Source organism: Cyprinus carpio, chromosome A22, assembly GCF_018340385.1.
Source record: "Cyprinus carpio isolate SPL01 chromosome A22, ASM1834038v1, whole genome shotgun sequence".
In the NCBI taxonomy this organism is placed as follows: domain Eukaryota; kingdom Metazoa; phylum Chordata; class Actinopteri; order Cypriniformes; family Cyprinidae; genus Cyprinus; species Cyprinus carpio.
In genome coordinates this window covers 11354746-11476930 of record NC_056593.1, presented here as the reverse complement: position 1 = coordinate 11476930, position 122185 = coordinate 11354746, and the positions used below count along the sequence as shown (strand labels likewise).

At 36.8% G+C, this 122185-nt stretch overlaps 2 protein-coding genes across 2 annotated transcripts; one reads left to right on the top strand and one right to left on the bottom strand.

The window, feature by feature from the left end:
* Window positions 1-3100: 3100 nt before the first annotated feature.
* LOC109065524 (protein crumbs homolog 1-like) lies at window positions 3101-12463 on the top strand. The gene is made up of 8 exons (XM_042711868.1): window positions 3101-3903; window positions 4466-5395; window positions 5646-6199; window positions 6819-6984; window positions 7249-8167; window positions 9450-9494; window positions 11410-11532; window positions 11744-12463. Exons 1-8 carry the CDS (start codon window positions 3858-3860, stop codon window positions 11988-11990), a joined length of 3030 nt encoding a protein of 1009 aa, XP_042567802.1. The 5' UTR covers window positions 3101-3857; the 3' UTR covers window positions 11991-12463.
* Window positions 12464-22750: 10287 nt separating this feature from the next.
* On the bottom strand, window positions 22751-118814 carry LOC109066415 (DENN domain-containing protein 1B-like). The gene is given in 24 exon segments (XM_042712455.1): window positions 22751-22948; window positions 22951-23026; window positions 24355-24374; window positions 24958-25203; window positions 34568-34657; window positions 36769-36825; window positions 38459-38497; window positions 39434-39474; window positions 40450-40540; window positions 43585-43686; window positions 44524-44526; window positions 48151-48273; window positions 57210-57311; window positions 58530-58575; window positions 60374-60474; window positions 65218-65328; window positions 65849-65902; window positions 68718-68798; window positions 72194-72263; window positions 76338-76457; window positions 77021-77070; window positions 94998-95041; window positions 117570-117634; window positions 118356-118814. Coding segments are annotated over 24 exon segments (1785 nt in total). The 5' UTR covers window positions 118373-118814; the 3' UTR covers window positions 22751-22912.
* Window positions 118815-122185: the final 3371 nt, after the last annotated feature.

Here is a 122185-nt window from a genome sequence, read left to right as displayed (position 1 = left end):
ACTTGCATGATGTGAAATTTCACAGTTCAGCTTGCTTGAAAAAACACAAGTGAAGGAAAGTTTTGCAAGCATTTAACCCTAAAGACTGACTGGAACCATTTACAAGTCTGTTGTGATCCAGGATGAGGCCTGTTGGCATGTTCTAAGCCATGCAGAGATCTCAACAAAAAGCGGAGGGCAGATCTTGCAACGTCAAACCACTGTCTCTGATTTGCAGTATCAGCTGTGAGGTTCAGATTGATGGAGTGTCAATCACAGCCCTGTCTACGGCGGCAGTTGCCAGGACCACATCAATGGCTTTTCAACCTGCCTAGGCAGGCTTGTCAGGGGAGAGCACTTAAACCAACATCGAGTAATGACAGTAACGACCATGCCAAATGGGGGCTTGTGTGTGGATGAAATAACAGGTACAATACATATTCCCTCCATGTAAGGAATAACATGCGTTTTCAGTTAATCAATTCTACAATACAGTTGTAGGTTCAGCTTACTTTAATTGTTCACTTACTTAATAGTTTATATTGTAAGTTTTAAATATTAGTAATTAAGTATAAACATATCCAATTATTTTGGCGAGGGTTTTAAATACCCTAAATGCAACTTAAACAATATATACTGATACTAGTCCCTCAAACAGAAAGTAGGTAAACAACATACACTCAATTGCTGTGGCCTGAATCATTCTTGTGAAGGTACTTCAAAACGAGTATTCCAAAAACATTGCTTTTGAAATAATCTTTAGGCCGCCTGTGACTGCTCACAAACGAACAATGGTGTTTCACTGTGAGATCCCGCCTCACTCCCTGCTGGTTCAACCCTGCCTAAACGGCGCCCTCTGATGAAAATGGAACTACACCTGCAGTTGCTTGCCAATTCATTCTCATCTTCTGTAAACGTACAGGAAATTAATAGAAATTTTAGATTCAAATTGGACATCTGGATTTTAAAAAAAAAAAAAAAAAAAATGATTGGTGATGTTTTGAAGGTAATCTACAATGTATATGGGAAGAAATCATGGTTAAGGCTTTAAATAATTTAGGCAAATTAGGACCTAAACTTCTAGGCTGTCTTCTTATCAGTGTACCAGGGTTTGCGGGTCTTAACTGTGAGACCGACATGATGATTGATAGCTCCCTTTGAATGATGGGCACTTGTATTGAGCTCTCTTGGAAGACACATGGCACTGAGATCTCGACAAAATGCTTCTGGCTTCATCTGCAAAAAGTGTCCACCAGGGTTTTCAGGTATCTGCAAACCACAGCCCCATTAATATTTTTTACAAAACCACTGTATTTACCAAATATGAAATGTTTTAAAGGGGTCAGATGACGTTTCTAAAAAGAACATTTGGTGTATTTGGTAATGCAAATGTGTTATTTATGTATTGTATTTGTTTATTTGATGTCTTGGATGTGGTTTAATCAAAAACCCTGCGTCCTACTGGTTTCTCTCAGAAATGCATCGTATTGAGCTTCACGTTTTCAAGATGAGTGGTGCTTCTGGCAGCTATCCCGTCTTGGTGATTGGCCAAGGCCTCCAGCGTGTTACGGAAATGTTATGAACATAACATACTGTGATGCATGTACCAGTGCAACCAGACAAAACCAATCAATCCATTATAACCGAGGCATTGTAGTCACAGTGGGAAATAAACTGATTATAATGACTTTATACTGTGCCTGTTACGTGTTGCGATGCATACGCGCCAAACATAAAATAATGTTTGGCTCAGAAGAAACGAACTAAAACAAGCAATACTTACATCAATACGCACGTTTGAATTCATTGGCCAATTCATGAAAACCTACTTACAGACTGTGGAGTCAGAAGAGTAAGACTCTCCTTGCAAAGCTGGAAATTTCCAACTTTATAGAAACAGACTTTATTGGAGATGGCATGTAATCTTCTCTCCCAATCAGGAAACAGTCCTACGTAAAATGCGCTGCACCTATCTGAAATTTGGGTTGAATAAACCAGGTGTGTAAATACTTTAAACACTGACTTTCTAGTGTCGCTTTCAGAAGAAAGTACTTTCACAACGAAAACACCACCGAATTAAGCCAGACTATTTTTTTTTGTCGGGGCCCGGGCAAAAAGTAGGCTAATTAAATGAGAGTCCAGTAGACTTAAAGCATTTCTGTGAGAGTGACCTCAATCACGGAATTCAAAAATGAATACTCTATACTATTGTAAATAAATAATTAAACATAACCTATATACATCAAACACAAAACCCCGAGTACATAGTGAACCTCTATTCATTAGAACGTGGAAATATTTTGTAGCTGACCCGCTGTGACTCGCTCGAATAGACGAAATCTAACATTTGACTGGTGTAGGCCCACTGTGATGATCCCGCCTCCTCCCATAGGCTAAAAGAAAAGAACCGAACCGTCTCAACCCTGCCTCTTTTTTAAAAACGTGTCCCCTGCTTGAATAAACGGTTCATGCATAAAAATGCCTGACTATACTTTATTTGCGGGGTAATTTTGCTGTGCCAGGTGACAAAATAATCATAATTATGCTAATAGCAAATAGAAGCTCACTTGTGTAAACCAAATTAAGAATGTTGTAAAATGAATTATGAAGATACAATTAAAAACAAAATTTTATGGCCTAGAATGAAACCCAGTGCGTGACTTCTGTAATTATATTAAAAAAAATTTACCAATAAAAAATGTGAGGGACTATGCACTGTTTGTATGTCCTTTACACCATGACATCGTAATGGCCTGAGAAATACTTAACTTGGTGTAAACTGAAACGGGGCCTGACATGCGAATTCACCGAATGAACCGGTGTACGACTTTCGTACTTGAATACTGTGGTGGCCTCTCCCCCCCTGTCAGTGCCAGAATTATTCAAGGTCTGGTAACGTTGTGTTACACAGCAACATTTACCGTCTAAGTGTGTGTGTGTTAAGACAAAATTCAAGAAATTATGCAAAAACACAAATTTAAATTCCCTTGTGTGACTGAAAAGCAGTCCCTGTGTGAATGAAGGCACTTGCATTGAGCTCTCTTGGAAACTGCTTTATGGCACAGTGTCCCTGCTTCATCAATTTTCAGGTGTGCTTCTGTGTGATATGCTAGCCGATCCAGAGTCCAGTTTGCATACTTTTTCTACACCCTGTGCCAGGAAATTGGTGTCAAATATATGGCTATTTAATCCTATGTCCCCAAATCAGACGGTTTTGAAATAAATAATTTAAATAAGAAAGGGTTAAAAATCCAGTACTGTCTCAAGTAGATCAACAGTTCACTGTAAAGGCTCTAAAATCTTTAAAAATTAATAACCGATGGACAGCTGAGTCAGAGAATCAATAAATCCTAACTGTTTTTAATGCCTGGTTAAATACTGGGCAAAATATTGCCTATAATGAGCATATGATAAGCAACATCAGGTTGTTGCGACTATACATCAGAACTGTCTTGGATTTCTATCCAGTTTGCATAATCGAAACCAAATCTTGCATTATACAACACATCTTTCAGCATACATTCACTCTAATGGTTTCCCAGACTAAACAACTAAACATACAACTGCATTATGATTTTAAATTTTTAGATTATACAGAAGTGTCTGTCTCTCTGAACATCAGGTTACCAGCTCAGGACATGACTCAGAGGCGGAGGCTATAATTGGGCTTCGCATTGTAAGATGCTTAGGTTGCATTAAGCTAATCCCCCGGGAGCTGGCTTTGATGGGGGCCTAGTGTTGCAGTCTACAGTTTTTCTTGAAGGAAGGAATGCACACTGATGGCTGTCTTTTAAGATGGCCTTTGCTATAGATGGACCCATCAAAAAGCAGTGTGACTGAACAGATGTGTGGCAGCTGAATGGTAGACTTCTAATGCCATGGAAGCTTTAGTTTGGATTTGGAGTGTACTGTTGCTCATGTCAGGTACATTTTCAATTTTTGTTAAGATTTCAGATCTTTTTTTAATTGCATTTTGGTTGTATTGATCATTCTCAGTGTGAATTCAGTTAAGTTGTGTTGGAGGAAAATTAAAAACCAAGGCTAGTGAAAATTTCTGTTTAACATACTATGAACTTGCAGTGACTTAAGGGCCTCAGTGTAGCTTTTTTTTTCACAGCATTATTCACAGCTCCTTAATGTTTTATCCATGCATTTTAAACTTATTCAGTAACTAAATTCTCATTCAGTGAAAATTGTAATGATAATAAGAAAACTCAGTTGGCAGTTATACAGGCATGAAGTTGTTATGCAACTAGCTTTGCATATTTGTAGTCCTGAGGGATTATTGACTAAAACGTGCACATGTTATCCCTGGCATGAGCTACTCTTTAGTTACAGACACCAAATTGGCCCAAATTTAGCAAATAGTTTGAAGGATAAACTCTTATAAAAACAATAAGAACTTGCAGTGAGAAAAGTTCATTCTTGGGTTTGTTAAATGTTTATTTGTAAGGAACTTAATTCCACTCTGGGCTTTCCCTTTTAGGTGCCTTGTGCGAGCAAAATATTACTGCTTGCACCACCAACCCGTGTCATAACAGAGCCACATGTGAGGACTTCCTGAGCAGCTACAAGTGCATCTGCCTGTCTGAAAGCCAAGATGGAGTTCTCTATGGTGGACGCAACTGTAGTGAGCCCCTGGTGGGTTGCGAGGGCCACGAGTGCCAGAACGGGGCGGCCTGCATGCCCTTCCTGAGCCAAGGTGTACATGGCTACAGTTGCATCTGTCAGCCGGGCTACACCGGCTCTTACTGCCAGACACCCACCGTATTCTCCTTTGAGACAATTGGAGGATTCCTGCACCTGCAGACCCCGCTGCTGGGTGCGGAAACATACTTTAATATCACGCTAAGTTTTCGCACAGTACTGAAGAACACAGTGCTCTTTCAGAGGGGCAGCGAAGGGGTCACTCTCAGCCTGGAGTTGCAGGAGACACACCTGCTTCTTGATCTTAGGAGTGACCCTCAGCCAGACTCAACCAGCTGGACTCTGACACTGCCTAAGGATGTATCTGATGGCGAATGGCACACGGTAGAGGCCGTGCTTGGAGAGGGTACCCTGCTGCTACAACTACTGGAGCCATGCCAGGATGGAGGTAACTGTGGTGCAACAGCCCAAGTGGAGACCGGTGCCCTTGAGCTGGAGTCAGCCCTGCAAAGCACCTTTGTTGGAGGATCGAATGAGGGAGGGGGCTCTGGCTCATTCATTGGCTGCATGAGGGACTTGTTTGTGGACTCGCAGCTGATGGTACCGGAGGACTGGTTGAGCAGCTCAGTGGTAAATGTCCTGCAAGGCTGTAGCCATCATGACAGATGCCTTTCTGGTCCATGCGAGAACCATGGAAAGTGTGTTAACCTTTGGCAAGGTTACCAGTGCTCTTGTCTGCGACCGTATGTGGGACAAAACTGTGCTGAGGGTAAGAACACCAGGGACTGACCTCCCATAAACCATGTCTACACTGGAAATATCCACTGTGGTGCTGTTTTTTTTTACTCTGTATATGTGCAGATGTAGACATGTTCATAGCCTAGCAATAAATGTAAAAGATCACAGGATAAACCTTGGGAGATGCTTTATGTTTCCTCTATGTGTCCAAGTTGCAATAGAAAAACTAGAATAGTTCTAGAAACTCTTTAAGAGTTGTATGTCTTCTCTTTCTCATACAGAGTACATTACTGCTAGATTTGGCCAGGAAGACTCTGCAAGCTATGCTGTCTTCACCATCACCGACCAACTGGAATCAGACGCACTTTATCTGTCCATGTTCTTGCGTACACGAAAGGAGTCTGGTCTTTTGGTACTGCTTGCCAACAACACCACTGAGTACTTGCAGATGTGGCTGGAAAAGGGAAAACTCTTGGTACAAGTCAACAACTTGACGACTTTAATGGGTAAAAGTGTGGTTAATGATGGTGAGATCCATTTTGTCGGCATCACCATTAAGGAGGGGATGATGACTCTGCAGGAGTCAGATCATGAATTCGGAGCAACGCATGTTCTACCTGTTTCCGTTCAGTTTGAGGATGTGGTCTATGTTGGCGGACTGCTTGATGGGCAAGAGACATCTGCCTTCGGTGGTTATTTTAAAGGGTGCTTACAAGACTTGCAGCTCAATGGGAGGAAGCTAGAATTTTTCCCACTTGATGCTTCTGTGATGTCATACAGACCTGACCGCATGGTTGACGTTACCGCAGGCTGCACCAGTGATGACTCTTGCTCTGTAAGTTACAATGTTTCGTGAGGCCTCAAGTGTCATGAGCTCTAAACTGCAACAGGTCAATGATTAGGTTACACCAGATCTGGCAGATATATGGACAAACCCCACTTATCCTCTTTGGCCTAGATGAATGTTTACATTCATGACTTTGGTCATGTTTATCAAGAAACTTATCCAAAACACTGGCCAGATTCAATATATTAATTTTTTTATCTGATTTGATTCAATAATCCAATAAACGATTAATCAGTTAATGTAAGTCCCTGAGTATTTATGCTGCTATTCATCACTGTATAATTGATCATGTATAAAATGGTGTGGTGATTGCAGGAATACTATCATATGATAGTAGTTATAAACATATTGTTCCCTGACATAGATTTAATGTAGTTAGCTGCCTTTTATTAGCAACTAGCCGTGTAGCTAACTACAGCGTAGCTTGACAAGGGTGGCTTGACAGTAGTTTTACCCAGTGGAGAAAAGCTTTCCAAGCTACAAGCTATTCCTAATTCCAAACACTTGATCTTACTACTTCTAAACCATTCTTATCTTTTATAATAATACATTTTTTTTTTTTTTAATTGACAGTTTTGTATGTGTCATTTTTGTCTTTCCATTCCAGAAAAATCCTTGCCAGAATGGTGGCATGTGCTTCTCTCTATGGGACGACTTCACATGCAACTGCCCTCCTAGCACAGCAGGGCAGCACTGTGAGGAGGTGAGATGGTGTGAACTCACCCCCTGTCCACCACAAGCAACATGTCGGACCCTCAACCAGGGCTATGAATGTGAGTATTTTAGAACATCTGACCTCAGGAGTAAAAAACACAGCAGTCAAAAATCATGAAATATTGGTTTGAATACTAAGTCAAAATGAATGATTACAGAATTAAAATAAAATGAAATATTTTGGATTAATACCCTTCCAGATTTAAGTTGCAGACTAGGCTCAGGAAACAGATTTGCTGAGAGCATCTAGCAGACTTCTTCTTAATCAGAAGTCTTAATTCTCTAAATTTTATGTAAACTATGTCTGCCTTTATTTTTCATAGGCATTTCAAATGTGACTTTTCCAGACAACACCACTCTTGTATACCATGGGAATGGGCTAATCTCCCGCCACCTGACTAGCATCGTTTTCAGTATCCGAACACGTAAACACAATGCGGCAGTGTTACATGCAGAGAGTGAGTCCGACTTTGTTACGGTATCCATTCAAGATGGCTTTCTGTTGCTAGAACTTCTAAGTGGACCTTTTTCCTCATCATCTTTGTCACCGGTAACCCTGCGCAGCCCAAGACCAGTGGCCGATGGAGAGTGGCATGCAGTAGAGCTGTTAATGGCCAGTCCCTGGGCTAACAGCTCCCAGTGGATCATGGTCCCTCTTGATGAAAAGGACCAGCCTACTATATCTGATTCCATGACCGGAAATCTAGACTTCCTCCGAGAAGGTGTCGATATCCTTCTAGGAGGACTTGGCCTAGAGTCTGGATGGAATCTGATTGGTTGTCTGAGTAATGTTGAAATTGGTGGTATTGTGCTTCCATATTATGATCCTGCCGAGGTGAGATTCCCACGTACACAGGAAGAGAAGTTCAATAAGATATCGGAGGAACCTGTCCAAACTGGCTGTGTTGGTGAGGTGATGTGTGAACCCAACCCCTGCTTGCATGAGGGAATCTGTGACGATCACTTCAACCTTTTCCAATGCTTCTGTCTACCTGGCTGGGGCGGTGATCGCTGCGAGCTGAATATAAACACCTGCGCCTCCAACCCCTGTCAACACGGATACTGCAGTGTGCAGGACCTTTCTTACAGCTGCACATGTGAGAGTGGCTACACCGGCACCAACTGTGAGGTTAAAGTGGACTTATGTGCCGGTCACAAGTGTGCTAACGGCGGGACCTGCTTGCATGGCTTCAACAGCTATTCCTGCCTCTGTCCTGACAGGTTTACTGGGCCATATTGCAAGTGAGTCTGTTTTAATGTTTGTCATGCAGTTGACTAGTTGACTTGTTCATTACTACTATTGGTGATACTTGGGTTTTTGAGCAAACCCCTAACTCAGGGTTCCTCAAATCTGGCCTGGAAGGGCATTGGCCTGCAGTTTAGCTCAAATCCCAATAAAACTACCTGTAATTTTGGAAGGCATTCATTAGCTTGCTCAGATGTCTTTAATTAAGCTTGGAGCTAAACATGGGTAGTGACCCTCCAGTGCCAGATTTATGGAATCCTGTCCTATTCCTAAGTATTAAACATTGGCTTGTAACTGCTTCCATCGTTCCCCTGTTGTGATACAAACATGAGTGATCCCTCAAATCATGTGGTTGAAAAAAAGTGTGCAGTTGCTTCTCAAAGCACCTGGACTTGGCAGGTGGGCAATTAAACAGGTTAAAAAATGTCATAGGCTTACCCTAAAAGAGGAACCCGAGGCATATCTCGGGACCAAAAATGAGGTTGCGCTCTTCTGACTTTGCCTAGTAAGGTTCCACTGAATTTTGTGAGGAAAGCACTGCTTCTTTCAAAATTCTTTAGCAGATTTTGTGGAGGCTATGTGCATACAAAGACCTGATTTAAGGCTTTTACACCAAGGCAATTCATACGTCTGTAAGGAATAGTGTTCGTCCCTTCTGCAAAACATTGAACCAAGTCAAGAAGAGACTTGCCTTAGATATGAAATTAACCTGGTGTTAAAAAGCCATAGCTCAAGAAGCTACTCCGCTTTTCAAAGGAAAAAGAATGCAAAACAGAAATTTAGACTTTGTACATGGAAACAGGCCACAAACCTCACACAATGATTCCCATCAAAGAAAGAAAGCAACCTGAATCAATCAAGACCCCTAAGAGACTGATTTGTTATGAAGGTAATGCAAAACATATAATTGCTTTTATGGTGTTGTTTATGCTAGCTTGACTGCAGAGACGTGTCTGCTGCCATACGTGTCATTTGAAAGCAGTAATGGTAATAATAGACTCTGTTGAGAGTGGCCATCCTCCAGTGGTTGCTGTAGGCCTTCAGGGTGGCATCTAAGGCAAGTCTGCAGCCATTTATCTCATAAACATGTTTTGTTGGCAGACTGCTTCATAGCACTCCTTACTCTGTTTGCCTTGCAGGCAGCCGGGAGACATAATAGATCTATCTTTTCCCCACTGCAGAGTTAGAGAGATCTTTGGTGTAAAGTTTTGCTGCTTAAAAAAAGAATGACGCTTGCTGTTTGTTTGTCTCTTTCCTGTTCCCTTTGTCTCACAACAGCACTCAGACTGAAGAGGTTCCGTGGTATGTAGTTGTCAGGAGCGTGTAAGTGCCATTTTACTATTGATTTGTTTTTAGATTTATCTTCTTTTTTTATATTTCCTCCTTATTTTCTTCCTTCATTTCTTCTTCTCTTCCTTCCTTGTAATTTCTTTTTTTTTTACTATCGATCCCCATTTTCTTGCCATCCTTGCTTTCCTCATTTAATTCCTTCCTACAAATTTCATCCCCCCTTTTCCTTCCTACTTCCTATAATTTCTTTTTAGTCTCTCTACCTCTTCTTTCTTGCCTTTATTATTCCTTCCCTTCTTATTACTTTCCTTCTCGCTATCCCTTGTTTTTGTACCTTTCTCTCAAATTATTTTTCTTTCTTTCTCTTTCTTTTTTCTCTTTCTTTTTTCTTTCTTTCTCTCCCTTGCTATCCTTTACTTTTTCTCCATATTTCTCTTTACTTTTCTTCCTACTTTCCTTACTTCCTTTTCTTTCTCTTTATTTCTTTCTCTTTCTTTCTTTCTTCCTTGTTATCCTTTACTTTCTCTTCATATCTTTTTCCTTTTTTTCTTTCTTTCTTTATTTCTCTCTCCCTTGCTATCCTTTACTTTTTCTCCATATCTTTTTCGTTACTTTTTTCCTTCCTGCTCTTTCTTCTTTCTTATCCTTTACTTTTTCTCCATATCTTTTTTTTTATTTTTTTTTTTTTTGTTTCCTTTTTTTCCTTGTTACTTTTTTCCTTCCTGCTTCCTTCCTTTCTTTCTTCCTTGTTATCCTTTGTGTTCTCTTCATATCTTTTTCATTTTTCTTACTTTTTTTACTTCCTACTTTCTTTCTCTTTCTTTCTTTCTCCCTTGCTATCCTTTACTTTTTCTTTCTTTCTCCCTTGCTATCCTTTACTTTTTCTCCATAACTTTCTTTCTTTGCTTTTCTTCCTTACTGCTTCCTTCCTTCCTTCCTTTACTTTTTTTCCTTCTTTTTTCTTTCTTTGCTTTTCTTCTCATTTTTATTTCCTTTACTTTTGGGTTCTTCATATCTTTTCCTAACTTTTTTTCCTTTTTCTTTCTTTCTTTCTTTCTTTCTTTCTTTCTTTCTTTCTTTCTCTCTTTTTTCTTTTTTTTTTTTTTTTTTTTGTTTTTTTTTTCCTTTTTGTTTTTCTCCATATCTTTTTTTCTGTTCTTTCTTCTTGTTATCCTTTGTGTTCTCTTCATATCTTTTTCATTTTTCTTACTTTGTTATCCTTTGTGTTCTCTTCATATCTTTTTCATTTTTCTTACTTCTTTCTTACTTTTCTGTTTCTTTCTTTCTTTCTTTCTTTCTTATATCTTTTTCGGTTCGTTCCTTTCTCTTTCACTGCATATCCTTCCTTTCTTTTACCTTGTTACTGCTTTACCTCCTTCTTTCTTTACTTGCTTTTTTCTCTTTTTTTCTGTTTTTTCTTTCTTCTTTCCTTCCTTCCTTTCCTTTCTTTCTATCCTTACATTTTATCCTTTACTTTCAGTTCTCCTCTTCTTTCCTTTCTTTCTATATCTTTTCCTTTCTTTCTACCTTGCTATCCTTTACTTTCTCTTCATATATTTTTCTTCTTTCTCTTTCTTTCTTTCTTTCTTTCTTTCTTTCTTTCTTTCTTTCTTTCTTCTCCTAGAATCCTTTATTTCACAATTTTATTTGTATTTCCTTTCTTAAAACTCATATATCATATCTTTGTCCATACAGAATAACAATAGCGGAGTCTTTATATGTGAATCCCCATATAAGGCGACAGTTTATTGTATTCTTTTGTCTTGTGGTCAGTGGTCCATTCACATGCTAATGTCATTATTCTAATAGTGAGCTAATCCTCTTTTGTGCAGGACAAAGCAGAGGTGGGTGGGGGGTAGTAGGTAGAGTCCCTTACATGGCTCTCAAGAGGAGAGGATGGATTCTTCATCATCTGTTATGTTTCTTTCTGTTCCCTTATTCTCCCCAGACTGCCCAAGCTCCCGGTGTCCATCTGTGGTGATGAACAGCAGAACTACACTTGTTTCAATGGGGGGAACTGTTCTGACACCAACATGATGTGTGACTGCCTCCCTGGGTTTTCGGGTCACTGGTGATTATTCCTCATCTTTCTTTGTTCACATGATCTCATATGTATATGTTAATGAATTTCAGGGTAGAAATTATGCCATGCTATTAACCAGTTTTAGAATGCATGGAATATTCATATACAGAACCAAATATTAATAACACCAATTACCGAAATATTTAAGTTTATGTTAAGTAATAATACGGTTTGTTTTCGCTATACATTTGTCACGTAGGTGCGAACTAGATCTTGATGAATGTAGATCCAACCCTTGCTTGAATGGCGGCTACTGCCAGAACATGGTCAACAAGTTCCAGTGTATCTGTGAAATGACCTTCGCCGGCGAGACCTGTGAAGTCGATGTAAGCGACATTTACTTTTACATGGCAGCTTTATTTTGGCAAAACCTCTTCCAGTTTCTCTCCTACCTCATTCTTCGCTTAGACGATGAACCTGAGGTAGACTGGGGTGACAATGAGTAAACAGGTCTTTGGTGAAAGCTACAGTAGGAAAAGGGCTGATGTAATTGTTTTCTACACAGGTTTAATAAGCTGGAATGGTAGATAATTGAAATTAATATATATTTAAATGTAATTCAAGTATTTATCAAGTAAGTAAATGTATTTGTAAACATGAATTTGTTAATTTGTTAGTTTGGGAAAAACAATGTGCAAGGGCTCCGTTATTTACTGGATCAGGCCAGATGACGTATCAGTGAAACCGCTTCGTGCCTTAAGATGACACGGTTTCATAAACAACACTGTCTCTAATCCAAAAATTCCTTTTTACTGTACTTTATGCAGTCCAAGTGAGAATCATAGACTGATTTCAGGGAAAATCATTTTGAAAATACTTTTGTGTGCTTTGTGTTTTTAAGTTTAGCATTATATAGAATTTGTACATAATAATTAATATAACATGAATAATACTTCTAATAATGATTATAAAACCAGGGTTGGGATTTAATTAGTATGATTTGAAGGAATTTTTATAAAACCAGGGTTGGGATTGCAAACAAATGTTTTATTAGTTCAGCATTTTTGCAATAAAAATAAACCGATTCGATAACTATTGAAAGAATCCTCAGAAATAAAGTGTTCTGTCAACACATAAAAACCAAAGTTAATTTATAATATATAATGACTTTAGTTTCATTTTAAAAAGCATTATCATGCATTTCTTAAAGGAATACAACCTAAAAATGACTTTTAGCGTAGAACACACATTTCTGTTTAGGGAAGAATAACATTTAAGGTTTCATTTCATCTCATTTCTATGGTATTTTAAATTCGTAATTTCCTTTCAATTTTCAGAACTGATTTATATTCAGCAATACTCATACTCATCACTCTTTTGTATCTTAAAATCATAAAATCAATATATTTTAAACCATAAATATGTACGTTTCAGTAGTTTATAGTGTTATGTGTTCATCTGTCTGTTGATCTCTGTTAGCGTTCATGACCAGATTGTGTACATTGTCTCTCACATCCTGTCTTTAGATGACTGTCTTCAAATAAAGCATTTCTCTCCATCCCATCCATCATCATTCTGTTGTCTGTCCTTTGTCGGTTTTGTTTAGCTGTCTGTCTACTTGTCATTACACATCCAGAGACTGTGCCAGTGGCACATCATGCAGGTTTTGATAGACAGAGCCACTGAACTAGGGGCAGCAGACACATCAAAGATGCAGCGGCACTGTAAAACCTATGGCAGGTGTGTTGACTCAGCAGCTTTTGTGTAATCCTGACACCATAGGATGTTGAGACCATGAAAAAGTGTGTACTGTGCAAGTTTGAAACAAGTTGGAGATTTTTTCCAGATGCAACTTACAGTATCAGTTGCTCTGACAGCTTTACTCAGAGTTAAGGGTACATTGGATACACTGGTGATTGCAGGGGAATCAAATCGATTTAGTTTACAGTTCACACCTACATGGAATTAGACACTACTATTAATAGTGGAGTTCTTTAACAACATATTTTGGCTACATCCACCCTCCTAGTTTTACAAAAGTATCTTTTTATTCAGTAATTAAAATGCAATTTATATAGTCTCTTCTATTAATCTAATAGTGGTCTTGAGAAGTAAAACAGCTCATTAAGAAGTTGAAATTCATGGGAAAAAAAAGTCAATTAATTAAAGTTTAACTTTTCAGCTTGTTATATAAATTGCAAAACCCTATGACGATGTATGATTATCATGATTTCAAAAATAATGATATTTATAAAATATATATTAATGCTTAAAGTATGTTTGAAAACTTATTGGGAAATGAATAAGACCTTTAAAAAGGCATGCATTTCAAGTCCGATTTTAAAAGGTTTTTTTCTTGGCAAATATTTAAATGATTGAGTTGAATAAATAATTTCACAAAGTTTAAGGTTACTGTGATTGAACTGAAGATGTCCTACTGTCTCCTCAAGATGTCCTTATATTCATCTTGCGATCAGTGTGCAGGTTAAAGATAGCCACGTTCCACTCTTTAAATCCTTTCTAACAGGATAGATGCTGGTGAGAGGATCTCATCTCATGCTAAGACACGCTACAGTGTCGCTCTCTGAGCTTTGCTGTTTTCTGACTCATTAAATCATAATAAGACTTTTGTGGCTTTTCGTTCACCTCTGTTAGTTTTGAAGATATCTATTTGCTAGTGTACTCATATAAAAGTACTTTTAACAGACAAACACATTTAAAATTTAGTCCCTCGTTTTCAGGAAAAAGGACTAATAATATTATTGACTTATACTATACCAAAAAAATTTTTATCCAGTCACATGCTCTCTAGAATATGACTTGGTTATGTCCTTTCCAAACTTTTCATAAGAAGACAAAGTAAGCATATTGCTGCAAAATAAACTGCCTGCGCAGGTAGCCATACTTACATACATAAATTAGTGAATCGTTTTATTGAACCGGTGCAACCATTCAAAGAAACCGATTCACTAAAATGAATCAGACTTAGCGATTCTCTTAATGAAAAGGTTGGTTTGCTTGGCTGTAAACCTGTGTGTGCAATATTACTAAAATAGTGGAAAATAACACCAATGCTTCTTTAAAAAAAAAAATAAATAAATAAAAAAAAAACATTTCAGTCTTTCTACTTAAAGTTTCACTTTTATTTCACGTCTAATTCACATTTAATTATTTGTCCCTGTAGTCAAGTATTAGCCACAAACCGATTCCCAAGATAAATTTATCTAGGTTAACTATCCTGTGATTATAAATTATTTAAAATATTTCAGTTGTATTACTAATGCAATACATTTAAAAACATAAAAATAGATATTTTATGCAGAGTCAATGCGACGGGGAAGCAAGCGCAGCTCTTGAGGGGCTAGTGTTTTTGACTGCTGAAGTATAAATGTGTCTCAGTGTGAGGATTCTGTGGTTCTGCTCCACGTTTGCAGAGAAAGTTTGTGTCTTCAGAGTGACAGAATAGTGCTTGGCCAGCAGAAAGGCGCAGCGGCGTTCTGTGTGAAATGCAACTCAGCAGTGCATCGCTGCAGGTCTGAGAAACGAGGGGGAAATATATTGGGAGAAGCTTATCGCAGTGACAGGGTCGTTTGTCTGCTGGAATGTCTGGCTGTCTCTTTCTTTCCCGCTTTCTCTCACACACATAAAACATCGCCTTCAGAGCAGGTGATGAGCTCAGCTCAGAGTTTCTGTGGCCGTGAGCTTCTCGCCTGTCTCTCCTGTCAAACAGCTGGAGCAGAGTGTGGGCTGGTAGATGATCTATTTTGATCGGACGATATCGTCACTTTACTCTGCGTCTAAAGTGTGTGAGACAGCAGCTTGGTGGGCTATACTGATTCTTGAATCTTGGCACTGTACACTTATTTTTGTAGGACTAAAGATAAACACCGTTTATATAATTTTATAAAATAATCCTCATCATATGATGATAAAAGCTCAGTTGATACATTGTTAGCCCCCTTAGAAAAACCCGTAGGTGGGCCTACCACAGGTGGACTGTTATATAGTTTGTTTGAACTCTAAATAGACGTTAGTTTAATCAAACTCAAACGATATGGTGTCAAAAACAGTGATCTCATCAGAAACAACAACAAGTGATTCATTGCGGATAAGTTAGTCATCCCAGATTTTTATCAAAAGTGCTGATTGATGTCAGAACAAAAGAATACTTAGTTGATCGCTCATTATCTTGTTGACAATATACCCTTACTCTCCTTTGATTGCTTTAGTGCAATATTCAGGACACAATCAGGAACTAAACACGCAAGTTAGTTAATGACTTTATTCAGTCAACTAGATTTGCTCAGAACCCTGATTGCTTGTCGGGAAAACGCCAAAAAACGATGAGTTGCTTCCATGCAAATAATTAAATTCAACTGATCTGTTCAAAGATTCACTCACTTTTTTAACAGTGACTGATTCAGGAGCAAAACCAAACAGTGAGTAGTTCACTCATTTCAATCAACTGATTCGCTTAAAAATGCTGTTTTCAGGGAACGAAACAAGTGACTAATTTTTAATCTAATTTTGAGTATTGAATCATTCAGGTCAACTGATCTTATAAAAAAAAAAAAAAAAATAACCTGATTCAATCAGGAAACTAAATGAGTGAGTCAAACAACATTTCACATATTTAAGAAAGTATGAGCCACGTGAATAATTCAGGCAGACAGATTTTATTCAAAAAATAGGCTAAAAAAAATAGCTGTATAGGCTAAAAAGTAGAATGTTTTTGTTAGTAAAACGGCTTAAATCCAAGCGGCAAGTTTGACTGAGGTGAAAATGTCTAGAGTTGGCAGAAGTATGGAGCGGTAGGGGGGCAGAATGATGGATGTTATGTTAGGAGCAGATGCCTGTGCCAATCACGTCATGAACAGAGTAGCTCACTTTATCTATATATTTCCACGCCGCTGACATAGACTGATCCAAGAGAATCTCAATGATTGTTATATGGAACGTATTTTATACGACTTTATTACATTGCCAACGCAATCAATTTAGTGTATAAATTGCAATACCATACGTCTGCTCTTTATTTTATTTAAAATATGACTGTCCTCATCGCTGACTCCACCCCGTCTTCCTTTCCTCCAGCTGAGTGCAGAGAACGTGTCGTCTGACCTGTTGCTGTCCATCAGCCTGGTGTCTGTGGCTCTGTTTGTTGGTGTCTTTTTTGGTGTGGGCCACAGGTGGGCTTTAGTCATTCACGGCTGAAGCCGACGGGCCACACGGAAGTGCACCCTGAGCAGTCCCAGTTGACAGGAGAAGGTAAAGGTTCAAGAGTGGAGATGTGGAACATTGTGCAACCTCCACCAATGGAGAGACTCATCTGAGCTAATCAACCAACAATCAGCCAATCACTGTTGTTATTCGCATGCATGCTATGTTTTACAATAACGATGGACTCAGCCCATTTTCATTCCACCTATGAGCATTAAGTGGCAGCTATGTGGGTCTGGCTAGATATACTTGTTTAAAATGAATCCTTTTGGTTGGCCAATCCTCCCATTTTATGTAAACATTGTTGATGAACACCTATTATTGGTACTATACACCAAACATCGCGACATACTTTTAGGATTCCCTTGATGGTAAATTGGTAAAGCGCCTTCTTAATTAACAGGTGCCGTCAAGACAATGCTGCTCAACATCACAGCTATCAGAAATATTTAATATCTGGTCAGACTTAGCAAGTCATATTGGCCCTGGGGCCACAAAACCAGTCTGAAGGGCGCTGAGGTATCTTTTTTTGAGGCAATAAGCCAAAAAAACATTGTATAGGTCAAAAATTACCGGAATTTTCTTTTATTCCAAACAATCATTAGGTATATTGATTAAAGAGCCATGTTCCAAAGATAAGTTGTTAAATTCCTACCATCATAATCAAAACTAAATTTTTAATTAGTAATATACAATGGTTACGAATTCATTTGGACAAATTCAAAGGCGATTTTCCGCAGTATTTGAGATTTTTTTTTTCACCCTCAGATTCCAGATTTTTTCAAATATGTGTATCATCGTCCGTCCAATATTATCCAATCCGAATAAACCATCCATCATTGGAAAGCTTTTTTATTTGACAAAATTGCCACTTCAGACGGGTTTGTTGGGTCCAAGGTCACATATATTTATTTTTTCATGCTGCCAATGAACTATAAAAGTGACCATGCTGGAGAAGAGAAAAAAAAAATCCTATTCCTGTACATCTAGTTTTACTGTGTCGCATGTAAATGTTTTCCTAAGTGTGTAAAAGTCCAGATTGTTTTCTCAAATGTTGTCCCTTTAGTTGCAGTAATAAAATATATATTTTGTATTTTATTTCATCAACTGATAGCATGAACCACAAACACGTGAATTTGTTATAATTTAATGCTGTTGTTCTGTAAAGAAATTGATGTGTGGTCGATATAAAACAATAGTTTTACTGATCACCTGTTTTCCCTATCTATTTTTACAAAAGATTTATACTTTAAGCTTATGGTTGAGTGATTTTAATAAATGACATAAATCCCATCCAACCCCCTCGCTTAGTGGTCAACGAATCAAACCCGAGGTGTGTTGTTAGACATATAATTTATTTCAGTTTACAGTGCATACAGTGGTACCAGCAGTACCTGTAATAACACATCAGACTGACCTAATTTGTACTTGAAAACGATTTAACTGCACTGAGAGCATGCGGTGGAGTTCATCCAGCTTCATTCACTCAAAAGCACTTCAACCACCACAAACTAAACCGATCGCATGGAGAGTCCACATGCACCTACCAGCAAACATTCAAGAAAATGAAGCATGATTTGTGTCTTTTATCATATTGAATTAAATCATCTGTACAGACTTTTTATGTAACAAAATATGTTGAATTGTGTTGAACATTCAGAAGCAGTTTGGAGAGTCCAGTGATTCAGCTACAGCAGCTCGTTACTCAATTTACAAAAGAATTCAACAGCTAAACAGACAAAAAATGAAGAACGGCACAATACTACAAAGTGAAGACATGTTTAATGGTACCGATAAAGTTGACTCATATGCTTTGTTGATTTAAATGAAGGAAGGGCGCTCAATGCTCTGTCAAAATAAGTACCTCCAAAAAAAATACCATAGAACTTTACAACAAAAATGCACATCAATAACAAGAAAGTAGAAAAAGATTTTGGGTAGCACTTTTCTTAATATATGTGGTGACTATCTAGTTTCAAGTAGTGTTTAAATTTAAACAGCTGGTGGACAGTAACTGGATCAAATTGAATGTAACCAAGCAAAATTGTATAATGACTGTTTTCAAACAGGTTTCCCAAAAATTTACACAGTTCGGTAAAAAAAAACCAACAAGAAAAAAAAAAAACTAGTTTCTATGCTGCAACATTAACTGTGACCAGATTTCAAATAATGCTAAACAACATTAAATAAAATTCTCCTCTACTTTCAAGAACCAAATACTTAACTTTATGGTTTAAAAAATTACCTTTTGCGAGGCAAAAGTTAAGCCTATTTCGTAATTTTCAGGGTCATTACCCAAGACAAATCTCCAGAAGTTTGTTTTTTTTATAAAATCCAGAGCCCACTTAAGACATGTACGAACCATTACAACAACCAAACCGTACATGTTTCCTAAATACACAGTATCAAAAACATAAGAGACAATACGCAGAGATGGCCATTAAAACTGATCACATTGGAACTGTGAGACGCTTCGGCTGAGTTCCTGTGGTTCTTTATTGGGTATTGAACATGATGATGATCTGTCGTGTGTCAACAATATACTATAGAACATGTTATTAGACAAAAAAAAATAAGACCACTCCTTATTTTCTCCTATTGATTTACAAAGATTATACATGTATTTCAGGTTTCGGTTTGCGGTAACCATATTAATTGATTTGGAAACCTAAATTAAAAACTCTAAACCTACAATACTAGAGTACCAGTAATACATACATAGGGCTAGACTTACAATCATGTGCAATTAGGGGTTTGCTAGGTGTTAACCAATTATTATTAGGGAGGTGCAAAACGTTGATGCAACAGAAACTTGATTTTACAAAGTGTGACTTCAGAGTAGCTTTTGGGGTGTCATACGTCACGACACTAGTGACAAGTGGACTTTTTTTGGCCCACAAAATTTCGCTAATCATGACGCTGCACCTTTACCATAAAAAAGCTGCTGTCCCCATGTAGAGTTGTAGATTAACTCAGTGTATGTATGAGATTCCCATGTCTAGGCATCTGCCTATCCTACCGTTGAATCAATTATGTCAAGTATATTTGAACGCAAGTTAATGCCCAACCGCGCATTTACATAGTGAAAGGGGGGTCAATTTCATTTCCAAAACTTCCCTTACGTTGCGGATTGTTATAAATAGTACACATATAGCTTCCTGTTTACAAGAATACCTTGTTTAGCAAAAACAATTGACATTTTAAAGTGTAAAGACTACGGAGTCTTTCCTGTTCTTCGGCCACAAGGTTTCAAACAAAACAACACAGGACAGAAAAAAAAACAAGAGGAATGCCGATTTTCTCTATACAATTCATGTTACTCCCGAATTTGCGGGATATAGAAAAATTTCAGCACTTGTTTTCCCCTCAGAACTGAAGCACCCTTCGCAAAGACATCCGCGATGCGAAGAGAAACTGACAACAATGTGGACAGACAAGGACAGAGCAGGTTACTTCAGGTATGAAACAATGTCTCAGCTTACAAATTTTTTGTCATTTGATATTTTTGGTATGAAACAAAATTTATTTTTGGTATGAAACAAAATTTAAGAAGGTCGCTGTAGCGCCTCAGTTCAAGCGGCAACATGAATGATCAACCGACTTCGCTTCTTCCCTTCTTCACTTCTTTCCGCTTTTACTAGTTACACCACAAAAATAAACATGAATGAACATCAGAAGGTATCTGGTTTTCAAACCGAGGAAAATCATGTCCTATACACACCCATTTGGTGGATAGAAACTTCCATAGAATAGCCCTATTTAAGCATGACATTCTTGCATTTCACCTGTTTTACTTATTTTATTTATTTTTCATATGCATATCATCAGTGTTGACATTGTTACTCACTACTACAAACCACATGTCTTGTGGGTACCCGAGCAAAAACTAAACAGGACTAAAAAGCCAAAAAAAAAAACCCTTCTAGTTTGTATTTAATAGGGGTTTTACAAAATGAATAAATAAAACATATGGCAATTTAAGTTGATTGATAACACTGATTTTGCATAGTTCAATCAGGACATCTGATTTGTTCAAAGGCTGAGGGCATATATTGTTTCAGGACAGCTTTGAGTTAAGCCAGCTACGTTAAGAAGCCTAGCTTGAGATAGGGGTCCTAAACTTTGAATGCTTTTACAACCATATCGTTACCACAGCAGATTACGCAGGAGGGGTGAGGAGAGTCATTAAAGTGTCAGACAGAATGGCACATGTCCTAAATCACTCTGCTCAACGACCTAAATAATTCAGCAGCCACTAAAGAAACAAGTGCTGGATCTAATGACCACTTCCTGTTTGGTGTAGCAGTACAGTTTTGAAGGTGACATCCACCGCTGATATAAATTAAATGAGTGAAACAGAAGACAAGGCAAATCTTTCCATAACTAAAAACGATCGGCGAGTAGTTCTGTGTTCAGTTTTTAATGTGCAATGGTTAGTATCAAGAGAGCTAGTTATGTTTCACTGTCTAGCGAGCTAGAATTCGAAAGTTTAACTTTGGAACTTGTTTGGCACGATCCCTTCAAATCACCATGAAAGTAATTCAGGTCAAATAGACAACTGTCTATAGATGAAGATGCCCTATCGTTAATATGCCGACTTACCGACTATATAGTGTGAAAAATGGGTACACTGAAGATTTATTACAACCTGAATTCAACATATTTAGAAAACTACTTTTGTTTTCATTCATGTGTTAATTTTGTTGTGTGGTGTTTTTGGGAAATTAAAAAAAGTACCCAGATTGCAAACTACTTCTTGCGAAATGTTGAAGTGTGCACAGGTTCCAATGGATCCACTTTATTATCCCCCTGAGGCCCACGGAAGAAGGAGTGTACAAAATGGCAGTTGAAGCAACGCAAATATTGTAAGTCACATGACAACGACAAAAGTGCGGATGTAGTACTACACACATTCATACTGTAGAGCAGTGGTTCCCATCCATGATCCTGGACGGCAAGACCCCAAAACTAACGCACATTTTTGGATGTCTCCTTTTCTCTGACACACCAATTTCAGGTTCCTGGCGTCTCTACTAATGAGCTCATATCTGAATCAGGTGTGTCTGGATTCAAGGAGCACATGCAAACCGTGAAGTGTTGTGGTAGGCCTCCAGGACCAGGGTTTGGAACATGCTTTTTTTGAAAGTTGCGAAATTTTTCCCGCATAAAATATAGTAGATGATGCCGTACGCAATTTTCGATGCATCTTGTTTATGATCATGCCTGCTGACAGCCTCTCTTGTTTGGCAACACTGAGATTGCAACAAGTACTTGTGGTTCTTTACAAATTTTTACCACGTTGTGTGACGCTGCTCGTTTTAGCTATAAGCGTTTCTGTTCTCGGAACTTGTGTTGAGCATATTGCTGGCCTTACGTACAGAATAATTCAATACTAAGGGGTTTAAAATAGATTTATTTATCAGTAACTAGTAGCCCTCCTTGGCACTGGGCATCAGCAGTCACCAGTATTTTCACAATGAAATATCAATATACTAAGTTTATTAGTTCTTTAAACATTAATTGGGAATTTCTGTATTGTCGATTTATTGTCGAAGAAATTAAAATGCTAACATCGCATATTGGATATAAGCATAACCCTGCGAATTTGTCTTGAAAAAATACCTTTGTTTTTCCCTCAAAAATATAGCAAATGAAGAACCAGTTGTCCCACCTGGCCCTAGATAAAGTTATTGTTCAGAAGACACAGTCGAAATGCAAAAGATAGTGATCGTAGTTTGGCAAGCTAGCCACTACAGTGGACCAGTCAGGAAATACTGCTTAAACGCAAATTAAATCTGTTAAGGTCAATTATATGAGGCTGAGATTTTGCTCTCTATTTAAATACTTTCCGTACGATTTAGTATAATCTACAGAGGGAAATTTTAGCCCTCATCCCCAGTGAGTTTATCGAACCAGTGATTTGAACTACACAAGTGCAATCAATCAGGCTGAAATAAAGAAAACTGATGTTGAATGCTGACCTAAATCCCTTTAAACCCTAATTTTTCGGGTCCTTTCCAACCACCATTTCTGAATGATAACCGTTTGGTTTGTTTTGGACCGAATGTAAGAAATACGAGGACCACAGATTACACATTAACTACAAAACACCTTTGCAAACACTTCATGCAAAGAGTGCTGGTGTGACATCAGAGGATGGCGTGAATACGAAAAGAGAAAAGTTAGACATGAGTGTTGTGCCGTTTTCTCAGGATTTGTCCAGGCTGGTGTTGTTTCGGATTGTGTGAGCTCCTGGTTGCTTTTGAGGGCCATGCTCATGCGACACCATGGACTCAGAGTCTCTTCCAGTAAGCATGTTGCTCTTCATGTGCGCTTCCTCTTTGTCTTCCATATTGGTCTCCCTGGGCTTGTTTTTCCCTCTCCCACGGAACGAGGAACAAAGTTTGTCCACTTGCTGCCTTCTGCTGGGCATGGTTCCTGGGAATGGCCGCTTGTTTTTTCCTTGAAAGGACCTTCTGTCGGGAGAGCTCTGCTGCCTGCTGGTTGTCGGTTTGTCTGGTTTCTCAGGCCTGGGAACTGCTGGGTTTTGTTCCCGAGTCGCAAGGTCCCGAGTGTTGAATTTTAGGGGGTCGCAGGGATCAGAGAGTCCCTCGGGTTCTCTTCAGTGGTGGGGTCTTTGGGAAGGAGAAGGACAGACAGGAAGGGAACGGCAGCGTGGTTTGGCGTCCGATGAGAAGGGTGGTATATGTGTTACCATGGATGGCACTGTTCGTCTTTAAACCATATGCCATTCCACTTGGTTTCCTCCGTTTTCTACTTCACAATCGACCGTGCTGAAAGGACTGCTTCCCCGTGGTTACGTGTGAATTTTTCTGGAAACAGTACAAATGGACAAGCTCACAAGGCCATGCCGTTGTTCATGCACACAAAGCTTTGAAGTCAACCTAAAATCAGTAACGCTATATACTTCTAGATATGTAACTGTCTGAATTTAAGAGTAACATTTTGGAATAATGCAAGTGTAACAAATTAGATATAAATGCTGAAGTAAAATAAAATCAATAATAAAGTTATAATAAAATGTATCAATTTTCCAAAAGTTTGATACAAGTTTAAAATATTAATTTTGTTTTATAAAACGGTATTACATTAACGAAATAATTAATCAATTAAAAAATACACATAAATACAAAAAAGTAATCCATCTAAAAGTCTAACACGAAAAATCTTATAATATAAGATTTAGACATAATACAATAAAATGGCCAAAGAAAAAACATTTATATAAATTTTATAAAAATATAATACTTAATTATATATAATACAAAAAATTGAGAGCTGCCCCCTAATCATTCGTCGAAAAGAATTAGGCTTAGTCGACCTACAATTTTTATAAGTTGCAGAACAAAATAATGAAAAAAAGTTAGATCGTTAATGCTAGTCCTAGGGTGAGGTGATACAGTATATCGAGCAGCAGACTCACCCAAACTCTCGCCTATCATTCAGCCGACCTCAAACATGTCTTATTCATCTGAGATATGTAAGTATTAGCAACTTTACATGGCCTCTCATCTATGTTTAACCACTGTTGCGCTATTGTGTCGGTGAGAAGTGACAAGCTGAACATGCGTGGAGGCGCCTGTGTGCCTCACCGTGGCTCTTAACATACTCCCTCATTTTTGCTCATACAGATACACGTAAGCTGTCATCTGTAAAGAGACTCAACGTTTGATTTTGTGGCACTCACAATCCACAAAATGTGCTTTTGTAAAATAATGAAAGCAAAACCAGGAGCGCTTTGTCCTCCCGTCTCGGCTCTGCGAACTGAGCGTCGAAACTCTTCATATCTTTCCCTTACAGACATTAAAAATACTAATCTATATAGAGTTGAAATGTCTACTTTCAAATGCACCCATTTTGATGGACAACAAATATTCTCAGATTAGGTAAGTCTGTGTGAACATGCATACAGGCGCATCACTACTGTGGAGATGACGAGTCAGTGTCGCCGATTTCATCTGTTAAACCAAAAATTGATTAGGCTTTCTGAATTAGGCTTTGCATGCAATTAAAGGCTCATTATAATGATTTTAAATTGTTTATTAATAAACGTGCGATTAGTCGACTATTGCTTAAAATGAACGCCTAGTGGTCGACCAGAAAAATTCTTAGTTGAGGGCAGCCCTATAAAAAATATAATAAATGTAATTAAAATGTCAAATAAATATTTTCAAAATTTATTACAAATAAACGAAATTAAATAAAAATCATTTAAAATATTTAAATAAATACATACCAATTATAAATAAATAAATACAAATTTAAAATACTTAAATAAAAGGCATCCCTCACCGTGGGATTGTAGTCTAGGTCTTCAATTGATCTGAAAAAGTCCAGGCTCTTGGCGGTGGACAGTCGCCCTTGTTCAATGTGGGATGTACTGAGAGAATCCAAAATCTCCTCCAGCAGGTTCATCTGGCCCGTCTGACTAACTTCAGGCCTTGTGGGAAAAAGCCATGTGGGAGGGGGCAGTGTTGCCTTGACAAATAGACGATGTTTACCCATAAAAGGTTTGAAAAGGTTTGTGTAATAGTATTGTAATAGATTTGATGCTGTTTGTTTCCTCTTTGTTTTTCCTGTTTTGTTGGTCGTTATAATCGTCAGGATAATGTGTGGTGATGTGTTTGGATTTTTTTGGTTTTTGATGAGATTGACATGTTAAAATCCCACCTAATCTACTAAAGCAACACATTTCCTGAAAGAAACTTTGCATCTTATGTCCCCATTACAGAGCGACAACATTAATTCCTGTCCCCGACATAGGTGCTCGTTCTGCTAATCCCTCGGCTTTTATAACACACCTGTGTAACACGTTTAATTGGCAAATTAAAGAATTGAAGCGTTATAGGGCACAGCTTCACGCTGCGGCCCCAGGCTTTAGGGTTTGCCATTAACTAGCCATCCACGATGCGAACACGCACACGCAAACACGCCGCCACTCACTAAAGTAGCCTATAAACTGCCGTTTGCCACATTATCAAAGCGCACTACTAAACCAAAGCCCTTTTACAGAGGCTGGGGTGCGAGAAAAACGTCACGCTATGTTGCAAACCGGATGGGTGGATCAGATCAACTGGTCAAGTCTCGCCGTAATGGCTTAGCCAAGAAGCTTCTTGCCATCTTGGGTATCGCTGCCTGCCGAATGGGTTAATGGCCACCCTGTCCATAAAAATAGCTAAGAGATGTGTGTACCGAACACTTTGCCATTGGAATAAACAGGAACACATGTTGGGCACTGATTGCCCCACTCGCTAGTAGCCGGCAGCTATTATGAAAGCGATTACGGGGGGTTCAGGCCTTGAATCCTCCAAAAGGCTTTAATGGATTCCTGTGTCAGGCCCATAAATCTGGCCGGCAAGGCACTTTGGCTTAAGTGAAGGGGCTGGATGCACCTGCGGAACTGTGTCACATTTATTTGGTGTCGGCAGTGTGTGTGTGTGTCTGCCCTGCAACACTGTTTGCAGTTATGTTGCCCCTTGAGTTGCGGAGCAGGCCGTGTTGTTCAGAGAGCGGCCCCTCTCTGGTGCTTTCTATGAGCGGAGGTGTTTATCAAAACAAGGTGAGCGCAAGCCCTCTGTAGGATGGCAACACCAAGCCTGAATCTCAAACACCAACCGGAAAAAAAAAGGAAACTCTTAACATACAGTCAGGTATATGTACTAAAAAACAGAAGAAACAGTTAGCTAAATGCTAATTATTTGAAAATGATAATTCATCGGATTTATTTTCATCCAGCCAAGCTGAGTCCTTTGTGATCATTATAAAAAGTAAATATGATTGGTTTGCTTGCACAACTCCTGCCGCTACTAGGCTAAAGTGGTTGCTAGGCCACTGATTAGTGGTTGCTAAGGTGTTTTGAGTGTTTTTAGCATGTTGCTACACAGCTGCTACAATGTTTTGGCTAGTTTCTTACTGAACCAAGTCAAAGGAAGTTTATACTTAGCATTGTTGGCGTGAAATAATAGTAATAGTAATGCTAGTCTTAGCAAAAGGCTAATTACGCTTTAAGACAACACAGCAGAGGATGCTGGGACGCAACAATAAGACAAAGTCAGGCCTAAACTACATTCTTTAGTTCTCTCAACACTATCATAACTGGCTATCCGCCACATACTGTATATATGCTATAGTGCACAGATGCTATAGTGGTTGCTAGTACGTAGATTTGTGGTTGCTAAGGTGATTGAACAGTTTTTATCATGTTGCTATGCAGTAACTAGGGTGTTTTGTAAGTCAAAATAAGTTTTTATTAAAAGTTATGGGTTAGTAAGCCTGCACGATTAATCAAAATAAGGGCTGCAAGAACAAAAGCAAAAGAATAGTTAAATAACGCTTTAAAATTAAGTATTAATATTATAATTTTATACAGTTGTACTGTAAGGTAAAACAACAACTATTTTTTTTCTTATCTACTCAGGGGCCTACTTTTTTATGCGTTTTGCCTGTTTGCTTACACGACAATGGCGTTTAGGGGATGAAAACGTTTTTTTTTTTTTTTTTTATGGGTTTAAAAGTGCAAGTTTTTGAAAACGCCATCATTATCATTTCAGTGTAAACACCCAATATGGGAATCTTTGAAAACAGTGACGTCATGCGCGTGCGAAGTACATGTTAGTTTTTTTTTAGCATGAGTTAGGTATGTAGACATGCGCAGTATGTGTTGATTTTAAAGGCAAGTGCGAACAAACATACACAACAATGGCAGAATACATGGTTATACTGTTGTTGCTGCTCAAGAGTTTGCTAACCCTTCTTCAGCAAAGTGTGGATTTACTTCACCAATATTACAACCGTCAGCAGAGACGCATCATATAATCGTCACTTCCCTACAGGTACTGTTTACTTACAAGGTGACAGCGCCAACTACTGGCCTGGCATACGTAATGTAGTGTTTTTGGCCATTTTAGCAGATATGTGTAAACGCGAATCATTTTGAAAACATTGTCGTGTATACGTGAAACTTTTTAAAAACACAAGGGAAAAACTTTTTCGTTTTTGACTACATCGTTATCGTGTAAACGTAGCCTCAGGCTTTTTCCATTACAATGTACAGTGTATTTATATTACTTTTTTATTGAGTAATAACAATAACAACAATAATTATAACTATTATTATTATTGAAAATCTCTAATTACGCTCTAGGGTGACACAGCAGAGAATGCCGGGAAGTAACATTAAGACGATGTCGGCCCTATACTTTACCGCCACTTCATTCTTTCCAAATTCAGTTGTGACACAAAGTCAAAGGCCAGAAAAAGAATCAGGAAATAGTGGCTGTTCGAGCCACTGTTCCGAAACAGACCAAAACCGCTGATTTGGAAAACAAGGAGACATGTGCCTGTTTGCTTCTTTTACATGTACCCTAAATCAGCATGGACATATTGAGCCGCCATAGGTCAACGTCTGCTCCTTAAACTGCCTGTTCAAATCCACACGGAAAATGGGCTGTGTTCAGTCAAAGCGGCGAGCAGACATCATGCTCTTCAATGGAGACTTTAAAACCATTAAAACTTCATCTCTCTTGTCAGGGCAGGCTGTTTTAAGAGAAAATCCCATTTTGCTTCTAGCGTGGCCAAGATGTAAGAAGCAGCAACAGGGCTTTACATTGCAGCCAATCGTCTCGTCGATTTATTAGCCAGGCTTACATTATATATTTCAGATGCTATTTCAGACCAGGCACTGATCTCATGCTTTTGGCAGGGTATGGAAGGGGAAGATATGCCTGGAAAATGCAAACAAAACCCCTGCGCCTCCAAGCCAAAACTTAAGCCAGCATCTGCTGAGCTATTCAAGCTTTTCCCCTTTAAACAAAGCCCAGGACCCCTTTTTAGGCAACTTCCTCCAACTGGCTCCAGCTAAAAGCAAATTTCTGAATATAAGAGAGCAGGAGAGCACAAGAAAGAGTCTGGATGTGTGTGTCGTTCGTGAGCCTCCAGTAGGTGGCACTTTGGTTACAGCCGAGAGGGATTTCTCTCCGCCTGTGAGCTTTGCATCTCTCTCTCATCGTTGTCTCATGCAGATGTGCAGCTTCTCTCTGTTTGCAGCGAAACGTTCACCGGCCAAAAGCGCTTTCTCTCCATTTGTACGTCAATGTTTTTTGACACCCAACGAATCCATCTCGACGCTGGCAGTCCTCCAGACCTACACAGTTTCACAAAGCTCTCACTGGGAGCTCCATCTCAAACGTTCTCACATTCATGCATCCGTACAAACAGCCATGAACCTGTATGAGATGAGTTTAGAAAAAAATAAGCCATATCTAAATATAATTTCACTATGAAATGGCACACATGTAGACAAACGCATTTAGAAGAATTTCAAGTAAACAAAGGCAATTTTGCCTCTGTGGCTTATTTTTGATTGAAAAAGTATATTCAATAATAAAAACCCAGGAAAATTGTTTTCATTATTTTGATGAAACAATACAAAAACGTTTTCTCTCTTTGAAAAAAAATTAAATAAAAAAATATAGGTTACAGTGAGACATTATGGAAGTGAATGGAATCTGTAAACATTAAAACACTCATTGTTTCAATAGTACAGCCACAAAATCGGAGTGTTAACATGATGTTAGTGTGACAAGTCACATACTAACCTTTTCTGTGTAAAGTTAAATAGTTTTACTTAGTGACAACTAAATTTCCTTTAGTTGTTAATTACAACATAACTAAACCCATAAAATTATCTTTTTCGACTTTACTGCTCAAATGATACACAAGTTTTAACAGAAGAATTTATTTAAAATCTTATCATATCTGCTGTTAAATCCTCTCATAATTGTCCCTATTCACTTCCACTGTAAATTCCTCACTGAAACCTTGATTTTTATTTATTTTATTTTTTTAAGAAAATGAGGGATGAGTCCAAATTATTTTTTACATTTTGACCACAAATGCAGTCAAACAAGCTTAGCTTGCATTGAACCTGGAATATTCTTTAAGAAATTAAATCAGATTAATTTTGATTTCACGACTTGAAGAGTTCCGCAGCTGTAACGCAATCATGTTTACAGTGGTCACTGCTTAGGGCGGTATGTAAATGAAGGTGGAAGCTCATAAGCCGGGTTCCGCAGGAAGTGTGTATGAATTATACACAAACTTGAACAGAGCTTTTTGGACTCTTTAATATGCAGCGCTGCTGAACTGGCCACGGCTATAGGGGATCCATCTGCCGGCTTCATCCAGAGAGCGTGTGTGTGTGCAGTCAATCCCCAGAGGCTGTGTGCCACTCAGAGGAGCCAGCCTCAACACACACACACACACACACACACACCCATAGCTTCAGTCGGCAGGAATAAGCAGGAGATAGAGATCAGCTCCACTCTGCCCCAGGCCCCGCTACTGACACCCAGTCTGGCTTTCACAGACCCTCAGGCTCGACCTGAACACCAGCACCATATACTGTACACTGCACGGATCCAGCGCAGTGAACCAGAACACACTGCTCAACTTTTCTGTGAGTGCAGCAAATGCTGTTATAGCGTTGAAAGTGCACTGGACTATAATAGATAATGATAAAAAATAATGAAAAAAAAAAAAATGAAAATAAAAGTATACAGTTTAATATTAATAACAACAATAATCAAAATAGATAAAATATTAACATTTATGCTTACTGTTATAAATTATAAAATCATTATATAAAAATATGATTAAATATGAAGTATGATTAAATTATTTGTATGTTACATTAATAATTCTTAGAATTTTAATTATTAAAAAATATTATTCTTATGTTTAAATATTTTTGTTCAATTTTGTGTACAATAAGTATAATTATTAAAATAGTTGTTTTTATGCTAAATTATTAAATTAATTAATGTTCATAAAAATGTTCATAATCCTTAATAAAAAGAAATATATATTATAATATTATAATCTGATTGGTTGATTGTGCGTTCTTTAGTTTAAATTACAAAGTACTACTAAAAAGTTTTTGTTTCATCTGGTCTCTCTCTTTCCACTCACATAATAAAATTATTTCAATGTAAATCAGTATTTCATATCCATTTATTTATTTATAATGTAAAGTCTTTGTTGCATCGGGGATTTATTTATTTATAATTTTATGTGTTTGTTTTATGGGGGTAATGAATATTTGTAAATACTTTTTTTCATTTCGCCCACTTTTTTTTTTACTGCTGATAATTTAATGTATCTTAAAAATGTTTTTATTAAATTATAAAATGCAAAACTGAAGCATTTCCACAAATTTTCTCAAAATATTTTTGGACACTATTACAGTTTATAAGATGCTTCAGGTCTCATTATACGGTAGCATTTCTCCTGTTTTAATGAACACCAGCAGAAGTCGGCTGAAGAAAAGAGCGTGTTGGCCTGGCGCTGAGACCCCGTCACCCGGTGCTCTTTTGTTGTCTGTTAGACGGTAACGAAGACTGAACGGCGCAGCGGATTGATTTACTCATTGATCGTGTGGAGGGTCTTTGTGGCCGCCATGTCCACTCTGGTGCACAAACAGCAGAACATGCGTATGTATGTGATGAGACTGAGAGATCTGATAAAGCCGAGGGGTTCCTCGGGATGGGTGAGTGGAGGGAGTCGGTTCAGGCGGCACCACTTTAAAAAAAAAAAAGCCGTAATTGGGAGAACCTCTGTCTCACACTGGGCCTATTTCACCCTCCTATTGTCCGTTCTCTCGTCGACCCCTCCCTGACAACACGGATTCATCTAATTTATCCACGCTAATTAATGGCTGGATGGAAAGCCAAGCCGTCCTGTATGGAGCTGCAGGCTGGAGAGATCAGTCCAGCTTGTGCTTATTGTACCAATGCGCCTTCTGGAGCACGGGGTGTGTGGGTTCGCCCATTGAATGCATTGTGAGCATGTAAGAATCATTGACTGGCTGTTCATGACGGAAGTGTATCGGCGGAAGTGAGATATTTTTACAGTTCAATCAACACTTTGCACCATTCAGCTCTGCATTTTTGATCAACCTTCTTTGATTGCTGAGCTAAAGGGTTTTGAAGCTCAATAACGAGAGTGGGAATATTAAGCAAAATGTTTGTTTCATGAATTGGTCGATGCTATGGAATCGGGTGTCTGACTAGGCAACTCATATTTGGTAAGTGGTTTTGGATTACCTTTTTATTTAATAAAACTATTTATTATTTAAAATACCATATTTTCTAATTAAAGGTGCACGTGCAGTTGCATGAGAGATCAATGCTGGACACTTGTTGACTTCTCTTCGCTTTACGCTCTGGTCTAATACATTAAATAAACAAATTAGCATACATGCATATATATATCTATATATATATATATATATATATATATATATATATATATATTAGTGCTAATCAAATGATTGAAAATGTGATTAATCACATTAAATCGCGTTTTGTTTGCATAATTATTGTGCTCAGTGTATATTTATTAAGTATATATAAATGCACACAGATACAGTATATATTTTGAAAATATTTACATGTATTTACATCTCCATAATCATAATCATATAAGTAATATTATAAATAAATATATTTCATATATAATTTTTTTTTTCTGAAATATATACATGCATGTGTGTGTTTATATATACATAATTAATATACACAGTACACATACATTTATTATGTAAACAAAATGTTTCTTTTGGATGCGATTAATCGTGTTCATCATTTGACAGCACTAATATATATATATATATATATCTATATATATATTATATATATATATATATATATATATATATATCATCATTTGACAGCACTAATATATATACACATAAATACATTCATACATAAATACAGCGCCGTGAAAAGGTTTTTGCTCCCTTCCTGGTTTTTATTTTATAATTTTTTTTTGCATATTTGTCACACTTAAAGGATTCAGATCAAACTAATTTTAATATTACACAAATATAATGCAAGTAAATACAAAATACAGTTTTTTTTTTTTAAATGATGATTTCATTTATTAAGGGAAAAAAGCTGTCTAAATCTACCAGGCCCTACGTGAAAAAAACAGGAAGGGGTCAAAAACCTTTTCACAGCACTGTACATACATAGTCAAAGCAAAATGTATTCAGACACCTTCAACATTTCTCACATTATCACAGTTTATTCACTATAGTTTAGAAGAGGTAATACAATATGACGAGAACTCAGAGTTAAACTGTGTCAGAGCAAATGAATCTTGATAATGCCAGATAACTTTAATTTGAAGGTATGTAAAGGATTACAATCAACCAAAAATTATTCAGACAACTGTTAGTATGACAATATTTACAGCACTATCAATACTTTGTTGGGCCACCCTTAGCAATGCCCAATTTTGTTCAGTCTGTGGTGTAAATAGTCACATTAGCATTTAAAGAAAAAAACACTTAAGCAAAACATGGTCAGGTCAAAGTGTCTGAATATTTATATATATATATATATATATATATATATATATATAGAGTATACCACATATAACATATATATATACATATATATGTGTATACATATATATATATATACACATATACATATATATACATATATATATATATATACATATATATATATACACATATACACATATACATATACATATATATATACATATATACATATACATATATATATACATATATATATATATATATATATACATATATATACATATATATATTATATATATATATCAGTTTACTGGTAGTCCACTGTATAAAGAATTTTTGGTTGTAATATGTCAGTTTTACTTTATTTTGTTATCCTCACTTACATAAAATGAACTATAGTGTCCTGCACCAACTATTAAAAAAAAGATTACACATTAAAAAAAAATTATATCTGGTGTCTGATTAAGTTTTGGTTTGACTGTGTGTGTGTGTGTGTGTGTGTGTGTGTGTGTGTGTGTGTGTATATATATATATATATATATATAGTTAGAGTGTGTGTGTGTGTGTGGAATAAATATATAAATGTATAATATATAATGTAAAGCAAGGGCATTATGGGAGTCCCTGGGCACATGGCCTCATGGTTATAGGTGTCAGTATGAGAGACAGAATAGGAAGGTGCATGTGTGTTTGAGCTTTCTGGGGATAAAAGGTGTGTAAGGGTGCAAGGAGAATAAAACCTACAGCTGCCTAGTTATAACTATAGCTAGGACACAATTTATAAACCCTAAATAAAATGCTTAATGTATAATTAAGAAGAGTAGTTTTTTGAGCTGATCTAAATGCACACCTATTCAGTACGAACTACACCAGTATATTTCAGTTCAGGGGTCCTATCTCTCTTCCAATCAAAACAAAGCTCATTTAAATACAGATCTTAAAGCTACAGTAACATGAAAAAGCATTAATTTAACGTAAGGCCAGATGGAGGATGAAAAACGGTCATGAAACACTAAAATAGGCTTTTATACACTAGAAAGGTGTAGGATACAGTCTTTTTACCTAACAAAGTTTTAATTACCCCATCAAAGGCCGCGTTTCCTGTTTTGATTCAAAAACTGGGTTTTGTGGAAACAACCGCGGCTATTTCGATTGGAAGTAAGGCAGGCCGAAGTGAATAGTATGAATCAGGCCACACTCCTGCGTCTATGGGGGGCTCACCCGCTTCCCTGCCTGGGCTTAGCAGCATCGCTACATGCTTACACGCCGAACACACACTGCCACGGCCCGCTTTGTAACGAAACGCTTCAATCAATAGCCTACCCACGTCGGCTCGGACTTACTGGGTGGTGTGCAAATGGAAAACTAACTTCAGGAGAGGCGGACTGTCCGTGAACCCCCTTCCCCTGTGTGTGTGTGTGTATGTGTGTCAATATGTGTGTGTATAATGTGTGTGTGTGTGTGTGTGTGAGAAAGAGTGTCGCACGTGCTCACCGCTTTCCTCTGAAGTCTCTTAGGTGAGGCTTTGGTGCTGAGTGGGGAGAACCATACACAGTACGGAGCTTTCTCCTCCTCTTCAGCGTCCTGTCAAGAATCAAAGAGAGAGGAAAACTATGAAATTCAGCCATAGTACTACATATGTAGCCAGTTTAGCAGGAAACTATCAATGTTTTCTTCAAATTGATTTGCAGATCAAATCATTAGATTTTTTGCTGTTGTATAAGGTTATGAAATTTGTGGTAGTGGATCATTTCAATAGGAATTTGTGTGTGCTATCGACAGGTTAGAGTGTGTAAGTTCAAAAATCTCTCTAGGCGGGTTGCACAAAACATAAAAGAAGAAATTCTGTGAACCAACCAAACGGTTGCTGGTCCTATTTACTTCCATAGCAGGGAAAAGAAACACTATAGAGAGTCAATGAGGACCATCAGCTTTGTTTGATTCTCAACATTCTTGCTTCAAAAATATGAAGCATTCATTTGCAAAAGCCTGTTAACTAATTTTTATTTATTTTCAGAAATCATGTTTTTTGTTATTGTTCATTCCAAGTAATATCAAACTGCAGCTGGATTGTTTTGATTAAGTATTAATAACTTAAACAAAATGCAGGTAATTTACAAAAATTAAAATTCATTGTAAGTGTTTTTTTTTTTACATGGTAAAAGTTTGTTTTATAGCAAAGTAGATAACTCAACAGTCAGGCTTGTTTTGTTTTTGTTTGTAAAGCAAAGCAGACAACAACACATTTCATGTTTTTGAGAGCTAAAAACACTTGTTTAATCTTTGTAATCTCCTCAGTTGACAATGCAGATGCCTGACACGTTGTTGTTGTTGTGATCGCCTTACTGTATGGATGAGATAGCACCTTGCAGCGATCCTGAGGAGCTTTTTCCTCACCGTCAGTAATATGCTGCTTTTTAGGGTCCCCGTGCGAAAAAAGAAAGGTTTCTTAAAACACTATGCTCCTTCCAGCCCTGAAGAAGATATCACAGCTTCATCAAGTTTCGTCAAAATTATCCATCCTCAATCACTTTTTAGTCAGCTTTGACAAAACTCCTCTCAGCTAGCACATCTTTTCGAAGTGGAAAGCAGCCTTGTCACCTGACCTGAATACAGTGCACTGATTCGCTAAAATGAACTTAACGTGCGCTTGTCAGCTTCTGCAGTAAAGCGTGAACTCACAATGCCTTGAAAGTGGATAATACCGGCTTTTTATGACAAAATTTGTTTAGGCTTTAGATTGCGCTATATGTGGAGAATAATGCATTAGCAATCAGCTCAGTTTTTTTTTTTTTTTTTAAAGTGGCATTTATCGGTTTTTGCAAATAAACTCTTCATATCTTCTTTTATGTTCAACATAAGAAAGAAACCCATACAGGTATGGAACGACATGAGGATGAGTATATGATGACAAAATTTTGGAGTGAAAAAATATCCCTTTCAATATCCCTGTCCCTTTAAGGTGCAATCACATTTATCATTGCTCTGTGGCAAAATCTTTCAAACAGAAAAAATTTCAATAGGCAGTTTGCAGAAATTATTTTTACTTTTTAAAATTTGTGTTTTTTGCCTATGAAATTTCTTTAAAAATTTATTGAGATTTCCCTAATGTGACCGGACCTTTCCCCACTTAAGCGTCTTCAAGAGTAAAATAAGGAGAGGGCAACTTATTCTTTCGTAATATTCACTTATTTTTATTGTGTCAGCAATTCATCAGTGTGTTATCAACTGTGAGGAGGTCTCGTCTCCTCTGGGCCGCCTTTCCAAGCTCCTGGCCTGACAGTTCACGCCACAAATTGCCTTATCAAAGACATCAGTGTTATGGAAACATACATCTCGTTACATTAGCTTTGAAGAAATCACTCGCTCACTGATGAAATATGCAAAAAATATGAAAGGTGGTGCTAGGGAGGGGGGTTGACATGACAGCCCATCGCCAGAGGCGCACTTGTTAGAAATGTACACTCCTGAACAAAGCACTAAGCAGGTTTCACAAGCCATTTAAAACCCTAAGCGTGAGCCATGGGTGAAGTCATGAGATCCATCTTAAATAGTGTGTGTGCATGAGCCTGTATGAGTGTGAATGTGAGAGACAGTGAGCTGCCTATCCAGATAGCATTTCTGGGGATCAGTTAGATGGTTTTGAACACCCAATATATACGGTTTTGACAGAATGAGAACTCTGAATAACTCACCTTTTGTGTAATCTTGTCCTTCATGTCGCGTATTTTCCGTTTCGCATGATTTTTGGCCTTTCAAAAGAGAGAGAAAAGCTACTCAATAGCTGAACTGCAAAATTTGGGAAAATCAAACCATAACCAACAATGAAATGTTAAGAAAGAGAGAAGACAATGACATCAAAGGGATAGTTTAAGTTTACCCCATTAAGTGAAAAAGAACGCAATAAACTTAATAAAACATAATATTTTGGTCATCATTCAGATGAGGTCCGCTACACTTATGAAAGTTACAAAAGTTATTTAGTCAAGAATAGTGTGCAATCTTTTGTTATTTGATTAGCATTAAAGTGCAGACGGCTGCGCTAGGATTATGCAACAGACATTATACAGCTCAGTGCCGTCATGCAGTTAATTAATAAACCATCTGTTTGTTATAATCGGCCTTTTTCCTTATAAAGCCTATATGCCGATGGTTGTAAATTGAGGAAAAATTTGCTGATAAATATCAGCGTCGGTGCATCCCTAGTTATAATATATCACAAAAGATCTTTTATGTTCCACATATGAAAGAAAGTAGGGCTGTGAGATATTAAAATATATATTGGATGGACGAAATAAAAAGTCTATTTTTTCGAATTATGCTATATAGTTTATTTTTTTGTTTTTTTTTGTTGTGTTGTTTATTGTATTGTTTATTGTTATTTTACTTGATTGTTTTCTTTAGACACCACCACGGGGCGTGAAGGGGAGACAGAACCAGGTGGAGAACGACCATCCAGGACAAAACGAGGAGCTCGCTCTTAAACGAAGGACTACATCTGTAGCATGGACACACGTTTTTAAGCACTGCGGTTTTAAAACAACCGATTTTAAGCCGTTGAAACACAAACAACAAAGCTATATGCGTGCACCATCTCTGTTTCTGCGTGAGAGGAGCGAGCATTTTTTTGCTGCTTTATTGGCTTTGAACGATTACATAAACAAACTATATGCGTCATAATCCCCGTCATTGCAAGTATCCTCATAAACACAGTGATGGAGGTCTTAAGAGAGAGTAAACAGCTAAAAAAAAAAATGCACAGTAACCGTAAATTGGATCCGGACTTCGGTCTTAAAGAGGAAGCTTTCCAATATTCGTCCTGTCTGCCATTCATATTAATCAAACAACAGTGAGAGAAATTCGCTCAATTCGCTTGACTAAATCACTTTTGTAACTTTAAGAATAAATAAAAAAAATAATTACATATACATATATATAATATATAATATATATATATATATATATATATATATATATATATATATATATATATATATTATATATATATATATATATATATATATAGATATATATATATATATATATTATATATGTATATGTATATATATATATATAGTATATGTATGTATGTGTGTGTGTGTGTGTATATGTGTGTGTATATGTATGTGTGTGTGTGTATAGAATCTATACATAATGCAATCTATCTATCTATCTATCTATCAATAGATCGTTATCGTGTTATAAAATTAGTCATATCGCCCACCCCTAAAAGAATGCAACACCGTTTTCAAATGACATGAGGGAGAATAAAGCACCATGAACCATACTGTAATCCCACATCTGCTTATAGCAAATATATAGTTTTTTTTTTATTCAAAAAAAAAAAAAAAAAAGCCCAGAACACCATTTCCACTGTGAGCTTACCATCTGAAGGTTTTTCACAACTGGCTTTGCTCTCTGCCGCTATGGAGAAGAGAACAGTTTGTTGAGAACATATGAATTTCCAGAGAACGTGCCAGCATTTTCCGTAATAATTTAGATGAATAAATCTCACATAAAATAAACAACCATTTACTGTCACAAATCATTAACAGCTGAATAAACACCTTGTTCCTGTTTTGCCCCAAAGCAAAGAGACACACCTTTGTCATTAAAGCAAACTATGAAATAGGTCTTGTCGCTTTATACAAGTGTGGCACCAGAGAGAGTGACGCTCATAGCATTGAATGCTATGTTCTTGTCTGACTTCATCTCTCGTTCCTGGATAACATTGGTCTTTACCAGATGAATGCTGCAAGGCTAACACGCTAAACCTCTGAAATGCGCCGGATAGTGCCGAGTTTACATCCCAAAGCCTTGACCGACATGACGGCGCCGCAGCCCTTTCTTATGGATTTGTGTCAATCAGAGGATGTGAATTTTACACAAAACCTTTTGAAAAAGGCACTCCAGAGAACTAATTCGGCTCCGGCTGACGGATAGAAGGGAGGGAGAGAACGCAAAGAGACAGTCAAAAAGAAAACAGGCGCGAGAGACAGCACGGAGAGAGGTGAGAGGAAGACAGCAGAGGGAAGGAGAGAAGAAAAGAGGGCTTTTCTTTTGTTCAATCTATCAAGTAATGGCTGTGTTTCCTGCCAGAAGTCTCGTGTCATCTCCGATGACTGGCTGTCACATCATATCAAGCCTGTCTCAACGTCTTAACTGTCCCACGCCACGGTTTTCACCATCTTCCCTGGCATTGCATCTCCACTTTCAAGCTATTCGCTCAACTGGATATGTTTCATCACCTCATAACCAACAGGAAATAATAATGGCGCTCAGCTGCTTTGGGCTTAATTATTCAGCCGAAATTAACATTAACATTATGAGCAGAAAAATGAATCATTGCCTGCTGCTTACCATCTTGGTGTGAATCCACTGCTGGTAAGACCTCGAATTACCTAAAAAACAGTGCCACATGGGAGTGTTAATATTAAATACAGAATAAAATATTATTCAGAAAAAATATATATATATCATGAGATTATATGCATTACAAAAGTCTGGGGTCTGTAAGAGGAAATAATTACTTTATTCAGCAAGGATGAGTTAAACTGATTAAAAGTGACAGTTAAAACAATGTAACAATGTTATAAAATATGTTATGATAAATGTTGTCTTTTGAAATTTCTATTCATCAAAAGAACCTGAAATAAAAATGTACAACATTGACAATAATAAGACGTTTTTGAGCACCAAATCAGCATATTAGAATAATTCCTGAAGGATCATATGACAATGAACTGTAAAATTCAGCTTTACAATCACAGGAATAAACACATTTTAAAATGCATTAAAAAATTGCAAAAAATAATTTCACAATGTTACTGTTTTTACGGTATTTTTGATCAAACAGATGCAGCATTGGCGAAATAATTTCTGTTTGTTGGTGTTTTTACTTTTTTTTTGATAAATATGTTGCTTCATTTTTTTTTATTAGTGGTGTCTGTGATTATAAATAACATTAAGAAGGAATCTGACAACTTTTAAATAAAAGAAGACTTAGTGTCTTCTAAGACTTAGTGAAACAGCTACTTTGTTAGCTAGACAAAAAAAAAAAAAAAAAACTCAATTTAAAATGTAATGTCTCTTATGGAGTTTTTTTTTTTTTTTCATTTTAGAGCCTGACAACTGGTCCCTTCTCATTTGTATGTAAAAGAGCAATATGGACCCTATTCAATATTTCTTATCATTGTATTCACAGAAGTCAGTCAGAAAATTAGTAAATACTGACAAATTTCATTTTTGGCTACTTTCATTAAAATCGTACATTGTATAATGCCTAATGTTATTATAGCTACTGTTTCCTAAGAGTAGAAGTCATATGTATGTGTGAGCTGTTTTCACTCTTTGAAAGATGGAGAGGTGGCACTCACTTCTACAGAAGCCCCCCGCTGTGATCTCCTCTTCATAGACGTCTGTAAAGCCCCTTCCTGCGTTTAATTTGGCCAGTCTGCCTTCAATAAACTGCCGTCATAAATTAAAGTATCACAGGTTATTAAGGAAGGAGGGGGATGGAGAACAACAGCAAAACAATTCCATCTAGACTGCTCTAGACGTGGTCACTGTGTAATTTGCATCAGGTGATGGATTAACATGGCAGAGGAGAATGTGGTGTGAGCAATGCCTTTTGGGAAGTTTAATTTCCTCTCTTGTCACGTCGAGGATATATAAGGGATCTAATAAATATGATTAATAAAAGTAGGCCTATTATATAGATAGAACTATTTTCAAATAAAAATATATAAGTATAGCAAAAAAGCAAACAAAATAATAGATTAGATTTTGAATATATTTTCTAAAACTATTTATATATATATATATATATATATATATATATATATAACATATATATATACATATATATATATACTATACATATATATATATATATATATATATATATATATATATATATATATATATATACATATATATATATATATATATATATATTATATATATATATATATTTGATTTTTTTTTTCTGAACAAAATCTGAATAGTGCATGTCAAAGTAAATGAAAAAGTCAAGAACAAGATAGGTAGCTAGATTTAAGGAAGGATGTGGAAACTTATATTGAAGATGTTTGTTTAAAACCTTATTGTATAAAAGAAATTAACAGAATAAATATACTATAGTTAAATAACAGATTTATTTAAGATATTGGGAATAAAGAAACATCATGTAAAGATATAACAGGAAAAAAAATGCAATATATAGTACAGTTAATAATTTTACCGGAAAAGTACCATATGAATAAGAAAATATGGGTTCTTTGTAAAACATAATTTTAGAAAGGATAAAAGTCATCAAGGAATACATAAAGGATCTGCAGATTATCTGTAGTTTACATTTATACAGTTATGTGATGTACAGTACAAATAACTATTTTTGTGTTATAATTAAATAAATAAAAAAATCATAGAAATTGGATTAAATAATAAACAAATGCATTTTAAAATGCTTTTTTATTCAACATCTAATAAAAAGTACCAGGCACATACCTGCATATGTATTTGTATAAAATGTTTGCATTAGAAATACAGTATATAACTTATTTCATATTGCCTATAAAACATACATTGAAATATTTACGTATGTCTATATTTATACGGTTTTACAATTGTATAAGTATGTTTGTGTAGGAAGTCATAAATGTATGCAACATGTTTGTAGCACAGAATGGTTAAGCATCAACATTTAATACTGAGCGTTAGGGGTTTTACTTTGAGTGGCGCAATAGTGATGCTCATTATAGTGCACATCACTAACAAATCACATGTGCTTCTTGATTTTTGAACCATTTTTGAAAACATTCATTTAATGGGACCATTGTAGTAACAGTAGGCCAGAACAGGTCTCAGGTGTCCCCGTAACTGGGTAAGGACATCTCTAGGGGTCAGCACCTTTCATTGGACTCTGCTACAGGGTAACTTCATTACAATCTCCTAATGAGTGATGAGACCACAGGGTTCAGCCTCAGCCATGCTACAGCCCAATTACAGCATGAGATCAGGTCAAATTAACACCTATCCGAAACCTCATCCTTCAGTATCAGGTTACAGACACAATTTCGTCCCATTAATTGAACACTGCTCCTACCTATCTGCTTGTTTTGGGGACATTTCAAGACTAGTATCTAAGAACAAACACTTGATGATTAACATTATATTAAGGTTGCAAAAATGTTGCCAAATGGTATGTTTAGGGTAAATGCATTGTATGTGTATAAACTTATAAGGAATGAAGTTATAAGTTCTTTCCACATTTATCCAGCCAATGTTGCCTTGATTTGTCCATTTTTGAATGTGGCACCACATTCTTTAAAAATGGCTTTTTAATTGGATCTACAACAATTTGTGGACAGTTTTTATTATGTGTTATGCCAACAAACCAATGAGAAAGGTGCTAGTGCTTTTGTGGATCTGCTCAAATCCCGACCCAAATCCTCTGTAACTGACACATATTTAACGACCTACCATTGTTTGGCAAATAAACAATTCAAGGACAGTTACATAGTACTGTATTCCCAACATTTTATTATGTAAAGCTTTTTGTTACATCTCAATTCACAAGGGAATTCATAGTAAACGCTTCTGCAGCACTGTTCGCTCCCAAAAAAAATGGGATTGCGAAATGGGGTTTAGCGAAGTCAAAGCACATTTCTGCCACTTCTATAATAAAAGCTTTGTGATCTTCATGTTCAATTATGGCATGAACAAAAGGAAGCATTGCTAGCTGGGGAAACGTTTCCAAGCAACTAAATTTGCTGAACGAAACTATGCGGCAAATGCACTGCGTCTGAAGGTCTTGAGAGGGTAGTGATGAGAGTCTGGAGGAAGAACCAGTTAACCAGACCCGTGCAGGCAGGGAAATGGGGAGATGCCAGAGCGCTGCGAGCTCTCTCTCGTTGGCAGGGTGATTGTGAGTTAGCATCAAGCGCTGGAAGACGTGGAAGGAGACAGAAAGCAGGTCGTCGTTGACGGACTTCCCCCGCAATCTCTTGGCAGCCAGCCTCTACTCATTTCTAAGCAGGGCTGGCCTCTAAGCGGATGTGGTTCATGGTCAGAACAGGGCACAGCGGTGCTGGCCTTTTGCAGTACAGCCAAGTTGGAGATAAGATCCCGGAGCTACTGCACATACGGGAGGTGGAGATGTCTTTGAACTGCTGGTCACTATCTGGGTTTTGGAGGGAACATTAGACGGATGGTGCATCAAGACAGAGATGTGATTAAATGTTCAACTGCTCGTTCCGGGTATAAATTAAGACTTTAGCGGAGGGGGAAGGAAAGAGACATGATATCATGGCTATAAATAGAGCTGGAGGGAGCGTTGGTTCAAGTGTATGCAAGATTCCCTAAGAGTTACTGTGCAATATGTTGAAGGCATATCTAAATAAAAATCACACACTTGTCAACTAAAAGCCCAAAACAGGAAACTTTGCAAATGTGGTTTTGAGTAATTTATGGTTGGGGCGGCAATCTGTTTCCACTCGTTTCCACTCTACCTGTTTGAAGAGTTGCAGGTTCACGGCCATCTCAAGGAAACTTCTCATGGTGCTGGAGCGGTGTGCCACGAAGCTCTTCTCGCAGAAGGTGATTGGCTCTCCCTGGGGATGAGAAAGCTCGCATTAATGACTACAGACAGTCCGCTATTGGCTAAAATGGCTGAAAACTGTGCTGCTTCATCCGAGACTCACAGACAGATGTTCTGTTTGACTGTGCTCGCTTGTTTATCATCATCACCCGTTGCAATCAATTACATCATTTCAATTTCTCCCCGAGTCTCATGAACGGAATACAAAAAAATTGTTGCCAGGAGAGAACTAAGGCTTGCTAGGAGCCCACACTTCGTCTGTTTGCGTCGATGGGAAAAGATTTGAGATCCTGTGGGCTTGAAAACAGATTTCAATACGAATTTTTCATAAAACCTTCTCTGCGCAAATTGTATTGTCATGTTCAAAGCGACAATGTAAGAATGGTTTAAAGAATTTTTACAGAAATGTGATCTTGTCTGTATGTTTACTATATGTAAAGCTATTTTTATATAATTTGCACAGAATATAAATATAAATAGTTCACTTCACCCTATTAAGTGTTTTTGATTATTTATATGGGATTATGTTTTTTTTTGGTGCTAATGGTGTTTTGCATGCATGCTACAGGAGTAAATTTATTTATGGCACGGACCAGTTTTTTCATAGAATGTGTTTTATGTTTGTGATTGGTTTTTTTATTTAATGTGCGTGATATGTGTAATTTTCTTCTACTGTGTGTTTTTGTTGTATGAGCAGTTGCCTCCTGTTGAGTCTACTTGCTACTTCTTGAAACAAAGTTACTTGCTCGGACTCCAAAGCGAGGCCAAATAAACATAGACAGGCTAAGTCGAATAACACTGTAATCAGTACAAACTGGGCTACAATAATTTGTAATGAGCATGTATGTACAGGCTGGTGTTCTTGAGATAACAACGTTTATGCGTGTTAGTGAAAAACTAAAAGTCACTGAAATAAGGTCATAAAACACCTAAGAACATTTGTTGACAGACTGTCAACATGGGCCTTGTAGTCTAGAATTTTTTGCTTCACCTTAATGTGAAAATCATCTTTGTTTACTTGCTCACAGAATAACAATAGAAAGATTTAAACTATTCTAAGACACTTTTTTTTTCGAAAGGGCATATTCGAATAGGCAGTGATTGACCATGAATTAAGTGGTGATTCACACCTGAGAACACAAAGGCTCACATAATGAGCGGGCGTACTGAGGCGCTTCAGCCAGGTGTGTGGACCATGAGAGAAGGAAAGTTACAAGAAAGAATGGGAATGACAACATAAATGAATATCTTTTTAGTTTGTGTGTATTGAAGAATATATTTATTATCCCACAAAATAAACTGAGATGATTCACTTGCGAGTGCAGTAAACAATTTATTAGGAGACAAGCAAAGCTGACTTTCATCTGAAACTTTTAGCATTAATTACTCCAGTCACACATTCTAGAAGAATCATCCTAATATTCTGATTTTTGCTACATCAAAAGAAAACCTTTATTATATTATCTTATTATTGTTTTGATTAATTGAAACGAGACAGTTTGTCTTGCATGAAAAGAACAGCATTGTTCTAACAGGATTAGTGATTTTCATCCCTTGTGTGTAATATAAGGATTGTTTTTTTTCATTTTCTATACACTGACTCCCCAGCTTGTTGAATGGTATAGTGTGTTGTGTTACACTGATAAGACTGGAGTCAATGATGCTGAAAATTTAGCTTTGATCACAGGAAATAAATAAAATTTAAATATATTTCAAATAGACCAGCAGTAGATATAAAAATAAGTCACAATAAACTGCTAATGAGCAAACAACTTTGACTATTTTAGCAAAAATGCAGTTTGGTGATCAGAAGAGAATTCTTGGATCAACATAAAAATCTTACTGTTTAAAGGTTTGACGTGTATTGTGTCAAACTATTAATGAACACACCATCACCTGGCAGGTGCAAAAACTGTATTTATGGGTTTTGTGCTCTTGAAGGATACTTTTTCAAGAGGGAGTGAAGACCGCTAGTGTTGCCCATGGTCTCAGATGTGTCCAGGTGCTGAGGGAGCTGATTATTTGCAGTGTGGATCGCTGTGCAAACAGGTTATAAATTTATTGAAAATAAATAAGTAAGCAGGCTGGTTACGAACTAAAACTGCATTATTAAATTATTGTGATGGTCACGCTATATTAGGAGTTTATAGGGAAAAAAATGAACTTGTCATTACCACTATAGACCTTGATAGCAGTGATATTTACGACTATTGATAGACTTTTTACCTCAGACAATTGCAAAACAGCAATGGGGGGTTATATTACATTCAAAATATTTACAACAGAGCAGATATTCATGAAACAGACGCTTAGGACATTCTAAAAACACAAGCATACTTCGTATGTGGGCCTACACAATACTAATAGTTACAAACATATGTGGCTACATCATGAACAGAAATAGCATATACAGGGTGATCATTCTATTGACTAAGCTAGCAGCATTATAAAAAATCATAGTTACTTTATATCATATGCTGTGTAGTTTAAGTACAGCATAAAATGAACAATTCCTGGCAGTGAACCATAACGATGACGAAATTAACTTCATAATGTTTTACTTTGATTATAACTTTAGTCAGGAATGATAGGTTCAGAAAAGCACAGTAGTGGGATGTGTGAAGTGATGATGCAGACTAGCTACAATGTAGAATAATAATAAAATTGAGGCACTCGGCTTATGAGCTGGCTAAAGCTTCCTCTTTTTCTGTGGTAATCCGAAATCTGATTCCTCTCAAGCGGGTTTATTGAGGTGAATTATGTCTATTCCATCAGCGCGTAAGTGAACAGTAACATTTAAAAAAACGTGAAGACAGACATGCTGCTTTGTTTGCTGGAAGCAGGCGCTTACCCGCCGCGAACATCCCATAGACGATTGTAATATCAATAGCGCACGCGGCACATGGGCTGTGGTCTTCGCATAGATATAATGAAGGGACACGGAAAGACGGAAGCGTTGTACTCATCTAGCCTTGCTTTATCAGAATACTTGCTTCGTTTAAGAGTAGACGTCAAGCTTTATCTTGATCTATATCTCCGTATCTGTGTTGAGATTTGCTGAGTACCGTTCAGTTTAAGGAGCATTATAAATGCCACTCAGGCAGAACAAGGGCTGAAGACAGCGCACTCGGTTTGTTTTCAGGAGTTATAGAGGCCACTGAGTTGGAAGTTATCATTGGTGGTATACAAATTAAAAGGTAGAACCCTTACAGATTCGATTGGATGTATGCCATTCTGTAGTATAAAACTGAAAGTGTCATTTAAGTCCTTATCGCGTCATCAGGAGACATAGCACAAAACCTGTATCCACGTTAGCGACTCCAGGGGGTAAAGAAATTGTCTTGCGTTCTCTTTGTAATCGTGAATTATACTTACATGGCTGTAAATCGATTGTGACTAATTTTAGGTAAAGAATGTTTTCCGGGCAATTTTTCACTATTGTAGGCTGTTTCTAAGTAACTATCTGTAAACATGGTCAACATTGTTGTAATTTAAATGGGAATTACGTAAAATATAATTTGTAAAAAAGATATCTAATTTTATAAAAGGTTTTTTACTAACCATTCACAGAAACTCAACATTCTAATATTCCCCCAAAATAAAACCATCCTACTAAATATCACAGAATTGAGTTGTGATTACATTGTATTTCACACATACGAATGAGTCTCAATTTTTTCGCACTAATTAGGATCCAATTATAAATTCGTATGTAATTCACTTTCACAGCAAATAAAATGGTGTGGAACTATCACATTTTTGGCGTTTTCGACCACAGAACTAGTATGATTTTTAGTAACAGACTGCCTTTTCGAGACAACAAATTTAGCTCCTATTCCGGAGCAGGGTCTAACCAGCACACTGTATACCCCCTGAGTAAATATACATTGATTGGCCAAACCCGTACGAAAACGGCCTCACGTGCCATGATTTAAAAAGCCGTATTTCGCAAGTATGGAGAACAGTGATAGATTTTTTATATGGACGACTGCATAGGCAGGCAATGTGTCAGCTAAACAGCACTGCATGCATCTTCCAGTTGTCTTTGGAGAATCTTAGTCGTCCTTTCTGTTCTTTCAATCGCTTTACATTTATATCGACATTCCATGTCCATTATTGTGAAATGCGTGAGACACAATAAAAAAAAAAAGAATAAAAACAGCAGTAATTCCATGTAGATTTGCAGACAATGTGCTCAATTGAGGCACCGCTTTGAAGGCTAAGAGTTGCGCAGACTTGACTTCGACGTGTGTGTGTATTTTTTTTCTACGTTAGCACGAAAAAAGAAGACAGTTTGTGCACACCGTTGAAACATCAATAATGTATCTTCGCTCTGTGGGTCTACACAAACCAATTACTCTCTGCCTTGCCAACAAAGATGGCCACATTTGACAAACAGAGAGCGCACTTTGTTTTCCTCAACGCCACTCATGAAACCAAGAGGCACATTTCAGGAGTTTAGAGGGTCTGAGAAGACCACAAAGATCAGGGCGTCCCGATAGGAGCCAAACAGCGCAGCCTGAGCATGCAGAAAGGCCCGAGCAACCCCACTTCCTGTAGCAGTCGACTGCTTCTTCAGCTTACTCTTCAGACTGGAGACCTGAGAGAGAGAGAGAGAGAGAGAGAGAGAGAGAGAGAGAGAGAGAGAGTCAAATTAACACCTCTGAAATAGGTGGAGGAACAGGCAAACCCATTCAGAGTGTGAAGTGTCACATTTACAGGTCACCCCCCACCCTAAAAAAGAGAAAGAAATAAAGAAAAGCCTTCTATCTCTCAAGAGCACCTGCTGCTCTGTTAATTGAAGCGATGGAGACGTGTGCAGGGGTGGGGCCAGAGAGCAAAATGACTTTGGCAGGGAATCTTGGGCTCTCGTACCCTTCGCTTTCTTTGCCTTGTACCCCTAGCTACTTCCCAACTCTCTCGACATACGTGTACTTTTATTATTTTATGGTATACACTATTGTTATCCACCACTCACCACTTACTTGCGTTTTAAAAGACTTTAGTACTGATGAACATGTTTTTGAATTAAATTTGTTTTTATATTTTTGTGCAGCTAAAGAGAAAATGTAAAAAATGTAAAGGTGGAAGAACAGACTCACTAAAAGAGTCAATTCTATAATAATAATAATAATAATAATGTTTAAAAAAAATCTTTGCAATGGTTAGTTCATGTTGTCATATGTCAAATAGCATGACCCAAAAAAACTTCAAGACATTCATGATAAGAGTAAGAAAGAAAACATAATTAAAATTAAATAAAAATTGCTATTTAAAAATCACTACTATATATATTTTTAATAAAAAATGCATTTATTTAATGCTAAAACCACTTGACATGTCACTAAAACTTTGTTGATCTTATTTGTATAATAAGAAAAAATAAATATGCATACATATTTATAATTGTGGTATAACTACATGCAGAAAACATTGTCATGTGACAAGAAAACCTTAAAACAGAAAATTAGAGAGAGTTCATGTTGTCATAAGTCAAAAGATATGACCCAAAGAGAACATTGCAAAATGTCATAATATTAAAAAAAATTTATTCATTACTACAAGTTAAATCAAAATTACTCTGGGGAAAAAAAAAATACAATTTATTTGATGTTAAAACCACTTGACATTTTCAGAGTCATTAAAACTTGCTGAAAATAGTATAAATTTTATAAAACAAATATAAATCTGCATACTTATACAAAAATGCATGCTTCATAAATAAAATAATCAAGGAAAATCATCCGAATTGCATGTCCCCTTCAGATTTTCCCCCATACTCCCAAGTCTTCTGTATCAAATCATCCAAGCCTGTCATGAGACAAAGCGGTGCACAAACACGTGGGGATGAACCATGAAGCGGTGCTTGATCCAGGTAATGTAAGGTTAACCAAATTGATTACGTATGCTGCGGTGCTCATAACCATCTGCTGGCAATTCATTTGCACGCCTGCAATTCACACTGAGCAGCATGCATATCAATAATCAGTTTAGCTTCCTTCATTAGGGAAGATCAAGCGAGGACCATAAACGAGAGCGTTTAGGTGATCCACTGAATACCAAGAGGCAGTTGGGTTTAGGAACGCAGGAAGACCACCTGGCTGAATCGTCACTGATCCTGTTGAACATGGAAAGAGATTTTGCATTCAGGATGTTCACAAACTGGCATTTTTTCATATAGAACTAATTCCATATAGAACTAATTTAATTTTTGTTGTATTTTGTTCTATTCGTCTTTTTTTGGGAGTTGCTTTTTTTTAGCGTCGTTGATGTGATATTGTGGTTAATCATAAGAATCAAACAGGAAGTTTAGCGGGACTAAATTAACAAGTGTCATCTCCATATTTACACTGGCTAAGTGCTTTTATGTTTATGTAAAGTTGCCGCCATATTAATATTTCATGTTGATGCGTTGTCTTTTTTTCCCCTAACTTCTCTCACTCTCCCCAAACAATCCGTTAAACAGTCTTCATTTTTGAAGAATCAAAGAAAGCAAAATGCCACTCACACTCAGGAGAATGTGCAGCACACCCAGTGGGCAAATATGAGGATATAAGACAAAAGGTTGTGCACGAGAACGTCTTCAGTATTTCTGAATTACATTTAAGATTTCAATTTATATTTCTTTACAAATTGTTTTATGTCTGTTTTATAATTAATTTATTTAAACTATTATAAAATGTTTTCAAAAATCCTGTCATATCTTTAAAATAATTTTTTTCATAGTCATTTAAGTCTGACTTATTATTAATCAAGACTTTAATTCAGATTTAAATTACTATAATATTATATAATAATAATTACTATTTAATATTTATTATTAATAATATTTAATATGTATTTAAATTACATGTGATGCATGTGTGTGTGAATATATATATATATATATATTGTATATACACACAAGCACATATCAACAAATGCATAACATACATAAAATAAAAATGTACAGTATAGTAATTTATATATTGTTTAAATTCTTAAATATTTATAAATTTATATTTTCTAAATTATTTAAAATGTATAGAAAGGGAGAGAATATTTATTCTAAATATATATATATATATATATATATATATATATATATATATATTAAAAATATATAAAATTTACATTTTCTAAAAATCTTAAACATTAATAATTAATTTATATATCTAAATTTCCTGTTTTCAAAAAGATATGCACACATTATATATAAAAATTATTTAATCATTTTTTCAAATTATATGCCTATTTTATTATATATAAATATATTCATATAATCTATATATATATATATATATATATATATATATATCTATATATATATATATATATATATCATTAAATATATATTAATTAAAAAAATACTTACATTTTTCAAAAGATCTTAAACATTAAATAAAGAATTATTTAATGTATATATCTAAATTCCATTTAAAAAAACCTCTCTCTCTCTAAATATATATAACTAAAATATATAATAATTTAAATATTATAATTATAACATTCTACAATATTAAATGCAAGTTATCTATCTATCTATCTATCTATCTATATACACACACAATATATATCTATATGTATTGTGTCTACTATATATGTGTGTATATATATATATATATATATATAATATATATATATATATATATATATATAATATATATATATATATATATATATATATTACTTTTTTTATTTACAGAATTTCTTACTGTACATTACACTTCAATTTTGTCCTCTGTCAATATTTGATTCACAAACCAAGATTTGTGACATACAAATTCAAAGACAATGGTGATAAACTTCAATTTAATAATTGGCCGGCACAAGCGTGGCCAATAATTGATCTGTCAGACTAATTAACCACTATACTTTGAGTAACGTAATTAACGGGATGTGAGCGGGGGGCATCAGAGGGGAGCTTAGCTCTACAGGTGATAAACCTATTTGGCAGTGACATTTTTTTAGTGTAAAGTCATTCAGCCTATGATCTGATCAAAGAGAGACTCCCCCATTGGGTCCAATTATAACTATGGTATTGTAGGAGGTGGATAGTGAGGGAGAAGTTGTGGGGGGGGGGGGGGGTATGTTGAGTTATATTATTCATAATCTATGCAGAGAGGCCTTTCCACTATAGGTCTTCTCCCCATAGCTGTGATCTTTTCAATTTACATCAAGCGAGGATGGCTTAGGATGAAAGTGCAGCCTCCAACTCGCTGAGCCCGTGGAGGGCAAACACAGGGCCTCATTAAACTCTACTGCATGGACTCCCCAACAGGGTTTGAAGTGCGTCAAGTAAAGAGCACGGGGTCAGAGGTGGCCCTGAAAACAGATCTCCATTTAACTCACCAGCTGGAGATGATAATTAGCAGGTGCATCACTGTCTCCTGCTCTAAAGGATGATACCATGGAGATCTGCTCTGCGGTGGGCTTCTATTATACACCGAGTTTCAACAGAACACCACTTCTGAGACGCTCAGTCACTCACACACACACACGCCGGCCCTCCCCGAGAGCTGAGCTGTTTATGGTCAAGGGATTTTAATTCATTGAACTGGACAAGCCGCGGACAGGCGCTACACACAGGCATATCCTCACACACATATTTTACACTTCTTCTGCCAGGCTTGTAAACCGAGATCTGATGGATTTTACAGCCTGACTGGATATTTAGAGTGGAATCTATATATTACAAGAAAACTTACAACTTTTACCATTTCTTGTATTTGTCATATTTTTATATTATTGCTTAAACTCGTGTGAGAAAGAAAATATTAAAAATATATATATAAAGCAGTTGAAAAATGACTGTAAATACAGAAAAGCATTTAAGAAATGAAGAATTACAATGATTATGTGGATGAAGTTAATTATGCAAATAAATCAGCTCACAATATCGTCAGGTTACACTGTGACCCTTTCGGAGTATGGCTGAAAGACTTTTTTTAAAGACAGAGGAAAAAAAATATGTTTTGTTAAGGATTCTTGTCCAGGGATGGAAAGCCGTTGGGAGGCAATTAGAGGACTACAAAGAAAAAAGAAATAGATATGAAAATCTTCTGCTTTCTTTTGATGTGCACTAGGCTGAAAAGTACATGTACACGCCGAGTGAATTCACATCCTTTTAGAAAAACAAAAAGACAAAGCGTATTTTAACTGTAATGCTAAAGGATCGCTGACAAAATGCAGGTCAGTGTCTTCTTTATACACAGTATACATTTGATATAAATAAAAAATAAATACTTCAATCAGACATGCATCAGACATGCCAAAAGATTTCAGAAAAAATGCAAGTCAGTGCCTCTTAGTCATTACAAAGCATACATTTAAAATAAATAAATAACTTAAATAAATTTCTTTTTAACAAATAAATTAAAAATGCTAAGATTTCTGACAAAATACTCTTACTTTGAAAAATAAATTTAAAATAAACAGAAATAATATAATAATTACAACAATATAAAATAATCAAATATATTTATAATCTTATATTTATAATAAAAAATATAATAAATAAAATAAACAGATTTAATATAATAATTATAACCGAAATATATATATATATATATATATATATTTATATATATATATCTATACACACACACACACACACACACACATATATATATATATATATCACAAATATGATGTGATATTTATCATACAGTTATAAAATATATACATAAAAAACTGAACTGAAACAAACAGCAAAACAAATGACCACTCAATAGTGTCCACTAGTTAGCATTCCCAAAGCAAATTACTCCATCAGTCACTGCTTCTTCATATGCTAACATAAGCATGCTGAATGTGCAAGTTACTTGATTTGGGCGTGTGGAAGATATACAGCAAATCTTTAAAAAATAAAAATACTAATACCGCTCAGAATGTATTTTTCATTATTTTTGAATACATTAAAACTAAAAAGTCTGACTGAAAACGCCCTTTCGAATGTAAAATTACTTGATTTTTAAGACATCTGCATTTGATTTGAGTCTGACACTCTGCGCCTTCAGAGTTTAAAGCAAAAAAGCGCCAATCAAGTACAGTTATTGTTCATCAACAGACCAATAACGGCAGTGCCTTGAGGGCTGGACACTGCATTAGTCCACTAGGGCCGGAAATGAGCCCCACCTGTCCCGCACACTACGGCACAACAAACAGATCCTTTAAGAGGCTCCTGAATGGGTTTGATTTGCGATGCCCTGGAAATAGAACGAGCGCTGAAGAACGCAACATTCCCACTTTCCCCAAACAGTGATTGTTTGGTGTGTCAGCTGATGTAGTGCTTGTTTTTGTTTTCTCTCGAATCCCAATTAAACAGCTGATCTCAGAGGAGGCATGCCGATATTGTGTTCTCTCTCTGATTAATTTGTTAACCTTCATTTGGTAGCTTAATATACACAAGGTGGGTGTGCAAACTCAGAATTTTGCTGTTGATTGAGAACGTGAACTACCAAACGCAGGAAGTACAAATATAAGTTGTGTGGAAGAGATGAAAAGGGAGACAACCAGAATGACACAAGCAGCAAAGACAGAGAAACTGGAAAAGTAAACAATAGATCTGGTGTAACTTGAACAAGAGTAATAAAGTCAAAAGGAATATTTTTTTATAAAAAGTGTCTGGGTTTTTATAGGGGATGTGTGAAAAGAGAGTGTCGTATAAAGAGGAGTTTTGAGCTGTTTTTTGTAGCAATGTGTTTTTATTATTTTCTATTTTTAGAGAGTTTTAATGACTGCACAAGTAAACACCCCAATACCCTGCTACCAAATCCAATTATAATTGAATAATAATAAAAAATAAAAAAAAGTTTCACAGTGGTTGAGGAGGAGGAAAACACCTTCATTTATTTGTGAGAGAGCAAACTCCCCTTTTAACATAATTTCTTTTCTTTTTCTCTTTTTTGCAAACTCAACAACCACCGTCATTAAAATCTCCAAAATATTTATAAATTCAGTTCTTGATGCAACTATAAAAACTTCAGCAACAAATGTCTTCTAAAACAAAGAAAATCTAGTTTGAAAAACAAAGTCAGCATGAAGAGTTAGACTAAAAAGGCATTAAAGTCATTTTTTTATTTTAATATTTCTATATACGTTGGATCAAAAAGTCACGTTATACTCACCGACAGAGTGTACTGACTTGAACAAAATAAAAAGTAGAATTTAAAGTGTTAAATTTATTTTGAACCTTTGTTTGACACTTTCAAAAAGCGTAGTGATTAAAACCGCAATCCAAAAAACAATCCGTGGACTTTCAACCCCGTCCCATCTGATGTTTCTAATAGAAAGGCATGTTTGAAATCATTCTCGAACGTTCGCCACATCCTCTCAGAGCCGCACCAATTATCATCTCTATTTGTAAAATCCGTAGGTTTGTGCAGAACGGAATCGCTACTGGCGTGGTAGCATTTCTAATAGTCAATAAATCTAAAATATTAAGTGTGAAATTGGGGAAAAACTGCCATTAAATGACAGACAGCAGAGAGCACAGCATAGGGTCCCGTCTGGAAAAAAGGGCCATGTAATTCAGGACAACTGTCACCCCTGACCCGTCTGAGAGCGGGTCTAGTGGTCAGACTCTCCGAATAATAAAATCCACATGGTAAAAAAAAGCCTTCAAACACTTAATTAGATGAATCTCAAAAGGTTCGGCTTGAATCAATAAAAGACTTGGGAGGAAAGAAAAGAAAAAAGAAACGCTCCAGGGTCAGTTATATTATATTTTGCTTTAGAGTTGTAAAATGCATTGATTTTTTTTAGAGGCTAGAAATGCTAAAATCTGTTAATAAATGTGTATTTAAATCATTAAAAAGAAACAAGTGAATCAAATGAATTTATTCAATTAAATTGAATCGACATGTCCTTTTTTTTTAAACACCGATTTGCAGCAAACACCATGTGACAGACAATTTAAGACGAGGGATAAAAAAATAAACCCAGAGCTTTTGCTCAATTTAAACATATTCCTTGAGTTATGAATTTTAATATCCCCAAAGGCATGATAACTAGAGGGGGAGAAAAATGAATTTTTGTGGTGAGAAATATATTATTGTAAGTGACATTTACATTCAGGTGGGGTAATTTAACATGATATGCAGAATACGTTCTATCATTAGTCAATGAAAAATTGCACAAGAGGATCAAAGCAAACATGGAGCTGCCACTTAATTTATCACACTACGAAGACAAAGAGGTTTTTCTTTCCCTCCGTCAGTTTCAAAAGACCCGACTCTTTTTTTTTTTTTTTTTTTTTTTTTTTATAACGCTCTCGGTTTGCAATTTAATTTACAAATGGGATGCCAGTGCTGAGATGGCATAACAGAACAGGCTGACTTTTTCTGCTTGGACAGACAGCAGCGGGATTCACTGAGTCTTATAGGAGTGTTAAAACACCCCCCCACACACACACCACCAGCAGCAAAGAAAAAAGTATGCCGGACGGAAAAGAATAAAAAAACACAAACACGTTTCTTTATGTTCAAAAGGACAGATGACAGACATGTTTCTGACCCCGACGCTGGATGCACTTTCTGTTGCACTGACCGTGCCACCTAAACATTAATTAAAGAGAGAAGGCGCTGGCAGGTGGCAGAAAAGCAGGATCTAATAATTGGCCCCCTTCTTCCCAGCGCCTTCAGAAAATCCAGGAGTTCTAGCAAGATGTGCCACTGGGCAGGCAGAACGAAGAAAAGATTAAAAAAAAAAAAAAAAAAAGGAGATGAAGGCAGGAGTTTGAAATTCACAGAGATGGCCGTCGAATTGCAATGGCTGTTCAACGTCACGGGGCAAGTTTGCAGAGTGCGGTTTTTGGGGATCCACGGCTGCTTCTGCTAATGATGAGAGGACAGAGATGCAGTGTGTTCCTCTGACCAGAGAAAGACTGCTTGTTTAAATGTGTAGGTAGGTGACAAAAAGACGGAGAACGGGAGAAAACGACAATCATGTTCTTTTGTGTGTGTGTGTGTGTGTGTGTGTGTGTGTGTGTGTGTGTGTGTGTACAGTGGGCTTAAAACAAAAGAAAACAGAGAGAACAATTGTGTGAGTGTTTTTGTTGTTTTTTGGTTTTGTTTTAGGTTTACTTTCACTAAATTCTGGGAACAATTTTGTCTCTAAAGTAAAGCAAAATTAGGGGAAACTAACCATTTGGGGAAATAAAGTATTTTTTATTATTCATATTTAATGTATATATTTTTATATATGTTTTAAAAAAAAAAAAACATACAAAAGAGTTTTTCAGAGTTTTATATAAAAACTATTTAGTTTTACATAAAAACTGTATTTATTATTTTACTCGCTCTACTACAAAAGGAGGTTTTGTCAAATATATATTTCACAAAACCTAATTTTGAGGACATCTAGGCTTGTCATCATTTGGAAAATTAGATATTCTAAGTAAATATTGTTTTTAAATTCTAAAAATGCACATTATTCTTTAGTATTAGAGTTAGTCTGTAGTAATTATAATTAGATTTAAATAAAAACAATAGAAGTCTGTGGTGTGTCTTCATTAAGATTACTAGGTGTGTGTGTGTGTTGGTTTGGGACACTCACCACATCACTGGGCAGGTTGTGGAGGTCATCTGCAGGGCTTTCCAGGGTGTTTGTGTCCACGTTCAGAATGACCACATCCTCCAGGGATCTGCTCTTTACTCTCTGAAAACGCAACACACTTGGTTACACACCGTCCTGCCTATTCCCATTTCCTGTTACCAATTTAATAACCTAAATTTTATATATAACATATATATATAACATTTTTGCAGCATAAAAATATTGTATGGTTAAAATAAAATGCAAAGATATTTTCAGCATTAAATTCCAGACAAATTCAGAGAACATATTTTTTTGTTGTTTTTTTCCTTCAACAATGTCAAAACCTACTCGCATAAAGACTAAAGCAGGAACGATTTAAACAGATTAAATTAACAATGCAAACACTAGATTCTCATGAATTAATCCAGATGAACAAAAATCACACACACACACACACACACACATTATATATCATACATACATACATACATACATACACACACCATATATATATATATATATAACAAACTACATTTTTTATTTTATCATATGCTTTTTATTTATTTGTGACACAGTGTTGCAACTGTTTTAATGAGGAAACCTATACATAATATCTAATTAAATAATAAAACTATTCAGGCACATTGAATGAAGCACCACTGTGTTGAGCGGTGTAATGCTTCCACACAATGGTAGTCACGGTAGTGGCGACAAATCCAATAATTATTCCTCCAGTGCAGGTGGGGGAAACAGCCATGTGTGTAAAAAAATTCTGGTTTGTCATTTTTGACAGTCGCAGCTACGGCGGCCTGTGTGCTGATTTGGTCTAATTACGTGCAGCCGGATTTGGGAGAGAGGTTTGGAGGGGGGGGGGGGCTGTCAGCGGGCGAACGTGTGATAAACACCAGCACCGCTGCGACTGTCAGCGCTATCAGATCTGCGCGTGAAGCTATAGGTCTACCTCCAACCAACATGCCATTTCTCAATAACCACGCACCATCTCTTTGTTTCTCCGCCGTTTCACCGGCTCTTTCATTTCTCATGGGCGCCCAGGAGATGAAAAGCAAAAAAAAAAAAACAATGTGTCAATTTTTCTAGGTTTCCCTGCGCTCTGCGATGATGCATCAAAGTAGAAGGGCGCTATTAGCATCTCAGATGGTTTGAATCCATAGGGACAGCTGATTTTAAGTGACCCGGAGTGAAAAAAGTAAATAAATAATGATGGTTTATGTAATATCGGAAAGCTGCGACTGGTAGCAATAGTGCTTCTGTTCAAACATCTCGAAAAACACTTTAAGGATGATGAACGGCTGCTGACAGTAGATTTATTTGACGTACCTCTAAAAGGCTGAGATGAACTCCGACCAGATATGGCATGGGCGCACTGGAAACAGAGACAAACCACAGTCATTAGCAACATAAAAATGCTTTATTGCATTTTAAAAATACTAATAATTCAAATAAAATGCATTGTTTTCTTTACAAACAAAACATATAACACAGTACAAATATAACACCAGGCAAAAATTTTCGAAGCAAATAATAATAAACAAGGATCACAGCATGCTAGAGTTCTCGGCCATTTCCCGGAATGAGTGCTTTTGAGCGCTGAAGGTGATTAGTGTAATTGGCGAGTGTCACTTTTGAGTCTCGGTGCAGAGCGGGGCGAGGCAGGACTGTGTAATTAGATAGGTTTGGGTAGCCGCTACAGTGCTCGCTCAATCAGGTTATGTGGCTAATAAGCTGCAGTCTACCTCGCTGCATCTGTTAAGGCCACAGATTTAACTGACATGCAGGCATGCTGACACGCAGACACGCACGCACATGCATGGGGTGAGCTCTGTCACGTCATTGTTGTCCATGAGTGTAACTTTGTTATGACAGCCTAATTCCCATCATTTCTAATAACATTCATTATGATCGATGCACAGCCTTATAATATGATAATGCTTTTTTTGGTATAATTAGATAGCTTAAATATGATAAATCGTCTCGGAAGTCTGTGCTGGACTGGAAAACAGCGCTACTCTTAAAGCTGTATTTATATCAGCGTTGTATTATTCGACCACAAATATTTTCTGAGGCGCTCTGGTGTCAAGCACTGCAGCACAAGTCCGTCAATTTAAGGGTATAGGGTGTTCTGGTAGCTATAGAGCAGGGCTGTAAGTTAAGAGTGCGGTCACGGTTTTAGCCCACAGTCGGCATACGGAAATCAGTCTGCCTCTCAAGCCATATATGTTCTTGACGGGTAAAAAAAAAGAAAAGGAGATTGCATGCTGGACTTGGTGTGGTGGCATTAGTGCTAATAAATCATGTCCTTCATAAACCCTTTGAGATCTTAGACATGGTGAAAGATATTCATTAGGATGAGGGGTATTTCAGAAAGTAGTACTGCATGTTCAGAAGCTCCATGTTACCGATGGACCGATATATCGGCCAGGCCAATTAATGGCCTAAAGTTTGGCTGAATTTTGAGAAAGTACCTGCTTGGCCGATTAACAGAAGTCTGACCTTTTCAATTTCTTGTACTTAAATACTGTTAAATAAGTGAAACGTTGAGTAAAATAAAATTATATATATTATAATATATATTATTATTATATATATATATATATATATATATATATATATATATATATATATATATATATATATATACACACACACACAATACACACTAAAAAAAGTAAATACATTGACAAATAAATTAATTAGACAGACTTATCTATGTTTTATGATATTCAATATATCAGCTTTATCAGTCATTAAGCAGAAAGCAACAGATTTCCATAAAACTGACTGCTTAAAGTTCCTGCTGCCCAGTGTGTGCTCATTATTAAATGTTGGCATAGGATGAAAATGGTTTCGACATAGAATGTAGTACTATCAGCTCCTAATCGACAGAATATATATATATATATATATATATATATATATATATATATATATATATTTTTTTTTTTTTTTTTTTTTTTTTTTTTTTTTTTTTTTTTTCAGTCAGGGTTGCTTTTGACATACAAAGCAAACATCCATGTAAAAGCTTGATAAATTAACTCGAAATGCCTAAAGCACATAAATCATACAGCTCTAAAGCTCAGAAATCAGCACAGCCCAAGCTTGGGTGAGATATAAATGAAACATTTGCGTAAGTGTGTGCATGCGCAGATGAGAGCGGCTCTTACCAGCAGTAATCCAGCAGGTGAGGAGGAAGTACAGGGATGAAGATGTGTTGCCAGTGCATAGGGTAGAGCATGGCAGTGGACCCATGCACGCATGCAGTTAACTACGACAAGAAAAAAAGAGACATGTGAGCTCCTTCATATGCCAGTGTTTAATGATTTAAGCTTAAGGGGTTTTCGCTTATTGCAGGCCAGGAGAGCAGGCAGCATTAGACAGTTACTCTTTTTATCATAACATCACAAGCCGATTAAACGTGCGCTTTTGTTTTTCGCTTTTCTGATGTTAACTGCACAGGTTCAAACCCAAAATCAGGGCATCAATCAAGGGCCTTAAATTACACCAACGCACAAAGTGTTGAATGTGTAGCGGCTCCAGAGCCGATACAAAATTAATGATGCTTTATTACTGTTATACACACACACAGTAAATAATCAGACTCTACAAGAAGCGAACACTTAATTACAATGCTTGTGTGGATGTTTAATGAGTGAACACCCAAGTGACCCCTCACCACACCCTGATTCCCCCCATGGCTACCTAGAGGTTGTAATGACCTGTGTGGCACACGCGCACACAACGACTCTTCCTCATCTTCCAGATTAAAATAACATGATTAAATATGGAAAAAGAACAGAGGTCTGAAGGCTCCTCTGGGACTTCATTAGGGCAAATTGCCAAAGAATGAAACATGAGTTAGCCAAGAGAGACTGTGAGCTGTTGGAATACCATGGGGAGTAGGGGCTGGAAGAGGGGTCTTGACAATAGGAGCTTCCAGTAATGTGTGAGTAATCAAGAGACCCCCCCACCCACCCCCCTGCTCACTGACACACAAAATATCACAATTGACCACTGCAACCAACCAAGCTTGGCGTGGCACAACAGTTAGCTTCAAAGAGATCAGTTTTAATCCTGAATCACTTCTGTGTACGTCCATGATGTGTAAGGCTGGTTGAGTGTTGTTGTTGTTGTTGTGTTCGTTGAGTTCTGTGAAACTGTGGTCGAACGCAACCACTCTGGATAAGACATGACCTATCGAGTCAAAAAATAGCTCAGCTTTATTTAACAGTAATTTAGTGCCATGCATTATAACATATGCAAATTTGTTGTGCAGTTCTCTGAAAAGAAAGAAAAAGCTTTAGTTGTGACAGATCTAATTCCATCCGGCAATTTAGAAGAAAGAAATGAATATTTATGGCATTTCTCACTAACTGAAGTTTGGTTGATATCAAAGCTTTGAGACCCATTCTGTTCTAGATCCCTTTTTCTCAAGGTCCAATAAATGAATCATGCTGAGAGGTCATCGCACTGCAAAGAAACACTTTTCTTTGACTGTGCGAACAGACTGTGGTTTAGTTTCTTAAAGGGGAACCTTTCTGTACCATGTAGAGATGGGTAAAAAGCCTAATGCCACATTCCAATTAATTCAACAATGTACACAGACAAACCCAATTGGCTTGATTTATTCTTGACTTGAAAGTAAAACAGTGCCGTCTTCTTTCAAAGACGAGGGCACGAGAAGGAGGCGGCGAAACCTAGATAAACATTAAAAGGTGGAATTCAAAAACAAATTAACTCTTGATATTTTTCCCACACAAGATGTTTTGCTCACAACCAATGGATTCATTACAGAGCACACAATCCTGCAAGAAAATCAGTCATGACCTCCTTTCTGTGACAATTAAAGAGAAAGTTTAGAATAAATGTATCACTGCCATTGAATCTCCAGTTGTACCCACAATGCACTGTTGGAGTGCTGCTCCCAATAAAATATTTGGCGGTGTTATGAATAATTAATGAAGAAATGCCAAATGAAAAGAAAGCCAAATGGCCACAAAAGGCAAGGTATGCTTGATATTCCTTTGAATAAAGAAGTCATCTGCAAGAACAAATGCTGGATTATGGTTTGTTTGGATGCGGGGCTGAATCCTGCAGAGACCTGTGAGCTACCGCTGCCGTTAGCGGTAATGAGTGTGCTGGGGACGTGTTAAATGGGGGTCTTCTCTATTATACAAAGGGATCCATCTTTGGAAATATAATAGACCCAAAATACCAATAATGCCATTCTAAAGAATCCCAAAGAACACATGAAACGGTCCTTTCATAAAAAAGACGTTTTTACATGAAAACCAACAAATGTAACGTCAGTTCTACAATCGTTTCATTAAAGCATATATTTTTTAGAGGATAAATATCTCTAAAAATAATATACCTAAATGAAACTACATCATCATACATCATCAATATGCAAATTACTAGTGATAGACTAGTTCCAAACTCCACTGTATATCGGACCAATATTGGACCAAAAGTCAGCAAGTTTATTAAAAAATGACAAGGCAAAAGTTGAAAGACTCTAACAAGGCCAGCAACATTTTTTTTAACTGCTAAGCAGCAAGCTAGAAGCCCTGAGAGAAACAGACCTGCACATTTCTCTTGAGAAGAAAGTAAATAGAAGGATCTTGCCGTCTTGGTTCAGTGAACTTGGGATTTGCCCAATCAAGTGACAGTCCCAGAACTCTCACTTCACAATCAAACTACGTTCACACTCATCTCTAGGAGTACATTTGTACCATTTTGCCTTGCTGAGATATATTCCACAGATGAAGTAGAAAGATATGCTTTGTAACACCTTTCCAGTGAACCTGTCTATGTAAACAAGTTGACGAACATATTCCCTACATCTAGGGAGAAGCTGGGGTTCAAAAATATCCATGGCAACTTCTCCAAGAATAGACAAAGACCAAAAAAAAGGCCCGTTCTTTGATAAGCACAACAAAGCTCACAGTGGAATCTGTGATTGGGGCAGACTGGAGACTAGAGGTGCGATTCCCCCTGACAAGGGTGACAGCACCGCAGTCTGTGCTGACTCCTGCTACCTGCGAGACTTCTCTCCCCTGGCCCTCTCCTTGTTTCCCAATTACCAAGCCTCGCTCTCCCCTCCTGTTGACAAACGCACGGCTCCGAGCGGGGCGCCGACACAGGTGCATTGCTAACAAGGAGGTGGCATTAAAAAAAGAAAAGGTAGAGGTAGGGTGCAAGGCACCAAACACCACTAATCCACCTCCCACTGCAACACGATACCACAAAGAAGAGAACAGGAAGTGCCGGAGGAAGATAAAATGTCTATTAAAGGTGAGGTAAGAGAGATGCTTGAAGAAGGAATGAAAATAAGGCATTGCTGAGTAGAGTGTTAAAAAAGGGGAGTGTAAGGCCGAAAGGAACCTCAGTGGCTAGCACCACAGGCCAAGACGGGATTGGGTCTTGTTAGCATACCACTGACAGCATGATGAGAAGGCGGCTGTCAAGACTCGGGGCAGGCCAAGGGGGTCTCGCAGATGAACCGCACCAGGGCCTCCCAGTTGACTAGTTAGAGGGATCCTGATGCAGCACAATTATACTGGCATATGACAAGACTGCATGGGCGGCTGCCTCCCAGAGCCTGCGACATGGTTTTAAAACAGTGGTACTCCTTACCTCTGGTCACAAAACAGCAATAAGTCAACTGATGCACTGTTGTTAGATCATGATTTATTCTTTTGCTTTCCAATACAGGCAAGTGTGCAGCCATGTTCTGCCAGACTGACACAGCAGGTTCACAAGGGGCCTGAACACTCAGGGTCCGCTGGCAGAATGCATAATGCATTCGCTCTCATTCTCTTTCCTTCTCTTTCTTTATCCCGTTGGCTCGCTGGAGAAACGGTAGTGGTAGGCTGACCACACCGTGGCCACTGTCATATGCCCCCTCTGAAAAATTCAGGAAATTGGCCATATGTCTACACTTGCGTCTTTTTGCGAAAATGACCAAATGTGTCTTCCTACAGTTGCTTGCAACTCCCAAGGCTCTTGAGAAGATGACGGATGGTTTTGGGATTTGAGATGATGAAAGTCTATGCTGAGGCGGAACCTTAATATCTATGTTCGTCGTAGTAACTTTTTTGGCATATTAGTTTCATAAACTTAAGGTCGCTCATGCTCCCATTTTGCAAAACAGTAAATCAAGTTATGGGAGAGTAAAAAAAAAAACAGTTTACCCAAGAGACTAGTGATTTGCACATTCTAACCCCTCGTGTCAGTGAGCACACGGAATGAAGGCGGCAGCACGGAGGAGTGAAATACTCCATGGATAGGGTCATTCTGACAGCCTCCTCTGGAGCCAGAGGGTCCGAGGGGAGCCCCTCATTTCCGGCACTGTCGGCGAGCGCACCGCAGATGCTCCGGGGGGAATCGGAGAGAGATAGGAAGTGAATGACATCACTCGTCACTTCTACACCAACTGTCGTGAAAGTTTGGACCATCATGCGCCCACTCCCTTTTTCAGGGAAGAAGAGCCAGACAGAAAATATGTGGAAGAGTCAGGGATCCAATAAGTGATGATTTAAAGCTAACAGACTTGAGCCCACTGAAAGAGCTGAATCTGTGTACAGTATTTTTTTTTAGATGTTTTAGATTACTGTATCAATATTTTCTTTCTTACTTTTCAATTAATGAGAAGCAGCTAATCTAAATAACTTATTATGATGTGCATCATATCATGAGGTAGTTGGCAATACGTAGCCCTAGAGGGGAGGAAGAATAATAAGACCTACATAATAATGTCTATGATTCTGCATTTTCCACTGGTGTGAAAAGTTTCAAGTCTTGGGTGCAAAAAATAAATAAATAAGTCCATCACATATTATGTTAATTAGAAACAAATTAAAAACACATTTATTTACATACAAAAATAGTTCTGATGGTTCCCAAAAGACCAATTTGAAATGTATTGTATAAAAGCAATGTATACTAATATTTTTAAGTAACAGGAAAACTGTCTGATGTGTAAATGAGAATGACAGCAGAAACTCACAGTGCTAAGCTTGCTTGAGGTAATGATGATGCGTCGCTCATGCAGCATGCTGGCGTAGAGGTGCAACATGTTGTTCACATCCACTGCGACAAAGTACTCAGTTAAATTTCTCTAGGAGAAGGAAAAATATGGTTGATTTAGAGCAATTAAGGTATTTAGACAGCGAATCACTCTTAAAAATGTGTGGATGGCATTGCATTCAATATTTCATTATATATTTTCTTCAGTTGTTTTGTTGTTTAATTTTTTCATGTTTTTTATATTTTGCTTTGTTTCCTATTTTGCCTCACATTTTGCTTGATGTTTTGTTACACATTTGTTTTTTTAATGTTTTGTTTTCTATTTTGTTTTGCTTAATGTTTCATGTTTTTGTTTAAGGTCTTATGTTATATTTTGTATTGTTTCATGTTTTTTTTTTTTAAGTTTTTTATATTTTGTGTTGTTTCATGTTTTGTTTTAAGGTTCTGTTTTTATCTTTTATCTTTTGTTTTGTGTTTTTTTAATGTTTTGTTTTATATTTTGTTTAGTTTCATGTTTTGTTTTGCTTGATATGTAGTGCAATGACATTCATTTATTAAGTGTGGCTTAAATTTGGGGCCTCTGTACTTGTGACTGGGTTAAACATACTCACATTTTCAGGTATGGTGGGGAGCCCATTAATATCAGGAGCTATGAAGTATGAATGCTGTAGAAAACAGACAATAAAAGATTAAAGTTAAGGTCATACAGAAGTATTTAGAATTTACAGACCCTCTAACTTACTGTCTGTTCCACAACCAATAAATAAACTGCAATCAGCCTGAACTTTGTCTGCACTTGTTAACATCATACATCCAGACAACAGATAGGGATACATGAAGTCAACAAACGCCGATCCCCTGTGGACACTACCGGAGGAGGCTCCCCGCATCGGAGAGAAAGTCTTTATTAAGGTACAAAAGCCAACTGCTCTGTTCTGACAGTATCAGAGGGGTCTGCCAGGCGTACGTTTAAACAGGCGAGCAAGTTTAATGTCTGGATCAAAGAGGCTCTGAAGCAAAGATCCCACACTGCCTGCTAACTTTAGAACTTTTGTTTGCCTGCGTGGTGCGCTCCGCTCTTTCCCAAGGCTGGGTCGCGATTCGTCATGCGTAAAGAGTACCCATCTGTTGCTCAACACATAGGTTTAACTTTTGCTGCCTTTGCATATGATCCACTAACAAATTCAAGCACATCTAGCATCCGCTAACACTCAAAGATGCTTTCAAATATTCATCTTGGATGCGATTATCACATGACTCCAGCAATCGAACCAAGTGCTGTGCAATGTCAGAAACAATTTATCTGTGCTCTATGTGTGTGAGTACTTTTGCTATAATCGTACAAATATAAACAATTTTAAGATATCAATAAAGCAGACTGACCAAGTTCTCTTCTTCATGTGCTGACATGTGTTTATTTTCCCATACCGAGCAGCTGACTGCCCTCCGTGTCGTGGACTGCAGTTCCAGCTTGTGGTGGCCAACACTTTGCAGCCGTGTTTATAAAAATCACACATTATCAGAGTGCTTGTTATCACCGCGCTCTGCCTGCTGCTCCCTGTAGAGTGATCAGAATCCCAGACCCTGCACCCAACACCACTCCCCAACACACACGTCGGATTTAAACATTACTGCCCACACAGTACAGATGGAAACCTCTCCTATCACCAAGACCCTCTTCCCAAATTCCAATAGTGAACAAACATTTCATGTTGCCAACCATTTTAACTTCAGAGAAGTTAAAGCGGAACATGATGGTGATTAGTGAACCCACCACCTGCAGGGAGACAGTACAGACAATTCCAAGAAACCCCTTTGGATGACCTGATGGGCTTTTAGATTGCAAGCTAAGGTCAATTTGTTGATTACTTATCCTGAGTAATAGCAAGCTTTATAACTAATGATGTCAACTTAAAGACAACATTAATGTAGTATGATAAATAAATGTAATGATATATATTTATATATATATATATATATATATATATATATATATAGTGTTACATTTATATAAAATATATAACATTTATTTATATTTTAACTATTTGTTAATATGTGAACATGGAACAAGTAATAAGTAGTAAGTGTTTATTTTTTGTTTTAGGCAATAGTAAATTGTATGGGTCAAAATTATTGATTTTTCTTATGCCAAAATCATTAGCATATTAAGTAAAGATCATGTTCCATAAAGATATTTTGCAAATTTCCTACCATAAATATATATAAAATGAATTATCATTGGTAATATGCATTGCTAAGGACTTCACTTGGACAACTTTAAAGGCGATTTTCTCAATATTTTGATTTTTTTTTGCATCCTCAGATTCCAGATTTTCATGATTTATAAATCTCAATTTCAGTTTTGTGGTCCAGGGTCACATATACCAATAGTTGTGTAAACTTAATGTGTTTAATGTAGAGTTTATTTAAGTGTGTGTGTTTTGTGGTCAAGGTTTGTGTGTGTGTGTGTGTGTGTGTGTGTGTGTGTGTGTTTGTGTGTGATTAAAAAGTAATAGTAAAGTATTACAACACTGGATGATGTTTTAATGCAACGTTCTTGAGCAGATATTCAAGGGTGCAGTGTTTATTTTCTTTTTATCCATATTTAAATAAAAAGATAAATGTAGGCTAATGGGCAGGGCATCAAGGAGATTTCTTGAGCATAATTGCCTTTTGCCTTTTGCTTTTAATTCAAGAAAACTTTTGATATTTGAAGAAAATACAGCAGTGTGGAAGTGCATGAATCATTTAGCAAGTTTGATTGTTTTCCAGAAAAAAAAAACAAAAAAAACTGACAACAAGACCCAGGACGGGTTTTTTTTTTTGTCATATTTAAAAAAAGAATAGTGCTGGTTTATTTGGCAAAATTGGAGATCTGTCTCCCATGCGATTAGGGCAACAGCTCCAAATTTCAGAACTGCCCTGTTCTCTCTTTCTCTTTCTTTTCATCCCATCCCTTCAGCACACTCACTCTCCACTCACCGACTGTCTGCTTCCTGGATCTTGCACTACTTGCCCATTGGCAAAATGTAAGTAGTTGCTCTTGCAAAAATGAAGGAAGAATATACACGGATTAGATGGAGAGATCAGACAGACAGACATACACATAGACAGACTGTAAAAAAAAAAAACTGACAAGGAATGGAATGTATTGAATGTTGAATGGTGTGTGGAATGGGGTACAGAGTAGAGGAGTGTTTTTTTTGTATGATGATAGACAGAAAGAACAATAGAATGAAAGATAGAAAGAATGATTAATAAATAGAATGATAAAACAACAGACAGACAGACAGACAGAGAGAGAGAGAGAGAGAGAGAGAGAGAGACAGGCAGACAGATAGACAGACAGAGACAGAAAGACAGACAGACAGACAGACAGATAGAGAGACAGACAGAACGATAGACAGACAGATAGATTAACTGAACGTCAGAGCGAGATTTCTGTTTCTAAACAAAGCGTCAGCCCTCTCCAGCACCTACCACACTCAGATTGACTGCCGTATACGGCTTTGGCAAGGGGTGGTTGTGCAGCGTTTCCAACATGTCGTTTAAGTCATCTTCCTGTGAGGACAAAAAAAGACAAATATGAAAAACCAACAAATTGAAAAAAAAAACAAGCACAACCAAAGGAGTACGAAAGGAAAACAATGGCAACTGCAGAGCGATTCCATGATTTAAAGTGCTCAGTGTAAAGTATTCCTACAGCAGTCTGCAGAAGAGAAATATATCCGACTGACACACATTTAACGAGCGATCCTGAGGTTAAGAGACGGTAGGCTAGGCTGCGGCAGACGCTTATTATTCTGGGGATGATTTATGGCAAACATTGGCTGTTCGTAATTAACCAAAGGTCCTTCCTCAGAGAGGGCGGCTTTAAGAAGCCATTGGAGAAAAGCTTCGCCTCAAAACAGGCCTCAGGATTATAACGCTGAGCTTTTACGAGCTTTTATGACAAGAGTGCAATTTACCCTCTCAAACTTGCTGTAGAATAGCAATGCCGTTGCTGTTAAAACGGTCTGACATTGAATAGTTAGGCACATATTTAGATTCCCCTTTCCTTGTAAGCAAGTTCCCAGATTAGCTGTATGGCCAGAGCTCACAGCTTGTATGGCGGGTGTTTGTACGTATGTGTGTGAGAGCCGCTGTTACGAGAGCCTGGACGCTCACACGCATGGTCAGTAACACAGCCTGAGGAAACACTTCATTTACCCTCACCATAAACCTTCAGCGCTCTTGTCCTTCCTCATCAGTCAACATCGCCTCACGCGGAACAGAATGACAAAAGTCAACCCAATCATTCTTACTCGCTCAAACAATTCATTTATGCATAATAGCTTTTGTAGGACAGTTTGTAAGGGGGAAAATGGTAAAAGGTTATTTTAGCATCGAGATACTGTTATAGTTTTTATTAATATTTTTAATCCGTTTTTATTTCTATCATTTCCCGTTTCATTTCAGTTAATATTGTAGTAAATTTGTTGTTTTTGTCATTTTAACAGTTTTTATACATTACTTTTTTTTCAGTTTTACTTTCAGTTTTACTTTAGTTACTTCAAGAAAAACTAAATTAAAATGAGAAATGTCTTCAAGTAAAATTTTATAAAATAAATTTCTTTATGGTTTATGTTTCAGATTTTGTTAACTATAATAACCCTTCTGCCTAACATTGTAAGCAAAAATTAAATATATATATCAAAATATAATGGTTTCATTTTGGAAACACCAGAAAAAAATATTTCTATATTGTCATATTCATTGCAAATGTCCATCTAAATTCTATGACATTGCTCTGGGTATAACAAATGTACAGTATGTAAATTGTTCATGAATTAAATCTTAATTTAACAACAACAATTTACTTAAGAATGATTTTATGAATTAATTAGACTAATCTGTTGTGCCCACATTTCATGAATAAAGCCCATTTTGGTTATTAAATATCCTATATTAGTTGTCACATTTAAAGCAAATTTTGGTTTAAATTGTATGAAAAATCTTCCATAAATTGCTGAATTGTGTGCAAATAATTTGCAAAAACTTTCTTAATTAAATATTTGCATTTAATGCAAATGTCTATATAAATAGCACCCCCCATTCTAAAAAGAAAAAAAAAGGAATTCACATAAAATTGTCGCACACAATGTAAATGTGTAAATCTTTCCTAAATCTAATCTTACAGAAACAGTTGCATTAAATTACATTTTGTGCAGATTGTTTGTAAAGTCATTTTTACACAAATTATAGCACTGTTAAACACTTGTTCTACAGGCTTTATTTGTAAATATTTTGTATATATATATTTTGGTATGTGTTTGTATTATGTGTACTGTTTATTTGTATCAAGTAGCATTTATTCACACAGGCAGCACTTCTTTTCCCAAAAGAAAACTTTCTGGATTGCAGTTCTACCATCTGTTGACCACTACAGTCTCATAAATGAAGCTAAATGACTTTGAAAGTTACACTGAATAAGCATCTGCTAAATGCCTTCAATGAAAATCATAAAAAGAATGCATTTTAAATAATGATAAACATGAAATTTGAAGAACGAGGGCAAACTCTTTCTTGGGGTTTAAAAAAGGCATACTTCTGGTACTGGTCGATGACACAGAGCATCTAACGACTTAATTCCTGACCCCTGTGACTCCCAGTGTACTTAGCCCTTGATTTGTTTGTGTAGAGGAGGCTTGGACTTCCTCCCATTTCTTTCAGCGGCTCCAGTACACATAACAGAACGATAACAGACTGATAGAGAAACTCTTACACGCTGGCTCCACAGACTCTGTTTTTCATTTGATGTTAGCTTAATATCCCCCCCCCACCCCCTTTTTCTAATTCAAACTTTTCAGTAGTCTCTTACTACTGTGAAACTTTCAGAAAGAAATTTGGCTCAGTGTATTTCCTGACAATTTGTTTTCCCGTATATCATAAGGATTGACTTCCTGTTCGATGCTCGGTCTGTTAAATGTCACCAACACTGCAAAGCAAAGCGCAACCAACCAACTGTGCCTGTTTCGCTGAGATGGATTACAGATGACGTTTTTCTTTTTCCTTTGTCTTTGCACAAAACAAAACCCTCGAGTTTTTCTTTGCAGTGGCACTTTTGGCACACAAGCTGGATGGCAGGAACACTGATAATTTCGCTGCTATTTGTGACATTAAGCATTTGCTCAATAGGGGGTCTGTCATGGTGCAATCAATTTAATGCATATTTCTTTGCACAACATAAAACCATTTTCAGAAATGTGCAAATTTAACTTAATCCAAAGTTTTAAAAAGACTGCAAGGGTACATTATTGCATTAAATGCAATAACGAGTGTACAATGATAAAACCATTTTTTAATAAATTAGCGCATTTGATGCAAATTTCTGTGTAAATCTTTTCAAAGTCATTCTTATGTATTTTATTTTTGCTCATCAAACAAGTCGAAGACTTCAACTTAGCTGGTGTTTTAAAAAGTCTGTAACCTATCATTAAAGATGTGCTTTAAACACAATAACAGATTTATAAAAATTGCAAATTTCTTTGTTAACCTTTCATTAACCTATTCTTGCATATTGTTATTTTGGCCATTTTTTTCCATTAGCAGTATTTAAAAAATTCACATTAAATGTGATCATTTATTTAAGAGCAGTTTTATTAATGATTTTACATGAAGTATAGCATATAACGCAAATTCAAGCAAATCTTCAAAATCATTCTTTGATGCACATTCTTGTGTAGATCATAAAACCATTATCAGAAATGCGCAGCTTTAACTTAGCTGGTGTTTTAAAAACTCTACATCAAATCAGATGATGTGTAAAATTGTTCATAAATCTGTTCTTGAATAAATTATCACACTATAATTTTTAAAGGATCAGATTTAATACAAATTTCTGTGTAAATCTTTGCTACTGTAATTGTGCTCATTTTTGACATGTGAAGACAAGTTGAAGACTTCCCTTAACTTACCTGGTGTTTTGACAAGTAGTCTGCAAGGGTATTTAGCAGCTTATAATAAATCTCAAACCAGGGGAGATAGCTGTCAAAAAAAAGAGAAGAGAGAGAGAGAAGAAAAAGTGCATTAAACAATTATTTATTAAAATACTTACCAAGAAAAAGCTGTAAACAACACTGTAGCCCCATTCAAAAGGGCGGACATCATTTTTCTCAAATACATCACAGCCGATTCTTCCTCGCCTTGACTTTTAACCTGGCGGGCTTTAGACTTCCTTTAGCATTTTCGGCTACAGTGAACCTTATTATCACATTCTTGCTACTCGCTGACACTTACATTCCCGCCACAGAGCGGGCTCAATAAAAGTATTTGGTTTCTTCAACAAAAACACGACTGGACCACTGTAGCCTGTAATAAACCAGGGATGGGATGGTTTACAAGCATGCTGCGCCCAGATGCACAACCTGAACCTCACTGTCTTACATTAAGTCACTACATATGTCACCACTTTTTTTCTCCTTAAAATTAATCTCTCTTAATAATGAATTTCTAAAATTACATTTCCTAGCAGGAGCACAAAAATAATTCACACCTTATCAATGTGTATTAACTAATCACACAATGACTAGCCAAGAGTATCTGCAACATTGTGTGTGTTGCTGCCTGACAGAATCTTGGCAAAGTTGACAGGCCTTTAAAAAATGGAATGCAGCCAATGTGTTGTTTTGGCTTGAAGGTTGTAAGAACACACACCATTTATTTTGTTATGCAATCTAGTGAAAAAACGCAGCCTGCTAGTGGGCTCTGACTTTTTCTTTCCCGGTATGTAGGCATGATTACAACATGCATTTCGACTCGGTCTGAAATCTCACACTTAACCGAAAGCGATTACATCAGCTATTCTTTTCAAACACAGAGCTTCGACTTTTGTTTGTCACTAATGCTTGATTACCTTAATTGGCAAAGACAGCGCAAAAGAAGAAGCTTGAATTAATAGATGGGGCAATTTTTGAAAAAGAAAAAGCAGAAAGGCTTTCATATCATCTGATCCCAGTTAAACCACAGAGCACGAGTCTTTTTTTTTCTTCCCTTTTTATCCTTCCATGGGTCAGTGAGCTCTCCAGCAGACTGGAATTAACGTATAACAAAAAACACAACTAAGTGCATCTAATGCAAATTTTCATATTGCCGAATCTGTAAAAAAGGGGCCATTGGCACGGCGTTCCCTGGGACGTGCGCTCAAGCGTGAGTGTTTCAAATCTGGGTGACCATTAACCTAAAACAATCATCTCTTAACATGTCAATATTTTGACGTGCATGACGACATTCATAAACCAGGTCACACTATTCCAAATTAAATGTGTCTATGCAAATTTCTAGATGGACAAGAAAAAAAATAATCCATGGTCTGCGTGTTTTGGTTAGCGTGACGTGTTGTTTGAAATATCGTAATCGACCGACACCTTGCTCAAGCTGCATTGCACAACAAAGAAAAATCATTATCTATCTCTCTCTCACTCACTCTTTGTTTAAAATGCGAGGCTCCTGGATGCTAATCCTTCATTTTTCACATGTGAAAGGGATTTAAACGGGAACCTCTCCTTGTCAGAAAGGCACGGCAGGCCTTGAAGAGCACAAACATTCATTATACACTTAAATGAGAGTATGTAAATCTTTTGTTTTTTAAGTCAAACAAATCGCTGCTCTATAAGCAGCAGACTTGTGTTTATGAAGGAATACCTTTCACAAAATCCTGGATTCATTTTTAAGTCATAAAGTAGAAGCACACAATTTTTCTTCTTGTTTTAATTTTTCTTTTCTTCTTCTTTTTTTTTTTTTTTTTTATAAATAAGCTGAGGGCAGCATGGCACCCCAGCCCAATCTCTTCACAGCTAGTAAGTAAAAATGTGTTTGTATTCGGCAAATCCTCTGATAGAGGAACATTCATCATGCTGAACTGTGCTGAGACGAGCCAATCTCAACGGCCCTTTTAGCTTCTCTAGCGCCGTGTGAATTCGGAGAGTAAACCAACTTATCTGTGGCTTACTGGCAATCCCTAACAAACTCGAGCTCCTTGCTTCCACAGCCAGAAGCATCAGATAAGCTTGAGCAACTGGTATGATAGCTGAAAAAAAAAAAAAACTGACCACCAATGAATGGGAGAATGTGCAGGTCATGACTTGATTAGAAAAGATGTATTTGTATGTTCCATAATTAGGTGTGAACTATTTGCGTACTACTTCTAGATTCAAACTTCAAAATTCCACTATAAATCAGTCTAAATTCATATTACGCATTTATTTCGAAGTTTTAAACTCCATGCACGATTTTTGATTATTCTTATAGGCTTGTACAGTCTAATCTGCCCTTAAATCAACAAGCATCCTAAATCATTGGAGGTATTTAGGAGCTTTAAAAGCAAGTCAGCTTGCACCTTGTATCCTTCCCAGGATGAAAAACGATTACACCCTGACTTTTCCTGAGTTTTATGTTCAGCAGAGGGAAGAAATATCGCTAAATGGCCACTAACTGAAGAAAACCTCTGGTGTCTGAGGAAGACGCCAAGTCGGGTCTCAGCCAGCAAATAAAACGGGCGAGAGGGAGAGAGAGGGTCTATTTCATCTGGGGTCTCGCATATGTCCGAAGGCTATGCGCTCGGAGTGTCCGAGGGCCGAATGGGTGGAGAGGGTGGGGTAAAACGGAACGCTTGTGCTTTTGAAGTGGTTTGGCCCGAAGGAACCCTGGCCTATTTGGCCTGGGCTAAACCTGCAAAGCTACAAAGGGCTGTCCCTATAAACCTGTCCCTCTCATTAGGCAACTTCCTCGTGTAAGCTTAGGTGACAATTTTATGGTCCCAGCACTTCTACAATCACAAGGACACAAACCATTTTAATTACTTTTCTTTTATATTCTGCTGAAGAGTGCAAATGTGTGTGAATAAGAAAAAAGTTTTTATATATATATTTATGTGTCTTATAATATCTCTAAAAGATCAATAGAAATATATAATTCAATGAATTTATAAGTCAAAATTCACACTTAATATTACATATATAAAACATTATATACATATATATATAGATGTGTCTACAGTATGTTCATATATATATATATATATATATATATATATATATATATATATATATATATATATATTTTCATATATATATATTTTTTTTTTCTCCAAATAAATCATTTTTCCTAGCAAACAGGCAGAAAAACAAAACTTCCTATATGTCTTTTGTTATATTTTGCCATGATCTTTCCAAATAGATGATATAAACAAGGAACAAAACTTTGAATGCATTTCTTATTATGAATGAAGGAAGCCATGCAAACTACTCAGAATGCATAATGAATTTTATACATCATATGTCAAATGAATTAGCATGTAAAACTCAGTGAAAGGGACAGGGGAGACTCTTGCTAATTGGCAGCAGGGCTTCATGCATAATTATTGGTGAACCGTCTCCGGCATGCCTCTGTGCCTGAATAACGAGGGGAGAGAAAGAGAGAAACACACACACACACACACAAAAACAAAGGCCATGCTGGCCGGGGTGGGAGGAGGAGAGATCTCGACAGGAGCTCATCATGACAATGATAAACCTGCGAATGTCCATCATCAATACCGTGTAGACGGAGGAAGAAAAATGTGATATGTCCCAGTTGAGATGCTCTGAATTACTTAATGTATTTGTATTATTAAATACACTGGTTTATTGTTTATGTAACACAGTCTTCAATATCTAGCTTTCCAATCTTAGTGGAACAGTTCATTCTGAATATATGATCAAGCATATTATGATCTAACAAAAACAAACAAAAGGAGAATTCCTATCTGTGTTTATTATTATTTAATAAAAGTGAAGTATAGTTTGCTTCTACTCCCTTTATTTCAGCATCTAGAACTGATCTGGAATTTTTTTTCCTTAAAACAGGAAAATGTATATTTAAAAAAAAAAAAAATTATCTTCAATCCATCAAACTTTCTATCTATTTATGATATATTAGTAGTATATCATTGATATGAAAGTGAAATCTCTCCTTATTTATGACTGATTTTGAAATTTGTTATGAAATGATTTTGTGACGCAGATTGGCAAAATGAAAATTATACACAGCAAAAGTTAAAATGCATCAGTAAAGATCTCTCACCTGAGCAAACAGATGCAGACCCTGCAGCCGGACGTGAGCCGACAGAACCCAAACCTCTGCTTGCTCTCAATGTCTGTGAGCACAAATGTGAAGTTCTGGCCCACCTGAGTCTGGCACACCCTGCAGTCAACCAAACAGAGATATAATTAGCAAAAGTATTTTTTTTAAATTATTATTAAAATACATTTCAATTACATTTGATGGAAACACTGCATAGACAGTGATTGTAATTTAGAGCATTTTCATATCCAGCAAAATGTACTCTTATCTGAGCAAAATATCAGAAAAGTTACCAAAAACATGCTATAAACATTTTCATACATTCACTAATTTCATATCCATTTGATAGCAGAAAGATTCTATTACATTTAAGGTTGTAAGAACTGAACCAATGGTGACAGTGTAGTTTATCTCCACTAGATGGCAGCAACAAAGCTTCAGCTGGAAGGACGTGAACTTCTCACACAGCACATAAACTATACAACAGAGCTTTCCATTTTTCATTTCCAAGAGCAAACAAGCCAATACACACACACACACACCGCTGTGAGAAGAACACATTTATTCAGGAGACGCGTCTAACATCATGCCAGTTAGGACAGACAACAAACAAACATCCTAATTTTTCCCAATTCACACATCATCGATTCATTTATTTTCCGGAAGCATGAAAGACATCCTACCTTTCAACATCAAATGGGAAGCAGAACTTAGGCACTGTCTGCAGGACCTCCTAAAAAGAAGCAAATAAAAGCCATTAAGAGCCATTTAAATCATGTTATTATTCGCTAACTGATATTAATTACATTTAATTTAAGGATAAGCCTTAAGTAATGACTTAATTAACGGTTATGGCATGAAATTACTTGATAAAGAGGACGATGTGATATAATAGGTTGCCAGAGTGTTGAGGTTGTTAACATGTTTGGAGTGTTTTAGTGCACACTGCTAAATGGTTGCTAGGAGGTTGCATAAGTCATAAGAGTCCAGCTCCACATCTCTATTGTCCCTAGATACAGCTCTAATGCAAGTCTAGGGGATTTCTGGCTAGTTTCTTTTTTTTTTTGTCTGCCAGACAAAAATCATAAACCCAACTGATTCGAAAAGTAAAAGCACACATTTTCCTAACAAACCGCATGATCTGAGCTATTATTTATGTTTGCAGCACAAATTGTGTTTACCCAATGAAACGGTTTAGCTTCAAAGAAATACTCGTTAATCAGAACAATTTTTGTTTTTACTGTATTACTAAATCTTTTATTGCATTGCTAAATACTTGCGAAAATGTTCTAGATAGTTGCATATTGTCGCAAGCTAAAAAAGACAAACTCCGCTTCTTTATGATATTCTGGTCCTAAGATACACCTCTAATGCAAGTCTAAGGGATTTTCATAGTACAAACTGTTAATCAGATGAATGGTTCGGTTTCAAATAAATATTTGTTAAACAGAAAAGTAGATGGCAAACAAATATGAAGTTTTTAGTGCATTGTTGATTTTTTTTTTTTTTTTGCATTACTTAATGCTTAAAAAAAGTTGAGTATTTTTTTTTTTTTTTTTGATTAATTATTAGTGTTCATAGTAGAACAGTAGCTGACAAACGAATTTCTCATGTTTTTTGTCTGCCAGACAAAAATCCTAAATTGATTAGAAGAGTAAAAAAAATTTTTTTTCAACAAACCGCAAGATTTGTAAGGCAAACTATATAAATCTGATGAAATGACTGTTCCGATAACAATTCATTAGGCAGAACAATACCTAGTAAATTAATGAGCAAATGAATGGATTTAAAGGGAAACGACATCATGCTGACGTAAAGGGGAGGGTGATCAGAGGCTAAAATAATTAGTGGCCATTAGCTCATTGATCGTTTCGCTTGAGGTGAGGGGACGACGGAGGTGACGGCAGATTGTAGGAACAATGGCTGAGCAGCACCAGGGGTTCAGAGGAGGTGCGGGAAGGATAGGAGGGGGCAAAAGGAGGCCCAGCCTTTGGGGTTTTACCTTCCCGCACAGCCCCAGAGGGAGAGTCCCTGCACCAGCAGCATATGGATTTCCATAGCCATATGGGTTAGCCACGTCTGGCCAGTCCTGCACTGTAGACTAGCCATGGGGAGCTGCCAGTGATCCTCTGCTCAATGTACAACAAGCTGCGACCATTCAAATGAACTGTGCGGGTGTGTTTGGGGGCAGCTGGGTAGTTCAAATGCAGGTTCCATACCCGTACCTACCCTTTAAAACAAAATTAATCGTTCAAGGTAAGTGTATGTGTGTTAGTCTGTTTTTATTTGCATACTGTATATATGCAGGCGCGGATTATGACTGTTTGCTGTTTTTCTCGGTGGGAGGTGATGGTGCTGATGGGGAAAGACAGAGTGAGAGAGTTAGTATGTGATACAGAGAGCGGTGAGGAGATTGAAGGCTCTGGCAGGCGAGAGAGGAACGTTGGCAGCGGCAGAAACATCCTCGCCGTGTCGTGGCGCAGCGGATGACTGTACGCCAGTAAAGCTGTCACGCGTACGCAAGCCTGATGCTGCCGTATGTGACTGCTACTATCATTAACTCCTATAGGTGCTTCCCCCGAGTGTTTATGCCAAGCTGTGCCACGCATTTGCAGAAGCGTATGCAAACGGATGCTACGCAAATAAAATTGTCTCCTTCATAGGTGCAGAAGTTGTCGAGGGTCCCACACTGGCCTGCTTGATGCCAGTCAGTGCTGGTCCTTGCTGTCAATCTGAGCTGCTTGACAGGAACTTGCAAAGGAATTCACACTGGAAATAACATTCGGACTAGACAAAATGTGATATGTGTAACAACATGCAGCAGAATGAATGCATTCATAATGTCATGTCAATTGAAATGGTCTAAAGAATTAAATAACCCCAAGAAAAGCCATAATTAGGACCAACGAAACTCCAAAACCCGTGCCTTTTAAACTCCTTTCATTACGTCAATATGATTTTGCCATCGGGATCATAAAAAAAGTGCTCTTGAAATTATTGAATTGTTGGGAGTAAAAAAAAAGATATTTTGAAGAATGATTGAATGAAAGTCAATGGGGTCCAAAACAATTAGATTGGATCCCATTGACTCTGTATGGGCCTCACAATCTTTTGTGTTCCGCAGAAGCAAGTCACACAGGTTTAGAGCAACATGAAGGTAAGTAAATGACAGAATTTTCAGTTTTTGGGTAAAAGTAAAATGAAATGATTGAAATGGGAGGTTGACGAAAGGTTGATGACGTCATCCAAAGAAAAAATCTTTTCAGGGCAGAACATGTTTGGATTCAACAAAAAGACATTTATGTGAACAAAAAGTACCCGAAACTGATTTGATTTCATGTTGACTTCAAGTGATTTTCAAACCCAAGAGAAATATTCTCATAATTCTCCTCCCGGTTATAGCAGATCTAAATCTCAGTACGCATGTGCATTACACACCTTTTTCTCTCTCAGTTTTATTACTATTCATCCAGGTGATCAGGGGACTATACCAAAGCGTGCTTTGGGAGGAGAGTCAGATCGTGTGAAGAGGTTTAACGTGAGTTGCTATCGTTCCTGTTGTGTGGTTGTACTGTTTTTTCCCCTTTCTCAGCCTCCCTACCAACCATTTTCCCAAGACAAAAGAATATAAAACAGCTAATGCATTTACAACTCACTGGAGGAGGCAGGGTGAACTCTGCAGGCTGCATTATTTATTTACTGTTGAGACAGGGATATCACTCAATGAGACAGCAGTCTCCATTCCCCCCTGGTCCCACTGCGGAGGCCTGCAATCACAATCTCTCTCTCTTTCTCGCTCCTCCACCAGCAGCATTTATTACCACCCCACGCTACCGGGAGACACTACCGCTCCCTCCCTGAATTCCCTGCAGAGGAAGGGAGCTTCTCTTGGGCTGGATGGTCGCTCAAGATTCCAGCACTGGCAATCAGCATCAGATATCAGGGATTTTGTGGCTGCTTCACTCGGCTCTGAATAATGAGGACGTTTCATACGCCCAAGCCAAATGTGCCCGCGATTGATGCGAATCATAGCAGAATTCTTCAAATCCGAGGACATCTACAAAGTTGCTTTCAAAAGTGCCATTAACAAACGACAACATGAAAAAAACAAAAAAATTGAAAAAAAAAAAACCCAAGAAATTATGAAATTTGTTATTGAAATTTCGCAAGACATGAAAGTGGGGGGGGAGGCCAGTTTAAATCGTAACTGGGGGCTAAAAAAAGGCTAATATTTGTAATTTATAATATAGATATATATAGATATATATATATATAGATATATATATAGATGATAAATAGATATATATCCTATATGACACACACACACCAAACACACACACAATCTCAAATTGTGGACTATATAAACTATCAATCACACTTTTCTGGTTATTGCGGAGCATTTCTGCCAATTGTGAATATGTTCTCATAATTGCAACATTATGTCTTCTTAATTGTAACTATTTTCTCAATTAGAGCAACTTCATTTTTAGCAACAATTAGTGACGTACCATTTTCCACAGCATTAGAAATTCTATTTTACAAATATTGCAACTATTGTTGTTTGTTTCGCACAGATAATTGTTTCCAAAAATTGTTGTAAATATATTGGCAGATGTTTCTAATAAATGCTATACTTTTTTATGTAATAACTTACTAATAATAAACTACTTTAACAATTATCCCTCTACTCTCATTTCTGCAACCTTTTTTTTCATAATTGGCAGAATTGGAATTATTGTTAAATGCCATATTCACTGATTATTTTTTTGTTCGCTTTTAAACTGTCATGTAAAAACTGGTATTCACCTGTTTCCGGCAAAAAAAATAACTTGATTTCTCAAAATTGTGACTTTATAACTCATTTATTTTTTTTTTGCGACTTGTGTTGTTGTTGTAGTGACGTTGATGTGGCTGTTTCTGGTAGGGCACCTGCAAAAAAGAACAACCGTCCTGTTTTTCTATGGTTGAGATGGCGCGCTGTGACCACATCTCAAACTTCTACTTTTGTCTAAATAACTGTAACTGTCTTAATTGCGACTTTATTTTGCACACTAACGAAACTATTTTGTATCAAATGCAATGCTTATTTTTCACAAACAACTATTACTGTAATTATCTAACTACTATAATTAGCGTTACACGAACTATATTTAACTTTATGTGGTTGCAAAAAAAACAATTCCGTATTTTTTTTATCTCAAAATCGTATACTTAATTTCTCATAATCGCAGCTGTTTCGTACACATGCTACTTCTTATGATCGAAACAATTGTGAACTGCTTTCGTTGCTAACGACTTTCCCACAACCTACACATTTTATTTTTTACTCTGGAAACGGGCTTTCCATGAAAAAAAAAATAAAAAAAAACTAAATCCTGATCTGTCACATCTGGGTGAGAGAAAAAAAAAAATCCAATTAGTATGCCACTATTCAGCTGCAGCATGAACGTAGCCAAGTATTCTAGGTGATGTGAATGTTTAGAGTTGAATATTTAGATGGGAACAGCAAGACAAGAATTGTGGGAGAGGGAGGGAAGGAGAATAAGACGAGAAGAAAGAAAGTGGTAAGTAGAAAAGATGTTGTGAGTTGGGAAACTAAGAGCGGTGCTTCCGGGAGGCGGTCATGATGCGAGGGAAAAAGTCTGTCATTCTTCATTCTGTCATTATAGGGCCATTAATGGAGAGGGGAGGGAGGGTGTGAAAGAGTATGTTGGCGAGAATATAGAGGCGCAAAGAAAAGGAGAGAAAGGAGGGAAGGCCACAAGGAAGGGAACGGGAGAGAGGACGAAAGCATGAGAACAGAGATATTACGGACAGGCAGTGGCATCCAGGGCAGACAGACGACGACGGACGGAGATAGTAGAGGAAAAGAGAGAGAAGGGTGAGGAGAAATAGACAGGATATATGAGATGAGAAGAGTAGAGAGAGAGAGCCAGCAAACTTCCACTTTTCTCTCTCCAAGCTGGTAGGATTCCTCCCCAGGGGTTTCTGTCTTTAAACCTCCATGCTCTTTAAAAATTCTGCCAGCCAGCAGGTCTACACGGCGCTATGGAACTGTCTCCAGCAGGGGAGAAGTGTGTGATTGTGTGTGTGTGTCTGGAGCAGGGAAAGAGAGACCAGCAGAGCCACCATGCTGACGGCACCAAGATCCCAGTGACAGATTCAAAACCAAATCTCCCCACAGGTCAGTGTTCACTGTACCTCCAAACCCCAATTAATTCCTGCTTCTTCTCTTCTCCATTGTCCCTCTCTCTCTCTTGGGTGTCAGAGAATGCAGGCCATAACACATGCAGCGCCCCGTGGGTAATGATGACGAAAACGCTACTGGGTCTAAAATCAAATGCGTCTTCTACTACTACAAATAAATACTAGAGTTCTACATTTTCTGAAGAAAACATGAGTGCTGCTAGTCTGTGCGAAATTCGCAGCCATGATGGTAGAATGTTGTTGCTAAGGTGTGGTTTTAAAGCGCTATGTGGTTACTGATATTCTGGTCTAGATATAACTCTGGTTCCACCTACAATGTTGTTAATCTAGGATCTTAATGCCATTTTTATCTGCAAAATGAAAATAAGTGTTCTCAGAACACTCGATAAACACTCTCATTGCCTAAATGTCTTTAGAAAACTTCAAGGTTAAGGAAAAACTATGAATTAAGGTAACTGTAACTACTTCTCAAAATTGCAGCTTTGTTTTGTACAACAGCAACGTTATATCTCACAGTTGCAACTTGATTTCTTGTAATTGCAACTGTTTCTTGTAAAATATACTTATATTAACAAGTGCTGGACTATTTCTCAGAACTACAACTTAATTTTATACGTAATAGCAATTTATGTCCCACAATTATTATTTTTTCACACAACTGCAAATTTGCTCTTTATTTTTTTGGTTAGAGACAAAAAACTCCTTTTGTTTAGTTCTCAAAAAACTTGTATGGTTAAGGAATGTCAAAAAAAACATTAACCGTCAACATGTTACTATTTTAAAATTCTAAAATGCAACTTATTTTATGTTTCCATCTCAGAATTGCAACTTATTTCTCATAATTGCAAGGTGGTTTCTCATTTTACGCCTACTTAATCTAACAAGTTGCAACTATTTTGCTAACTTTCTTAATTTCTTGCAAGCTTTTTCAAATTTATTTGCTAACAACTTTTGTGATTTTTATTTTATTTATCTATATTATTGGTTTTGTAAAACTGTACACCTTTACCATCTATGCTTAGGGTTTAGTCTTTAAAAAAAAAAACCAAGCAAAAAAGCAAATTTATTTCTCACAATTGCAATATTTTAAATTAAATTAAGTTTTAATTCTAAGTTTTTTTGTTTAAATCATTTTATTTGCACAACTGTAAATTTATTCTCGTAGTGCTTTAATATTTAGTCTTAAAAAAGCAAATTTATTTCCCAACAATTGTATTTAATTTAATGTATTTTTAAATAAATAAATATGTTTATCAGGTCATTTGTTTAATTGCACAGCTGTAATTTACTGTCGATGCCTTTAGGATTAGTGTTTTATAAAAAATGCGATGGTAAAGAAAAAAGCATTAAGTTAAGGTTAACTGTAACTAAATTAAAATTGCAACTTTATTCTGCACAATGCCTTTTTTGCAACTTTATTCCTTGCACATGTAAATGCACCTGTTTTGACTAGTAGTTATCAAACTTAGACTTTTTTGGCACAACTGCCAATTTATTCTTTAGTCTTTATAGGACTGGTATTTCGAAGAGGGCCAAACCTTTAAAATTTCAATATTAAAATCAATTTAGGAATAAGCTTTATATCTCCAACAATATGGTATTAAATTTGGCCTTCCCGCATGTAGTCTGAAGCCTCTGATCCAGAATGCAACAGTGAGAGTGGTCTTTAACGAGCCGAAAAACAGCTCACGTTGCACCTCTGCCAATAGCCACTCGCATCAAATTCAAGGTACTGATGTTTGCCTACAAGATAGCAATTGGCGCTGCACCAATATACCTAAACTCGCTAGTTCAAACTTATGCACCCTCCAGAAGCTTCTGTTGCCATCCCAAAGTGGCACAAAAATCACTCTCACAGACATTTTCCAGGAGGTGGAATGACCTCAATTTGAGCAACCATTTCCAGAAAAAAAACATCTTAAAGACACATCTTTTTTGCCAGTACCTGATCAATTAATACTAACACTTACCTATCCTATCCAATTAAAAAAAAAGCCTAGCTATGTGTAATGTACTAGACTAACTGAAACTCGTTACAGCACTTACAGGTACACACTGTTGCTCTCTTGTTGGTCTGATTGCTTCTATTGTTCTCATTTGTAAGTTGTTTTGGATAAATGCGTCTGCTAAATGATTAAATGTAAAATGGAAATGGAAATGTATTGTAAGTTGTTTTGGATAAATGCGTCTGCTAAATGATTAAATGTAAAATGGAACCCATATAATGGTCGTGCAGTTTTGAGGTTTCATGGCTTAAAGCGTATATTCTCTATTAGCAACGCTGTCTGATGCAACAGCACATCAATGGGGATAAAATAATCTTCTGCCTTCTCTGGACCCTCAAATCTCCAACCGAGATTCCTTTCATTACATTTTAATCGTATGCTGCTGGCTTGCCGCTTTTGACCCTGCACTACGCGCCTTTAATAAGTGCCGACTTCGCCCCTGGACCGAGGAAAAGTGCTAAAGGGGTAGCTCTTCCAGAGTTTCAAATTGACACAGGGCATTACATTTTCACTTGAAACGAGCCGAGCAGAGCAGGAGGTGGTTGATTTCTCTTCTTTAGCCCTCGTCTTCCTTTTTTTTCGCGGCTTCTTGCGCTGACCCTTAGGTGGTGAGAAGCTAATATTCGGTGTGCTGGCACAGAGGTTATTTCTTTCCCTCGCAAACACGCCGTCTGTGTGAGACTGCTTAAGGAAATGTAGCAGGTGATGTATTGATCCTCTGCCCACTTAAAGAACTGACAAGTGCGTGACATGAGCGCTGGGAAGAGACACGGGGCAGTGTGAATACACAACCTCCACGCTAAACACCCCAAGCCTTGTAATATCAACTTCACTAGGCCTGTGGACACAGGAAACCAGAGTTTTTTAGTGTGAAAAACAAAAACTGGCCTCGGAGACAAAAGTGTGAAACTTTAAATGAGGGAAAAATTGAGTAGGATTGTTTTAATGCCTAACATTCCAAATTAATGTCAAAATTCAAACCACTTCAGCTCATTAGCCAGTTTGCGCAATCAATAAGCTACGTAGTTGGAAGGACGTTTCTGGATGGTTCAAAGTGAAAAAGACCACCTGAAGTCTATGATATTCAGGCTGCTAAAAGTGTACAAACAACAAGGTTTCACTTCATTTCAAAAGCAAATGCAGGAGGATATATTCTCCAAAATGCTCTGCGATGAATACATTAATGTGACGGGTGAGTGCTTTTTGTTCTTTACAATACACAACTGATATTCTTCTGGGCCAAGCCGTGATTCAGCTACATATGCCCGAGAACCACAGAGCCAGAAACATCATTAATTGAGTGCCAAGTGGCCTGGGGGATTTTCTGCGTTTAAGCTGTCAACTCCCATTGGACCGCGCGATCGCTCGCTCACTCACTCTCGCTCTCTCTCTTTCTCTCAGCTGTGGCTAGAAGCTACATCAAGTGTGTAGAGTCTCTGAGAAACGCAACCAACACCCCCTCACGCTCTCTCTCTCTCTGTCTATCTCCATCTATCTCTTCCTCCACCTGACCAGGACATCCTCCACTTTGGGGCAACGACAAGCATTTCCTTCCTTGTCTTTGTGGACCTGAACCGCAGATCATGTTGTTTGTGCTTAACGATAACGTTTCAAAAATGGAAGGTGGTTTTTTGGTTCTTAATTTCGGTTCAGTAGGTGGACTGAAACTGTGGCTGCAGAGGGAAGTAAAACCGACGTGTGACCAATCACCCCGTTCCACATTCAAAGAGGACGTGAGACAGAGTCGACGAGTCGATATCCTTTTATTTTTTGCAAGATGTCACTTTCTTGATAAGTCAATGTCTGAGACATCTGATGTAATGAAGACTGTTTCCTACAAGCACCCTCCAGCGTTTCTGGCACTGCTAACAGATAAAACCGTGAGGAAAACACTTTTTCTGTTCTCAAAGCCCTAAGGTCAGGGTAATCAGACGCCACGGGCAACAGCGTGGCCTTAGTCAGGGAGTTTCGACTAGCCCGACGCAAAGGCCAGATAACTGGGCCCGGCCCTCACATTACCCGCTCTCTAGAGATCTGAAGAAAAATCTCCAAAATGAGATGAGTAAGGCATACCCCATGAGCAAGGCACGGCCCCCCCTTTCCATTCCTCCATGTTCTCCTCAATCACAGCTCATGCCCTCCATGTTAAAGCGTTGAAACTGCACCAGCGCTCTTCGTGCTCCTTGATGATGTTTTAGTGGTTGTTGTTGATGCTCTGGTCTGCTGGTGCGTGTCCTGCAGAGGAGGGGGTGAAGCTGGGGGGAAAGGCTACCAATCATGAAGTGTCAGGCTTGGGGCATATGATTGTACACTGTGTCAAAGCTAGACAAATATTTGCCCCGCGAGGCTCAGGGGACGCAGTTTCTCGCTTTGTTACATGAGCTGTAGCTTCACTCAGCATGCCGGTTCGCCGCCTAACTAAGGAGATGGAGGGCCGGGTGACATCTGGAGGCTCCTGTGAAACTCTCCAACATCCATCAGGTCAAACACACGCCGCTGGTGGCTTGGAATGTGATGTAAGCCCCACTTTTCCCGCTGGAATACAAAGCAACGCTGGAGAACTGTGTAAATTGCGAGGATGGGCATGAAAAGGTCAAGGTTAAAGGTTAAATTTGATATAGATAAACAAGACGATATGATTATCTTCTAAATGTAGAATATCCTGCTTGACCCCAAATCTAGTTTAACATGACCTCTGATGGTTCTTTGTTTTCATAAAAACAGTGATATGGTAGATATAAATATTCAATAAACACATTCATTCATTACAGCTCACATGTAGCAACCCTGATGAAACATTAACATAGAATACGACTGATGTGTGGCCATTGGAAAATGGCTATTTTGCAACAATTTTGACAGCTCACCCTATCCAGATTTTAGGACCAGATGTCACATGACATGTTTAGTCAGATTTATTAATCTTCTTCATCATTTCGACCAGATGTCTCACTGGAATGATCATGTAAATTTATGATTATTATTTATTATTATTATTATTATTATTATTATTATTATTATTATTATTATTGTTATTGTAATTTATTATTATTATTTTTATTATAAAATGCATATAATGATAACTCTTTTGATTGATTTATTATGAATAATATAACATAATATAATATAATATATGGCTGTCAAATCGATAATCAGGATTAATTGCATCCAAAATAAAAGTTTTTATTTACATATGTATGCGTACCCGTTTATTTATCATGTGTGTGTGTGTGTGTGTGTATTATTTATATATATATACTGCGGTTCTGTTTTTATAGTTTTAGAGAGAGAGAGAGAGTGAGAGAGAGAAATATTTATATACATTTATATATGTGTATATATATATATATATATATATATATTTATATATACATATGTATATACATGTATATATTTATATTACTATATTTTATATTATATATACATATTTACAAAAACTTTTATTTTGATGCGATTAATCACGATTAATCAATTGACAGCGCTAATATATAAATACACACACACGTATACATTTAAGAAAAATATGTTATGTTTATATATTAGATATATTTATATATAATATAAATCATATGAATATAAATATATACATGTAAATACATGTAATTTTTTTCAAAATATATACAGTATGTGTGTGCATTTATATATACATAATAAATATACACAGTACACATCCATATATTATGTAAACAAAAACTTTTATTTTGGATGCGATTAATCGTTATTAATCGGTTGCCAGTCCTATCTCAATAATAATAACAATAACAATAACAATAATAATAATAATAATAATAATAATAATAAATAAATAATAATACAAAATGAACACATTAAATAAGTTTATTTAATATATTAATAATATTATTAATTATTTATTTTCAATCACTTAATTTCTTAAATTATTTTATTTCTCATCTTTTGCCTTTGGATGGTATGGTTGAGAACAGGATGTAACAGACAAACACAAAACTGAATCAAGGAGAAATGTGTTACAGAAAACTTGGAGTGCTACATTCACATCTAACTGAAAGCATGATAAAATTAGTAAAAAATACATGGACGACAGATAAATACTATGGAAATCTTTCAAGCTTTCTGCGAGCACAGATTCCATGTGGGCCTGCTAATAACCATAACTGCACGTGCTAATAAAAAGCCACACTAATATGCTGCACGCTGCTATGAAACATCAAGAAAAAAAGTGATTTGAGATTTCTTAGTCTTGCTCAATAATTACAAATGAAACTTCCCGTTGAGATCACACACCGACCACAAACCGGCGAGCACACGAGACTATAAAGGGTTCACAGCACTGAGACACGTTCACTGTAAAAGACAATCACAGCTAATCTCTCCAGTTATTTACAAGCTTAACCCGCCATCAATGAAAACACAAGGAGGCAGTGCGACACATTCACTGCACGTCCTGTAAACGAACAGATAATCTCTCCAATTATTTACAAGCTGCTGCTAGTTAGAATGACACGAATATGCATATCGGTTTATTTTCTTTTATTCTTCCCTTTAAACTGACATCCGGAAAGAGATCTGAGAGAGATTGGGAACGATAAAGTCTCGCTTTTCCATCTGTCTGCTTCATTTGCAAAAAATGGCCTCCTTGTGATTCAGATATATACGGCGCTCTAGCTGCTCCACATGGCAGCTGTAGGTGACCGCGGCCACGGCGAGTCTCTGGGGCTGAGGGATCGCACTTCATTTTTTGCCGCCCTCTGTGCCAGCCTCCAGTCTGTTCACCCCTCATTTAGAGTCCCTATTCGAGCAGAGTGGCTAGTGGAAGAGAGGAGGATAAAAAATCAATTCATATTTCCATAATCCACAGTCCTGTCTGTCTCCGTCTCTTCCCTTGCCCTCTCTCTCTCGCTCCCCTGGGGTAAAGTAACCCCTCCACCCCGATCTACGGCCTACAACTGTCATTACGCGCCGCAACAATAAGAGGATAAACAATGGAGGCCTGTAGAGATCGGAGCTGCTGCTGCCATATGCTGGCTAACTTGGGGGAAAAAAAGGATTTCAGCGGCTAGAGAGGGAGCAGCCGTGCAAAGACGCAAAAAGAGCCTAATCCTGGTAATGAGGCGACTCAATGAGAGCCTTTATGTCAATGTGGAAAAGGCAGATCCATCTGTACACATCTTAAACTAGAAACGATCTTGTCACCAAACAAGGAGTAGAGTTTTCTTAGTTGTTTTATTTAAATCGCACTTCTCTCTTTTTGTTCTTTCTGGAAAAGAGAGTTTTTTTGAGGACTAGCGTGGTTAGAGTTTTTTTCACACTTCTCACTTTTTGTTATTGCAGGCCAAGAAAAGAGTTTCTGTAGTTCGTAATGAAGCGTCCAATTTGCGTTCACGAGAGGAGAGGCTTGTACATGGAGACCTTTGAGGCCAAGCGAGCAGAAAAAAAGTGTGAAAACCGCAGCGCTGCACTATGACCCAGGACCAGACCCACTTCTCTTTGTGCAGAGAACACACATGACCTGAACTACACTCAAGCTCCAGCCAACACCACAAATGCAAACATCCCAATTCTTCTTTTACTGATCAGAATTTGACAAGTTTTGCAACGCCTACTTGAAAAAAAAGTGTAATTAAGAGGGAGATAAAATGATAAATTCGAAAGATTTTCGACTTTTCAGTTAGTGCTCAGTTGATTTTTAACATTCAATGCCATGGCTGCTTTATATGTCAGTGCATATATATGCAGATATACATGATTGCAAAATTAATATAAAAATTAATCATGTTTAAAATCATTAAAAAAAAAAATCAACATATATAGAGGATATATATATAGAGAATATACAAGACACACACACATACACATATATATATATATATAGATTTATATATATAGATATATATATATAGATATATATATAGATATATATATATAGATATATATATATATATATATATATATATATACACATACTACACACACACATATATATACACACATATATATATATATATACCATATCATACCATCCACAATAATACCAGTATAAATTTTGTGATATCAATGATATAGTGACGCAATGACGTATGCTGCATTTATGTTTCCTAGCATGCACAACAACAACACCACAAACCCAATAGATGTGTTCGACTTGAAGCAGCGCTGCGCAGACTGATCGGTGTATGACATCAAAATTTCGGGAGAGCGGTTCTAAAGCATATTCGAGCGCATACTCTTGCCATCAAAAAAAGGCGAGGCGCCTATCTTTAGCAAAGCATCACGGAAAGCTGCTTCTGGGATGCTTCTGAAATGTGCCGTGGCGCGGCTGGTGTAAACACAAGCATTGACTAGAGTGGCCGTGTCGGAGCCGTAAGCATCCGCAGACACGTGCAGTGTAAATAAGGGGTAAGTCCCTCTCATGTTATTTTGACGTCATACACCGATCAGACTGCTTCAAGTCGAACACAAAGCTGCTGCTGCCATCTTATGACAACAGATTTACACTTCAAATTAGGTAGTCTGTCATCGATGACAGTAGCTCATTGAAAAAGGATGGAAAATGCCCTTCATTTCGTTTGCACTAATAAATGATGCTGCCTGCCAGCTGCAATCACCAATAAAACGTTGTTCCATATTTTTTCTATATCATCATTGCAAATATTCTTGAAATATCATGATATTATTTTGAGGCCATGTTTGAGTTATATATATATATAAATAACTTTTTGACTACAAATACGTATACATCTATTTTAATATAGATATTCATGTAGAAATATTTTTAACACAAAAATATTTAAATAAAATTGAATATATTTAATGTTTTTAATATTAATATTTAACATGTTAAAAATGAAAAATATTCATAACAGAACATTCTATAGTGTGAGGGGATATTTTGATTTGTTTTGTATATATTATATAAGTTTTATATTATTATAATATAATATATGTAATATAGGAGTTTATTTTGTAAGGGTTGCAAAGAGTTTGAAGTTATCATCATCTACAGTGCATAATATCATCCAAAGATTCAGAGAATCTGAAACAATCTCTGTGCATAAGGGTCAAGGCCGGAAAACCATACTGGATGCCCGTGATCTTCGGGCCCTTAGACGGCACTGCATCACATACAGGAATGCTACTGTAATGGAAATCATAACACGTGCTCAGGAATACTTCCAGAAAACATTGTCGGTGAACACAATCCACCGTGCCATTCGCCGTTGCCGGCTAAAATGCTATAGGTAAAAAAAGAAGTAATATCTAAACATGATCCAGAAGCGCAGGCCTTTTCTCTGGACCAAGGCTCATTTAAAAATGGACTGTGGCAAAGTGGAAAACTGTTCTGTGGTCAGGCAAATCAAAATTTGAAGTTCTTTTTGGAAAACTGGGACGCCATGAGGACAAGGACAACCCAAGTTGCTATCAGCACTCAGTTCAGAAGCCTGGATCTCTGATGGTATGGGGTTGCATGAGTGCGTGTGGCATGGGCAGCTTACACATCTGGAAAGGCACCATCAATGCTGAAAGGTATATCCAAGTTCTAGAACAACATATGCTCCCATCCAGACGTCGTCTCTTTCAGGGAAGACCTTTCATTTTCCAACATGACAATGCCAGACCACATACAGCATCAATTACAACATCATGGCTGCGTAGAAGAGGGATCTGGGTACTGAAATGGCCAGCCTGCAGTCCAGATCTTTCACCCATAGAAAATATTTGGCGCATCATGAAGAGGAAGATGCGACAAAGAAGACCTAAGACAGTTGAAGCAACTAGAAGCCTGTATTAGACAAGAATGGGACAACATTCCTATTCCTAAACTTGGGCAACTTGTCTCCTCAGTCCCCAGACGTTTGCAGAATGTTATAAAAAGAAGAGGGGATGCCACACAGTGGTAAACATGGCCTTGTCCCAACTTTTTTGAGATGTGTTGATGCCATGAAATTTGAAATCAACTTATTTTTCCCTTAAAATGATACATTTTCTCAGTTTAAACATTTGATATGTCATCTATGTTATATTCTGAATAAAATATTGAAATCTGAAACTTCCATATCATTGCATTCTGTTTTTATTCACAATTTGTACAGTGTCTCATCTTTTTTGGAATCGGGTTTGTATATATATATGGGGTGGAACAGTTTAACTTTTTCACGGTTCGATTTGTATCACGGTTTTATAGTCTCGGTATGTGCTATGTTTATGGAAAAACTATACTTTCAAATAAAAATAAAGAAAAAAAAAGAATATTCTATCTAACTACTAGCAACAGCACAAATAAATACCAAAGAGTAAAGATACAAATAAAATAAACAGTGATTTTCAGTTTTTTTTAGGAAGGTATAGCATTAGTTTTTAGGTACAGAAATTGAATAAAGTAATCAAATGTTATACAGCATTGCATATTTGACTGTATAAATTTAAGATTAATCTTTAATAAAGTAACAAAAGCTATTCAATCAAGAGCAGTGAGTGATTTAATTGTTGTTGCTGTCACTTTAAGAGAATGCACTGATCCAGTGCACTGATACAGTACATTCAGCCGGCTATGTCTACTATAGGATACTTACCAAGATGGGGATTTTGACAAAATTTTTATGTGAATTTGTCCAATCAAACACAATACTTCAGAGAGCGCTTAATATTTGGCGTGTTCTGAGACGCGGGCAATACTTCAGAGAGAGCTTTTTATTTGCACGTGTTCTGAGACGCGGGTTTGCACGCTTCGGATGAGCGCATGCACAAATCTCACTGCTCGCGCAAGCTCGCGTCCTCTGGCTCTTAAATGTTTAACCTGGCAAAGCTTAAATGAGTTTAGTTTTAACACAGATATCAATGTGTGCTGTTCAGGTCTCACCTGTGCATGCACTATTGAACAAGAGTGAATGGTTTGTCCATGGCTTTTTTTTTCTTTCTCATCGCTGTAGTTGTAATGTACCGGGAAGCCAGAATGCGCATCCATCAACAGAAACATACATTAGCCAAACCCTGTTTTTCTTTTACGTGTTATTTATAAGAAACCATAGCCTATTAAAGATGCGCTGTCAGATTTAAGTTGAACCGCGGTCCTAGTGCATGCCGAACCGTGTGTGGAGAACCGTACAGTTCGATTTTTTTTTTCGCAAACTGTCCCACCCCTAATATATATATTAGGGGTGGGACAGTTCGCGAAAAAAAAATCGAATTGTACATTTTAATGACAACTACATATTCATCTAACAACAGCAACAACAAGGAAATAACTAACTGCTCTTGACTGAATAGCTTTTGCAACTTTAATAAAGATTAATCTTTAATTTATACAGTAAAATATGCAATGCTATTTTACATTTGATTACTTTATTCAATTTCTGTACCTAAAAACTAATAAACTAAACTAATGTTAGACCTACCTAAAAAAAAAAAAACTGACAATCACTGTTTATTTTATTTGTATCTTTACTCTTTTGTATTTATTTGTTCTGTTGCTTGTAGTTAGATAGATTATAATTACACTAGACATAGCACATACCGAACCATACCAAAACGGTGACTCTAAAACTGTGATACAAACCGAACCGTGAGTAAGTTGTTGCACCCCTAAAATAAATATTTTAACATATGCAAATAAATAAGTAAATAAATAAAAATACTGAAAATTAAATATATTTAATATATATTCATTTAAATGTTTTAAATACTGATATTTAAAAATGTAAAAAATTAATAATTAAATGTATATATATATATATATATATATATATATATATATATATATATATATATATATGATATTTAAAAATGTAAAAAAATAATAATAATAATCTTTTTGAAAAAACATCCATCCATTTCTACATTTACGGTTAAATTACTTAATTATTTATTAAGATGTACTCAAAACTGCTGAATCAATGTATTTTACACAGCATTCATACATGCCTTTAGACAAACTTTAAATATTTAATTATTTTTAAAATATTTTTAAAATAAATTTGTAAAAATTTATATTTAAAAATAAAAAATTCAATTAAAAAAATGGGATAATTATACACACTAGGTAGAATGAGATGTGACAATCTCAAAACAGCCGAATATCAACTGATTATGTTGGTTAACTATCAGTTTCTCAGTAAATACTGTTATGCATTACTAGTGTGATATAGTAACAACTCATAAGCGACACACAGCTGTACTGGTGTGAGGTACAGCAGTGGGTGTACGATGAAGCTCCATCCGCACCCATTCACATCACAGCCAGCTGATAATTACCAGAACAACGCTTATTGAAGACCTGCTCACTGCATTTCATTATCAGCAACATCACACCGCATGGCAGAGGGAGAGAGAGAGAGAGATAGAGAAAAGGTATGAAGAGAGGAAGGAGAGAGGCCTTCAGGAGCAGGAGGGGTCGTGGATGTGGTGCTGGTGGGGTGGGGGGGTGTGGGGTGGGGGGTATTGAGAGAAAAAAAAAAGTTCTTCTGTCTCCAACCTGGTCTCCAAAGTCCTGAGGGAACTTCCACAGCACTGTCGGATCTGTAAGAAATTGACAGACAGCATTAATCAGCAACCACGCACCGTTCAGAACACATACATATTAATGAAGGGGGTGGGGGCAAGGGTGGATTCTCCTATGTGTCGGCACACCGCGGCAGCGAGCGCAGGCATGGAACGTTCTGCATATGCAAATGTCATCCGGTTAGATAGAGGCCTTTAGAAACACAGAGAGACACAGACAATACTCCACTACCTGCAGAAACAGCAGATGTGTGGCGCTGCATTAATATTTCACACCTAAATTTGTTAAAAGGAAAGCCTTTACTGCAGTCATTAAAAATATAATGTACCCATTGAAAATATAAATCAATTTATAATGCATTTATGTTATAGGCTATATTTTAAATTATTTGATTATTCTTTTTTTTTTTTTATGTATTTTTTTTTTTTTTATATAAAATAAAATAAATAATAATATTAGTAATAATAATAATAATAATAATAAATGTATTAAATATTTGTTTAATTAAAAAGAAATTATTCCAGTTAGCTTTCTTTTTGTTAAAAGGTACATATATCTGTCACAGCATGTGTGCTAACCACTGATTAGGAGTTACTAACTTAACATTAACACCGTATCATGATAGCAGTTTTTAATATAGTTTTAAACAGCTCAATACTGTTTAGATTTGTTGGTTAAATGCCATAATCTGTCATAAGTAAGTGTGTGCAGACTTTAAAAACGACACGCCTTGTGACACATAATAAGGCAGAACTCCAGACGCCTCTGCTATGACTCACTCTAAAAAGATCAGCTTGGACCACAAAACAACAACTCAATGTCTGCTGAAGGTCAACGAGAGGACCCTGAAACCAGACAATGAGCTTGTGCACAGACTCACACAAACAGTCTCATATGAGGTGTGCAATCGAACGCCTCCATATAACAATAGTGGTGAATACCTTTGCTCTCTTCACAACTCCATTAGATTTTGATTCAGTATGGTGTGCTATAAACATTGCAACGAATTCACCTCTATTTGCAACATTTTTTTTTTCCTGAGCATACATTTTTCAATAACTGGGAATATTAACTCATAATTTAGAATTCCAATTATTTTATGGATTAAACCTGGGGACAGATTCATGAAAATCTCCTAAAGAAAGAAATTAAAGAACTTCTAGATAAATTCTAAGAAGTTTGTTCTTAAGTGAAATTCTTAAGAAGTTCTGAAATATTTTCTTTAGAACTTCTTACTTTGTTCTAAAGAAAAGAAAAATGACAAGCTTTGGGGTTTTCTGATTGCATGCCAACTCCTGCAGAAGACTTTCAGTTCTTTGTTGACTGTCTGCCAATTACCATAATAATCATAGTAAGTGTGCACATCGTTTACATCACTACTGGCTTGACTTGTCATTTAACATCTTACCTTTGGGGATTTAAGACTAGCTGGAGGTTGTCCTAACTTATACTGAATATTGTTTTAAGGAATGCAGTTTTGTCTTTAGAACAATCCTAAGAAACATTTTAGTCCAAAAATGGTTTTGAGAACACTGAGAATTGTATTCTTAATTTAGAAAAGAAGATTAAAAGGAAGCAGTTAAGATGAATCGATGAATCAACAGTTTGCTATAAAAATACAGAAAATATTTGGCAACCAAAACGAAAGCTGCAAATAGCTACACATCATTCTGTTTTGTTCTTAAGGTGAGTTAGTATTTATAGTACGAATGACCCTGCATCTAACCGTTCCGTTACAGGAAGTTCAAATATCCTGTTTGATGAAATATAAATATGCTCTTAGAAGAGATCAGATGATCACACAGAACTAGTACAACAACTATGACGCAGGACTCAACGTGTGGTCACATTTATGGTAGCTCAGCAAAATTTCACAGGCGAATCCAGTCAATAGAAATCATGCGACTGGGAGTTTCGCATAAGGGTGAAAGATTTCATGATGGTCAAGCAAATTTAGGCACTAATCAACGGAAAGCTGCTTGCTTTGAAAGTGACTTGTGTGTGAGCTCAGCTACAAACATCTCTACACTGTTGATAATGAACTTTTTTGTAGCAAAATTTCACCAAAATTGTGTTAATGTGAAATCTTAAGACCAAGCCGACAAAGCAAGAACTAAAAGTGTTTAAAGCAAAAAATAAAAATCTACCTAGAAACCACTTATAACACTCTAGCAGTGCCACGTACATACATCAAAGTTTCAGGAATGACAACCACATTTAAATACGAGAGTGAATCCACTAAATAACTTTGTTTTGTACAGAAATTGACTTTAGTAACTACAGCAATGATCTGGTATCTCACTTTTAGTATCCGCTATTTTTGACCAAAGTAACATTAAAGCAACCAAAGGGTTGTTATGTTTAGATTTTAATGTTATTTTTATGTTTGGAAGGCTACTTCGCATAGGGTTGCCATGTCCACTTATTATAAGCAACACTTACTATTTGTCTTTTGGGCTTTGGTATGTAGCTTATATAAGTGTTTTGATTAGTGGATTTTTTTTATTTGTCATTTTCTTTTGCTAGCAAGATCTGGCAACACTAATAAGTCAAGACGTACTTCCCTCACTGAGATTTCTTGAGCCGTGCATACAGACCTTTTTCCTGAGTAAACGAAGAGTGCCACCATTACGAATTCTAACTTCCGATTGGATTTGCTTCTGTTCCGGTCTCCATAGGAACCAATTCAAATAGTTCCCATCTATTTTTAATGTAGCTAATGTCGGCAGCTTTGTGTCATCTACACACTAATTTAACTTTGAGGAGTGAGGCACCTACAAATGACAACACTGTAAAGTGATGGCGCTATGGAGCTTTTCTTTAAACATTTTAATAGGTTTAACATTAGATTATCAGCTCAGAATATATGCTATTTTGACTACTGGAGACTGGAAATGGAAAGCATGCTTCCGGTTAAGAGTCAGGCAAAAACGTCTATAGAAGAAAAATACAACTTTGATATGCATTTAAAAGACAACTAGTTGTTGTTCTGTACACACTGTAGAATTTCTGTAAAAGCGGTAGCTACTAAAATTTTCCACAATTCTTTTGTAGAATGCAGTTGTCACTCCTGTCAATGACTGAAGTCTGTGTACATAACAGGATTAAGCACTAAAAGATGAATTGACAACCAAATTTAGCTGCAGCAGTGTACGTTTGTATTTTTTTAGGTTTCAGATTATATCGACAAACAAACAGCAGCTATATAAATGAGTAGTTAAATTTAGATATTTGCATGCTAACTGTTTCCTCTTTCATGTCAGTATCAATTTAGAGACTGACAATATGAACTTCCCATCATATTTGTACCGAAACTCTTGCTTCTGCATTCTGATCTAATCCACAGCAACAGTGCTGATGATTCAGTTCTGCTGTGCTAGAACTGATGGCAGATGAAGCAGCGACTAGCACAATGAACGCTCTGATGATTTAGCATGTCGGGCATGAACCCAACTTCAACCTCCAACCTTCCTTCACCGGATGGATCTCTCCATTTTTCATTACCCAACCCCTTCTTTTTTTGTATCTTCCAAATCCACCGTAGTCGTTGCACTGCATGGCAAAAATAAATATGCCCACATATTTTCCACCAGTGCTGACCAGAGTTCAGAGAGGAAAGGGAGAGGGGGGGAAGTGAAAAGACTGACAAAGGTGCATTACATAATCCCATTGTGAGATTTCACGGACCTTGTCTTATAATATTTTTACAAAGACTGAATTTCCTTCTCCCCAGGGATCTGAAGACCAACTCCTCCATCTGATCTGGCAGAGTCAGGTCAATTTTATGCTGATTTTATGGGTGAGAGGATGGGAACCACTGCCAGGGAGAGAAAGAGGAACACGAGGGACAGAGAGGGAAAGAGAACAGAAAAAAGAGATATGCACAGAGACAGAGAGAATGATGGGTAGCTGATCTTTAACAGTTCAGGTTAAAATTTCTATAAATGTATGACAGTGTATATTTTAAATGACTGCTCATTATTTATTTTACCTTCTTAAAAATGAGTTGTTTTGACTCAGCTCTTGGGTTAAATGTTGAACCCAACCTTCTGGGTAGTTTAATTTAACTTACCAAGTGTTTAAACATTGCTACATGGAGGCATTAGAAATAAATCAAAAGGTAAACATTTATTGATAAGCAATTAAAAAAGGTTTTAATACTTAATTATTAATTATTCAACTTATTAATGAATGTTAATTTCCAACCTCTTTTGTGTTAATTTTAAGCAAGAAATATAGCAATTTTTAAGAAATAGTTGTGTTAAAACTACCCAGAAGGCTGGGTTAAACATTTAACTCAATCGCTGGGTTTGTCCATATTTCACCCAGTGCTGGGCTGTTTTTAACCCATCATTTTTTACAGCGTAATCACTGTTAAGCTTTAATACAAAGTGATTCATCACAACATAATAACTAGATTAGGATTGGAACTCTGCCCAATATGTGAGAGACAACAAAATAATAAACTAACAATGATACAATAAAAAAAACAACTTTGCATTGAATTCACACATACAGGGAGTCAACTGTAGTATGATTCACAAACAAATGAATCAGTTAATAGTGAGCCAGTTTAATTCATTCTAAGCTCTCTCTCTTTTATTCATTTATTCATTCAGTCAGATGTTCATTCATTCGTTTGTTAATTTGTTCATTCATTCATTCATTTGTTCAACCATTTAAAAGTTTTGGGTCTTTTTTTTTCTTGATACGACAGTGGAGATCTTACAGGAAGCGAGTGAGAGACAGAGAGGGATGGGATCGGGAAAGGTCCATGAGATGGGATTCGAACATGGGACACTTAAGTGCAACATAAGACACTTCTTTCAAACACATTTTAAATTCCCTAACTTTTGAATGGTAGAAAACAACCACACATGATCATAAACTGCATGATAGTGAAACAAGACAGAAAACTGATGTTCAAACAGATGTCACAGTGCAGGACACTGCTGTCAATGCTCTTGCGTCAACTGCTTTGATATAAAAAGAAAGAAGAAGGAAAAGACAATACAAAAGTGAAATAAATAAAAAGAGATGCAACGCCATAAATGGAGGCAAGAGAAAGCGATAGGTGAGAGGGAGGGGTAATAGAGGGGCATTGCCCTCCAACCACGCACCTTCTGTGCTGCATATCCTGGAGGCTCCCGTGTTCTTACAGATTCAAAAATACCTTGAGACACATGCTTATTCATACACAGAGGCAAAGGACTTGCAAATCTCTATCCCGGTGGGATTTTGGAAGGCCGGGGGGTGGGGGGGTGCCTCACATGAAAAGCCCCAAAAATTCAGATGAGCTCTTTTATTATTAACACCCGCTCTGTCCCTTCAACAAGCCAGATCCGGCTTCAAATCTGAGCAATGCAATCAAATATTTGCCATCTAGTAGGACTATTCAAAGCGGAGATGTAGATCTTTTGCTACTTTTTAAGAAAGACGACAGCACCTGGCGCACTCAGGTAACACTAACTCCAACCGACGTCGGAAATAGAGATCGGTTTCCATTCAAACATGAGCTTATTTAGCAATTAACCTCCCAAACGCAGTTTTCAAAAATGGAAAAACATGCAAAAATGACCGATTGGGTGACCAACTGTCACCCTTTTTTAGGTAGGGGGGAGGTTTGTACACTGGGGAATGTAGAGAGATGAAGGCCCCTGTCTGTGGGTGAAAAGCTGTCAAAGGGACCCCGGCTCCTTGCCTCCGCAGCCTCCTGCTGCCATATTGTGAGTGTGTTTGCGCGGGGCGGGCAGACACAAAGGGATTAATGGGTTAAGGCTGAAAGTTGAAGGTTAGGAGGGTAAACCCAACCCCTGCTGCTGAGCCAGGGAGAGAAATGTCACCGTGACAGACCTGGGGCTGCTTAATCCCCCTCTCGCCCCTCTCGCTCCCCAACGGCCTCCCCTCCTGGGCTTGACACACTGAGGCCGCTCCTGTTCCCAGCAGGTCTGCGAAGCGCCCTGAGCCAGTGGGCACACACAGACACGGAAACAGACAGACAGATAGACACACACACACACACGCCCCCACGCACAGGAAGAGGGGCAGACTAACTTGACAGACGTTTCAACTAGGGCTGGGCAGTATAGGACGTACAGCGAGAGAAACATGTCAGTCAGTAGAGAGATTGGTGAAGAAATGTGAAATGCAGACGCAGATGTGTCTGAATTAATTCAAGATGAATAAAAGGTATTAGGCACAATGCATACATTCATATCTTATTTAGCTGATGCGTTGTCACAGGTGTGTGTATGGAGAGTGAAACTCATTTTCTCCACAGAAAACTTGATATTTATTTAATGGGTCAATATCACCATAGAGTCCCTTTCAACCCTCACAATACTCAAAAATGTTGTTTTAATTTCTCAATCGATTTATGTTATATCATAAAAAGAAGACACTCTAGTACTATAGAAATATATTAGCTGAGCTCTCACACATTTCTTTTTAGATTTAAGATAATTATGGGCCATTATTCGAAGCACAAACCATAAGATATGTCCACCCTGTCATATATTACTGTTGAATACGTTTTCATTGCAAAATTAAAATGCAAATTATATTTTCTGAAAGTTATGATGTCCCTTTCTTAAACAGGGTTATTAAAAAAATATATATAATAATTATAAATAATAAAATTACATCCTCAATCACATTGATGTGTGTTAATTTTAGTTTTTAGCAATATTAAATACAAATGAATGCTATGTCCACCCTGTCATGTGTATGTCCCCTCTATGGAGTCTAAGTGGCCGACAGGGTTGACATTTTGAGATTCAGTTAGCATATTATCTTACAACAAACTATGACTAGATAAATATTTAGTCTGGTTGTTGAAGAGAATTTGGTATATTTAAACTTACATATTTTGAAAATACTGTATTCGAATCACTTCTGGCATATTTTATGGTGACAGGGTGGACATGTTAAGCTTTGGCAAAACAAGTAAGCAAACTCATAGGAAGAAAATTTGTCAGTTGAAAAGTCACCAACTTATTTACTTCAGCCTTTGAAATTCAGCAGAAAAAATTCTGTTGTCCTGATGTCACTAAAGGGGATGGCCTTTTCTTAAAGGGGCGGATTCCCCAATATGACAGGGTGGACAACCATTCAAGAGATATGGACAAACTCTTTTATTTTATTAAATAAAAATATTGTTTATATTACCAAATGATCAATACACTCAAATTGAGTAATATCTTATTTAACAAAATATTTATAAGATAATTTTTTTTATTTCTTATTTTATGATTCGACAATATTCTACTACTGTACCATTCAAATTTAATGAGTAGAGCATGGGACATAGCAAAATAACACACATCCTCTTGCACAAAACTAAAAAAAAAATCTAGAAAAAATATCTAAAGAGCCAAGTAATGCTTTTGTTATGAATATAAAAACTTAGCCTAATATAACACACCATTTCATAGTCATTTTTATGTTAAGTTATACTTGTGTGCAGGATACCAAAAGGCACCCTACAGTGATATTGATCCTAATCTCTATAATATCTTGGAGAAAGATGTGCTGTGAGCTCTGATATTATCGGTTTGTTTTTTTTTTGTTTTGTTTTTTCCATAGAGGTGAAGAACTACGTTACCCATAATCCTAAGAAGATCATCCACCAATCAGGGATTTGCAGCAAACACACTCCTATTTAGCATTTATTTATTTATTTTTCACTGTATGTCATATTTGAATAAAAGGCTATATACATGGTAAACTTAAAAAAAAAACAATATTCAAAATAGCCTAAATAACAATGATTAATTTAATTGTATACAATTATTCAACATTATTTATTTATTTTGTTGTTGGGAGGGGGTTAAATATATAAAAACAACACTTATTTTTCAGTTTGATATTTGATTACAATTTTATATTTTCACAGGAGAAATGTTTGTTTCCAAGTATCATTTAAAGCAGAACACTACAGTAAAATATTTTTTAAAAGTCTAGGAAAACCTTGATACAATTGAATAAAAATAGTTTTTTGCTAAAAAATAAAATAAAATTTAAACTTTAATTAATTAAAATAAATGAAATGTCGCGTTGGCAACTAACTCAAATTTAAGCACTAAAATTACTAAAATTGAACAAAAAAAAAAAAAAAAAAAAAAAAGAGTTAAAGATAAATATAAAAAAAAAAAACTAATAAAAAGGAAAACAACCACTAAGACCTAAATTAAAATGATAACTGGAAATACAGAAATAAAAGCTACTTATTAGTAGATATTAATCAATAATTTAAGAGTATATAAATAAAATGTAAAATAACACTAATCCGGTGTAATCAGGTTGGTATCTTCTTAACATATATGTTCATAAATAAGGATATTTTGCAATAAATTAAAATATGTTGTTTTTATATGAATATATAAATTGAATTTATATTAATGTTAATTTTTTTTTTTTTATTTCCTTTTATTTTATTTTTATTTTTTAATTCATTTGATTGTCATTTGTATTACTTTATTAGACTGTGGTTCACTGTGCTTCATTCCCTTGTAAAGTTGTTATAAGTTCAGAGTTTGTACCTTTTTTCCCCAAGATTCAAATACTTTTTTGCTTCAGTTTGATTTTAATTACTTTTTTTGAAGAAAGGTTTTTGAAGAAATTAATGAGAAAAAAAATTGTTCTGGAAATTGCTAAAAAGTGGACTGCTGCAATCAACTGACTATTTTACAGTGGCTTAAAATCAGACCAAGTATTTCATTTGTAAATATCATTACCGCAGTAATACAAAAGCATGTTTACAAGAGTAAATAACTACTATAAACAAGCGAAAATTACTTGAGATTTTGGTCATACCACCCAACCCAAAATTCAACCTCGGACAGACATACGTAAACAGTCTACAGACACAAGATGAATTTCAATAGTATTTAAATGTCTCAAAGCCTGTTTACAACTGTCCTTTACCAGTAATCTCAGCGCTTTCAATCTGACGTAACACGCCAAGGTGGTGGCAGCTCAATGTAGTGCCATCACTGTTTTCATCTCACCACCATTGAAAACACCTTGAAAAAGTATAAAAACCCCAACGGCTGCCGTCTACGGCATGGAAAACAATCTCGCCCACTCGCATCAGAGCCAGCAAGTAATTTGACTGCGGAGCGAACGCCGGCTAATGGGTGAGAATTGAATTGAAATCACCTCGGACGAGTGAGCTATTTTTCTTTTTTGCTTTCGCCCAATGTGAAGCCGGCCGTGGGTGATGGCAGGCTTGGGAGGGCCCTTCCAGAGATTCCCCCTGGGCTTCGTGCACGGCTAACCTTCGACAGGACCGCCGCTGCGTGGCAACACGCCGCCGCCCCGAGCGCAGACAGCGCGGGTCAGTCGCAAATCAATGTTTTGATGTCCCGGGAATGCTTGTCTTTAAAAGTCGATACACGCCGCTTTGATAGAGCCGAGGCCGGGGGGAAGAAGGTTAATAGGTGAGTGATGGAAAGAGCTCACAGCTGACACCACTTTTTACCACCTCTGTCTGTCTATCTGCGAACGGGATGGGTGTAGAGCCAATACACCGAACGCACGCCGAGCCGATTGAGTTGCCAAGCTGTCATCCTACGCTGATGGAAAACCTCATTCATACCTTAATGGCTTCTTGGGATCGAACTGTGTTTAATAAACTGTGTCAACAAGTATTGTGAATACGTGAGGTGTCATTATCATAGTATTAAGTAGTACTGAAGTACAGTCTTAACTGTAGAACCCGCAGGGCAAAGGAGACAGGGTCTGTCAAATTACTAAATATAACGGTGTGTCCTAGTCAGTGAGCGACAAAAGCGGCGTCCAAAACACTCCGCACTACTGATTATAACATCAAATACGCTTTTACTGGCTGTTATTATGGCGCAATGCGCAAAATTTGTGGACAAACAAATTACTTGTCAATGGCTAGGACAAAACAATCAGATTTCAGCACCTGGCAAAGTGGACAAAGTCTGCAAGATACAGTAAACGACAGGACATTTGTCCAAAGCGTGGGATAGTTGCCCCAAACTTGAACATTCAGGCATCATTTACTCAACCTCATGACACACACAAAACAAAAGAAAGTACACCGAAGATCCATGCACTGAAAGCCAGTGGGGTCCAAAACAACACCATTGGACACTGAGGCATTTTTTTTTTTTAACTATCTACAACCATGAGGGTGAGTGAATACAGAGCTATTGCAGTGAGACTAACTCACTGCAATAGCCACATGTTGTAAGAAGCGAGATATTTACAGTCAAGTCTCTTCTGAACCAGACAAACGAGTGCAAACCCATTGAAAACCAGTGGTTTCCATCTTCATCCAGAGATGAAGGATTATGTGTTGCCTGTCTGCCTTTCCTTTTTGTGCCCTCCCTCCGTGTCTCCTCCTTCTCCTCTCCTCTCATTCTTGGCCAAAAGGTTAAAATGCTGAACTTGCAACCTCCTTGGCAAAACCTTTTCTTCTTCCGCTCCTTTTTTCGCTCATCTATAAAAGATTTATTTCACAGTATGCAGAGGTCTGGATTAACCCACTCCATACCCCAGAACAAAGCCATTGTCTTTGTGCCCAAACAGGTCCGTGTAAAGAGGAAGCACCAGCTCCTCGACGTCCACAATAATGCCATTGTGCCTGGCATGCTGGAAGGGTCCTGGTTGTCTTTAGGAGCTCGTCTAGACTTTGAGCCAGCTACTCAAGGAACTGGTAGAAAATCCCATCAAGCAGTGGAGTGAACGTTAACTAAGGTAACCCGCTGTGAACCTGATGAAGATGTCAACCGAACATATGGCAAAAAAAAGATTCTTTTGTTGGTACAAGGAGCTTTTTTCTTCCCCTCCAGAATGAAGGGGAGTGGAGAGGGGAGGGAGGCTAGTGTTTGGAAGCCAAAAGCAAGGAATAACTGTGGTCATCAGTTTACTTCTGGATCAGTAACTTTATTCTAGCTTCGAGCAGCTCTGCCCCCAGATCTCACAATTAAAAGGGTAAGCAGATTAGCAGGCATCTTTCAAGCTTGAACTGAAAGAAAACACTCAGTCTCAGTTTCCCCTGACTCTTTTTTTCCTCGCACACCACAAATAGCATTACATTTCATGCTACTTTAGCTGGCAACAGCCTTAAAAAAAGGATGTACTTTACAGCAATGATATGCTTCTTTAAAGTATCACACTGATCATTTACTGCCTGTGAACTTCTCTGTGAAAAGAGAAACCCAAAAATTCACATGTACCCTGGAAGTTAAGCATGCAACTGCCAAGATTACAAGTTTAGGAAGTTTACAAGAAGTTGCAGCGATTAAAGCTGTCTGTTGCCACGATTATGACATGTTGGGAGGTACTTCATCTCTATACACAATACCGATTAATGATTGCCTGTATTCATGACAGTTATAGCGTAGGCTTAATACTTACTGTTTGTTTTTATATATATATATATATATATATATATATATATATATATATATATATATATATATATATATATATATATTGTTTTATACTTACTGTTTGTTTATGACATCAAAGGAGCCGTCTGCTCTCTGTAACACATCATGTAATTATATATGGCGAACGGTGACTTTTTTAAACCGGGTATGCTGAGTGATAAAATTAAGACTACCGCCCCCCAAAATCACTTTTAGAATGTACTCAAAGAGGGATCACAGATGACAAATAAGAAACTCCATGGCTGGCGTTGATTTAAAAGTAGGGATGTAACTAGTAACTGCGAACCGGTTGAAAAACAATTAAAAAATGTGATGATTCAAATCGGTTGAGATGCTAAACAAATCGCAATTCAATTAGGGGAAGGAATTTATATGAATGTATGTCTGAGGGGAACTTACTGTCTTTAGAAAAGTTTAGATGGTATTTCTTCTTTTAATCTTGCCTCTGTATAGTGCATATTAAAGTTAATAAGTGCAGTGCTGCTTCGTTTCCAGCAGAAACCAAGGAAACGCGTTAAGTGCCACCTGCTGGCAGAGAGTGAATCTGCATCTCATTCAGCTCGTCTGCTGTTTCATGCAGATATTATTATGTATAGTTTCACAAAACTGAAGTCAAACCAATCTGTTTTTGCTTCAACATTTCGTAATTATACAATCTAATTTGCTCATGTTGCATGTATGCAGCATCTTTGTTTGGATCATGATTAAAATGCAGTGGTCGCCTCTAATTTTATATGGAGAGAGCACATACAAAGCCTTATTTTGTTTATATGAAGAGATTTCATTTATTTGTGTTACTTATTTATTTGATTTGGGGCTTGTTTTAAAATTTCACACTTACATTCTATTTAAATTGTGTCATTTAGCAGACGCTTTTATCCAAAGCGATTTACAAATGAGGACAATAAAAGCAATCAAAGAAATCAAAAGAGCAATAATATGCAAGTGCTATATTAGCATATTATTATAGTTATATTTCAATTTCACAAAAAAAAAAAAAATTACAGCATTTTGTCCAATTACAAATGAGGACAATAAAAGCTATATATACTGAACTTAAGATTTGAACTTAAATACATACATACATACATACATACATACATACATACATACATACATACATACATACATACATACATACATACATACATACATACATACATACATACATACATACGTATATAAGTACTTACATACATACATACATACATACATACATACATACATACACACACACACACACACACACACACTCACACACACACACACTACTACTAATAATAATAATAATAGAATTATATAAAATAATATATAATATTATTATTATTATTATTAATATTATTATGCAACAGTAATGGGCCTATATTTTTGTCCTAATTTCTTGTGGCATTTTAAGGTGGTTCGTATAAACCCTCGAGCTGTCATTCTGCATTGTGTCTGTTTGTAGCTGAAACATTTTGCTCATTTTCAACAAATGCTCCTCATTCCAACTTTGGAGAAATGCCATCTCTTCTGTGTCACTGTGTGTCATTAGCTTTTTATAATCACCTGTGGCACCCAAAAACGCAATCATGCTAATGTCAAAGTGAACCTGAAGCATGTTGCATTCGTACGTCATATGAAACCATGGACTTAGAGCGATTCTGTCTCATTTGTACACAAGTGAACGTATTTATCTCATATATTGGACTTAAAGCGATTCTGTCTCATTTGTAATATATATATATATATATATATATATATATATATATATATATATATATATCGTGAACGTATTTATCTCATATATAAATCCTAAAGCACTATGATTAAAAGGTGATACAAATCAGTTACTGGAATGGTGCAATAGGCACCAATCCAGGCAAAAATCCAGGCTACCCAAAGCTTGAGAATGGGCTCTCCAGCAAACATCAAACACTGATTATTCCCGTGTTTTATCGCAATGTGTGACAATTTGTCAGAAGCCTGTGCGGCTTCATTTGCATATTTTACATACACTTATAGAGTTCAGAAAACAGCTAGGATACAGCACAGAGAAAGAGAGAGAGGAATAAAAAAAATCTTGAAGCTAGTTGGGGTGCAACCCAATTTCACAGCTTCATGATTGAGTGGAGCAGCATATGGATGTCGGCTATGTGACAGTCCCGGCATATCACTGTATATTAGCGCAGTCTGTCACAATACATGTCCAATCGCGGGAATGTTTATCAACTGTCTGCATGTGAAAGATTTTTTTTTTTTTTTTTTGCATACCATTTGGTTGAGCTCATTGCTAGCATGCAACGTCGGGAAAGAAAGCCAGCGCACCACAAAGAGAATAAACAACATTCAAACAATCTGCCTCGCAGATCACACCTTAACTCCTGACTCAAGGGTAATTTATATGCACAGTACAGACACAGGAGGGAGGGGGTTCTGGAGGAATTGCCAAGCTTGCTAATCACATCAGTCATCAAACTGCCTTATCTCAAGCTAGGCTACATCTCATGGACATTAAAATGTCTTTACCTCTTAAAGGGGGGCAGCCGCGACTCCGGTTTGGGTGCGTGAGGAGAAAAGCTGGAAAGGGGCTGCAGCAGGTAATCACAAGTTGCAAACCATATGCTGGCACCATCTGCCTCACACATAACACATACACACATCTAAAAATGGGCTACCTTGCAGGAAAAACTCAATTATCTATTAAAGCATATGACAATTAGGCATTGGACAGAGAAGGTGTTTTTATAAGTACTGTACGCGTTTGTAGTGCCTATGCCTTCAGGCGATCAGCAGTGACCTCCAGGAAACCGACTCTTCTGGGATAAAAACAGAGAAACGTGTGAATTTTTCTGAACTGATGTATCTGTGATATGTTATGATGTGCGATTCGTTTCAGCAAAAGTGTTAATGTTGAACTGAATGTGATGATGCAAAAAAGATTTGGTACTATGAAAAGGCAAGACAGCAGTTTTCTGTTCTATGTTGTCTGATAAGCAAATGACTCTTATGAGCGATTCTTTAAGCGAATCATTCTAAAAGACTGACTTGAATCAGACCTTCACAGAATGAATCACTGAATCAGTCAGAGCGGTTAATGAATCAACATCTGACTCACTTACTTCAACTTCACTTTATAGTTACTTTTACTGATGCCTTTCATGAAATGACGCATATTTTGTGTATTTTAAGATTTGTGAACCTTAAATCTGGATCATTAGTGACTGATTGTTCATATGACATGTAGTTAAAGACTATTTTGGTCTGTGCTCTGGAACTTTGCATTTAAAGGAGACTACAGACTTAGTGTATGTATGTATGTATTTAAAAAAAAATGCAAATGTGAAAGATTTTCAATGCCAAACATTCTAATATTGTCAACAGGAGATTTTTAATCTTCAAAGGGGTCAATTTAATAATTATTGAGATTTTTAATCTTCAAAGGGGTCAATTTAATAATTATTGTAAGGAAATTGTTAGAAATTTATAAATTTATAGGGTATTTGTGGTTTAAATAAATGCTGTTGTTTTTAATTTCCTATTCATCAAAAAAAAAAAAAATTAAATAACATGCACAGTTTGATTTCTGAAAGATCATGTGACACTGAAGACTGGAGTAATGATGCAGTAAATTCAGCTTTGCATCCCAGGAATAAATTACATTTTTAAATATACTCAAATAGGAAAAAGCTAAATTGTAATAATATTTCACAATATTACTATTTTTACTGTATTTTTGATCAAAGAAATGCAGCCCTGGTGAGCAAAAGGGACTTTCAAAAACATTAAAATCTTACCAATCCCAAACTTTAGAATGGTAGCGTCGCTCGTCATTTAACAAGCATTTCTCACAGGAAATGATGAATGGTTTGAGGATGAGAAAGGAATGCTCACATACTTAACTAATGATAGTACTGTATGTTAATTCCAGCTGACACTCCCTGAATCAGAGAAGAAGCCGAGGACCAATCAAGTGAGAGACCACGGTTCCATGTGTGACAACAAAGACCTCATGGATGAGTCACATGATATTCAATGACAAATAGCACAGCAAAGCCCTCACAAAGACAAGCAGTGGGGACTGACCTACATTCAGTGGTGAAAAGTGGGCTGGAGCCCAAAAAGAGGCCAACACTGTGATACCAAACTCAAAAAAAATTGCCACAAGTCACTCTGCACGTGAACATTTTTAGCCCAAGTAGGCCTATATTGCAATGTTTGAAAAATGAGAACTGAGCTAATGTAACAAGCCTAGTCTGCTTTTAGGGCTACTAGGAAACTTTTCTGTTGGCTAGTTTGAGGGTAATCATATTTAAATGTGTACACCTACAAAACTGAAGATGTTTTTTGGCAAAAAATAAATAAATAAATAGACAAAATAGCCAAATAGACAATAAACAAACAGACTTTCTCCATCAAGTGTAAGATCAACTGTTTTAAATTAATAAGCATTTCAGAGAGGAAGCCATAAGTTTAACCAAACCCCAAACTAATATAAACCCGCAACAGAATGAAACAGCACACCCTGGATATTTTTAACTTGACACTTTTGTGTCTCAGAGACACAACACTTATGCCCAAAACTTCTTTCTCAAATATAAAAGTGTGACAATTAAAAAAGTGGTGGTGTTTTCAAAGGGATAAATTGTGTGTGTGTGTGTGTGTGTGTGTGTGTGTGTGTGTGTGTACATATAATTATTTAACAAGTGATTAACTATCATAGTCATATCATTATAATAATAAATATCATATACTGTTATCTAAATCATTATTAGTAGTAAATTATTATTATCATTAGTAGTGTGGGATACCCAAATCACACAGTTATTATTATTATTACTATACAATGCATTTATAATAATAATATATAATATATAATAATATAATATATAATATTATTTATACTCAAAAAGAAGCAAGAACCTAAGCAACTTTAAGTAGATCTTTGCTCAGAATCGGCTTCCTCCCTGGGTTCAGTTTCAAGTGTATGAAATGACATGACACGATAATCTAAATCAGCAGGATTAATTATTTACCACATCTTCATTTTCGATGTCATTTCACAACCCCAAGAAAAGACGTGCCAAGAAGTCTTTCCATGTTCTAGAAGACCGTCTGCGACACTGCACTTAAACAAGGAAGTCTGAATGGCTGGGAGTGCTGACCCTCAGATTACACCAATCAGCAGATTCGCCCACACTAAACACCGGTCCCGTGTAGAGGAAGACTGTGTGGGTCAAACCACCTGAGAAGAAACAGGCCTCCACCCTGCAGCGCCTGACTGTTCCTGTCACATCTGCTGATCTTCACTCGCCAGCACCGGACACTACATTACTGGCCTTGCCATCCAGCTGCAGTAACAAATGCAGAGTAAAAAACTCTAACATGTCAATCAAAATCAATCATTTAATATCAAAAAAACGTATTTGAGAAGGTTCTCCATTTGCGCAGCAACACGAAGGAGTTTAGGAACCGGTGACTGTCGAACCGTCCAAAGCTGGTGAATTTGGCAAAACTTCCATCGTAATCATAAATTCATATATTCACAGCACCAGTGCAACGGCTTCAGACTGTTCACAACTAACGAGACTCTTCAGCACGGCGAGAGCAGAAAAAACCAGCACGAAGTGAAAATCTGTAACTTGCAGAACTGGAGGTCAATCTGAATTCACTTCTGAGCAGGGGTGGGTGGGATAACTTATTCCGTGGCTTCAAACTAAAGCTTTTTTCCATCATTAAGCTGTATTTTTGGGTGATGCTGGCAAAGGGTGACTGGGGAGGCTTGATGAAGTTGCCCAAGTATAATGAGGGCAGATCAAACCGAATTGAATCTCTATGACTATAAAGTAAAAGAAAACCATGCGCAAACTAGCCTGTAGCCATTATGAGTAATGACCAATCAACACCATCTTAGGCACAGTGGCATTGTTAGTCTGACAGCGGAGCCCCTCCAAAGTGTTAGCTGGCGCTGAACCCGAGACACAGCTGAGCGCCAATCAGGTTATTTAACAACGTGGGGGTCAAATGGCAAAAAAAGACCCTTGGCTCGCAGACCTGTCAAAAGCTGGTGTGTAAAACTTGAGTCAGGCAAATAAATGTGCTAGGACACTCGTTTGAAGAAAAAAAAAATTGTAGCTACAGGTACATTTTTAAAATATTCAAACTTCACATGACAAAGTCAAACAGGTTAATCTTGTAGCCCACGAATGTAACTTGATCGCTGAAGGAAAAGTCAAAATTGGTACAGCTTCTTTTTTGGAAACCTTATTTTTACCTTACAATTAGAGATATTTGCAAAAACAAGTTTCATCATTACTATTGCTCATAATTCTAATTATGATACACAAATTATACAGTTTGTCCAGCAGAGTTCTGTCGAAATTCTGTCATCCTCATTTTTACTCACCCTCATGTTGTTCCAGTTCCTGTGTGAGTTTGTTTCTTCTGTTGAGCACAAAATGTTGGTAATCAAACAGTTGACTCTAGACACTGACTTCCACAGCATGGCAAAAACTATAGAAGTCAATGGCTACCGTCAACTGTTCGGTTACCAACATTTTTCCAAATATTTTCTTCTGTGCTCAACAGAAGAAACAAACTCATACAGGTTGAGACCAATATGAGAACTGACGACAGAATTTTTATTTTTGGGTGAACTATACCTAAAAGGTGCTATCACATTAGCAAATTTTGGCAAATTGACCAGTAAGCAATCACCTAGTAACGCCACATAACACCCTAGCATCCCATCTGCACAAGCAAGCATCACTTACAATTTCAAAAGAAAAAGTAAAATAAAACATTAAAAACAACAGTTTGGAAAAAATAACACTTTATATAAATGTAACATTTTACAAACGGGAAAAAAAAAAAGTTTTGGCACCAAGTTTACCACCTAGCCAAACTGGGCTTTAACACCAATGAAATACATGTGGCCCGTGTGAAAGAGAAATAAAGCTGTTGGTCATCGGTGGAAAATCACTTTGCTAATTGCAGCACAAGTGTAGTTGTAAATTTCAGGTCTATTATTTTTTTATTGCTTTATTATTGGGTGCAATCTGGAAGAAAAGAGGAGGCAAGACAGGTAGCATCTGTCTCCACCTACTGCCTTGGCACAGTCAGCATCATCTGCTGGCTTTGGCACAGGGCATGAAAAACATCAATGCACTTCACTAGTGCCAAGCACAAGCATGGCAGTCATGCTTAATCCAATCTGGCAAAGTATTCATCTTCTAATGTTAGCTAAAATAAGTCACCTATGGCCTGTCAACCCCAGACCTGTGCTGGAGAAAGAAACTATGACAGTATCCTTCAAACTATTTGAGTTTCTAGATGCATGCTATTTGATTTATATTAGAGCTGTGTAAAGACACACATATTTTCTAAATGAATTAGTCACTTGGTTGCTCAACTGTCCTGTATAATTAGGTATCCTGTATAATTAGGTCATTTTTAGATTCACTTGACCCTAAAAGTTTGGGCTAAGTAAGATTTTTTTTTTTTTTAAGAAATTAATATTTAGTAAGTATGCTTTAAAAAAAAATTGACAGTATGCTTTCATATAAATGCTGTTCTTTTGAATTTTCTGATTAAAAAAAATCCAAAAAAAAAATTACGGTTTCCACTAAAATATTAAAAGGCATGGCTGTTTTTATCATTGATAAGAAATGTTTCCAAATCAGCATATTAGAATGATTTCTGAAGGATCATGTGACACTGAAGACTGGAGTAATGATGCTGAAAATTCAGCTTTGCATCACAGGAATAAATTACAACAGTTATTTTTAAATGGTAATAATATTTCGCAATATTACCAATCCCATTTTTACTGTATTCTGTATACCAATACCATTATCAAATATATGCAGCCTTGGTGAGCAAAAGAGGCTTCTTTCAAAAACATAAAAGTTTTCCACCTCAAACTTCAGCATTCAAAAACAGCACATCTTCAAACACATTGTTCATAGCAGGATGCTGAAAAAGTGTGAGATGCAACACAGTGGTTAAGTGTATTGTTGCAGTAGTGGTGCTTTAAAGGGAAATTTAATTTAAAGACACAAAGGTTTCACTGTACACACTGTCTAGCAGTCTAACTAATATATAATGTCAAACTTTTATGACTATTTTTTTCCAGCCTTTGAAAAAAAAAAAAAAAGCTCCCCATAAAGGTAGCATGACAATGTGATGTTGTGAAACTGAAATGCATGACTACTAGAAAATGCATTCAAGAGTAAACTTTTGTGGACAGAGAGGGAAATGAAAGATGATACAAAAGCAGAGGGTGGTTTCCTCTAACTAGTATCTAGTAATAAACTGACCAACACTAACTGAACACCAAAAAAGACCCTACCACTTTTATTGGTCGCTGTAGCTCACACCACAAGGTCATGGGTTAGATTCCCACAAACTGATAAAACTAAATGTAATGCAACAGAAATGTACATTGTAGGTCCATTTGATTTGTCTGACTTCACTTTACCTCTAGAGAAATTGAGCTGATCAAATATCAAATTAGGCTAAATGACACATGAGGTGAATACAGAGGCAGAATGTCTGATGAGATTCAATGAATGGCCTTGAATGCTTCATGTTACCACAACGGCTCTAGAATCACCCCATTTGGCTACAGAAATATGCAAACCAAGATCCCTCATGTTTGAACAACATGAAACTCAAGAACTGGGCCGAGAGCAGTCAATCACATGCTTCAATTGGAAACAGGAAAAGATCTGTTTCTGTGTAAACTACAACATTAAATTTGCATTAGATATTGTCTGAGGCTAACAACCTGTCTGTTATTTCAGGTTGGTTCCTGTCCTTGACAAACTTCTGTTTGGCCCTAAAGCCATTTAACCTTTGTTCTCTGTTTAAAAAAATATATATATATTCTCAGTGTTCCAAGTCATAAATTGCTGGCCTCTTAAAAAATATGTTGTATCTCTCCCACTATGCTATTTTATCACTAAATCTTTCAACTAGCACAGGTTGTATTTCTTTTTGTAACTGACTGATCCTTTGCTACATTGAGCTGAGCTTATGCACCTTAGTTTTTGACTGAAAAAAAAAAACATTAATTGTGGATCATTTTTGCAATATTTAATCAAAAACTGAGGTGTATAAGGTCTAGGAGTTGACCGATTATCGGCACCGATATTAATCATGTTTATGGTTATCAGTATCGGTCATTTTCAAAACCAAGTTGCAGATAAAATAATTTCAAAGTATTTAAAGAAAGTTTTTTGTCAGAGCCCTTGTTATTTTGACATTAATTGTAGTTTTAAAGGAGGGTTCATGGACATGGCAAATTCATTTTTTAGAAGTTTGTAGGTATAGATATCTGTTGCGGGTGTTTTGCTGAGGTATCGTATTATTTGTATCGATATCAAAATTATATAGGATCAATAGAATTAAGAAATATATCATGATATAAAATTTGGCCATATCGTCCAGCCCTAGTTCAAAATATCAGTTATCGGTCTTCCTGAACTGTAAAAATCAGTATCGGCCCTGAAAAACACATATCGGTTGTTAAAAGTTTATAAAAATGATTGAATCCAATATTTTGTAATAATATAACAAAAATATATCATATATATATATATATATCAAAGCTATTTTTATAGGCACGGCATTTCTAAACGGGAAAACAATGAAGTAAAAAAAAAAGAAAAAAGGAAGTTGTTATATCCTGTCTGAGCAAAGTCAGTAGGCTTTAGTCCAATGCAGTAACAAAAAGAAAATCCCCTTTGGGTCAGAATGATGGGAACACAACATTAAAATGATGCTGTAATCCTGAGAGTCAGGGTCAGGAAATGAGACGATCGCCAACGTATGATGATGAGGGAAGTGGGTTATAGCTTATTTCATCTTTCACTTCAGTGGCTGGACCGGGAATATTTTCCTTTTTTGGTCAGAGCAACAGCTGCTTCTGTGAACCACCTGCTCCTCACCTCTTCAACGTCAAACAGAAAGAATAATGGCAGTTTCAGGGTTAGGAACAAAAATTGGTGATATTAGACATGCTGAACATATAACAAGCAGTTTTTCATATCCATTTACCACTTCTTGAATCAAAACATGGGAATGTTTCTTTCATAATGGTCTCACTTCACAGCACAGCACAGCAGTCGTTACTTGGTCCATTAAAGCTGCGTGGTTTCTATTCAACCTTGCAGAGCTCAAAGCATACGAGGAGATTGACAAACCGAGATCGATATCACTGCGTATCAACCTACTTCTTTACACCAAACATCTGCAGGTTTTTCTAAAAGGTAAATGCAAACCATGCGAGTGCTGATCTAAAATGGAAACACACCCAAGCCAGCCCATCAGAAGATCTGAACATCAGATCTGGCCACCCTGCCAGTCTACAGCAATAATTTCCTTCCAATGAATCCCCTAGACACGAAATACATACTTTCCTCATCCATTTCAAGCACGGAAAACAGCTAAGCATATCAGCCCAAAACTAGAGTTACGCATACAAAAGCTGTCAAAGTTTCACAATAAGGGCTTTCAGATGGTACGAAGTTAGAGATATTAAACTGATTATAAGCTTAATTTAAAGTATTTATAAGATTAGCTTTTTTAATCTGTGCTTTTTTATTTTTAGAAATGTTGTTTGTCTCATTTGCCTCATTTTAGGAGGTATACTGCCATAATGTTACAAAGTCTTTCATGTTGATTATATATTTTTCATTATTGATGTTTTATGTGCCAATTTTCCTAAATTTGGATATTCTCGCTTTTTTTATGTCAGAAGTATTGTTTATGTCTCATTTGCCTCATATTTAGACGGTAATGCATAATGTATATTGGCATAATATCATACATCGGTCAACCTGATCTGCATATTATCACTGACACTAAACTTAACATTTTTGCAAAATGGTAAAAACTGTCATACATCTTTCTTAAACACAAACAGCACATATTACTAAGCCATTAATTATTATTTGTGTTATATAAGCATACATGATTATATCTTTCAAGCATTGAATTTTGAGGAGTGTTGAATGAGAGGAAGATAAAGTTAGTGACTAAAAGACAGGTCTCTCTAACGAAACTGTTTATGCATTTTGAATCAAATTACACAAACACTCAAACAAAACAAATAACAAATTGAGAAACGAAGGCTCACCTTCATTTTCAGACGATGGACATGCAACCTGAAGAGCCAAATCAAAAGTTCTCGCAGGATTCTCGCTGAAAGAGGAAATACAAGTCGAACTCACTAACTGAGCAGCTTAAAAACAACTATTTGAGACTGTTCAAGGAACACTTAGCACAAAAAAACGAACATTGTGTTATTATTTACTCTCTCGTGTTCTTCCAAACCAACGTGGCGTTCATTCTTTTGTTAAAAACACAAATCAAGATCTTAAGCAAAGTGACAGCCTCAGTCCCCATTCACTCTCGTTGCATATTTTCCATTCAACAAAAGTGAATGGTGACTAACGCATGCAGAAGAAAAAGTTATATACGTTTGAATGTTTTAATTTTTACGTGAACTATCCCGTTAAAATCTCGACACGTCATTAGAGAGTAAAGTATGTAATCCGTATGCTCCTGAGAATTCATGATACAGTCTTTCAGTGTGCTATATTACGAAACAAATTAATAAATGCTAATAGTGAGACATGTTTACGGCGTCTAATTCCTTCAAAATTAAATATGCACAGCTGTCAACTTTAAATGGCTGTGGAGAGGAATGCGGCTAGGCTAGTTAGCATGTCTGAGGTAAACAGCTAACCGGTCAGCTGGACCTGTCATCTCCTCTCATTAGCCAAATGAGCTAATTTAACTAACGGATTTACAATATCTGCTATCTTCGTTTCAACCACACGAGAGACTTTTATCACGGAGACTGATAACGCGTAGCGCGACAAACCGGAGGAATGTGTAAGGTAAACAAGCGAGGACTTACTTTATCCTGCTGTCCATGGCTAAAGCATCGCGTCAGCAGCTGCTCGCGCCGACGGCGGGAAAACAAAACACCGTCGCGCGCTGCCTGCGAACCTTCTAGTTTCGCGGCAACCTGACAGAGAGTCGCGGATATTGTTGCATTTCTCTATCTGTCGGCGACGCTTCCTGGACGCGCTGCCGACCGTTTCGGTTCCCCTGCCTGTGATCCTGCAATAAAACACCAGGAAGCACCTGGGTGGCGCGAGCGCGCCTATTTCAGAAGGATAGTACAAAAATTAAAATGTCGTCATTATTGACTCGCCCCCGTGTTGTTCGAAACCTGTATGAGTTTCTTTCTGCTGTGAAATGCGGAATATGATGACAGCCCCAGTCTCTATTCACTTTCATTAAATGGCATAAGATGCAATGGGAGTGAATGGTGACTGAGTTAAAATTCAACCTAAAGTTTATCTGTGTGTGTGTGTGTGTGTGTGTGTGTGTGTGTGTGTGTGTGTGTGTGTGTGTGTGTGTGTGTGTGTGTGTGTGTGTGTGTGTGTGAAACGTGCATGCATGCACAGGCATGTCTGATGCTGGCTTGCGTGTTATGCATGATTTTATGATTTACAAATATCTTTTTTATGTATTATTACACCCTCAAATGTTTCTGAGGAATGTGAACACATCCTTAAAAATAGGTTTGTTAAAAACAAAAATAAAAAACCCAAGGGTTGTTTAGAAGATAAACAGTTTCTGGTAAGGCAAAGGAAGTATAAATTCACACCACCCACTTGTTTAAAAATAGCTGGTGTTTCTTACAGGTCAGAAAAACCTGTTGCAGTATGCAGACATGTGTTTGTGTTTGCCTGTCTGTTTCCTGCGGAAAAATACTACAAGGTTTGTGTGAATGAGGTTAACGAGGGGAACTCTCGCTGCTTTACATGTCACTGGTTTGTCATTTCAAAATGAAATGAACCTGATATTTTTTGCAGATGTTGTAGTTACTTTTTTCTTTATACATTGTTAATCCTCTCAAAAACCCTTCAGTAACTTGCACATGATTAGTTTATTATATTCTACACTAAGGATTTGAATATGCTAGTCTGTAGGTTAATATGCACAGGTGAAAGTCATCTATAATAAAGGCAGATGAACTATAATTGCCTGAGCTATGTTCTAAGAACAAATATGTTTTTATAAATATCAGGTCAGCGCAAGTTGGAGCATATTGTCATGTGTTTTAAATGTCACATATATAATTTATATAGTATGTAATTTATTAAATTGAATTATTTATCATTAATTAAAAAGGTTATAATAGACAGATTTCATATAAGTCCATTGCTTGTATGTTGTGACAAGATCAAGGTGTGTTCAATGATCGGTATTTTTTTAAATGTATAGTTGCAGTGGAAATGGTCGACACACTTTAGGGTGGGTGCCTTTACAGAAATTAGCTTCATAATTTAAGCATAATAATTAAAAACGTACACTTTTTCCCCCTACTGCAATTCTACAGTCCATCAGAGGGGGCGCCTAAATTCATCTTGTCTATGGCACAGAACATGAATAGCACATGAGGAAGAACACAGCGGTGATTTTAACATTTATTGGTGGCAGGGGGCGAATATAGTTTTTCAGACAACAACAACATTTTGTCCTGTAGGCAGTGGTTGTGACAACTGTCTCTAAGTAAACGTCTAAGTACTGTCAGAAGTATGCAAGGAACGTCTTGACAGGACATTTTAGTTTCACTTTTTTAGCATGAGATATGCTGCTGCTCGGTTCAGGTAGACTTTTAATATTAACACGTTTTTAAACACAATCGAACGAATATAATAATATAAGATGAGGTGTACAACATGAGAGCGCCGCGTTCACATTGCACTGTGGCGAGAGCGAATTAATTTCGAATTCTCATAATAACAACACAACCGCGTCACGTGACGCGTGCACGCTCTCCCGAGTGCTTTCACGCGGTTCATTTGGCATATGTGAACAAGGCAATCCCGCGCCAAAAAAACAAAAAAAAACCGATCCTTAACAAGACCAAAATTCAACATTGTAATAATTTGAATCCCTGTTTGGGAACAAAGCTACCGATCTACAGGTGTGAAACCAACCTCAGATGAAGACAGATTAATTTATGAACTCTATATGGACTCGTGCAGGGTAAGAGCAAAATCAAATGCTTATAAACTATAAGTCTAACAACTGGTGTCCTTAAAAAAGATAGATGGTTCAGTAGGCATTATCATGGAATTACTGTACACTTCTAAGGACATTTTTACATTCTTAGGTAACTAAATAGAGCACACTAGACCTCTTGCAGACTAGTCTGGCTACTTATGTATATGGAAGACTGGGTCATTTTTGAAAGTTCCTTTTGGCTGTCAGGAGCAATGTAGTTTGATGGCCGAGGGAAAGTTATGGAGGACCCGTGGAGTTGGAGGATGCACAGACAGTGTCAGCTTCACTATGGAGCCAAAGGATGGCATCTGAAATGGCATGCCATAAAAAGTGCCTCGGGCCCTTTTGGCGTCGAAGGCTGTCATAAATGAAGTCGGCGCTCTCTGAGGAAGAGTCAGGAATGATGCTTAAGAAACACGTTTGTATTGAGTTTCCACTGTATTTTCATTAATGCTAAAGACTTGTTAAATTTACAACTTTTAAAAAACAATTATCATTATGAAGTATATGTATTAAACATGTAATTTAAACATATTAATTCATACAAACATATAGAAGTTTGATATTTTACCCGGAAATGTGTTCTTAAGGAACACTAATCCTTATAAACATTCTAATGATATTTTAACATTTAAAAAAACACATGATCATTTCCAAATTGCATCTGTTCACGGAATCAGAAAAGAACATACATTGACCCTTTAACCGGCTACAGTGTGTTCACTGAGTTTGCACATAGAAAAAGAGGAAGATGCTGCGGGAGTGCCTGTAGACATGTAAGCTTCATATTTTTTCTGCTGTATGTCTTTACAAGAGGGCTGAAAGCAAATGCCAGTCAGTATTGTATATATTTTATAGCAAGCATTTTTTATTTAGAGTAAATTTAGTTGATTTTTTTATGGATTGCATTGCATGATGCTGAGACAGGGGAGATCCATTCTGCAGTAGCTCGCAATACATAATAAAAGCAAACTGTCTACATGATACTATTCTCTTTTTAACTTTACTGTACTCATATGTTAACTCTAAACTTCTTGTTTTTCTCGACAGTGTCTGTACGGGCAAATTAATGTGGAGGATCCTGCTAAGAAGAAACTTCAACTCTTTGTTTTATGTATAGTAGTAAATGTTAAGATCGGCTGAACAACTCATTTTGTGTTATCCCATATTGAATTTGGACTTCTTTTAATGCACATTCGTCTTACACTCTGTTTAAAATGATGAAATACGCTACACCAGATGTGCAACCCACACTCCAGGAAATGGTTTGAATCACATCTATCCACTGTGATTTGACTTACAGGAGTTGGTGTGCTCCTCTGTCAGATGAATTCCACAAGCGGGAATTTTCGCAGTGATGAATATTCATACGGTTACAGGCGATCTTAATTTTGACAGCTGTCAATTCAGACTACGTGCTTCCTCCCTGGTAAATGTACGACCAAGAAAACACCATGGAAAATGAAGTCTTCTCATAAATGTGTGTTGACGTTAAATACATAGGCTTAGAAGGCTTCGTTTCATGTTTAAAAAACCTGAAAAAACACAAATTATATGTAAAGAGTTAACGGAAGTATTTATTATTATTTTATGTAACTTAAACTAATTAAAATTACCTTTCTAGAAGTTCTCAAATGTATTTTGGCTTTGCTTCAACAGGTCTTG

Coding starts and splice junctions, on each gene's coding strand:
- LOC109065524 (XM_042711868.1), top strand. CDS start 3,858: ATGGAAGCTTTAGTTTGGATTTGGAGTGTACTGTTGCTCATGTCAG. Junction 6,985..7,248: donor CCTCAACCAGGGCTATGAAT/GTGAGTATTTTA, acceptor TATTTTTCATAG/GCATTTCAAATGTGACTTTT. Junction 9,495..11,409: donor TATGTAGTTGTCAGGAGCGT/GTAAGTGCCATT, acceptor TATTCTCCCCAG/ACTGCCCAAGCTCCCGGTGT.